At 57.8% G+C, this 132156-nt stretch overlaps 14 protein-coding genes across 33 annotated transcripts in view; 6 read left to right on the forward strand and 8 right to left on the reverse strand.

Annotated features, from left to right (window-relative positions):
* The first annotated feature begins 203 nt into the window (after positions 1-203).
* DBN1 (drebrin 1) lies at positions 204-11739 on the forward strand. 2 transcript variants are annotated; one of them, XM_063349338.1, is made up of 15 exons: positions 204-392; positions 4728-4783; positions 4883-4995; positions 5175-5249; positions 5327-5473; positions 5629-5706; positions 5805-5956; positions 6157-6220; positions 6359-6418; positions 6575-6689; positions 8061-8198; positions 9205-9336; positions 10376-10947; positions 11048-11150; positions 11286-11738. In XM_063349338.1, the coding sequence occupies exons 1-15, from the start codon at positions 307-309 to the stop codon at positions 11354-11356; spliced, it is 1962 nt and encodes a 653-aa protein (XP_063205408.1). In that variant the 5' UTR covers positions 204-306; the 3' UTR covers positions 11357-11738. The 2 variants fall into 2 exon arrangements, with proteins under 2 accessions (XP_063205408.1, XP_063205409.1); XM_063349339.1 differs by lacking the exon at positions 8061-8198 and having other exon boundaries at positions 11286-11739.
* Positions 11740-12148: 409 nt separating this feature from the next.
* Positions 12149-15786, reverse strand: PRR7 (proline rich 7, synaptic). Of its 2 annotated transcripts, none has more exons than XM_063349074.1 (3): positions 15531-15786; positions 12943-13587; positions 12149-12832 (listed from the first exon to the last, which is right to left on the reverse strand). In XM_063349074.1, the coding sequence occupies exons 2-3, from the start codon at positions 13241-13243 to the stop codon at positions 12417-12419; spliced, it is 717 nt and encodes a 238-aa protein (XP_063205144.1). In that variant the 5' UTR covers positions 13244-13587; positions 15531-15786; the 3' UTR covers positions 12149-12416. The 2 variants fall into 2 exon arrangements, with proteins under 2 accessions (XP_063205144.1, XP_063205145.1); XM_063349075.1 differs by having other exon boundaries at positions 12149-12805; positions 15531-15782.
* Positions 15787-18143: 2357 nt separating this feature from the next.
* Positions 18144-34255, reverse strand: GRK6 (G protein-coupled receptor kinase 6). Of its 3 annotated transcripts, none has more exons than XM_063349072.1 (16): positions 34124-34255; positions 31069-31164; positions 28259-28371; positions 27864-27941; positions 27490-27590; positions 26113-26205; positions 25733-25796; positions 24963-25103; positions 24092-24282; positions 23247-23284; positions 23031-23120; positions 22733-22941; positions 22354-22491; positions 21965-22102; positions 21667-21801; positions 18144-20865 (listed from the first exon to the last, which is right to left on the reverse strand). In XM_063349072.1, the coding sequence occupies exons 1-16, from the start codon at positions 34173-34175 to the stop codon at positions 20860-20862; spliced, it is 1683 nt and encodes a 560-aa protein (XP_063205142.1). In that variant the 5' UTR covers positions 34176-34255; the 3' UTR covers positions 18144-20859. The 3 variants fall into 3 exon arrangements, with proteins under 3 accessions (XP_063205142.1, XP_063205141.1, XP_063205143.1); XM_063349071.1 differs by having other exon boundaries at positions 18145-20111; XM_063349073.1 differs by lacking the exons at positions 27864-27941; positions 28259-28371; positions 31069-31164; positions 34124-34255 and having other exon boundaries at positions 18145-20111; positions 25733-25792; positions 27490-27544.
* A 3953-nt stretch (positions 34256-38208) lies between these two features.
* LOC134521953 (alpha-2Da adrenergic receptor-like) lies at positions 38209-40054 on the reverse strand. The gene has a single exon (XM_063349098.1). It carries the CDS (start codon positions 39294-39296, stop codon positions 38268-38270), a length of 1029 nt encoding a protein of 342 aa, XP_063205168.1. The 5' UTR covers positions 39297-40054; the 3' UTR covers positions 38209-38267.
* Positions 40055-40157: 103 nt separating this feature from the next.
* Positions 40158-44927, reverse strand: SLC34A1 (solute carrier family 34 member 1). Of its 2 annotated transcripts, XM_063349095.1 has the most exons (13): positions 44708-44927; positions 44419-44535; positions 44075-44257; positions 43495-43623; positions 43276-43419; positions 43054-43165; positions 42771-42966; positions 42334-42429; positions 42119-42218; positions 41705-41872; positions 41200-41316; positions 40910-41034; positions 40158-40804 (listed from the first exon to the last, which is right to left on the reverse strand). In XM_063349095.1, the coding sequence occupies exons 1-13, from the start codon at positions 44910-44912 to the stop codon at positions 40250-40252; spliced, it is 2247 nt and encodes a 748-aa protein (XP_063205165.1). In that variant the 5' UTR covers positions 44913-44927; the 3' UTR covers positions 40158-40249. The 2 variants fall into 2 exon arrangements, with proteins under 2 accessions (XP_063205165.1, XP_063205166.1); XM_063349096.1 differs by lacking the exon at positions 44708-44927 and having other exon boundaries at positions 43495-43573; positions 44419-44529.
* A 150-nt stretch (positions 44928-45077) lies between these two features.
* RGS14 (regulator of G protein signaling 14) lies at positions 45078-54904 on the reverse strand. The gene is made up of 15 exons (XM_063349097.1): positions 54661-54904; positions 53002-53023; positions 51609-51763; positions 51401-51493; positions 50700-50843; positions 50382-50531; positions 50073-50193; positions 49859-49983; positions 49579-49782; positions 49397-49473; positions 49125-49251; positions 48703-48784; positions 48476-48534; positions 48145-48259; positions 45078-47864 (listed from the first exon to the last, which is right to left on the reverse strand). Exons 1-15 carry the CDS (start codon positions 54703-54705, stop codon positions 47629-47631), a joined length of 1755 nt encoding a protein of 584 aa, XP_063205167.1. The 5' UTR covers positions 54706-54904; the 3' UTR covers positions 45078-47628.
* Positions 54905-57033: 2129 nt separating this feature from the next.
* LOC134522057 (ADP-ribosylation factor-like protein 3) lies at positions 57034-59117 on the forward strand. Its single transcript, XM_063349323.1, has 6 exons — positions 57034-57051; positions 57418-57561; positions 57649-57765; positions 57934-57984; positions 58787-58972; positions 59070-59117. Exons 1-6 carry the CDS (start codon positions 57034-57036, stop codon positions 59115-59117), a joined length of 564 nt encoding a protein of 187 aa, XP_063205393.1.
* A 1462-nt stretch (positions 59118-60579) lies between these two features.
* LMAN2 (lectin, mannose binding 2) lies at positions 60580-63733 on the forward strand. The gene is made up of 8 exons (XM_063349483.1): positions 60580-60764; positions 60840-60958; positions 61060-61177; positions 61485-61564; positions 62441-62602; positions 62789-62903; positions 63221-63340; positions 63484-63733. The coding sequence occupies exons 1-8, from the start codon at positions 60623-60625 to the stop codon at positions 63642-63644; spliced, it is 1017 nt and encodes a 338-aa protein (XP_063205553.1). The 5' UTR covers positions 60580-60622; the 3' UTR covers positions 63645-63733.
* Positions 63734-64379: 646 nt separating this feature from the next.
* Positions 64380-67194, forward strand: B4GALT7 (beta-1,4-galactosyltransferase 7). The gene is made up of 6 exons (XM_063348983.1): positions 64380-64534; positions 64637-65008; positions 65699-65924; positions 66198-66281; positions 66453-66557; positions 66736-67194. Exons 1-6 carry the CDS (start codon positions 64488-64490, stop codon positions 66889-66891), a joined length of 990 nt encoding a protein of 329 aa, XP_063205053.1. The 5' UTR covers positions 64380-64487; the 3' UTR covers positions 66892-67194.
* Positions 67195-71762: 4568 nt separating this feature from the next.
* N4BP3 (NEDD4 binding protein 3) lies at positions 71763-77092 on the forward strand. 3 transcript variants are annotated; one of them, XM_063349497.1, is made up of 5 exons: positions 71763-71940; positions 73764-74210; positions 74405-74959; positions 75175-75432; positions 75603-77092. In XM_063349497.1, the coding sequence occupies exons 2-5, from the start codon at positions 73797-73799 to the stop codon at positions 76173-76175; spliced, it is 1800 nt and encodes a 599-aa protein (XP_063205567.1). In that variant the 5' UTR covers positions 71763-71940; positions 73764-73796; the 3' UTR covers positions 76176-77092. The 3 variants fall into 3 exon arrangements, with proteins under 3 accessions (XP_063205567.1, XP_063205566.1, XP_063205568.1); XM_063349496.1 differs by having other exon boundaries at positions 73767-74210; XM_063349498.1 differs by having other exon boundaries at positions 73804-74210.
* Positions 77093-77640: 548 nt separating this feature from the next.
* On the reverse strand, positions 77641-79907 carry NHP2 (NHP2 ribonucleoprotein). Its single transcript, XM_063348731.1, has 4 exons — positions 79720-79907; positions 79536-79605; positions 79353-79458; positions 77641-77911 (listed from the first exon to the last, which is right to left on the reverse strand). Exons 1-4 carry the CDS (start codon positions 79862-79864, stop codon positions 77786-77788), a joined length of 447 nt encoding a protein of 148 aa, XP_063204801.1. The 5' UTR covers positions 79865-79907; the 3' UTR covers positions 77641-77785.
* A 9431-nt stretch (positions 79908-89338) lies between these two features.
* On the reverse strand, positions 89339-105455 carry BRD8 (bromodomain containing 8). 6 transcript variants are annotated; one of them, XR_010072876.1, is made up of 23 exons: positions 105371-105455; positions 104983-105079; positions 104218-104287; positions 103154-103203; positions 101923-102045; positions 101698-101778; positions 101175-101239; positions 100465-100601; positions 99815-100030; positions 98387-98531; positions 97031-97240; positions 96331-96611; positions 95373-95828; positions 94921-95014; positions 94660-94706; positions 94092-94306; positions 93690-93782; positions 93418-93486; positions 92554-92731; positions 91759-91896; positions 90892-90936; positions 90114-90290; positions 89339-89739 (listed from the first exon to the last, which is right to left on the reverse strand). XR_010072876.1 is itself a non-coding variant. In XM_063348730.1 (22 exons), the coding sequence occupies exons 1-22, from the start codon at positions 105387-105389 to the stop codon at positions 89680-89682; spliced, it is 2856 nt and encodes a 951-aa protein (XP_063204800.1). In that variant the 5' UTR covers positions 105390-105455; the 3' UTR covers positions 89339-89679. The 6 variants fall into 6 exon arrangements, 5 of the variants coding, with proteins under 5 accessions (XP_063204800.1, XP_063204797.1, XP_063204799.1 ...); XM_063348730.1 differs by lacking the exon at positions 90114-90290 and having other exon boundaries at positions 91792-91896; XM_063348727.1 differs by having other exon boundaries at positions 89339-90290; positions 91792-91896.
* Positions 105456-105487: 32 nt separating this feature from the next.
* KIF20A (kinesin family member 20A) lies at positions 105488-114548 on the forward strand. 2 transcript variants are annotated; one of them, XM_063348734.1, is made up of 19 exons: positions 105488-105743; positions 106153-106328; positions 106799-106888; positions 107020-107139; positions 107599-107737; positions 107813-108000; positions 108083-108224; positions 108883-109083; positions 109325-109436; positions 109536-109607; positions 110158-110301; positions 110383-110548; positions 110806-110970; positions 111648-111787; positions 111878-111980; positions 112639-112846; positions 113232-113323; positions 113621-113758; positions 114276-114548. In XM_063348734.1, the coding sequence occupies exons 2-19, from the start codon at positions 106170-106172 to the stop codon at positions 114546-114548; spliced, it is 2652 nt and encodes an 883-aa protein (XP_063204804.1). In that variant the 5' UTR covers positions 105488-105743; positions 106153-106169. The 2 variants fall into 2 exon arrangements, with proteins under 2 accessions (XP_063204804.1, XP_063204803.1); XM_063348733.1 differs by having other exon boundaries at positions 105488-106328.
* The window catches only part of SFXN1 (sideroflexin 1), a 50694-nt gene continuing 32711 nt past the window's right edge, over positions 114174-132156 (reverse strand). For 6 of the 7 annotated variants that reach the window (XM_063348749.1, XM_063348746.1, XM_063348745.1 and 3 more), the window contains 10 exons: positions 129950-130124; positions 129145-129315; positions 126403-126501; positions 125245-125320; positions 124091-124176; positions 122744-122871; positions 122142-122191; positions 116834-116883; positions 116134-116181; positions 114174-114986 (listed from right to left, as the gene is read on the reverse strand). In XM_063348749.1, the coding sequence (XP_063204819.1) occupies positions 114890-114986; positions 116134-116181; positions 116834-116883; positions 122142-122191; positions 122744-122871; positions 124091-124176; positions 125245-125320; positions 126403-126501; positions 129145-129315; positions 129950-130113 (969 nt within the window). In that variant the 5' untranslated portion in view covers positions 130114-130124 and the 3' untranslated portion in view covers positions 114174-114889. Of the gene's footprint in view, positions 114987-116133; positions 116182-116833; positions 116884-117749; positions 120510-122141; positions 122192-122743; positions 122872-124090; positions 124177-125244; positions 125321-126402; positions 126502-129144; positions 129316-129949; positions 130125-132156 lie in introns of those variants that run through there. The other variant, XR_010072877.1, reaches the window with a different exon arrangement.

Genomic DNA, 132156 nt, shown 5'->3' on the forward strand with positions numbered 1-132156 from the left:
CAACTCGGGGCGGGGGCGGTGCTGCCCGCACCCCGGGGGTCCCAGCACGATGCCCCGCGGCGCAACCGGCGGGGTGCCCCGGGGGCGCCCCGGGGGCGCGGCGGGGGCCGGGGCGGGGGCGGGGGCCGGGCTGGGGGGGGCGGAGGGGGGGGGGGGGGGGGCCGCCGTTCGCGGCGCTAGGACCGGGCGCGGCGGCGGGCGGAGCCTCCCCGCCGCTCGCCCCTCCGCCCGGCCGCTGCGGCAGTGTCTCGGAGGCGGGCAGGCGGCCGGTCCCTCCGGTCCCCCCGGCAGCATCCCGGCCCCGCCATGGCTGGCGTCGGCTTCGCGGCGCACCGCCTGGAGCTGCTCGCCTCCTACCAGGACGTGATCGGCGAGGACAGCCCCACCGACTGGTGAGCGCGCCCGCCGCCGCCGCCGCCCCTTTGTCCCCGCCGCCGCCGCCGCCCTTTGTGCACGGAGCCGCCCGGTAACACCGGCCGCGCCCCGCGCTGCGCCCCCCGCCGCCCCGGGCCCGCGGTGCCGGCAGCCCCGGCACACAAAGGCGGGCGGGGTGGGGGGTGTGTGTGTGTGTGTGTGTGTGTGTGTGTGTCCGGCCCGCCGCCCCCGGTGCCCGCACCTGCCCGCCGCCGCCGCACCGGGCCGGGGCGCGGTCTCCGCTTTGTCTGCGCCGGGCCGGCACGTGCGAGCACCGGGACCCGCCGCCCCCGGGAGCCCGCGGCACGGCCCGACCCCCCGCCGGGCAGCGAGCGCGGGGAGCGGGGGGTCCGCGCAGGGCGGGGAGGGCGCGGGGGGTCCCCCCGCTGCTGGGCCCGGCACCGGGTCCCTCCCCATTGTCTGGAGCCGGAGCCGCGGGCGAGGGGCGCCCGGGGGAGGAGGGGCGGGGATCGGGGCGCCCCCGGCCCGGCGCCGCTGCCGGCCGGCCTCGGCGATGCTCCGGCAGCGGCCGGCACCTCTGCCCCGGCGGAGCGAGGCCTGCGGCCGCGGGGGGCCGGCATCCTCCCTCGGCTCCGCTGCCCTCGTCCCCCGCCACCTCCTGGGGACCCCCATCCTCGGGCTCCCCCGTCCCCGGGGGGTCGCGGTGCGCCGGCCCGGGACCACCCTGCCGGGCTGGGGCTGCTGCGGGCTCCGGGCGGGTGGTGGCCTCCCCCAGCGGGACCCCCCGGGCTGCCCTGCCCTGCCTGCACCTCCCGAGCTGGGCACCCCGTGCTGCGGGTGCCGGGACCCGGCCGGATCCAGACCCTGCTGCAGCCGGCGCAGGAGCCCGCAGGGAGCATCTCCCCACCGCCACCACCAATTCTCCCCAGCACCCACCCACATCTCCCAGCCCCACCCGGGTGCCGTGGGGCTGGCTGTGGCCGTTGGCCCCCAGAACACCCTCCTTGCCCCACTGGGATGCCTGCGCCATGCGTGGGGGGTGCTCCCGGCACCCTGGGGTGCAGCTGGGTGGGCAGAGGCAGTACTGGGCAGCGCTGGGTGCGGGGCGCATGCTGTCTATGCTGCTCGCTGGCCGGGGTGCGTGTTGTGCACCCACCGCCCAGCTGGGGGGCACCCAGCGCCCAGCAGGAGGGTACCCACCAGGGATGCGTGCTGCTCTCTAGCCGGGTCCCTGCTCTCGGGGCAGGGCTGGGACCCCCCCGGGCTGTGTGGGCCTGTTCATGTCCCCCTCCCCACCAATCCCAGGTCTCCGGGGAGCCCTGCAGTCCCGCCGCCAGCCCAAGGGCGCTGTGGGCGAGTGCGGTGCATGTTGCCGGCCAGGAGGCAGCTGTCAGCCCTGGGTACATCTCGCTTCCCGGCATCCGCTGCAAAGGAGCCCTCCCTGCCAAAGCTGCTGAGAGCAGCAGAAACGGTTCCTGGGAAGGCGAGTGCCGGGGCCAGGCCCCCCCCTCCTGCAGCACTGAGCCCCGACTGGGTAACGAGCCCCCGCCATCCCCATCCTTAGGGCTGAGCTCACCCCATCATCCCCAGCCCCTCCATCCCGCAGTCACCAGGGGTTCCCGGCTCTTGGTGCCACTGGGAGCAGCATCCCCGCTGCAGGGCCCGGTGTCCGGGTGCAGGATGAGGGGTGATGCTCAGGGGGCTGCATTGGGCGGGGGGGGGATGGGGACCGTCCCCCGGCAGTGGCCCAGCGTGGCTGAGCCAGGGGCCGTGAGGACACTGTGCTGGAGCCCGGCCCTGGGCTGGTGCCGGGGGATGCCGCGCTCTCGCCCGGCCGGGATCCCTGTGTTTAGTCTGGGATTCCCCCCCGCCCTGAGCCCAGTCCTGGAGGGTCCGAGTGTCCCCTCCCCCTGCCCGGCCCCGCGGAGGCTGCTGGGGCCCATTACTCGATCGGAAAGGAATTTGGTGCTGCTTTCTGAGCACGCCGACTCCCTGGAGCTCCCAGCCACATTGGAAACACATGTGCCCGGGCTGGGGCAAGGCAGGCTGGGGCAATGCTCCCCCCACCTCGGCCACGGTGTGGGGGGGCAGGCAGCAGCGGGTGCCCTGGGTGCTGGTACCCACGGGGGCTGGATGGCTGCTCCGGTGAGCGACGGGGCCGTGCGAGGGCAGCGGGGCTGCTGTCCCCTTGGTGGGGTGATGGGGGATCCTTGCTGGAGTCCCCCGACTGTGGGGACCCCTCCTCCCTGGGCACGTGGGGCACGTCACCCACGGGTGCCCCACGTGCTGAAGCCTGGGGCGGGTGGGCAGGGGCTGTATGGGTGGGGTGGAGGGATTAAATCCCATGGAAGTGGGTAAGTGATGCATGATGCTGCCTGCACCCGCCGTGGCATGGCTGGTCCCCTCTGCCAGGGCTCGTGGTGATGCTGTTGGGCTGTGGGTCCCTGGGGGCACCCTCGGGGATGCTGCTGGCCCCAGCATGGCCCCGCTGGCCCCCAGACTGGAAACCTTCGGATCCTCCATCCCAGTGTGGGGTCAGGCTATGCCACCAGGCTATGCTCGAGGCACAGCTGTTTCTGCGGCGGTGCCCGGCATGACGGGACCCTGCCAAGCCCCGTCTGCCCTGGGAGCACCCCTGGGTGCAGGCAGCAGCACCGTGCTCAGGGGCCATCCTGCATGGCAGGGGTCTTGGGGGGGAAAGAGCGGGCAGTGGGTGTCCCCAGCACCCACAGGCTCCCCAGGCAGCAATGCCACGGCTCTGCCCTACTTGTTTTCTCCTCTCTGCAGCCAGCTGCATCCCACCCTGCAAGCCCCCAGCCCCTCCATGCGGCCCTGGGCTCCCCCAAAATGCTGCCGCCCACCCCCCCGTTCCTGGGGGATCACAGCAGGTCCCCGGGCCGGGGCTGCGGTTGCAGGCAGGGGCTGCGTTTGCCGCCCTTCCCTGGCGCGGGCAGCGCAGACGACGCTTTGCAGCTGCTTTGCCGGCTCCAGGCTGGGATTTTGCGCCGGCTGGGGCGGCCGATTAGCAGGATCGGGATGTGCGGATTAAAGTCAATCTTGTTGGTGCAATTATATGCGGCTCGCTGTCGGGGGCTTAGAGGGTGGTGGGTGCCTGGGGGGGGGTGTGGAGGGAGGCCCCCTCCATGTCAGGCACCCCCCTTCCTTCCCCTTGTTTTTCGGCTCCCAGGGTCCAGCCATGGCCCCGGTTTTGGGGGGGCTTTGCCTGTCAAGGCCCCCCCGATTCCCATTCCTGAGCCCAGCCTCCGTCTGGAAGCTGTGAGCTCGGGTGAGAACGGATCTGCGCGGCACCGCGGGGATTTTGGCTCTCCAGCAAGCACCGTGCGGGCGCTGCCGGCAGAATGATGGGCAGAGCGGCCCGCCCGCCCCGGTGCAGGGATGGTGGTGGTGGCGGGGGGTGTCCAGCACAGGCAGCCCCGGCTTTCCGGGCGCAGCGCGTGACGGTGGCAGGCAGGTTTGGGTGCCTGCCAGGCCCCGGCAGGTCCCCGCTGCCTGCCTGCCTCCCCCGCTCCCCTCCGCTAATCACCTCGTCATCGGGGCGAGCTGCATCCCAGCTGGGATGGAGGGGGGGGGTGTTGCCGTGGTGATGGAGGATGCTGGTTGCTTAGCAACATCCATCCCCTCGCCCACCCGCCCTGGACCGATTTGGCATGCGTCCTCCCCCCCCCCACCTGGCTGCACGCCCCTGGGGAGGTGCGGGCAGGCGGGGGGTCCCCATGGAGCCCCGGGGGGGCCGGACAGGGCGCGGCGGGAGCAAAAGGGGGTTTCCCATCCGCCGGGAACGGTTTCCAAGGAACGGTCTCCATGACGGCCCCATCACACCCTGGCGGCACATTGATTTGCTGCTGCTGGTGCTCTGGCGTCCTCCCCCAGCCTGGTGCCTGCCGGGCCAGTGGCTCACGCAGCCGGGCATGTGAGTGTCCCCGAGTTCCCTGCCAGGGCATGGGGCTGTCCCCAAAGCCGGTCGGTAACCGGCGGGGTCGGGGGGGGACAGAGACAGGCGTGCGAGGAGCTGCGAGGCCACCATGGCTTGTGGCATGGCACGGCAGCCAGCTGGTCCCTGTGCCCAAGTGACCCCTCTGTCCCCAACCTTGGGACCCTGCCCCATGGCTGCCAGCCATCAGGGTGGGGGGGATAGGCTCTGCCCACAGTCCTGCCTGCCCTCTCAGCCTGTCCTTTTGCGGTGGCGATGCACAAGGGGTTGGGATGGCTGTGTGGCGGCTTGGGGACACCTGGACGGTCCCCCACTGACCTTGGTCAGTGTTAGCAGGATGGGGAGGATGGGGCATCCCACGCTTCCCCCGGGACGCGTCTCACCCACACTGTCTCCCCAGGGCCCTCTACACGTACGAGGATGGCTCCGATGACCTGAAACTGGCAGCGTCGGGAGGTAAGGTCCCCTGTCCCTGCAGCCGGCTTGGCTCTGCCGGCGTTTTCCCCGGCACCCATCCTGGTGCTGGGTGGACGTGGGCTGACGGTGCCGTGCCAGGTGGAGGTTTGCTGGAGCTCTCCGGCCACTTTGAGATCCAGAAGGTGATGTATGGCTTCTGCAGCGTCAAGGACCCCCAGGCCGTGCTCCCCAAATATGTCCTCGTCAATTGGGTGAGTGGGGAGGCCGTGCTGGGGGGAGGGGAGGCCATGCCCACCGGGGCTGCAGCGTTGGCAGGGACATGGCTGGGCGTGAGGGAGGACCCCAGCCATGCGGGTGTCCCGCAGTCCCGCTGCCCCATGGTGGTCAATGGGGCTGGGGTCACCCTGCTGCTTCTCCCCGGCTACCACAGGTGGGCGAGGATGTGCCAGACGCCCGCAAGTGTGCCTGCGCCAGCCACGTGGCCAAGATCGCCGAGTTCTTCCAGGTGGGTGATGCTGGGGAAGGGGATGATGCTGCCAGGGCACCGACCCCGGTCCCTGATGGCCGCTTGCTCCCCTCCAGGGCGTGGATGTCATCGTCAACGCCAGCAGCGTGGAGGACATCGACCCAGGGGCCATCGGGCAGCGGCTCTCCAACGGGCTGGCCCGCGTCTCCAGCCCGGTGCTGCACCGCCTGCGGCTGCGGGAGGACGAGAACGCCGAGCCCGTGGTAATGTCCCCATTACGGCGATGGTGGCGGGCGCGGGGCATCCCTCCCGCCCGGGGCTCCTGTCTGCCGCAGTCCGTCACCCCCTGTGCCGCTTACTGTTATTCCCCCTCGCTGATCCCAGCCCCTCCGCCCCCCCCGCCTCTCCTCCGTCCCAGGGCACCACTTACCAGAAAACCGACGCCACCGTGGAGATGAAGCGGCTCAACCGGGAGCAGTTCTGGGAACAAGCCAAGGTGGGACATGGGAGGGGGACAACCGACGGCCCCCGGGGAGTGGGGTGAGCCACCGGCCGGCTGATGAGCAGCCCTGTCCTTCATCCCCCCTCCACCAGAAAGAGGAGGAATTGCGTAAAGAGGAGGAGCGGAAAAAGGCCCTGGACGCCCGGCTGCGGTTCGAGCAGGAGCGGATGGAGCAGGAGCGGCTGGAGCAGGAGGAGCGGGAGCGGCGTTACCGGGAGCGGGAGGAGCAGATCGAGGAGCACAGGCACGGCAGGGGCCGGGGGGGGTGGCTCTGTCCCGTGGGACGCGGGATGGTCGCACACAGAGGACGGTTGTGCGCGTGCCGCGAGCGGCTGGGTGGGTGCATGGGTGTTTGTCCCCACCAGGGATGGGGCTGGGCAGGGGCTGGCGGGCAGGGGCTGGCAGGAGCCGGTGCCCAGCCCTTCTCCCGTGCCCCCATGGCAGGCGGAAGCAGCAGAGCATGGAGGCGGAGGAGGCCCGGCAGCGCCTGAAGGAGCAGTCCATCTTTGTAAGTGTGGCAGCGGGCACAGGGCCAGGATCGGAGCCGGAGCTGCCGCCTGGCACTGCCCCCAGGGAATGGCTTTTCCCAGCCGGGCCCCCAGGGCACCCCAGGGCCGGGGAGGGGTGACACCGAGTCTCTTCCCAGGGGGACCAGCAAGAAGAGGACGACAGGCAGCAGCTCAGGAAATCGGAGTCAGAGGTGGAGGTGAGTCCGGCGGCGGCCGTGCCCGGTGCCGGTCCTTGCTCCCCAGGCAGCGGTGCCCACAGCTGGATGGGGACCCAGCGGGGGGGTGCATGGGGGGGTGGTCCCACAGCCCCATGCCACCAGGGCAGTGGGTCTCAGCCTCCTCCGTCCCCACAGGAGGCTGCTGCCATCATCGCTCAGCGGCCCGACAACCCCCGGGACTTCTTCAAGCAGCAGGAGCGGGTGGCATCGGGCAGCAGCGACGCCGTCTCGCCGGGCAGCCACAGGACAGGTGAGGGGCTGGGGGGGGCTATGGGCACCGGGGGGGGTATGCAGAGGCCGGGGGGTCTGCGGGCTGCGGAGCAGGTGAGTACGGTGCCGCTGGGGCGCTCCGCAGCTCAGCAGGTCACAGCAGGCTCTGGGGGCAGAAGGGCTGTGATGTTGGGGGGGAGATGTCCCCCGTGCCATCCCCAGTGCCGTGATGGTGGGTGCCAGGGGCACGAGGATGGCAGGGGGTTGTCCTGCTTTGCCGCGCCGCCACCACCACCGCCGCCACCACCACCGCACCGTGTGGCCCCTGCCGCCGCGGCAGCTTGGGCAGGGGCTGGGTGCCAGGGGGAGGTCTGCAAGGACGGGGCGCATCCTGCTCCCTGCTCGCTCTGGTGTCGTCTGCCCACCCGTCACGGCACCGCGGCAGCAGCCAGGCTGGCAGCATGGCCAGGGTGCAGCTGGGGTGGCACCTGGGGGTCCAGGGGGTGGCTTGGGAAGGAAGCTCTTCCCATGGGGTCAGTTAAAAGAGACAGGAGGGAGTGGGGCACCTGCGGGGCACCCCCATGCCATGCCCACCCCAGGGTCCCCGCTGCCAGGGTGGGTGCCTGTGGCGGTGCAGGACACCCTGCTTTTGGGTCGGGGTGATGGCAGCAGGTCTCTGGCCGTGGCAGTGGGGCTGTCCCTGCGGAGGGATGGCCATGGGGTGGGGGTGACCGGGAAGGGGGTGCCCCACAGTCTGGGGTCCAGCCCAGACTGGCTCTTTGTGGCTCTAGGGCATGGGCTGGCTGTCCTGGTGGGCACCTCCGGTCGTGGGGCCACATCGTGGGGCTGTGCTGGGGGTCCTGCTAGGGTGCTGTGCTCGGGGGGGCTGTGCTCGGGGGGCTGTGCCGGGGGGCTGTGCCGGGGGCAGGGGAACCTGTGATGTGTCTTCTTGCTGTGGGACCATGCCACGGGCTGTGCCATGGGCTGTGCCGTGGGGCTGTGCCGTGGGGTTTGTGCCTCGGGGCAATGCTGTGGGGCTGTGCTGTGGGTCGTGCGGTGTGTTGTGGCCAAGCTGTGGAGCCGTGCCGTGGGTTGTGCCGTGGGTTGTGCCGTGGGGCCATGCTGTGGGGCCATGCTGTGCCTGAGCAGATAGTTGGCCCCATGGCCGTGTCTGGCCTCTCTCCCCATCTGGCTACTTAATGCTGCCTCCTGTCCTTCCGTCCTGCTGTCTTTCTGTCCTCCTGTCCCGCCATCCTCCTGTCCTGCTGTCGGTGCTGCCTCCCATCCTGCTGTCCTCCCGTCCCGGTGCCCCAGTGCCCCGGCCCCGCCATGGCCGTGCTGAGCAGGGACTGACCCATCTCTTTGCTCTCTCTCTCTCCGTCCGTCTGTCTGTCTGTCTTTCTCTCGGCAGGTCGTCTGCACTGTCCTTTCATAAAGACAGCTGACAGTGGGCCGCCTTCTTCCTCCTCCTCCTCTTCCTCCCCCCCGCGGACCCCCTTTCCCTATATCACCTGCCACCGCACCCCAAATCTCTCCTCTTTCTTCCCATGTAGGTAGCTGGGAGCCCCCGGGCGTGCAGCTCCGGGGGCGCGCCAAGCCGCGGGTGGCAGCCCCACAGCCCACCCCAGACCCACAGCACACCGGGCCAGGGGGGTGCAAGGACGGAGCCGTGGGACCGACGGCGGAGGCAGCGCCCCTGCCATGGGCACCCCGAGAGGGACGGGCACCCAAGGGGGGGCTGCACCCGCACCCATGGACACCCTGAACGCCCCGTCTGGGGCTGCCCCCATGGTGGGCGCCATGCCCCCAGGGTGGGGGGATGCGTCAGGCTGTGCCCGTGGGGCTGGCTGTGCCCGTGGTATGAGGAGGGGGCACCAGGCAGGCTGTGCCCATGGGACAGGGCAGAGCGGTGCCCGGGGAGATGGTGCTCTGCCATGGGATGGAGCAGCCTGTGCCCGTGGGATAGAGGGGGCACAGGGCAGGTTCCGAACGCTCATGGGGCAGCTGGAGATGGGGCAGGAGGTGACAGGGATGTGCCCTGGACCACGCAGGACTGTGCCCATGGGGCAGCACGGGATGGAAAAGGCTGTGCCCAGGATCGTGTGGGGCTGTGTCCATGGGGCAGACGGAGCCAGGCGGTGCCTGGGGCCATGTGGGGCTGTGCCCCCTGGCCGGGGGGGTAGCGGGGCACAGAGCTGTGCCTGTGGGGGAGAGGCTGTGCCAGGGCGCAGCCGGGTGATGCGTGGGCAGAGCTGGCGTGTGCCACAGCAGGTTCGGGGCTGGCTGTCCCCGGACATGGCAGATGTGGGGGCTGCGGCTGCGTGGCACCGGTGGGGATGCCCGGGACGCGGGTGGCGCGGTGATTGCTGCACCCCCGGGTGCCTCTGTCCCGCCACCGCAGGAGGGGGACGATGCGGTGGCAGGTACATGGAGACGTGCATTTGACAGCTCGTGGCTGCATTGGCGTGGGGCAGGAGCAGGGGTGGTGCTGGATCCCCCCCGCCGGCAACAGCGTGGGCAGCTCCCCCACGCCACCCCGTCTCCCTTGTCCGCAGGCAGCCAGTCGGACGCCTACCGCAAGGCCTCGGCAGCGGGCTGCAGCCCCTGCGAGCCCAGCCCGGCCGCCACGCCGCTGGGCGAGCCGGGCACCCGCGCCTCGGCCCACGAGACGCCGGCAACGCCCAAAGGTGGGCACAGGGATCCCACGGCCTGGGGCTGCCCGGCACATCCCTGTGGTTCCCAGCCGCGTATCCCCCTCCCGATGCAGCCCCCGCTGCAGCCCCAGCGCTGCAACCCTGCCAACCCTCCCTTGCATCGCTCAGTGCATCCATGCTGTCCCGTCTGCATCCCTTGGGATGTCCCCCGCCGGCTCTGCTGTGTCCCCTCAGCGCATCCCCGCCATATCCGCTGCTCCGCGCCGGTGCATCCCCGCCGTCTCTGCTGCACGCCCCCCCCCACCCCCGGCACCGCCCCAGTGCATCCCCGCCGGCATTGTTGCATCCTTGCTGTCTCCAGTGCATTTTCCAACACCAGTGCATCCCTGCTGCCTCTGCTGCGCCCGCCCCATGCCTCCCCCCATCTCCAGTGCGTCTCTGCCATCGCCAGTGCATCCCCCCCCACCCCCCCGCCTCTCCGTACATGCCCTCCGGCTCTGCAGCATCACCCCAGCGCTCCCTGCTGCACCCCCCGATGTGACTCTGCTCTATCTGCGCCACCCCCCAGTTACGCCCCTGCCAGTGTTGCTGCTTTCTCCCTGCTGTCCCGCTGCATCCCAGCCAGCTCTGCTGCTGACCCCACCCCCACCCCGCGCCCCTCCGCCATGTGTCCCTGCTGCTCCTCACTGGTCCCTTTGCATCCCTTGGTGCATCCCAGCTTTCCCCTTTGCAACTTCCCAGGACATCCCTCCCTATCCCCTCCACATTCCCCCCGCCCCTTCCAGCCACTCTTCCCCCCACCAAGAAAGGCCCAGCCACCCCCTCCCCTCCCCCCCCCCCCCGCCACCCCGCAATCCCAAAGAATCACTTCCCCCCCCTCGGTCCCTGTGGTGTGTTCCACTGGTCCCCCCCCCTGCCCAGCCACTCCCACCCACCCCCCCAGCATCTCCCCATCGCTCCCAGTCCAGGGAACCCCCCCCCTCCAGCTGCAGCCCTGTCCCTGGGTGTCCCCCAGCCCTGGATGAGGAGGGGGATCTGTGGCCGCTGACTGCTGTTCCCCCCCACCTTGCAGACTCCCCCAGCCCCGGCACCCAGGAGACCGGGCCAGCCGCCCCTGAGCAGCACTGGCCCTTCCCGGGCCCCGAGGACAAGGCTACCGAGCCCCCTGGGGACGAGCCCGACCCCAGGCCGGCGTGGACAGCGGGGGGTGATGCCCTGGGGGACCTGGTGACCCTGGAGCCCACCGCCGAGCCCTCCCCACTACCCGCGGCCGCCGAGCCCCAGCCTGGGGAGGCCCCCAACGCCGAGAGCCTCATCGACCTGTGGCAGAGCGACGGGGCGACCCCCCCTGCTGCCTGGCCCCTGCCCGCCACCCCCGTCCCCGAGGGTCCCCCGGCCACGCTGCCCGACGAGGGGCCTCTGCTGAGCCTGGATGAGCTGCCCGAGCCCCCCGCCACCTTCTGCGACGCGGAGCAGGAGGAGGAGGAGGAGGAGGAGGAGGAGGCAGCCGGCACAGGGGACCCCCAGACCCGGGGGCTCGGCTGCCAGCGTGCCCCCCAGGAGGACGCCCAGGGCCGGGAGACCCCCCCCATCACCAACGGGGAGATGGCCCCCAAGGATGGGACGCCGGGTCGTGGGGAGCAGGTGAGTGTCACCCGGGGGAGGGAGAATGTGTGTCGGGGGGTGATGGGGCAGCCTGGGGGGGGGGGAGGGGGTGTGTGAGCTGACCACCTGCGCCCCCCAGGCCAGCGAGGGCTACTTCAGCCAGTCCCAGGAGGAGGAGGTGCCCCCCCCCGAGGAGCTGTCGGCCAAAGCCCCCCAGCCTGTCTTCTACAACAAGCCCCCAGGTGAGTGGGGATGGTGGTGGGGGGGGGTCGTCCCATCGTGGGGCACCCCCATGCCACCCTGACACCCCCCCTGCCATGGGGCACCTTATGCCACCCTGACCCCCCCACCCCCGACCAATCTTCCCTGTCCCCCAGAGATCGACATCACGTGCTGGGACGCGGACCCCCTGCCCGAGGAGGAGGAGAGCTTCGGGGGGGGCCTGTAAGCCCGAGCCCCGCTGCTGGTGCAGGCAGCCCGCCCCGGCCGGCGCGGGGCGCGGGGGGGCCGCAGCCGGGGGCCGGGCCCCCCCCTCGCCCCGCCGGGGCCCCGCAGGATGAGGTCTCCGGGTGGGGGCCGTCCCCCTGCACCCCCACCCCGGGGCACCTTTTACAGCCCCCCCCCCCAATCTCTTTCTCTCTTTTTTAAGTTGTCGGTAGGAGCTGTGTCAGCCCCCCCCTGCCCTTAGCAGTCCCCCCCCCCAGCTGCCCCAGAGCCCTTTTGAAGAGGGTGGGGGGGGCACGCTCGCATCCCCTGCCCGGCTGTGGGATGGGGTCCTCGCTCTCTTCGTGCCCCCCAGGAGTCCCCCCCCGACTTTGCACGAGTTCAGAAAAAAAAAAAAAAAAAAAAAAAAAGGAATAATAATAATAATAATAAATGAATATGGCAATAAAGTGACCTGACCGAGGCGAGGCTGCAGCCGGCGGCGCCCCCCCCCTCCCCAAACCCCGGTGGGGAACTGGTGTGGGGCTTTTGCCCTCCCCCCCTCCTTCCCTGCCGGGACCCCCCCTTCCTCCCCCCCCAGCTTGGCCCCCGCTTGGCCCCTCTTTCCCCCCCCCTTACGGTAACTGTTTTTGGAAAGCACAAGTTCTGTACCGGCGGTGTGCTCATGTCTGTTAATAAATAAAGCGACTCCCACGGGGGCTGCAGCCTGCTGGGGGGGGGCTGGGGAGGGTTGGGGGGGGGGCACCGCCCTGGGGGGGGTTCCGTGATGCCAGCCCGCCGGGAGGCGAACCCGAGCCACAAACTTTTATTCTCAAACCGTAACAAACAAAAAATTTAAGAAACAGAGCAGAGTCCGGGTCCCCAGCGCCCCCGGCCATGGGGGGGCCGGCGGGGGCCAGACGGGGAACCAGCCCCTTCCGCGCCGGCAGCGATAGCCCGCACCGGGGCGGGTGTCCCCGGGGGTGACGCGGGCAACCGAAACCAACCCCCCCACACCTCTCCGGTGCCGGAGGGGCACCCGCGGCAAGGTCCGGGGCGGGGGGGTGGGTCCCTCGGGGCCGCCGTTAGACAGCGGTAGTCCTGCCGAAGAGGGGCATGGAGACCGGGAGGTGCCAGGGTCCCGGCTCGTAGGTGTCCCTGCTGCTGAGCTCCGAGTCCGTCCAGCTGGGAAACATGCGGGGGGAGCACTCTGCCTGCAGGTAGAGGTCCGGGCAGGCAGGGCCGGGGCTGGCCGAGCGGGGCAGGTGCAGCGCCGAACCGTAGCCGGCGTCCAGGAAAAGGGGTTTGTAGCTGGGGGGCTGCTCCTGCTTCTCCAGCCGCTCGTGGCTCAGGAAGGGGGCGTTGATTTTGCGGTAGAGCCCCCGCGTGTCCATCAGCACCTCGCTGTACGGCGGGGGGGGCTCCGCCATCAGCAGCGCTTCCTCGTAGCACGGCGGCTTCGACAGGTCCGACTCTGCAAGGCAAAGACCCCCCCGGACCCCTGCTGCCATCAGTGCTGCGCCCCAGCTCTTGTACCATATCCCCCCCCCGAAAAAAAGGGGGGGAGGCACGCGCTGTAGGGAAGCCGAGAGCCCCTTCCCTGCTTCTTACCGTGCCGGCAGCTCCAGGGCCGGGGGGGCGGGATGTGGTGGTGGGGGTGATGATGGTGGGGCTCAAGGCGGAGGCGGTGGGGAATGGCGATGCCGGGGGGGCTGCCCCCGTAACCCTCATAGTGCAGCGGCTCCAGCTCCAGCGCGCGCAGGCTCTGCTCCCGCAGCCGCTCCTCCTGCTGCCGCTTCACCCGCCGCCGCAGGTAGCTGCAGAAGCAGCACAGCAGCACGATGAGCCCCCAGATGAGCCAGAAGCCCGCGAAGCAGGTGAGGAAGGTGTAGGTGCCCTGGGACATCACCATCTTGGCTGCCGGCCCCGGGGGGGGAGGCCCCTGCCTCTCCCTGCCCTCGGGGTGGGGGACGGGATGCTCAGGGCGGCGGCAGGGCCAGGGCAGGACCCGATGCTCTCAGGGCCACCGAGGGCATCTCCCCGGGCCGTGCCCGGCGGCGTCTCCTCCGGCCCGCGGGCGCCCGCCGTCAGGGGTCCGTCCTCGCCATGGAGCCGGGGGGGGCTGGCGCGGGTGGGTCAGGCCTGGGTGCGCTGGGCAGGCGGTGGGGCAGGGGGCCGGCGGGGCGGGCGGCGGGGGGACGGGGCCGGCGGGGTGCCGCTGCCCATCGCTGGGAGGGGGCCGCCGGGGAGGGGGCCCTGCAACGAGACAGACGTGAGCGTGAGCGTGGCGGGAACGCGGCCGCCCCGTTCCCATGGCGACTCGCTCCACATGCGCAGCGGCACCCGCAGCCGGTGGGGAGCCGTGCCCGGCCCCACGCGCATCCCCGCCGTCGCCCCCACGGCTGCAAACCCGCACACTCCCCCGCCCCAGCACCCTGCCAGGGCGCTGCTGGGCACCCCGGGGCGGGAGAGGGATGCTGCGGCCCCACAGCATCGACACCCTTGAGGTCACGGGGCATCCACTGGCATCCCCCCCTCCTGCCCACCCAGCGCACCCTGAGACGGCTGCAGAGCCCGGGCAGCTCGGCCCCTGTGCTGCCCCACAGCAGCGTGCCCCGGGGTGTCCCAGGGAGGATGAGGGACGCGTGGAGCCAGCGGCCGGCTGCCTGCGGCACGTGGCACTTGTGGGAGCACATGCACCATGGCCATCGCTAGCCTGATGGCCACCGGGGATGCTCAGGGGATGGTGGCACCCCGACACGGCGATGCAGGGAGGGAGTGGCAGTGATGGGAACCGTCACCTCTGCCAGGTCCCTGCCTTTAGGGAGGGTGACAGCTCGGTCACGTCCAGCTGAGCACCAAACTGGGACTACATGTGCCGGGGGGGGGTCTGTGCACATCAGCGGCACCCATGGGTGCTCGCAGGCAGGCACGTACGTAAGCATCCGTCAGGATTATTATTATGGCGGTGGGAGCGAAGGGGTTTGCCACCATATTATTATGGTGGGAGCGAAGGGGTTTGCCGCGGGGGAGCAGGGAGGAGGGTGAGCGCCAGAGTGGCGGTGGCCGAGGGCAGGGTGACCGCAGAGGTGCTGGGGCTCCCATGTGCCCCCACTTGGCGAAGGGGCGTGGAGTCCCCATCTGCCCCATGGGGCAGGGCCACGCTGCCAGCGAGGGGACTGTGGCGGGGCCACCGGTGCTGCGGGGCAGCAGGAAGGGCAGTGTGGCCGGAGGGCTGAGCCCAGCCGGAAGGAAGGAAGGAAGGATGGATGGATGGATGGATGGATGGACGGACGGACAGACGGACGGAAGGACTGATGGGTGGACGGGGGAAGGAAGGAGCTGGGGAGCCCTGGCCACGCTCAGGCGGGGGCTGCTCCATCGCGCAGACAAAAGCGGGGGCAGAGGCAGCGTCGGGATGTGGGTCTTTGGGGGGGCTGGGGGGGGATGCCCCTTCCTGGGGTGCCCCAAGCCGCCACCGCTGCCCGGCTAAGGCCAGCTCGGTGCGGGCAGAGCTCGCCGGCCCCGGCTGCAACAGGCTCCCCGCGGGCACCGGGGGTATCCCCGGGGCGGGGGGGGCGCCCCGTGCGGTGCCGTGGGTCGGTCACCGGGGTAACGGCCGGGGGGACACCGGGAACGGGGGCAGGGCGGGCTGGCGACGCCTGGGGACCGGGGGCGTTTGCAGCCGGCGCGTGCGGGGGGAGCGGGGCGGCCGGGGCCGGGGCCGTGCGGGCTGGGGGAGGCGCGGGGCCGGGCCAGGAGACACCCACGCCGGGCGGGGAGCGGACCTGACGCCCGGCTGGGAGCAGCCGCCGAGCCGGGCCCCGCCGGTACCCCCCGGGGCCGCCCCGCTGCCCCCCGGCCGCGGCCTGGGCCCCGCTGCCCCCGTCGCATCCCCGCCCGGTGCCTCCGGCGGGAGGGGGACACCCCGGCGGGGACCTCCCCGCTCCCGCCGCCGGGCGCGGCAGCCCCCTCCTTCTCCTCTTCCTCTTCCTCCTCCTCCTCCTCCCCCGGGGCGCGCGCCCGCCGGGGACGGACCGGGGGCGCGCGCCCCCGGTACGCGCCGCGCGCCTCCGCCCCGGCCCCCGGTTGCCGTTGCCGGTAGCGGCGGCCCCGCGCGCCCCCGCCCCGGCCCCGCTGCCCCCGCGCCGCGCAACAGGCGGAGGCGCCGCGCCCGCTCCCTCCGCGGCTCCCGTTACCGGCGGCGGCGGCGCACGTGGCTCAGGCGGCGGGCGGCGGCGGCTCCATAGGGCGGCGGCGGTGAGGGGCGCGGGGGGGGGCAGGTAGGAGGGAAGGGGGTCCCGGTGCGCGCCCCGGTGCGCGGCGCCGCCGCCGCCTCCCGGCGCTGCCTTTGTCTCCGGTGAGCGCTCCCGCGCCGCCGCCGCGCGCCGCCCCGCCCGGGCTCCCGCCCCGCCGCTCCGCCCCGCCCTCGGCTCGGGGAGGGACCCGGCGGGCCCCCCGCACCCCCGCCCCGGGACCCGCCGCTGAGCGGGGACTACCGGAGGAGGAACGGGCACTGCCACGGGAATCCCCCCCCCGCCACACACACACACACCGGGGAACGGGCGCCGGATGCCGGTGGCGTGAGGGCTGTGGCATCCCCGGGGGTGGCCGCGGGAGCCCCGCGGGGTGGGGGCCGGGGATCCCCGGGTGACGGCCCCACGGTCCGGGTGGGGTGGCGGCCCCGCGATGCCCCGTGGGGCGATGCCACGGGCTCCCCCATCCGGTGGCCGTGCGCTTGCCCTGGGGGTGGCCGTGGGGTGCAGGGGGCGCCGGTCACCCCCTCCCCCGGTGCCAGCCGCAGCCTCCTCAGGGGGTGACAACCAGCACAGAGACGGTGGCGGGGGCGGGGGGCAGCTCAGCCGCTAACGAGACCTTAACGGCCCCCGCCGGGACGGTGCAGCGGGACACGTGGCTGTGCCGGGCCGGGGTGCCAGGCTGGCCCCGAGGACAGCCGGGGTCAGAGGTGGCACTGGGTGACACACAGGGCTGCTCTGGGGACACCCCGCACCTTGGGGGGCTGCTTTGCCCCAGAGCAGACCCCTCGCCCTCCTGATCTGAACCCTTGTCCCCCTGCTCTAGGGCTCTTTGCTGTTGGGGGGCATGTCACCAGCGGTTCTCGGTGGTCACAGCCCCCAGGGGAGCCTCCCCCCGCCTCCCCCCCCCCCGGCTCCATGGGACTGCACCCACCCCGGGGGCGAGAGCCCCCACTCTCCCTTCGCTGCACCCGATGCCATGGGGCTGTGCCAGGAGCGGCAGGACCGTGGCTACAGGGCAGAGCCGTGCCAGCCCCGGGGCCACCAGCGCCAGAGGCCGGGCGGGCGGGGGGGTGCGGGTGCCCGGCGGGGGTGCCCCACGCAGGCCGTGACCCCGCCGCCGCTTCCTCCCCGTGGGCAGGGCGGCGGGCGCACACCCGGCGCCTTGTTCTGCCGGGGCCCGGCCGGAAGGACTTCCTCCATCCCGGCCAGGGGACGACGACCCGCGGAAGCCGGGCATCGGCAGCCCGCTCCCGCCACGGCCGAACCGAGCGGCTGCGGCCGCCGGCCAGACCCCGCCACCTCGCTCGGAGCGGGGCCGTGGTGGCTGCGTCTCCCCCGGCCCCCTCGGCCCCAGCCCCGACTCACCTTGCTGGAACTCTTCTCCTGCGACCGGACCTCACAGCGCGGCCGCGGCAGCCCGGCAGCGCCGGCTGGGCGGTTGTGGGGGGGCCCGAGCGGCACCCGCGGCGGGCAGGGGGCTGCGGCCATGCAGGGGGGCTTGGGTGCTCCCTCGGGGCATGGGTAAGGCGGAGGCGGGGGGCACGGCGGGGCCCGCGGGCATCCTCAGGCCGGGGGAGCCAAGCCTCCGGCCCCGCCAGCGCCGGGGGCCGGGAGCTGCCTTCCCCTTCCCCACGGCGGCGGGGGGAGGCAGGCGGGGGAGCGCTCCCCGAGCCACATGGTGGGCTGGAGGAGGAGCCGTTGCCCAGGCAACAGCTGAGAGCATCCTTCACCCCTGAAAATTGTGTGCCGGCGCTGCCGCCACAGCCCCACGGCTCAGGGCAGCGCCCAGGACCCCCCCCCCAGCGCCCCAGCACCCACCCAGAGCTCGCCCAGGGTCTGTCGTGTCCATAGGGCCCAGCCCCGCCAGTTCCAGCTGTGGCTGTACGTCAGCACCCCCCCACACACGCTGCTCTCCCCCAGCAGGGACAGGGATGGGGACAAGGCATCCCCCAAACGGCGGGGCTGGGACAGCCCTGGGCAGTGGGGAGCTGGGGACAGGCAGAGCCCCTTCCATGCCCTGCTCGCAGCTCAGCCAGGGGCTGCCCAAACCCGGCCGTGCCTGCCGTGTGACAGGCATCACTAACATGTTGGTGACCCCAGGACCTTGGTGCCAGGGTGCCACAGCCCAGGCGGTGCCGTCGGGGTGGCACAAGCATCCCTGGCCCGTGCAGCGGGAGCAGCAGTCCCCAGGCAGTCCCCATCCCCCCGCCCTGCCTTCTTTCCTTCCATGGCTGCAGAAAATTCCTGGATTTTACCCCAAGATGCCCCCTCAGAGTGTGAGAACTCCTCCTCGGCCCGCTCCCATAGCAACTGTTCCCTAGCTACCCAGCCGCACTTGCTATTCTCATCCCTGTGCAGCTGTGTGCGGCCCCCCCGCGCTGCGCACAGGGCTGCCAAGGCTGCCGCCAGCCCTGCCGCCGGCCCCCGGCCCCCGGCCCCAAACCCACCTTGCGTCCACCCTGACCAGGCTGCCCCCCTTTGCATGCTCTCCCATGGCGAGTGTCATGACCCTAACCCAGCTCGCGCCACGTCCCCCTCTTTGAGGGGCTGGCCCTTGGCCTGAAGAAGCAGTGCTCCATGCTGGCATGAGGCCACCCCCCCGAATCAGCAACGCACAGCACCCGGAGGGGAGCAGGACTCTGCCCCCGGACCCACAGCACACCCACAGCAACCTCGGGGGGGCTGTGCTAAGGGCAGACAGGGGAGGGACATGACCCAAAGGGGACCCCAGCAGACATGAGCACCCCAATGCCACACGCTCTTGTACCTGTCATGCCCCTGCACCGCCCCAAACCACCCAGCAGAAGCCACCGAGGGCCACCCGTGGTCCCCAGGGCTCAGCAGCAGCCCTTGCCCTGGAGGGCAGCCCCAGCCCCTCCCTGAGGAGGGGAGCACCCAGCAGAGCCCAGGGCAGCCCAGGACCTGCTCCTCTCCTCCTTACAGCCACCAACCCCGTATGGCCCGGAGTGGGCCCCCCCCTTGACACGACAGCAACACAAGGCACGGCAAATCTTACACTTAACAAAAGGTTAAAAATTTAAATACTCTCCAACTTTAGTGCAAGGCAAGCACATGATACCACAGGTCCAAGTAGGTGCTCAGCCCCCCCGGGGGGCCTGGCTCAGAACGAGCACGAGGCAGCAGCACGCACATGTGCACACATGCGTGTGCGTACACACACACACACACACACAGAAGAGACGAGTTATTGCTCGGGACACAGCTGGGACGAGTGTGCACAAGAGGGGAAGAGGACAAGCAGAAGGGAGAGGCGGGCTGAGCCCCACGCTGCTCCCCAGGGACACGCAGGGCCCTCGCCGGGGGCACAGGAGCTGTGCTGGCTCCCTGGGACCCCTGGGGACACACACTAAGCCGGTATGGTGAGCAAGCTGGTCCCCTCCCCACTCACTATTGGGTCACAGCATGACCCCAAGAAGGGACATTCCCTTTGCCACGGCTTTGCTCCCTGAGAGCAGGGTCCCTTATGTGTCCCAGGGACCGCGGCACCTCCAGAACATGCAGGTGGCTGGTCTGGAGCTGGTGGAACTGCGCTGGAGCCGTCCTGCGCCACGCCAGGGATCAGAGCGACCCTTTGGACGCAGCAGCAGGTACCTTCTGAGCCGTGTCCCACTGTGCCACAGGCAGCCTGCCGGCGGTCTGGAGAGGGGGGCCGGGATCAGGTCCCCGGAGCTGGCAGCATGTGCGAGACAAGGCAGGAGGAAGCAGGCTCCGGCAGACAGGGAAGCGAGATGAGGCAGTGACGCTCTGCTGCCAGGATGCAACGGTAGACGCTTTGGCACAGCGCTTTCCTGTGCCTGGGGGCTGAGCAATGGACTCCGCTGGAGCCAGGGACGCCTCAGCACAGCCAGAAAGGTCCAGGAAAGATGCTTTAGACACCTCAAGGCACGGAAGGCCTCTGCCCAGGACTCCCTGGTACAAAGCTGGGACTGTCGCTCCCCCCATAGGAGGACATTTGTGCCTGCGACAGGGTGGGGGCAGTGCAGGCCCCCACCTATAGATTAAAAAAACGACATGTGATATGTACAGACTGACATATATAAATATACACCAAACCTGCAGTGCCGCTTCGGCACCATGGAATGTGTCAGCAGAGCTGCTCCAGCCTGGCCTCGGCCCACGCTGGCACAATCCCTCCCTCCCACCCTGGGCCCGGGAGGGGAGCGGCAGCCGGCGGGCGGCAGCAGCACAAGCCCAAGCGGCAGATTCAGAAGCGTTCAGGTCTGTCTCGGCAATGAGGGCTTGTCCCCTGGCCAGAGGCACCCTGGCCCGAGCTGCCTGCTGCTGCCAGCCCTGGAGCCATCCTCACAGTCTTCAAATACAGACGTGTAAAGCTGTAAACAAATCCACCTTGCAGGACCGCTGCTACCTTGTCCTTCAGGCTGGGCTGTTGTTCTGCTGGGCACCCAGAGAGGCAAGGGGGTCCCAGGGGGCTGGAGAACGAGCTGTGCCCTACAGCCGGGTGGGCTCTTCCTCGCTGTCGCTGCAGTTTCCACAACAGTCCTGAAGTCAGAAGGGCAAGGAGAGGGAGGAGGGAGAGAGAGGAGCACAGCAAGCAGAGGGTGAGCACGGTCACACAACCCAGCCTACAGCTGCCCTCTGGCAGGGAAGGGCCAGGCCCCCCCAGCCTGTGCACGGGCGAGCTACATGGAGGCAAGGGGCCGGAGGGGACCCCCAGTCTGCAGAGAAACAGTCAAGCTGCATCTGGGGGTTCAGCTCCTGGCAGACAGACTGGTGAGCACACAGCTGACTAGCTCAGAAGCTGGGAAGAAGATGGGCTCCGTGGACTACAGCCACCCAGGGAGACAGCCCAGTGCCAGCACAGACGATCGGCCCCGCTCAAGGCTCAGCCGGCCGCAGAAGCAGCTGAAGCCCTTTTTGCTGCAACAGGAGGGAGTCTGAGCACAGGGCAATGCCAAACCCTTCCCAGTTTCTCAACCCTTCTGCGTATCCTGGACATCCGAAGAGAGGAGCGAAGGGAACTTCCCACAGCCCCCTGGGAGCAGAGCTCCCAGCAGCGGCAGTGCAGGGGCAGCTTTGGCTCAAGCTGAGGGCAAGGCCTCCCTCACGAAGGCAGCGAGAGCAGGGAAGCGGGATTAGTGGCTCAGAGGGCAGTTAGAACAACAAGCAGCTTGTGCTCTGCTGGGGGAAGAGGGATAGGCACTGAAGGACAACACTCCTCTTTCCCAGATCTTGCCATGTCCGCGGGCCACCGGGTATTTCCCTGAGCAGAGCAGCCAGGAGAGACTGCTCACCTCTGGAAAGAGAAAACACGTGGCAAATCACAGCTCAACCCCTGCTACAGGCAGCTGCCCATCCTCCGGCAGGTCCTGCCTGCCTCGGGAAGGGCTGGATATCCCAACCCAGAGCTGGCTCTGGCTAGGGCGGCCCACTGAACAGTGAAACACTACTCGCGGCTTGTCGGAGAAGCAGGAGTCAGCACTGGGTGTCTGAGAGTGGGTCCAGAGCCAACCACGCTCGAGTCCCACAGCTGCAAGCAGCTGCTGAGAGGCAGCAGCCCAAACTTTGCCAGTCCTGGAAAGAAGGCAAAGACTGTTCTGGGCAGAGGAGACAGGCAGGCAAGCAAGCCCATAGCAGCTGCAAGACATTTCCGTTCTCCTCATCCCTCGAAAGCACTGCTCTCTGCTTGCTTAAGGTCTGGCAGAAATACTCCGGGGAGCCCAGCAGCCCATTCCAAGAGCAAGGTCTTTTTCAGGGATGGCATAATTCATGTAGGAAGGGAGCAGGCTTGCTATTTTAGTGCCTTCAACAACAGCCCTCTCCCTGTGTGACTGCAGCGTATTTAGCCAGGACACTCCATCCCAGGCCCCTCGACTCCCCCAGCACGGGGAGTGCCAGCCAGGTGAGGGCTGGATCCCTGCAGCGTTGTGCCGGTCCCTGTGACAGCTTTGGGGTCTGGCCACCCAGCATAGTGGGGGACTTTGCCTGCTTCCCCCTCATGCTCACCTGCCTGCCAGATTTGCCTGGCACAGGCAGGAGAGGGCCCAGTGCTGCTAGAGGACTTGCTGGGGAGGAAACGCTGGGCGCAAACTCTTACCTGTCTGCTGAATAAGCGCTGGAGTAACCCTTTTTTGGGCTGTGGAGAAGGCTGCCCTTTCCAGTCTAGGTCTGGGGGCACCGTGCCGTCTGCGCTAAAGACATTCAGCTCCTTAAAACACTCTGTCTCAATCATCTGGAAGAGGACAAAGATGGCTGCAGCAACTGCCACACAAAGGCCGTCACTGAGGGCCCAGCAGAGTGCAAGAGCAGCAGGGACAGCACAAACCCTGCGGGACACTGTATGCGGTGGCCACGGTGGGCAGAAGCAGGAGCAAAAACCTGTCCTGCAAACTTACCTCATTCTGCCAGGGAATGGGAACGCTTCCCGTAGCAAACTTCTGGTAGAAGTCATTGTCCGTGGGCTCCAGCTCCACCCCTTTCACTGTGGAGAACTGCTCAATGTCCAGAACGTCCTTGCAGTAGATGGCCTGGGGCTAAACAGGACAAAGACTGCTCTAACGCCAGGCTCCACTAAGATGCCAGCATCTCAAGCAACTGTGGCTCATGGACAATACCGATCCCCCTCTCCCCACAGCCCAGAGCTTGCTTGACCCCTTTTCTGCCAGGCTCTAGAAACAAGAGGGAAGGGGACGGGCGCCATCTCTTCAGGTGAGCCACCCCAGGGCTCCTGCTTCCCTTGACAGCGCCAGCGGCTGAAGAGGTCAGGACAGGGACAGGCACTTACATCTGGCTTGAAGGGGGGGTCCAGCATGCCTGCTTCCAGCCTCCTGAAGTTGAGATGCTTGAAGAGAGGGTGCTCCTTCACTTCCTTGGCCCCAGCTCCTCGGCACCCCAGGCGCTCCAGAGGGTCTTTGCACAGGAGCTGCAACACAAAGGAAATCAGTGCCCCAGGTGGAGGGTGCTTGGGGCAGCAGCAGCCCTGAGGTCCGTCAGGCTCCTGCAGTACGTCTCTAAGGGTGGCATGGGCCTGCTCGGCAGCTGGGAGAGCGAGGAATTAAGGCACTCTGGACTCTCCTGCACGGTCTTATCAAAGCCAGTGCAAGTAAACGTGTCTGCCTGCAAAAGCAGAGTGGGAGTGAAGGGACAGGGATGCACACTCGTACCATGGTGCAGAGGGAGCGGGCACAGGGTGAGAACTTCTCTGAGTACTCCTCCTGCACTTCCTTCACCAACCGCTCCACCTCCTCCCGCTTGATCTTCTTCTTGCGCTGCTGGAAGGGGGACTGTCCTTCGATCATCTCGTACACCAGGCAGCCCAGAGCCCACCAGTCTGGGCTGAACGTGTAGCGCTCGTTCTTCACCACCTCTGGAGCTACATAGGAGCAGGGGTGAGGGATGTGTGAAGGCAGGGGGAACGTGTGCAGTCAGAGACCACTTTTTGATTAAACCAGGACCACTTACCCATGTAGCCAACTGTCCCCACCCGGCCCTTGATCGTTTGGCCCTCCGGCACGTGCACAGCTAGCCCCAGGTCTGAGATACGGATGTGACCTGCACAGAGGAGGGGGCAAGGTCAAGGGACAGCGTTTGAAGCTGCCAAGAATACAGAGAAACCCTGGTTCAAGCATAAGAAGAGAGGAGGACCCAGCCCCAGGGCTCCTCTTGACCAGCACTCACCGTGGTCATCCAGCAAAATGTTCTCCGGCTTCAGGTCCCTAGGAAGGAATAGACTTGATTAGCAAGAAGCCTGTTGTCAAAGCAAAGGACACAAGGAACAGTGACATCTCAAAAGTCACAGATAAGCAGCAGAGGGATGCAATGTCCCTGCCTCAGGCACACAGATAACCTTGCCTTCACCCCCTGCCCCGGAGTTAGCCCTGCAAGCTCCCCCCTCCCAGGCAGAGAAGCAGGTCACGACAATCTTCAACCCTCCGCAAGCAATCAGTGAGCCTGCAGCTGAGTCCTTCTTTGCAGGTGCAGTGCTCACTATGGGGCAGGCCGTGCAGGAGAGAAGCAGAGGTTTCTTCTGCTTACCTTGCCCCAGGGCAAGGCACAGGGTAGGACTAGAAGGAACTTTCTGGCCCCGTGTTTAGCCATGCTATCCCTAATGCTGCATCACACAACCCGGGGAGTACAGTCATACAATCAGCAATCAGCTTGCTCTCGCTCCCACCCAGCTCTCAGTCTTGAGGTACTGGGGCAGCCTACCCACCTTTGTTCTAGTGTCAATACTGCCCGGGGAGTTAAGCACCCAAGTGCCTGCCCCGAGGCGCTCACAGCACGATCACATCCCGTTCTTGGCGATCATTTACCAGCACGAGGAAGTCGAGCTAGGCTCTCCCGTCTCTCCCAGGAGATCGGCTTTCTGTTCCTGATCCCCTCTCACCCAGCTCTGCACTGCTTTCAAGCCTGAGCTTATTTTCTCGAGAAGACAGACCCAGCTGGGCTAGTAAGAGCAGCAGGAACCCTTTTGCTTCTGCAGCCCGTACAAGGTCTCCCAGCAGGGGCCAGGCAGTGCGCACCTGTACACTATCCTCTCCTGGTGCAAGTCCTCGAGGCCACAGCAGATCTCGGCAGCATAGAAAGCTGCCCGGGGCTCCTCGAAGCCAGCCTCTCCCATGTGGTAGATATGGAACTTGAGGTCCCCTCCATTCATGAGGGTCAGCACTAGGCAGAGAGCATCTTTAGTTTCATATGCATAGGCTAAGCTCACCTGCAATTCAGGGCAGAAAGGCTGTTAGAAGACACAGCTGGAAGAGGGAGGTGCCCACACTCTGATGGGCACTTGTCACCCAAGCAGCCACTCATGGGCAGCAGGTCTGGGCCTCTGCCAGCAGAGGAGGAACCATGCACACCCAGGGAGGGCATGGAAGTGCCCAGCAGCCCCTGCACATCCCCAGCTTTCCTCAGACAGGGAGGACACTGTTTCCCTGAGCCAGAACTGCTCCCCTCCAGGGGCAAGCAGCACCCAACAGCAACCCCAGGGCAGCACCTGATGAATCCTCCATAAAGGGAGGTTTCAGGGTGTCCACACCTCAGGGCAGCCAGGGAGAGAGCTCCCCACTACACAGCTCAGGGCCAGGCTTCTGCCCACTTGGCTGTATGGACAGTTGTCACTGCTTTCTTCTGCCCCAGAGGTTAACAAGGTCCCTGTGAGACCAGAGTGGTGTTTGGGCCTGACTTTGGGGACATTTATGTCATCTTATGGAGGCAGCAGGAGGTCCTGCCAGACCCCAGCCTTGTGAGAGATCTGCAGCCAACAAGACCCTACCCCGTGGGCAGGGCCTGCTCCGGCCTCTCCACATGAGGCGAGGAGCACAGAGGTGCCGGGCCGGCTGGTTGGAGGAAAAATCAACCACGGCAGCAAAGTGAGAGCAATTCCTATGTACTTACTACAAACCTACTGTTCACTTTTTCCAGAATCTGTTTCTCATTCAGGGCCATGGCCTCTCCTTTCCTCTTTTTGATCCGTTTCTTCTCCAGCTTCTTGCAGGCGTACATCTTCCCTGTGGCACGCACTTGGCAGGCACAAACCTGGAGAGGGAACAAGGCTCAGCACCCTCCTGCTGCCGTTTCCAAGGAGAGGTCTAGGTCGAGATTCCGCTCTCAGGAAGAGGCCCGGGAAGGCAAAAATGTCCCTCTCCCCACCTCGCTCTGAGGTTAGCAAGAAGCCTGTTGTCAAACAAGGACACAGGGAACAGTGACATCTCCAGATGTCACAGCTAAGCAGCAGGGGGCTATGATGCCCCTGCCACCTGTAGCAGCACTGTGGCTGGTGCCTGGGAAGACAGAAGGCTGCTCCAGAAACAGTAGAAAGCCTGTCAGTGACAGTTTTCAGGACAGTTTTCCCCTGCCAAGACATCAGGAACAGACCTGACTCTCTGCCCAGGCAGCAGGGCACATGCTACCTACCCTGTGCAACACCTCCCACACCTCCAGTGCCCAGCAAGAGGGGAGCTCTGGCCCCTCAGAGGGGAACCAACAAACCACACAATGCCCAGAGCACAGCGGTGCCCAGCGCAGAGCCCCCACAGCCAGCAGCACCTGCCTCCAGGTGCTGGAGCAGCTTGTGGCACCCTGATGGCCAATCCAGGTCCGCATCTGGCAGCGGGCCACGGTGGCTGCCTCGTACCCTGAATGCAGAGGAAATGCTGGTCACTCACCTCCCCAAAACCGCCCTTGCCCAGCACACGGTACTGGCGGAAAGTGTTTTTGGTCACTGGCTGCCTGTGAGGGAGAAGAAACTGGAGTGAGATGGGAGCAGAGAGAGAATAGGGACTGAAGCCCAAACCACCCCCATGCCCCAGCCTGAGACTGCACCTCACCCCAAAACCCCTGCTCAAGCAGACCTTGCTTCCCTGCGAGGCCAGCAAGGCTGGGGCAGCCAGTAGGGGCTGATGGTGCCAATAAAGGGCCCTGAAGGAGGGCAAGAGCAGACAAAGGACAGGCCCTTGTATCCTGCTAGGACTCAGCATGAGAAAGAGCCCTCAGGCAGGCCATGAGAGCAGGGTGCAGGTCTCCCAGAGATGCCAGGGAGCATTACCGTTCCAGCCATTTCCACTGCAGGAAGCGGTTGAAGTACAAGCTGTCGAGGTAGTCAGCAAAGGGAGCCACACTCAGGTAGTCGTGGATAAGCCTAGGAGAGAGCAGAGCCAGCAAGGTTCCTGATAGCTGATCACAGCCATGGAAAAAGACGGTGGTCAAAGGAAAGAGGAGGTGAGCAGCCCTGTGAGCCCGGTCACTTTGCCATCCCCTCAACCAGCCTAGTACTGAATCACCCACGAAGCCCTGGCCCAGAAAGCCCCACTCCACGCTAAGCCTGAAGCAACAGGAAAGTGCGTTGGAGGTACCACTGTGACAAACTTAGTACCCTGGGATGGGGCTGGCACTGCTAATTGTGGTCTCTCAGCACCAGCCCGGGTTGTGGGACAAAGGGGGACGATGGGACTCTTTGCAATTGCCCCTCTGCTCACAGGGCAAATGCACGCTCCAGGCTGTAATCAGCCACCGAAAGCTGCTAGCAATGTTCAGCACCAGGCGCTGAGTTGTTCAGTTTCAGATGAATATCCAGCACAAAAGGCCACAGGGGATCCTGCTCGAGAGAGCTAACTGCTTCGGAGAGCGGTGCCAGGGCTGCCCAGCGGAGTAAAGAGCCTTAGACATAGTGTCTAGACTGAAGACATGCATCAAGGAGAAGCGGACGGGCTCTTCCCCTTTCAGAGCTTGCCAAGAGCAGGCAGGGCCCAGCCCGGAGGCTCTGCATTCAGACAGCGACTCCAGTTACCACACACAGAGCTAACGCTCCCCAGAAGACTGCAGCAAACCCATTGCCACAGCCCTGCACTCGATTAGGCAACATGCTCCAGCTACTGTTCAGGGAGGGGTGGAAGCCATAAGCCCGGTTTGCCCAACAGCTTCCGCTTTGCACCCGGAGCCAGGACCTTGGCCACTGCTTCTGCCATGGGAACAGAAGTGACCTTAGATCCCTGCAGCAACAGCCAGTGTAACCTAACCACAACGGCCACATCTGTGGCCAGCGGGAAAGGCCAGCTGGCGTGGGGACCGTGGCTCTCAGCTCTGCTCTACGGGTGTACGAGATCCCGGCACAAGACAGCACGGCCAGATGCTGAGGCTTGCTGAAACGGAGTTTTCCCAAATTGCAACTCAGACCCATGGCAGACTGAGAGGAGCGACAGAGGTTTCTGCAGCAGCTTGTGGCTCCCATAGGGGAGCTCCCTGCATTTGCTTTCCTGGAGCTGTGCTGCAAACCACTAGCCCAAAACTCCCCAGAGCCAGCCTTAGCCCCAGCCCTCGCTCTCCTGGAGGAAGGGACCACAAGGGAGAAGGTGAGTTAGCTGCCCCTACCGTGCCAACCTTGTGCCATGGTGCCCCGAAGGCAGGCCCCACGCCTCCAACTTACTTAGTGGATTCCTTGAAGAGCTCCTTGGAAGGTTCCTGTTCCAGCCTCTCACAACAGGCATCGACCAGCTGTGAGGGGACTTCAGGCACATGGTCCTCACTCTGGGGACAAAGAGATGGAGTCAGACATAGGGAGCAGAGCACAAGGATCCTCCCAGGAAGGAGAGGCCCGCAGGAACAGCACATAGGTGCCCGTCTGCTTTAGGGCCAGAGGGAAAAGCAGTAATGGTCGCTTGTGAGGTGGCGGGGTGGCTCTGTACGCTGCCCTCACTGTCCTGCCCAGCACGTTCGCTGTGGCAGGACACGGGTAATGACAGCTGTCAGCTTTCCAACCGCTCTACTGTTGCAGGCAGCAAACACAACTCTCTTACTCACGTTTGGCTTCAAGTACTTTTCAATCAGGTGCTGCCCGCATTCCTTCCGCTTCTCATCTGGAGCCACTTCGTACCCTGCCTGCACAGAGCAAACAGTGTGAGGAGCAGGTCCATCCAGGAACCGAGCCTTGCTACCGGGCAACAGCTGCAGAGCAGCAACACCCTCTGCCCAAGGTTTCCCATGCTTTCCTGGAAAACCAGATTTCCAGCTCCCTAAGCAAAGGCCCAGCCCTATCTTGGAGAAACTGCAACTCACAGGTTTTTCCTTCAGGAAAGCCCTACGTGCCCAGAAGTACCTGGCAACTGCTGGAGCACCCAGCGCCAACTGGTCCATGCCCAGGGCACCAAGAACATCCCTGCCTCCCCCAGTGAAGCCCAACAGGGCTTTGCTCTTACCACAGCATCCAGGAACTTGACGCAGCGTGACAGCTCAGGTCGTGTCTCACAGAACTGCCGAAAGAGCATGTGCCCAATGGGCTGCTTCTCGCACAGGCTGTGGTAGTCCCGCTCTGCAAATGTGGAGAAGATCACTCACTGCCAGCCCACAAAGGAGCAGCCACAGCCCACCGCCCTGGCCATGGGCAGTGGTAGAGGGTCTTGCGACTCGTCAGCCTGCTGTTCACAGGTCCCACCAGCCTGAGAGTCCCAGAAGAGTGAAATGCACCCCATGGGGACAAGAGGCATAACTCAGCTTTTACATACCCCTGTGGAAGATCTTCCCTGAAAGAGGTTTGGCCTGCTGTTCTGTACAGCCTGCCCTTCTTGTATCTAGCAAGGGACCTTCGTGTCCCCTGCTTGCCTGGACAACCTCTTCTCAATCCTCTCCCCATGGAGATTGACTGACTACTCCAGACGCACAACTTTCCTTGGAACATGAGGAACACACCGAGCTTATTTTGAGGCAGATCTTCCAGGCCAAGAGTTGCTCTGATGACTCTTACAAACCACTCATATTCCCAAAGGCCCTGCTGGAAGCAGCAGCATCAAAATGGGAGGCACCACCTCCACAGATGTCCTGTTAATGCTGCACGCAGCAATTAGATCCCCCAACTCCACGGCACAGCCACTTGCTTGTATGTCAACTCCTACTGCCCTGTGGAGCTCGGCTTCTCTGCTGATTCATCCTGCCCCTCTCTGAAGTCTGGCAGCCCAGGCACAAACCCCTTTGACTGTCCAGAGCACTTCCAGGTCTCTGCTTTTTTTCCCTCCCCTTCCACTCACAATACGTCGTCTGATCGTGGGCCAGAACAGATTTCTGTTGCAGCCTTGGCCACCAAGGGTGGCGGGCTGCCTGGGGTGCAGATGTGCGGCCGCCCACCGGCACGCAGGGGATCTTCCAGCCCTCCCTGGGGCTGAGTACTGCCAGTCTTCCCTTCCCTGCGCAGCAGTTTCTCCCGAGGAAGCTGTGGCTTCCTGAGGGTGCACGAGAGCACAGCGACGGCCGGGCTGTGGTGGGGGAGGAGGACGCCTCGCCAGCTCCGCTGCACCGGCCGGTTTCTTTGTGTGTGCAGGGGAAGGAGTTCCCTTCAGCTGGGGAGGATGAGACTTTGCTGATGGTGAGATCAGAAGCTTTCGGCTGCCCTCGCTGCTGCCCAGGCTCACACAAGGTTTCTCCCTGTGGTCAGGGCACACAAAGCTTAATTCTGCAGTGGGCAACCAGCCCACCATGCCCATGGTCCTGCCAAGCCTCTGCAATAGGAAAGAAATACCTTTCTAGCAGGCTGTGAGGGGAAAACAAAACCACTCCAGCCAAAAACTGACCCAAGCACAAGGAACAGGGTCATCTTTCCCACAGGGAAACCAAGCAAGGTGGCCTCCACCTGGGCCAGAAGGACTTCTCGCATGCCTCCCCAAGGGGAAGTGGGGACACCAGTGGTGACAGTCAGCCGCTGGGAGGGACTTGCCCCCCAAAGCATCACAAGGTCACTATCCGGGACAGCGGGACAGCAGACAGACCACCAGCATTCACCACCAGCAAATGGACAGCACTACAAAGGTGAAGTTCAGTGCTGTAAAACACGTCATGACACCCACAGGAAGGGCGGCTGCAGGCAGAAGATGGGCATCAGCTGAGGGAAAGCTCTGCTGAGGGCACACAAGGCAGAGAAGCAGATAGGGGCTGGGATGGCCAAGATGGGACCTGCAAGCAGAGCCCATGCCAGAGCTGTGTTGGGTGCTCAGAACTTGCTCCACTTTGCAGTAAAGCCGAGGACAGAGTCGCCATCTGACTACACTCGGCTGTGAAGCCGGCCCTGGGAGGTGGTGCACGGCATCCACAGCAGCAGAACCAGGCTGTTGTGAGCTCGGAGGTTACAGCGTGGATGATGGAGGTTAAGTTATTCCAAGTGCTACAGTCCCATACGCTCTCAAAGGCAGTCACTCCTTTCCTTGGGGCTGCCAGAACCTGGAAAACCTGGGCATGGTGTAACTGGGGACCGGAGCTGCAGAAACCTCCCAAACCCACTCAGGCCAGTGACACTTGCTCTGAAACAAGGCCAGCACCGTGCCACTCTCCAGCTGGCAGCTGAATCTGGAGCAACAACTTAAACAAGCTCTCCCTTTCCCAGGAAGCAGAGCATTCCCACCCCCTGCGCCCCAAAACAATTTCACATGATCTCAAGACCAAGCCTGCTGCACAAACAACATTAAAACCATGAAGAGTACAAAGTGCAGTGTTAAAATGACAGGCCAAGCCCTGCCCAACTGTACAACTGTCATCTGTACCACGCAGCAAGAACCCAGCTTTGCCCAAAAAACCCCTGATGCATTAGTGTTAGAAGCCGAGGTCTGCACAGCAGGCCTGAATCCCAGACAGGGAGTCCAGAGGACGTAAGCGGGACCTTTGTTATTTATGCAAAGGCACCCCAGAGCGATGGTCCAAAACTCTGCAACAGGGTCTGTTTGCAGAGAGAAGGTGGCGTATCTCTAGTGAAGCTCACCACAGCATAGGAGATGTGTGGGTAGATCAACAAACATTATCTGTCAAGCACCACGCAGCTGTGACTTACCTACCCATTTTTTCTTCCCTGCACCCTGAGCTCTGAGAAATTCTGGCTGGGCTTTGGCTGACACATGCCCCTTTATATGTCCCTGCCCCTCGCACAACTCAATTTTGTATGCACAACACTCACACATGCTCACCCACCGGCCCTGCTCCAGAGCGGAGCACCCGCACTACTCAGCTCCCGCCAGCCACCACATCTCACCGAGGGTTTGTCGAAGATCCTCGCAGAGGCTGATGTGGGGGAACTGCAGCATCTGGCGCCATTTCTTACTCTTGCCTTTCCGGTTTCCACCACCACCTGCAGGGCACACAAAATTGGTACTATGAGTTATGAAGCAAGGAAGTCCAACTGCAGGCAGGAGCCAAGAGAGGAGATACCCTCTGTCCATTTACATGAGCAAGCCCAGGCAAGGAAAACAAGACCAAAGTGGTACCTCCGTCTCCTGGCTTGTGGAACAAAAGTGTTAGAGCCTCTGACTACCAGAAGAAGCGGACGGACAAACCACTCTGTCTGCTGAATGAAGTCCCAGCCCCACATGAAGACCTTTCACCTGGACTTCTCAGTTAGCTTGTATTTAAGATGGGAGAATCAGGGCAGGGGCAGGAGAGCCTTAAGCCACAGGTTGGTCTATGCCTGCACAAGAGTTCTTGGCTCCCAGGCCTGTCCTCAGGACCTCTGCATAACTAAACACCTCTCCAGGCCAAGCCTTGCTCAACGTGAAGCTCTTCCTGCCGTAGTAGCGATGTTCATGCCACCTACTCATTTCAGACTGATTGCTTACTCCAGGGAGGGGCTCTCAGAGGGAGGACATGAAGCTGGGAGACAGGAATTCCTGCTCTAATCGCAGCTCCACAGACAACTCACTGCATCGCCCGGGGCTCATCACTTCAGTTTCCCACCTGTGAAGTGGGGACACTCCCACCTTTCTCCAGAGATAAGCCAGCCTCAGAAAAGCAAGATCCAAGAACCAGATATTAATCCAACTTCAGTTGCTGCAGTGAATGCCCAGTGCTGTAGGACAGGGTGGGAAAGCTTCTAGATAGACCAAAAAATTTACATCATAGCAAGCACTAAGTACTGAAATACTCGTACGCCTGATTTCTGGGATCAGCCAAGCTCCAGGGATTGCTTTCCCCCAGCTTGGTGCCAACAAACACACAATCTCCCACCTCCCTTTGGAAATACATTAAACCACCCTGCTGAGTTGGGCCAAAGGCACAGCTTTCTGAAATCGGGGGGGTTGAACACCATTTATCAGCTCTTGAGAAACACTTTCATAACACTTTCCTCCACTGCGGATGCAATTCAGCCCCTAATCCAAGACACGGTCCCCAGGCATCCAGCTCCCTGTGACGCAGGAGGCCTTGGTTGGATAGGCAGGTGGGACGGGGCCACCACGGCCGGCCTCCTGCAGGGCCAGCCCCAGGTCCGAGCCCCTGGCACGCTGCGGGTCGCTGCGCTGCATCTGCCCCGCACCAGCAGCTGGGCTGCACGATTGTACAAACTCAGGAAGGAAGTGACTCAAGGGTAAGCAGGGGTGGAAGAAACCAGCAGCACAGACACCTTCTTGTCAGCCACGGCTTGCGGCAACAAAACGGATGGGGACAACTAAGTGAGGGCACGGGAGGACATGCCATCCTCACCCCACCAGCGCCCAAGGAAAAGCAGAGCTGTGCCCCACAGCACCTGGAGGACGAGGACTGGCAGCTTGCACTTCCTTGAGTTGTTTGCTTTGAAAGGAGGCTCCCAGCGCCCTTCACACACAGTTCTCCCCCGCCCTCCCAGCACTGCAGCAAACAGCCCAGCAGGGAACTCGTCTCCTGCCCACCAACCAGCACTCCCATTTTGGGGATGGGGCCACCTCCACCCAGAGCTCACCACATGGGAGCTTCAGGGGTTGGTGATAGCTCAAAGCTGGTCTGTTGTGCCTCTGCCAGAGGCCAGCAGGCAAGGGGGACAACAGTGGGAGGATCCTTCACCTTCCAAACCCTCCTGGAAGAGGCCTTCCTGGGCCAAACTCTCCTAGAAGAGTTTGAAAGAAATGCAGAACGTGGTCATCTTATGGCAGCAGCTGAAGATGGCTGTCAGCAGCCCCCCCAGCATGTCCGGGGGCTCCACACTCCCACAACAGACCAGGAGGATCCCAAAAAGGCCAGGCTGGGGCAAAGCATGTGGCGCTGTCAGACCCAGCCAGCAAAGTGGCTCTGTCCTGTCACACAGGCTGCTGGAGCTTGCCCCAGTGGCCACCACGGCCACCCAGCCATGGGTGGGAGAGCTGCGGACGGGCAGGAACCATCCGACACGAGCGTGCCAGTGGATTGTATCTGCCTGCAGCCAAACTGCCCACCATCTGCTGAGGCCGAGGCACCAGAGGAGCACCAGCAAGCACTGCAGCAGTCCTCCGACACCTCGCTCTGCATCGGCGACCAAACCCCGCTCTGCCGGGAGCCAGCCTCCTGGTCTCTCACTCCGTGTGAAGCAGGGCCCCGCGTCTTCAAGTCCCAAACGCCGCTGTTTGGTTTCGTCTGGATTCGCTTTTGAACCAAACCTTGTTGTTAGGAACCACCACGCCATGGTGCGCCACGGTCACCGTGCCTGAAGTACCAATGCTAAGCCTGATTTCCAAGCAGCTCAAAAATGTTTCTGCCCATGTAAATTTAATTTTGCTGCTCTTTGCTCCCACAAATCTAATTTCTAAAGCCCTCTAACTAGATTTCAGGCTCCAGAATGACTCGCTGTGGCCAGCTGCACACCGTGGGCCAGGAGGGACTGTACTTCCCCACCACTTTACGGGATCTAATGAACTCCCCGATGCCTGGCCGAACCACATCTGCCCTGCCAAGGGCCAGGCTCCTGCCTGACAGACTGCCCAGCTCTGCCTAACCCACCCTGGGGCTCCCCTGCGCCGAGGGCCCGGAACTCAGCCCTCACCCCAGAGGCAGCAGGAGGTTTGCGGCCCCGCAGCCAAAGCGCTGAGGGGACCGGGGCTGGTGTGAAGGCGGAGACTCCCCGGGGAGGGACAGCCCGAGGCCCAGTCTCAGGGGCAGCCCCGGCCGCAGCTTTGGGGAGCGGATGCCGCTCTAGGAGGCGGCCGGGCGGGCTGACGGCTCAGGCCACCGACCGGCCGCCACCTCCCGGGCGCTGGCCTCGCTCAGCTGCCGGGCTGCCCCGCGCCCGCCTGCCCCACCGCCGCCGCCCCGGGCCTTCCCCCACCCCCAGCTCCGGGGACCGGCGTCCGCCCGGCGCCGCCGCTCACCTTCGCGGGCCTTGAGAAGGACGGTGTTGGCGACGATGTTCTCCAACTCCATAGGCCCAGGCGGCGGCGCCGCCGCCTCCCGCCCGGCTCCGCGCCGCTCCCCGCCGCCTGGCCCGCGCCCCGCCGCCGCCTTCCCCCCGCCGCCGCCACCGCCGCCGCGCCCCGCCCACCCGCGCCCAGCCCGCCAATGCCTGCCCACGCTCCTCCCGCGCCGAGCTCCCATTGGCCCAGCCCCCTCAGGAAGCCTCGCCTCCTCCACCGCGCCGCTGCTCTCCCGTTGGCCCCGCGGCGGGCGGGGGTGTGGGAGGGCGGGGGCGGGGCGAGAGAAGCGCGCGTCATTCGGCGGCCATTGGCGAAACCCAGCCGGGAAGAGGGAGCGGGTGCTGATTGGAGGGCGAGGTGTCACTCAGAGAGGGCAGTCGCCGCTTGGGGAACGGATTGGGCGAAGCCTCAAAGGCGCCCGCCGCAGAGAGAGACCCGCCTTCTGCGGCATTTGATTGGGCGCAGAGCTGCCACTCCGGTGCTGACTGGGTTGTGATAGGTGCGTTTGGTAGGGGGCGGGGACAAGCGGCTGTTCGTAAGGGGGCGCCGGTGGTGGGGCTCCCCGGAGAGTGCGGGTCTCTGCGGCCTGGCTGGTGGCGTTGCGGGGGCCTGTGGCCTGTCTAGGCTGCCCTGTGCTCCACTTAACAGCGGTTACATTGTTAGGGGAGCCTCCCCCCTCTGCAGGCCGGGCCTGTGTTTGTGCTGGCCTCAATAAAGCCGCCTGTGCACCCGCGTGTCCGGCGTTGGTCAGTCCCTGTGCCGCGGGGTGGGTAGCGCAAGCGCCGGTGCCGTGTCCGGCATCGCTGCGGTGGAGGTTCGGGGTTTCCTCATCGCGCCTTGGCCTCATCCCTTGGCGTGGCGGGGGTGTGGTGCTGCCAGCCCTATCGCGCTGGGGCTGACTCCGGTGACTGCTGGTGTGCCACTCTGGTATTGAAGCTCTTGCTGCTCCTACGGGCTTCTTCCCTCCATTGATTTGCTCTAAAAGCCCTTTGTTTACTGGTACTTCAATTAGCAGCAGCTTTACCCTGTCTGAAGACAAGCTGTGCTGCGGGAACCTCTCCCTCCCTGCTCCCCAGCTAATTAGTCATTGATTTCTCTGCAGACCTTTGTCCTCCTCAAGCACCCCTCGATGGTCTGTCAGCCCTGCAGATGACCTGCCCAGGTCCCTGCTTCTCCTGGGTGTAAAACCGCTCCTTAACCCTCTTACCCATCAGCAAGTTGTGCCTGCCCCGCTTTCTGCTCCTTCTGGCTTTTGGGTGTCACCTCTGCCTTCCAATGGCTCCCACCTCCGGGAGCCCGTGGGTGATGCCTCCCGCCTTGTGTGCGGTGGCAATGGGGCTGGCCTGCCCTGGGTGCGAGGCTGGTGGTGGCTGGAGCACGGAGGAGCACATGGTGATGGGCAGGTCCCTCCACTGGCCTCTGTCAATGGCAACCTGGTGGTGGGGAGCGACCGGGTCCCCGAGCACCGCTCGGCTGGGCTATGCTGGTGAGCAGGAGGGAGGGGGTTCATGTCCTCAGGCTGCAGAGAGGCTGATAATAACACAAATTATTCCAAGCACTCATTGCCGGTGCAGTCGGTACTGACTGTGGTCTGATGTGCCCTTCAGCATCCACTGGAGATCAGGTCTTGCATCTTCTGGTTACAAACCCGCAGCGGTAATGAGGAGGAGGATGCTTTGCCCTGCCATGCCTTGGAGGTGATCTCCCGTGTCGCTCTGCCATGAGGGATGAGCTCACGCTGTGAGCTTTCTTCTTTTAGAGCTGCTTTCCTTTTAAAGGTGGCACATACTTATTTTGAGCTTCAAACGCGATGACTTTGTTTCCATGCATTTGCACGCTTAACCCTTAGGTTGCTACTTCCAATTTCCTCCCAGCTGGCATTTTGCAGCACTGTTCCCACCGCCGGCAAGTCATCAGCCATGGGGTGTCCCGAGGGGTCCTGGTGTCCCCAGCAGAGCCATGGCAGCCCAGGTGGTGGAACTGTGACTCTGCTTTTTAGCTCTGTGGAGGGGACATGGCTGGAGAGGGGGAGAGGGCTCCAAACCCAGGCCTATCAGGGGAGTAATTTAAAATAACCTTGAGAAATTGAAGAAACAGCCTGAGAACGCAGGATGCAATTCCAGGTGGGCGAGCATAAGTGCTGCAGTTGGGCAGGAGTAATCAGCGCTTCCAGGGGAGCCGCTTTGCCGGCGGTACCGTGGTCACGGTGGCTCGTGAACGGGGCAGGAATAAGGGTCACACTGTGGGGGATAAAACAAACTTTGTGCAAACTTGGAGTGGCGATGGCTGCTGTGGAGATACGGAGCGACCTGCTCGACCCGTCTGCCATGGACAGAGCGATGTGCTGCGTGGTGATGCAGTGGGAGATGTCGGTGGCGGGACTCTCCCCGGAGCGCCCCAGCACCTGGTGGTGTCTGGCGTGAAGGGGGGAACCAGGTGCTCCCAGACCTCATCCACCCCTCGGGATTTGATGTTTCGGACATCAGCTTGAAGTTCCCTTTGGTGACTCAGATGTTGCCCTGGTGCAACAGGGCACCTTGCCCAAGCTGGGGGGTCCCTGTGTGCCCCCACTTTGGCTGGTCCCCGGCCTCTCCTGTCCTGCCGCATCCTGCAGCCATGCACGCATGCCCCAGGAGGAGAGATGGTGCCTGGTCCCCTGGTCAGCCCCTGCGGTGCCGGGCAAGGGTGAGGACACGGTGTGTGATCCAGGGCGCTGTGGGGCTGCCCCAGGGGCTGGTGCCCCTTGGCGAGAGCTCCTCTCCCCCGGCCGAGTCCCCATCAGCCGCCCTCATCTCCCTGGGTATTTTTAGAAGCAAAGTGCTGTTTAATTGTGAAAAGGCGAAAGGCGGCCGCGGGAGGGGAAGCCAGGCGGCAGCGATAGGGCAGCTCCTTCCGCAGATTGTGCCAGCATGGCCCCAACTGCTGGGGCTGGCCACCTCCGGGGGCTCAGCGCTGGGCCCCCGTCCCATCCCAGTCCCTGCTGGCAGCCTCTGCCGGTCCCAGAGCTCATGCCATGACCCTCTGCGCACAGGGCCAGTGGGGCACGGGGGATGGCCCGGGGGTCCTCACCGCTGCAAGTACCCCCGTCCCTTTCACTCCCCCAGACACCACGGCTGAGTTGTGCCCACCCCGGCGGGGACTGGGGGGGTTGGGGGGAGCCAGCGTTCCTTGGGCTCCAGCTCCCAGGCGCCAGTGGCTGTTTTTAGCCGAGTGAAAGTCCGATGTTTTGAGATTTTCTATTTTGAGCCTCAAAGCTGGAGAAGTGGAGCGGCCCCTGACCCCCGGGTGCCTGTGTGGAGCGGGGCTGGGAGCTGGGCAGGGCGGGCGTGGGGCGGCTGCTGCCCCCAGGGCGATGTGGCTGCCCCCCAGGTCTTCGCCCCACAGTTGCCCCCATGGCCCCTCGCACCTCGGGCTGCTCTTCCCACGCAGCCCCATCTCCCACACTCTCCCAAGGGAGGACGGCCTTTCTGCCACCGGGATGTCATTCCTCCTTTTCCGCCTGTAGCAAGATCCCGGTGAAGCCCCTGAGCAGGACTTGGGGTGTCCCACCTCATCCCCGCACCCCTCGTACCCCACCGTGGAGTACATATGTGCCCCCACGGAGCCCCTGTGACACGGCATGGCTACATGCTGTTGACACGCAGGGGACAACCCTGGCAGAGAGGCACAGGGCTCAGGCTGGGCTGCTGTGGGGGCATGGCCAGCTCAGCCTGGTGACAATGATGCTGCCACATGGGGGATTTTGTGTCCCCCCCAGCACCCATGGGGTCCGTCCCCTGCGCAAGAGGATGCTGTGTTTCACCTGGCAGCAGGGAGGACTGGTGCTCTCCAGAGCTACCACGGCTCGTTGTCACCACCAGCGGGTCACCCATGCTGCAGGCTGGGGTGACAATGGGTGCTGGAGATGAGTGCTGCTTGCTGGGCTCCCAGGAGGCAGACGCCAGCCCTGGGCACAGAATTTGGCCTCATTTTATTCAACCCCGCGTTTCCAAAAGTACCTCGAGGTGCACACCGGCACTGCTGTCCCGGGTCCGCGGTGGGTCTGGGCGCTGCCAGCGGCAAGCGGGGCTGGAGGCTGCGTCCCCGGTGTCCCAGCAGGACCCTATGTGCGGTGCTGGCAGGGGATGGCCAGGAGCCGTCGGAAGGCGGCGCGGAAGTCCCGGTTGAAGAGGGTGTAGATGAGGGGGTTGAGGCTGCTGTTGCAGTAGCCGATCCAGAAGAAGAAGCTGAAGAGGGGCTTGGAGACGCGGCAGCCCTCCCCACAGACAGCCCCCAGGCTGTAGGTGAAGAAGAAGGGGAACCAGCACAGCACGAAGGCCCCCATCACCACGGCCAGCACGACGGTGAAGCGCCGCTCCCGTGCCCGCACCAGCCGCCGGCGGCACAGCAACATGCTCTGGTTCTGGCTCCGGCGCCGCCAGCCCGGCATCCCGACCTCCGGCCCCTTCTTGCCGGTGCCGGCGGGGCACGGGGCGCGGGCGGCGAGGAGGGCTGCCGTCCGCCGGGCGGTGAGGTGGTAGATGCGGCAGTAGACGGCGACCATGACGAGGCAGGGGGCGAAGAAGGAGGCGGCGCAGGAGGCCAGCACGTACCACGTCTCCTGGCTCAGCTGGCATTCCCGGCTGCCCGGACGGGCCCGCAGGAGCGGTGGCAGTGCCACCAGGGCCGCCCCCGCCCAGACCGCCCCGATCATCCCCTTCACCCGCCCGGGGCTGCGGCGCAGGTTGAACCGGGCTGCCCGGGTGACAGCCCAGTAGCGGTCGAGGCTGATGGCGCAGAGATGCCCGATGGAGGCGGTGCAGAGCAGCACGTCCAGCGCCAGGTACAGGCTGCACCACACGCCACCGAAATACCAGTAGCCCATCACCTCGTTGGCCAGCGAGAAGGGCAGGACGAGGATGGCCACCAGGATGTCCGCCGAGGCCAAGGACACCAGGAAGAGGTTCTGTGGAGCCCGCAGGGCCCGGCTGGTGGAGATGGCCACCACCACCAGCGCGTTGCCCACCAGTGTGGCCAGCAGGACGGCCAGGGCAGCCAGCAGGATGAGCCCGGTGGCTGCGGGCGAGTGCGGGGCGCTGCCGGTGCCGCTGCCATTACCGGAGGTGTTGGGGAGGGCACGGGCTGGCTCCATGCTGTCCCAGCCCCTCAGGTGGACGAAGCCCCATGGGGCTGCCCCCCACCGCGCGCCCCGCTCACCGGCCCTGACGCATCTCGTGGTGCAGCCCCGCCATCGCTGAGTCCCCGGGGGTTGTCCTGGCCACCACTGCTCCCGTACTGACCCGGTCTGGTGGCAAGGCGGAGATCGTCCCGGCTCGGTGGCCACCCGGCCAGGCACAAGGGGCAGCGGTGGTGCCAGGAGCCCCAGCGCGGCTCCCACGGCAGCCCCGGAGGCTCCGCTGGTCCCAGCCCGGGAGGAGGGCGGGCGGGAAGGAGGGAGGGACGGGCTGATATCGCTGGCAGAAGCCCAAGCATCTGCGGGCGGTGGGAGAAGTGGTTATTGCCAACACTTAAAGGGCTCCTGCCAGGGTCGCCGTGGCTGGTGGGCTCCTACCACGGGTGTTGGGGTACCCGGCAGGCCGGGGACACTGCCTGACCATGCTGAGCTGACATCCCGCTGCGCCCCAGCCCGGCAGCACCGCAGCACCTCGCCGGCTGCCCCAGGCTGAGCCCGGTGCACTGACACATTGCCGTGGCACGCAGCGGTGCAGCATGGAGCCTGCCGGCTCGGCCCTCCGGGGATGAGGCGGGTGGAAGAAGCAGGTCCCTGTGGCACGTTGGTACAGGCTGGCTGCAAACCGCAGCATTTAGCTGTGGCATCATCAGCGAGTGCCCCCACGGCCCCAGCAGCACTTTTGGTGCGTCCCCAACACCGGGCCCCCATATGGGGACGAGGTGGTGTTTGGACACGGCGGAAAACGGTGGGCATCGGGCACCTGCCCTCGGGCAGGATTTGCAGGGGCAGGAGCCTCTGTGAAGAGACACACACCTGGGGCGCGGGCGCTCGGCATTTATTAGGCATCAGCTGAGCGGGGATGGCAAAAACCGGGCGGCCACGAGAGCAGTGGCCCAGGCGTCTGGTGCCAGCTAGAGCCGGGTGGCACTGTGCAGGGGCGGGCGAGGGGAGCCCACCCGGATGGCGGGGCCAGGCACCTCCTCGGGGTAGGAGAGCGCGGGGTTGTCCAGCCCCAGCCTGGCCTTGTCACGGGGAGGGCCCTCGCGCTCCTCCCAGCCCTCAGGGCTGCGGCAGCGGTCGGTGCAGCAGAGGGTGGCCCGGGTGATGAGCCGGTCGAGGGGCTGCAGCGAGTGCATCCAGGCGGGGAGGAAGTCCCAGGTCTGCAGCCATTTGGGCAGGCGGCCGGGGCTGCGTGCCTGCAGCGCGTTCACCAGCCCCACGAAGAAGAGGAGGCTGAGGAAGGGCGCGCCCACCCCCACCAGCACCCGCCAGCCTGCCATGGAGATGCCGAAGATGAGGGAGGGCAGCAGGAGGAAGCAGACGATGAGGTACAGCACGGCAAACCAGCGGTACTTGGCCGTGCGCTCGCCCAGCGCCTTGGCCATGCGGATGGGCAGGCGGGTGAAGGGCAGCGGGTACCACAGCAGGATGCCGGAGATATTGAAGAAGAAGTGACAGAGGGCAATCTGCAGGGACGGCATCCCCATCAGGCCAAGCACGTGGGCTTCCCCCAGCCCCTGCCTTGCCCGGTGCCCCGCTCCAGCCCAGTCCTGGCCCCAGGATGCCCGTACCTGGAAGGAACTGGCCAGCTTGTCCCCGGGGCTGGCCAGGGCGGCGAGGATGGCAGTGGTGGTGGTGCCGATGTTGGAGCCCAGGGTCAGTGGGTAGGCACGCTCAATGCTGATGACCCCCAGGCCTGTGGGAGAGGCACCCCATCCCATCCCATTGCTCCTCACTAATGCCATTCCCACGCTCTCCCAAGGAGACATGGCTCCTCCTGCCCCTCTGAGCGCTCAAGCACCCATGGGCTATCATGGGGGATGATCAGCACATGGCAGGGGACCAGAGGACCACCACTCACCGATCAGGGGTGTGATGGCCGAGGTGAAGACAGAGCTGCTCTGCACCACGAAGGTCATCCCGGCACCCACCACCATGGCGAAGTACCCAGTGAGCCAGCTGAACGGGTGTGGGAGGTCTGCCACGGCATGGCCATGGGCACGGACATGGACACGAGCATGGACACATCAGCTGGGAGCAACCCAGAGCTCCTACATGGTGCTGGGGAGGGGGCTGGGGAGCCAGGCTCTGGGTATGGGGCCAGGCTGTGGGTATGGGGCCAGCCTGGTGGCTGGTGACTGGAAAGGCTCAGGAAAGAGGATGTGGACACCAGGAGGTCTTGACAGCCATAAGCAGAGTGGGGATCGGGGGTAGGCAGGGGGCATGGGGGTCAGGTAGGGATGGGATTTAGGGGCAGCCAGGGATGGGTCTGAGGATGGCAGGTGGGGATGTGGATGGGGACGGGTGGCCATGGGGCAGGCAGGGTCCCATCCCACTCATCCCATGGTGGTCCCCATCCCACTCACCAGTGTTGATCACCTTCTGGATGGCTTTGGCCACCTGCCCCTTGAGCAGGGAGTTGAGGATTTTGACCAGGAGGATGAGGCAGGTGCAGAGCACGACGAGGGAGCCGGCCAGCAGCACCAGCCCCACAGCCAGGTCGGGCAGCGGCGTGTCGGTGAAGAGATGCTCACCTGCCCCACAGCACGGCTGGGCGAGGGGCTGGGGCTGGCCCAGCCCTGCTCACAAACCTGCTCCCTCCAGACAGCCCCACACCCAGACCCCAGCCTAAACATCTCCCAGCCCTGCCCCACATCATGACTTCAGCCCCATGCCCAGCAGCTCTCCATCCCACATACAACTCCCCAGCCCTGCCTGCACCTCCCCAGCCCCATGCCCGGTGCCCCCCAGCCCTGCCCAAGCCCCCCACACCTACTCACACTTCTGCCTGGTGACGTTGTGGAGGCTCTCGATGCCCTTAGTGCTGCAGTGGCCAAGGGCCGTGCAGTTCAGGGGGGGCACAAGCCCCACAGCGGCCACCTGCAGGGAGAGGGTGGTCTGCAGCCGGCTCCACAGTGTCTTCAGCCAGCCTCTGCCCACCACTCACCCTCCGTGGAACTGTTTGATGGCCCCAGCAGGACCACGGGCCCCTCACCTGTGGGGGTGCGGGGCCACACCAGACACGGATGAGGCTCCGGTTGCGCAGGCTCTCGTCCCCCGTTGCGATGCCCGTGATCACTGACTTGTCCAGCTGCAAAAAAACACACGTTGGAGAGGGCCCTTTGGGGCTGACACAGCTTGGGGACACCTTCACTGGGAGGGGGACACCACTGGCAGCCTGGGGACACTTCTATACAACCACCATCAGAGGGACACCAGTGCTGGGGACATCACCACCAACAGTGGGACAGCAATGCTGAGGGATCACCACCAGCCTGGGAACACCACTGCCAGCCTAGAGATACTTGGGCATGACCACCATCAAAGGGACACCAGTGCTGGGGACATTACCACCAGCATGGGAAACACAAAAGCTGGGGAACCACCACCAGCCTGGGGATACCACCCTGGGGGACACCATGCTGAGGAGACCTGGATGATGAGCTTGGTGAAAGGCTCTGTGATGATCTTCAGCAGGTCGGGGGCATCCTTCCCGCTGCGGATGTTGAAGGTGGCCACGACCAGGCGGGTGACGTGGTGCAGGTACCCGCTCACCACCTCCAGTGGCAGCAGCACCAGCACCGACAGCCAGTTGAAGCAGTCGTGGACTGTGGCACCGGCGAAGGCCCTGTGCGGAGGAGCCTGTAGGCATGGGGTGGTCCCCTGGGAGCAGCCCCCGGCCCCCCGAGTCCCCTCTGCCCTGACCAGCTCTCACCGTTTGAACTCACTGCGGTCACCAGCCTGCATGAGGGCCACAATGGTGTTGGTGACGGAGGTGCCGATGTTGGAGCCCATGATGATGGGGATGGCAGAGCGCACCTCCAGCACTGGGGGGGAGAAAGACCCACTAGCCCCACTTGGCCCAGCTCAGGGTGACTCCATCTGGCCACCCTGTCCCGCAGCCTCAGGTCCCCGGGAGCCCTGTGGGCACACTCACGCCCTGAGGAGACCATGCTGACAATGATGGAGGTGGAGGTGGAGGAGCTCTGCACCAGCACAGTTACCAGGATGCCCACCACCAGCCCGGCCACTGGGTTGGAGAGGATGGCATTGTCCTTGAAGATGTCCCCGGCCACCTTTCCTGCAAGACAGCGTGAGCGGCAGCGTGCTGGTATGTTGGGTTCCACCAGCTGCCCAGGTGTCCCCGCCACCCTACCTCCGGCCAGCTGGAAGGCAGAGCTGAGCACGTCCAGGGAGCACACGAAGAGATACAGGAACCCGAACATCAAGGGCACCTTGAGAAGGGAGACACAGATGGACTGGACCCTGGCCCAGCACCCCAGCTCTGTGCAGGACAAGAGAGAGTGTTAAACACAGCCCATGGCACGGCTCCAGCTCCCCGGGCTCCTGCAGCCCTACACCATCCTCCCATGCCCCTGGCGGGACGGGGCTCGTGTCCCCAGCCGTGCCACCACTCCCTGGGTCCCCTCCATCTCCTCCCACCCTGGAGCGCCTTGTGCCAGTCACCCCTGTTGCCCCTTGGCTCTGCCAATGGGGAGCTGAGGGTCTCTCCCGCCGGCAGGCAGCCCGCCGTGCTGGGGGTGCAGCTGGGGTGGCAGCGCGAGGATTGGCACCGCGGGGCAGCGGGGAAGAATTGCTGCCAGTCATGGGGACAAAGCTGGGCCTCTCCTGGTACCCCCTGTCCTGGCACCCCAAAGCCCCCCTGTGTGCCTCTGGCAGATCTCTGGGGTGCTCCCCAACCCGGGTGCTGTGTCCCCACCACCCGTGGGTCTCACCTGGCTTCTGCAGCTCATCCAAGCCCAGCCGGGGTCCCTGCCAGGGCAGCGCGTCCAGCTCGTACCGCTCCCTGCCCTCGCCCAGGCGCCCCGGGGAGCCGGGGCAGGGGAAGCCATGGTCAGGGCAAGGCACCGCGCTGACGGTGAAGGGGCAGGTGTGGGCACCCGGCAGCCGGTGCAGAGCTGGGGAGAGGGGGCACCCATGTTACAGCCCCATCCTCGCAGGGAACCCCCTGCAGAGGAGAGCCAGGCACCGCCCGGGCCAGGGTCTGGCCAGAAGCAGAGCTGAGCCCGGCGGGGCGAGGAAGAGGAGGAGGAGGAGGAGGAGGGCTGGGGGCACCTACCTGGGGGGCTGGGGCAGTAGGTGAACTGGGGCCCGTGCACCACCCTTCCTCCCCGCACCGGGCAGCGGGGCAGGGATGGGCTCTCCCTCCGGTAGGGCAGCATCGCTCCTGATGAGGCTGCGCAGAGGTGGCTGCACGTCACCACGGTGGCTGGCACCACCGAGGAGCACCATCCCATCACCCGATGGTCCCCTGGACCTCTGGCTGCTGCCGTGACACCCCAGCGAGCTCGCGCAGGGGGACCAGGGGACATGGGGAGGGGATCCCTCCTGCCCAGAGCCCTGCTCACCTGGGGCTGGCCAGGCACTCAGGGCAGCACCGTGTCCACATGCCACATCCGCGCGTCCCTCCAGCAAAGTGGCCTGCAGGGCACCACGGCCCTTTATACGCACGCCAAGAGCAAAGTCTAAGGAGCCCCGCGTTGCCCCTCGCCTCCGCTCGCTGCTCACCTCCTCCCCAGAAATTCCTGCAGTTAATGGGTAACCCCACAGCATCCCGTGTCAGCCGCGGCCCCGGGGCGGGATGGGGCACGCGCCCCTGGGGTACCGTGCCGCCGGCACATCCCGCCTCGCCTGCCTGAGGCTCGGCATTGCCCCTGGGCGCGATGCCGGAGCAGCCTCAGCTCTCCATCACTTGGCGCTGGGTGCTTCACCCTCTGCATGAGAGGAAGAGGAGGAGGAGAAGAGCTCGGTGCTGGCGCTGCTGGGGTGTCCCAAACTGGAGGTGAGGCCACGCACACATCCACCATCCTTGAGGCCATTGAGCATCAGCCACGAGGGCACCCGGCTCTGCCCAGGGCATGCGCCGTCCTCGCCGCCAGGGTGTTGGCGGTGGGTTACGTCAGCACCAGAGCGGTCCCTGCGTCCTGTCGCTGTGCTGATGGTGGCACGCGGCCCGGCTCAGCCCGTGCCAACGCCTCAGCATGGAGCGGTCGTCAGCGCTGCGAGGACTGTGTGGGGCAGAGCCCACGTCTTCCCAGCACGTGCGATGCCGGGGTGGGCAGGAGCGAGGTGACACCAGTGCTGCCGTCACCACCTCCTCGACGCCGTTTATCATTACCTGCTGTTTACGCACCTCTGGCCAAGTTTCCGTCCACCCGCAAGGCGCCCGGCCAGCTCGCCTCCGCATCTGACCCGGGGGGAGCCAGGGGACAAAGGCCCCTCCAGCCCGGCGCCTCTGGGGAGCAGGCACAGAGGGGCGGCACGGCTGCCACATCCCTGTTCCTCTGGGATCCGTCACTCCCAGGACCCATCACCATGGACAAGCCAGCTCCAACTGCACAGGGGGAGCAAGGGGGGATCTGTTGGGTACCCCAGTGTGCTCAGGGACAGCCTGTGGACATTCCTACCGCTGCTGGAGCATCACCGAGCCTCCACGGAGTCACAAACTGATGGAGCTGAACACCCAGGAGGTGCCACAGCAGGCGACGTGCCCTCCCTCTGCAGGGTCTGGGGACACTTCTGGCTGGGGTTGTGTGGCCAGTGGCACTCACAGAGCCCCGTGCCAGGCTATGGGGGTCAGGAGGACGGTGTCCGCACTTGCCCCGTGCCCGGGGGCTCTTGGCCAGCTGCCCCCACAATCATTAACATGGTGAGGCCCTGGCAGCTCTGGTGGTCACTCATTGACAGGGCCGGGGCTGAAGTCCTTGGCCGTGCCGGCTCCGCAGCTTCCCCTACGCCATCAGCGGTGCCGGGAAAACAAGCTCTTGGCACTGCCCCTTGCTGCCAGGCAGCCCTCCCTGGCCCCGGGGGAGCTCCGTGGGGCATGGAGGGGCTGGGGGGACATCACCGCCAGGAAAAGGACCATCCAGCCTCGGCGGCGGAGGAAGGAGAGAGATGCGCGTCCAGGCAATGCTCTTTATTTCCCCCGGTTTCACACCACAGACGGGACTGAGCAGCACCACGGAGACACAGGGGGGCTCTGACCAGGGCCAAAGGGCCACAGCGGGCTGTGGCAGCATGGGACTGGGTGGCCATGACCCTCATCCCCAGGCGAGCCCCAGGGCTGCCCTGGGCCACCCCTCTGCCTCTGGCCGGGCAGTGGTGACAAAGCGGTGACCCAGGGAAGGGCCCCAGCACACATGGATGATGGAGGGATCTCCTGGCTGCTGTCGGGGGGCTGTCTCCATCACAGATGGGGTTTGGAACCTCTGGGGACATGGGGCTGCCTGGGATGGGGACCTGCCAGGCACAGCCAGGTCCAGCAGAGCTGGGCTCAAGGTTACTGGCCAGCACCGCCGCCGGCAGGGGTGCCAGGCTGGGCACCTGCACACCAGGCTGAAATGCTCAGCACCCAGGGGTGCTGCATTCCTCTGGCACCCCTCAGGCCTGTCCCCAAGGGCTGAGCACCCACGGCCCGAGCCGGGCTGGGGCAGGGGACCTATGGGGATCTGCTCCTGTGGATCACTTCAGCAGCCGCCCACACAGGATCTCCCTGCGGGGAGGAGGAAGGCTGCTTTGGCACAACCCGCTGGCTCTGCCTCTGTTTGCTCGGGGCAGGAACCACGTACCGCTCCGTGCCCTTGCACCACAACAGCGCTGAGCCTCGCAGGATCCGGCCCAGCCACGCTCACGCAATGCAGACGGTAACAATCTGCCCGGGGCACAGGCCAGCAGGACCATGCTCACCCTCCCCAGGACGGGCAGACCTGCACATCAGCAACAGGGGAACCCCCGTTCCTGCAGGGTCAGGGACCGGATCCAGCCCTCAGCTCCGGACACATGTTCTCCTGACCCTGCCTGCCCACAGCACCGATGTTCGGGGCTGGTGCCTGCCTTGCCACCCCACCCACCCGCGTCCTCTCTCTCCTGCACACCCTTCAGCTGAAGGGGTGCTTTCCCCACCCGAACAGTCCACGGGGCTGTGCCAGCCCGGCACAGGCAGGATTTGCCGGGGCGGCAGCTCTGCCGCAGGCAGAGGCACCGGGCAGGACAGTGCCAGGCATGCGTGGGACGTCGCAAAGTGCTTTGCAACGGGGGTTCGAACTATGTACAGGACTCCCTTGACGTGCACCAGGATGTGACCCCACCGAGGGGCATGGCAGCGGCTCAACCACTCACAGCGACGCGACGCGACAGTTTGGGACAGGACGTGGACGAATCTGCGGTCCGGGCAGTGTCGGCGGCGCAGGGCAGGGGCCGGTTGGGCCCCGTGTTGAACCCCGGCATGGCCCGGGGGTACCACGCGCCGGGTGCAGGTGTGCAGCAGGACTCATCGGAGCTCGTGGTCGACCGGAGGCTGAGCCGGTGCCGGCTCTGCGGGCTGAGGATGGCCATTTCCCTCGGAGCCTGGGTGAGGGGCGTGGGGCTGATCCGACCCCTTGCAGGCACTGTTGTCCTGCCCGGGGAGCTGGAGGAAGTCAGGCAGGACCAGGTCCTCCTTGGAGAGCAGCCCACGCTGGTCATTGGCCCGGCAGCTCTGGGCACGGTTCAGCAGCTCCACCAGCCCTGGGGGAAATGCAGGTCATGCACCTGAGCCCAGCACTTGGGCTCCTGTCCTAACGCCTCAGCTGCCCTCTCCACCTGACATGACCCTGAACATGAACCAGGCGCAGCACCTGCACCTTCTCTCTGCTCCCTGACAGCACCCATGGGACTCTGCACCCATGCTCAGAAAACCGGGGGACCCCCCGTCCCCCGTAGCCCATCCCCAGCAGACCAGGAGCCCTGTGTCCCTCACCCCGTGTTTTACCCCAGCGCCTCAGGTTTCAGAAATGCCAGGTCTCACCTTCCAGGTCGTATGTGCGGCGGTTCAGGTTCGTGGCAGCTGAAGACCGGGGCCGGGAGAAGGAAGAGGGCATCTCCCACAGCATGTCGGGCTCCGTTCCTGTCGGGCTTCCCTCCTGCAAAGAGCAGCACAAGCCTCAGCGACGGGGCAAGGAGGCAGTGCTCCCCCAGCCCACGTCCCCGTCGCCCTCCCACAGCCTGGCTCCCAGCTCGGCACCCACTGTCCGGCCCTGTGGCATGTGCCAGGGTCGCAGCAAGGCACACCTTCCCCACGGACTGTGGCAGCAGCCGTGGGGGCATCTCTGACTGGGGCTGTGGGTTCTTGAGCTCACCTCGCTCCGGAGTGGGGAGGGGGCGGCTGCGGCCTCGGCGCTCTCCGTCACTCGCATGTCTGCAAGGTAAGTGCTGCTCAGCGCCCTGTGCCAGCACCCCAGTCCTGGCCCGGCTGGTGACAGGATCGAGCCCATCCCAGGGAGCAGAAAGCAGCCCGGCCCTGGGAGCGCTCTGTGAGTGTACACGGCTTGCAGGAGGGACACGACCTGGGGGGAGGACACTTTACCTGCCGGCGTTTCCAGGACAAGTTTCTGAGCAGCCACCGTGCTGACCAGCTTCTCGAGGTCCAGGGCAGCTGGCTCGCCGTGCTGCAACGGGAAGAGCCAGCCGGTGTCACGCTCACTGTGGCACGGCAGAGGCAGCCAGGCTGAGGACCTGTGAGCTCCCCCGCCAGACCCTGTTGGGTCATGGGCTGCGCAGTGCAGAGCACACCCGCTGGTCCCTCCCAGCCCGCGGCGGGGTGCCATGGCCCATCTCAAACACCGGTGACTCTCCGCAAGCCCACAACCTGCCCCCAGCATGGATCACTGCTCCCCACCTCCTAGTCACTGCCGGTAGCCCCTGGCCTGAGACCCACAGCCGGCCCCCTCCCGCAGCGTCCCGGGTGCAGGAGGCTGGGGCTGTGCCCGCCGAGGCGTGAGCCCTCACCCGCCGCAGCAGCGCCAGCTCCATCCTCACGCCATACTTCCCCAGCACGGGCTGCAGCGCTTCCCGGATGCGCTTGGTTGACTTTGCCGTGATGCGGATGGTCTTGTTGAGGGAGGAGATTTCCAGCCTGTGGAAGGGGAGCAGAGGCTGCAGGCAAACACGGGCACAGCTGGGGCGCTCAGGGCTGCCTGGGGGTTGGGCGTGGGGTGGCCACGTGTGATGTGGACCAGACACTTGTGGGCAACAGCATCAGCCCCAAAGCTCCCACTCACTCAAAGCTTATCCTGTTCTCCAGCTTCACCTCCTGGTCTGCCAGCACAGAGCACTCCTGGTCCAGCACCAGCGCTTTCTGAAAGAGCCAAACCATCAGGAGAGAGCAAGCGGAGCGGCACACGGTCACAGCCTGGGGACAGTCTGGCTGGCAGGAGCCCCCTCCCTGCCCTGCCCACCCTACCTGCTCATTGCCCACCAGGTAAACCTTGATGTCGGGGAGGCTGAAGCCGCGTTTCTCGCATATCCCCGCCAGCATGTCACGGATGGAGTGGCCGGGCCGGACGGAGGCCAGCGAGGCCGTGCCGTCAGGCAGGTACACGCAGCAGTACTTCATGGGCTTGGACGGCAGCTCTGCCTCGCTGCCCCCCAGGCTCTTCCGATGGCCCTGCAGGAGGGATGCAGCAGGATAAGCCTGGCTGGTGGCAGCGTGATGGCGCAGGGCCAGCGCTGTGACGACTCACCTCCGTCCAGGGGCTGGCGGCCGTGCTGGTGGAGGACAGGAAGCCCAGGTCCAGGCTGGCCGAGGAGTTGAGCGAGCCCTGGGACTCCCGCCACAGCATGGCGCTCCCACCGCCTTCTCCCCCTTCTAAGACAGACAGAGGGACAGTGGCGGGGACTGTGGGCTCCCTTGGGGGGTGGCATGGTCCTGGCTGCCTGGCTCGGCACAGCACCTACCTGCCCAGGAGGGCTCCCGCCGTTCTCCCTTCCTGAAGGACCGTCGGGGGCTGCGGCTGGCACCACTGCCTGCCGTCTCCACACCCAGTGGCAGGGACTTGCCCAGCTTCAGCTTTGACTTCTGGGGCAAACAAAGAAGCATGTCAACGTGGGGACATCTGAGACTCACCAGTCCCTTTCCTGGGTCCCCTGACTGCTTGTCTGTCCTCAGCCTGGGGCTGGGTTTGCTCCGAGGAGCAGGGAAAGGACCCAGAACCGCTTTCTCAGGCAAAGGGACAAGTCCCCGTCCCCCCTTCCCACCCTGCTCACCTTGCTGAGGTCAGGTGGGGGGCTGCTGCTGCGGGAGTGCGGCCGCAGGTCTGGCAGGGGCTGTCCCTGGCTCTCTGCCTGCAGGCAGGCCTGGTAGAGCGGGGATTTAACGAAGCGCGTGTAGCTGTCAAACTTCATCAGGTTAAAGATCTGCAAAGGGAGGATATGCGGGCTTAAGCCCCCTGCCCACCCACGGCTCACTCTGGCCACTGCCCCATGGCACGGCCCCAGGGTGAGAGCAGCGATGCTGGGTGATGCACAGGGTGGTCCCGCAGCCCCCGTCCCGTGGGTGGGGTGGAGCACGGGTGCTGCTCGTACCTGGAGCTGCTGGACGCGAAACATGTCTGGGGAGGGGGTGGCCAGCATGTCCTCCCCAATCCAGGCCTGCTTGTCGATGTTCACGGGACTGACTGAGTGGCTGGAGAGGAACTCATCGTAGATCCGCCGTGCCTCCTGGGCCAGCTAGGGGAATGGGGGGGTCAGGCTGGGACCCGGAGTCCCCTCCTCACTGCTACCCTGTGGGGAGCCCCTGTCTCACCCCACGGAGTCATCCGAGCTCTGAAGGGCTGAGTCCTCCTGGGACCAGCTCGGTACCTGCACATCAGGACAGGCATCGGACCCAGCCTCCGCCGCCCAGCACCAAGCTCTGGGCACAACACGCCAGTCTCTCCGCAGAGGTACAGCCCGAAGTAGGAACTGTCCCCCCGAGCTGTGTGTCTCTGTCCCCACAAGCCCCCGTCTAGCTCCCTGCCCTTGGTCTCTTGTCTTCCCAACAGCATTCTCCACCCTCTGGCCACCATGGGCTGGAGAAGCATGTCCTGCTCCGTGGTCTGTGGCTTTCAGATGCACATCGCATCCGTCTCCTTCTGCCTCCCGCAAGAGACCCCAGCCACCCGGAACAGGGGTCTGCCAGGACCCTGAGACATACAGGCACAACAGCCACCTCCCCCTCTGCCCACATCCCTCCCAGCAGCTGTAACTCAGGCTCAGCCACACCGTGGCTGCAGAGAGGCTGGTACCTGCTGCGTGTCGCTGGCCGGGATCTGCTGGAAGCGCTCGCACGCCTGCCAGAAGTAGACATTTTCAGCACTGAACTCCTTCTTGAGGAATTCCTGCGGGGCAGAGAGAGCTGCTGGCCTGGATGGCACCGTGGCTGTGGGATGGCTTGGTTGCCGATGACCAGGAGCCAATGGTAACAAGGACTGAGGTGTGGGCTGTGGCACTCACAGTGAAGTAGGTGACGGCCACGCGGTCCTGCAGCAGCGTCTCGAAGGATTCGGCCCAGCTGACCACAGACCCCTGTGTGGAGCCACAGGTGGACGGCGGCCCTGGCAGGCTGTTCACGCTGTGGTTGCTGCCACGGGCCCTGGAGGCGTTTAACTCTGAGAGAGAAAAAGGGTGAGTTCTGTCTGCCCCCCAGAGTCACCCCCACCATTGCCAGCAGCCCCTGTATCTGCAGGGAGTTCGTCCGCCCCATCCCGACGCAAGCCAGCGAGACCTCAGGAAGGGAGCACGAGGAGCTGGTATCACAGCGGCATCCTCGGTGGATCAAGCGCCGTGATGCCACAGCTGGCACCGTCTGGTGTGACAGCCCTCCCTGACAGCCCTTCCTGCCAGCGCCGGCCATCCTCCCCTCCCCGGGGTGTCACCATGACTCCACCTGTGACTCATCTCCCAGGGGAACAAAGCCAGATGCGTGGGGAAAGCACCCAGCCAGGGAGGGAAAGCAGGGTGGAAAGGGACACAGCTGGCACATGGCGTGAAGGGAAGCTCGGAGGATGGGTAGAGGTGCCTGAATTTACCTTCTCCATTCCTCCGGCTATGACAAGGAACAAACCCAGCAACAGGAGGGCACAGAAAGTGTCATCCCTGGCTCCCAACCCGGAGGAAACCCTCCCTCGGGGAAACCCAAGATGACCATGCATTCAAATTGAGTCCTTCCATCAAAAAGACGGAAGTTCCCAGGGGCAACCCCAGCTTTTGAACTGGTTTGGCTGGTGAGCAACCGGCCAAAGAGGGTCATTTGCAAGAGAAGGTAAGGGTACGGAAGCAGGGCTCTCCCAGCAAAGCTGGCAGGAGCAGAGGCGGCAGCAGGCTGCTGCTTGGCCAGGCTCCCCACCCTTCTCCTGTGCAAAACACGGGGTCACTGCACACAGTCTGCACGTGCAGGTGGGAACAGCAGCCCCCGGCACCTCGCGCTGGAAGGATCCTGCAGCGGGACCGAGATGTGGGAATGGGCCGGCTAAGATATCTGGTGCACAATGAGACAGATGGACAGACAGACAAACCCCCTCGGGGAACCCGGCGCTGGCTGGTACCCAGGTTTTGCTTGCCCCGGGAAGCCCCTCGGCCCCCAGCTCCCAAGGAAGTCAGCTGAGCAGCCAGAAGGGAGGGAGAGGCGACACGGGGCTGGGCGGGAGGGATGGTGGGGTATGGCAAGCACAGTGCCCAGCCCAGCACTGCGGGCGCCCGGCCACGCACTCGCCCACAGCACAGCCGGTGCTGACACAGGACCTGGCTCTCTGCTGGCTCCTTGCCCCTGGCACCGGGCTGGCTGTGGGCTTCCCCCTCCCCTGAAGGCAATGCCGGCCTCCTGTCCCAGAGCAAAGAGCAGCCTTACCTCCATCCGACACAGCCGGGCCCTGCGGGGGTGGAGAGAAGAGAGGTGAGAGGGGCCACACGGCGCCTGCCAGCCCGGTGGAGCGGTACCTGGGCAGGCGGCAGCGTCAGGGCAAGCCTAGTCCGAACCCAGGAGCAAGGGACACGGGCTGCCGGCAGACACCGCTCTGGTGTTAGTTGCAACTGGGACAGCTGCCCCACGGTAGGAGGCCTCCAAGGCGGGGGCAGCGAGTAGGGATGGGGAGTTACAAGAGGTGCACAGCTTTTCTCCCACCTCTGGTGCATCTACTGCCCCGAGGGCAGGCCAGCAATTGGGAAAGGGCAGACGCTATCAGATGTAACCCTGCCACCACTGCCCAGGGAGAAGAGAAGCAGCCTCCCCGGCACAGGAAGAGGAGGGGAGGAGGGGAGGGAAGGAAGGCAACCACAGCCCTAGGCAGGCAAACTGCCTGCTCCCTCCTTCCTTGGGGCCTGGGGCTACTGAGGGCAGATGGCCAAAAACGAGGACCGGGTCCTGCGAAGGGCAGAGCTCCCAGCGAAGGGCAGAGCAGGACTGGGTGCCATGCAGCATCCCCTGGGCCACCCCAGATACCAGCCATGGGGATGCGGTACCCCAGGACCCAAAGCAAGCAGGCAGAGGGGCAGAGCCTCCACAGTCAAAGCCCAGCCAAGCACTCCCTGCACGGTGCTGCCTCTCATCACCTGCCTGGGGCCACACTGAAATGGTGCCCTTGACCTGGCTGGCCAGTGCCCCCCACCCTGCTAGCCCCACGCACCCCAGCCTGCCCTGCACACACCCTGCCTGTCCCCATCCCAGCCCCACACACCCCAGCCCCACTATCCCACCCCTGCCTGTCCCTGCTACCCCACCCCACACGCCACTGCAGTACCCCTTACCCCAGCCCCACATATCCCAGCCCTGCCTGCTCATACCCCAGCCCCACACACCCCTATGTTGTCATCTGCTTGGTCTTCTCCAGCATCCCCGTTGCCCACACCCAATTAGCTCTGCCCTGCCTGTGCCACCCAGTCCCACGCACCCCAGCACTGCTGACTCCTGTTTACCCCAGCCCTGTACACCACTGCATGCCCGTTACCCCAGTGCCGTACAGCCCCACTTACATCGCTGTCTCACAGACCCCTGCCTTCTCATTACCCAGCCCCATATGTCCCTGCCTGCCTGTTACCCAGCCCCATACGCTGTTGCCTGCCCTAATACCCCTCTACGTCTCTGCCTGCTGTGGATGCCCAAGGCCCATACACCCCTGCCTGCACATTACCCAGCCTCACATCCCCCCGCCTGCCTGTTATCCGCCCCACACCCCCCTGCCTGCCTGGTACCTGGCCACATACATCCCTCTGCCTGCCCGTCACCCACCCCACCGCCCCCCGCCTGCCCGGTACCCAGCCCCACACCCCCTGCCCGTTACCTACCCCCGTGCATCCCTCTGCCTGCCTGATACTCAGACACGCACCCCTGCCTGCCCGCTATCTGCCCCACACCCCCTGCCTGCCCACTACCTGGCCCCATACATCCGTCCGTCTGCCCGGTATCCGCTCCACGCCCCGCCGCCTGCCCGGTGCCCAGCCCCGCGCCGTGCCGCCGGGCGGGGCCGCCCCGGGGGATGGGTCCGGCGCCCCGGTCCGGTCCGGGACTCACCATGCGGCCGTTGTGGACCAGCAGCAGCTTGGCCTTGCCCTGCATGCCTGGCACCGCCCGGCCCAGCGCGCTACGGGCGCGGCCCGCGGCCCCGCAGCATCCCCGGCCGGCGGCGCGGCGCGGCTCCCCCGGCCCGGCCCGGCGCTCCCCGGCACTACCGCTTTCGGCTGCCACAGGAAGTGTCGCCAAGGGAACCGAGACCGCAGCGGGGGGAGCGGAGCCGCCCTCCCGCCCCGCGCCGCCGCCGCCACCGGCCCCGGCCCCGCCCCGCCGGGCACCGGCACCGGCTGCGGGCCAGGAAACGCCGCGGCCCCATCCCCATCCCGGTCCTCATCCCTAACCCCGTCTCCATCCGCATCTGTGACCCCATCCCAACCCCGTCCCCATCCCGATCCCCATCCTTCTCCCTGTCTCCATCTGCATTTGTGACTCCATCCCCATCTGTATCCCTGTTTCCATCTGCATCTACATCCCCGTCCCCATCCCAATCCCTGTCCCCGTCCCCATCTGAATCCCCATCCCAGTCCCTGTCCCCGTCCCCATCCCCATCATCATCTGAATCCCCCATCCCCATCCCAATCCCTGTCCCCATCCCCATCTGAATCCCTTCCCCATCGCCACCCCAGTCAGTCCCCATCACCAGCACGGTCTGTGCCACCTTGCGGTCACCACCCCCCCCACCACTCCCAGCAGCCTGGGCAGCCCCAGGTGACTCCTCCTGGGCATCACATCACCCCAGGGAAAGGGGGTGCAGGGGCAGGGGGGCATCAGCACACCAACGCCCCCTTCCACCACCCTGGTCACGCAGCGGTGGGTCTGGGGGTGGTCCCCAGGGCCGTGCTGCTGCTGCTGCTGGTCCTGTTAGTGACTGGTGTTCGTGGAGAGCTGCCTGCACCGTGGAGGCCGGCAGAGCCTGGCAGAGAGGAGTGGTGGACGTGCAGCTTGGAGTCACCAAACTGATGCCTAAGCAGTTTTGCCCATCTCCTAGGTCGGGGTTCCATGTTGATCAGCAACCACAAACCAGTCAAGGATATTTTAGGATATTTGTTAGGAAATATAAGTAAGTAACAGTTACAGGATAAACCGCAGAGCACCATGGCAACCCACTCATGGAAATGCTAATAACTGGGACGTAAGGTGGGTGATTAACCTATCAAAAGCAGAACCCTAACATTAAGTTGGGTGCAGATCTATGCAGAGAAAAATGAAGTGTTCCCACCACGAAAATGCACAAAAGCAGAGCGGCATTAGCAGCCGCAGCCCTGGCAGGGTCTCTGGGCACGGGGGAGCGGAGGGTGGCCCCTGCTGCTGCCCCCCGGCCCCCTGCGGCAGCACAGAGCAGCAGTGGGGTGGGGGGCGATCGTGCTTCTCCCCTTCCCTTTGTCAGAGCGTAGCTGTGTTGTTTGGCTTGGCTTTGCAACAGGAGTTATAAATAAAAATGTCTCACCGAGAGTGCGTGACTCACGGTCCTCACCACAAGGATAACCTCTCTGCTAGGAAACCTGATCCGAGGACCGAACTGCAGCATGCAAGAATCAAAGACATTGCGTAATTAATATATTTCATCCAAATGGCGAACGGATGAGCCCCTCATCCCACCTGGGCAGGGGTGGGCTGCTGGGAAAGGAGCCTGTGTCCCTCTGGACCCCTGTCCTCTGCCACCCCCAACCTCCGGCTGCCCAGGACCTGCTCTGGGGCCCAGTGGTTTCCCTCGGATGGCAGCGGGGAGCTGGGGCAGTGGCTGACGTGGCCTCGAGCAGCTCCAGCCTCAGCGTTACCTCCTGCCACCCTCTGAGGGAGCAGCTTGTGGGTGCTGGTGTCACCTTGCCCTGATCGGGCAGGGTGGGACGTGGGGATGCACTGAGGCATCACCCCTCGCACGGAGGACTGTGTCGGCCCTGTGCACCGGGACACGACCATGCCTGTGGTCTGCCCCTGCTGCCTGGAGGCTGGGGCTGCGGTGCCTCTCCCAGTATCACATGCCAGCTGCACAGCTCCGTCCCACTGCCATGGTCTGCCCGCGATGATGCCCACAGTGCCTGGGTACCGCATCCTCCCGCTGTGCTGCCTTCCCCGAACCGGAGGCTGGCCCCGCGGGGAGAGGGATGCCCTGTGCCCCAGTGCCCCAGCCTGGCGGGACCTGGTTTATCCCGGGGGTAGGCGACGGCGGAGCGACAGCTGGCTGGGGGATTTGCCGAGGGCATTATTTAATGCTGTGGGTAAATGGAGAAACAGCAGCTAATTCTGGAGCCCATAATCCTCTTCCTCCCCTGGGGATGGGGAGCGTGCCGGTTACACAGCCGCCGGCGGGCCCTGGGGACAAGCCCCTGGCAGCTCCCCAGGCGCGCCACAGGACGGAGCGACTCCCAGACCATGGGTGATGTGCAGAAGGTAAGCGGAGTACGGTGACATCCCGCCGGCACCAGGGTGCTGGCACCAGCTGCCGGCAGCAGTGTCAAGCAGCTTGGCAGAGCAGGACCAGGATGTACCCTGGGCTTGTCCCCCCAGCACACCCAGGAGCTGGCAAGGCTCCCCGGGCAGGGACAGCACACCTGGGGGTGGGGACTGGGTCTGGACAGATCTGCCGTGGGGCTACCCTGAGCCCAGACGCTTTGGGAGCCAAGCCCTGGAGCTCACTCAGGCCATAGCCACAGCGTACCCATGGCCAACAGTGCGCCCAGCTCCTCCCTCCAAAATAAGGGTGCTGTGCAGTGACCCGGCACCCCACAGGACTCCCCCAGCACCCCGCGCCCCCAGGGGCTGCTCTCTGTCATCCAGAGGCTGAAGGGCTCCCCGGAGCAGGAGCTCCGCATTGTCCTGCTGGGGCTGGACAACGCCGGGAAGACCACGCTGCTGAAATGCCTGGCGTCCGAGGAGGTCAGCACCATCACACCCACCCAGGTAGGTGTTGCTGGGGGCCACGGGCAGTGGAATGTGGCAGGTCCTACCCTCCCCTTGAGTGATGCCGGGGTTTGCGTCCTCGTGCAGGGCTTCAACATAAAGAGCGTCCACTCGCACGGCTTCAAGCTGAATGTCTGGGATATCGGGGGGCAGCGCTCCATCCGCCCGTACTGGAAGAAGTATCTGGGCAGCACTGACCTGCTGGTGAGTGGGGCGGCTGCCCGCAGCCCCCCTCAGCCCCATGCGTGGAGAGCCGTGCCCTCTTCGCGGGGCCCTGTACCCCAGCAGAGGTGTGCAGCCCCTGCAGAAGGCAGAGCGCTGTGCAGCTGAGTGAGGAGGAGCCATTGACTGTCCCTTTTGTCCCCATGGCAGATTTATGTCATTGACAGTGCAGACCAGAAGCGCTTCGAGGAGACAGGGCAGGTACGAGGGGTCCGGTGGGGGGTGGCTGTGGGGTCCTGGGGCTCGGACCCATCTGGCACCAGCTCTCTGAGGAGTGGAGGGGGGAGGGAGGCTGCTCTCTACCAAGCAGCAACGCTACTGCGGGGGCCAAGCTGCCCCCAGAGCTACATGGGAATGGCTCATGATCAGAGACTCAGCACGCAGAGGCACCTCACCGCATGGCAGATCCATGCCCAGCAGCTCCCTCGGAGTAGGGTGTGATGCCCCTCAGGTACCCGACATGGGGGTGGCTCTGCCCCTGGTGAGAGTGACCCCTCGATCGCCAGCCCTTGTCCCACTTCCCCAGCGCCAGGTTAGCGATACAACCAAGCAAAGGTTTACAAGTAGCGAATTCTGAGTTACAAACCCTGGGAATGAAGCTGGAGAGGGGAAGGTGAGACTCCGAGTGCCAGTCTTGGCTGTACCGGCACCAGACGGCGGTGTGGGTGTGCCAGACAGCACAGAGCTGACAGCAGCCTCCTGTAGCTGCCCTTTGCCCAAGGCTCTCGGTGCTGGGAGCACTTCAGCCCTCAGGTGGTACAGTGTGCAGCTCCTGCGCTTTCTGCAGGTAAGATGGAGCTTCAGGGGTGCATCTCTCCCTTGGGATGTCGAGACCTCATGGCTTCTTTGGCTGTAATAAGAGAACCACAGAGAGGGGAGTGAGGCACTTTGGGGGGCTGAGGTGCCCCCGCCTGCCCTGGGCAGCTCAGCCAAGCAGCCCAGCAGCTCCATGGAGGAGAGTGGCAGTGGGAAGCAGCCCTGGGAGATGGTTCTCTCTTGGCAGGAGCTGGCAGAGCTCACCGAGGAGGAATCCCTCGCAGGGGTCCCGCTGCTGGTGTTTGCCAACAAGCAGGACCTAGTGACTGCAGCACCTGCAGCCGAAATCGCAGAAGGGCTGAGCCTCCACACCTACCGGGACCGGGAATGGCAGATCCAGGCCTGCTCAGCCTTGTCTGGGGAAGGAGTGCAGGTAGAGATGGGGGCCTGCGGGCTCTGCAGAGGCGAGAGAGGACCCGAGGACCTGCCATGCTCTTGGGGCTGTGCTCATGTCTCTCTCTTCCCTCCAGGATGGGATGAACTGGATTTCCAGCCAGATCATGAATAGGAAGAAGTGAGAGCTGTGAAGTGCCAGACTGGACTGAGCTGCAGGTCCCTAAGCCATGGCCAGCCCCCTTGATCCCTAGACTCCCCCAAGGGCTTGGCTGGGCCCTGAGCCTCGGACTGCTGTGCTCAGATGGGCTTCCCACCCAATCTTTCACTAATCAGTCGGCTTCCCCTCTCCCTGCCTTCTGGGCTTCCATGAGCTCCTCATACCCCCTGACCCTCCTGCAGCCCCGGTGCTGTTGGAGTGGAGCACATGTCCCACTGTGTCAAGGGCTTGCACACCTCCAGAACGAGAACCCACTCAGGACTTGTCCATCCACACTGCTGGCACACCCTGTGGAGGCTGCTGCAATACACACAGGGCGTCCCACCACAGCACTGGCTACACCCTCAGGCACGGCACATCCAGCCAGCCAAATGGTGTGTATTCCCCTCTGCTCCTGTAGGATGGGACTGGTGCTGCCCCAGCCATGATGGCTGGCTCGGGAAGGCCTCGGTTTTGTATCTTTTGCTGTCTGGAGGAACTTCCACGTGTGCACAGGATCTGGGACAAGCATAAAGACACAGGGAAGACTTGGCCTTGCAGTCAGGTCCCCAGTGGGGGGCTGTACCCACCAATGGAGGGGTGTCATTGCCTGCTGACAGCCTTGGTTGCAGCCACGCTGTGTGTGCCACTGAGAGGAGCTGCTCTGCAAGAGCCTCTGGGAAGCGCGTTGCCCTGAATGCACCTGAGCTGGGGCTTCTGTCACTCTGCTGAAGATGCCCACCGCGAGGGCTGGAAGATGCATCTCCCTGGCCTCCACAGCTGCCGTGGATGAGCGCCCGTGACACTGGGGTTGGGTGGGAGACAAGCCGCAGCGGGGCTGGGGCCCTCCTGCTGTGCCAGGCGCTGGGCTGCAGCCCTGCGGCCCTCAATAAAGCTGCCTGTGACCTCCGCAATGCCTCGGCCAGTCCTTCCAGCGGTGCTGGGGCAGCGCTGCTCCCCGCCCCACCGCTCCGCGGCCCGGCGAGGCCTGCGGGACCCCGGGCCGGGGCCGTTCCCGGGGCCAGGGCCAGGGCCGGGGCCGGGGCCGGGGCCGGGGCCGAGGTCCGTCCCGAAGGCCTGGCGCCATCTTGTGTGCCGTTGTCATGGCGACGGGCCGCCGTCCGCCGCCGCCGCCTCAGCGCCTCCGGAGCGGGTCACGTGTCCCGCGGGCGGCACGAGCCGCGCACTTGACTGGCACGAGGGGGGGGCGCGGCCTACAGCTCCCGGCATGCCACGCGCCGCCGCGCCCGCGCAGTGCACGCCGGGAGGCGCCTGGCCGCTCCGCCCCCCTCCCCACCGCCCGCCCGAAGCAGGGCTGGAGCTGCGCGCTCTCCCGGCCCCGCCCCCTTCTCCGCCATAGGCGGGCAGGGGTGACGCATGCCCGCGGAGGCGGGAGCGCGGTGGCGTGGGGAGTTCTGATTGGCGGCGCGGGCTGCCGTTCCCGGAGGGGGGCGGGGGCGGGAGCGGCGCGCCGGAAGGCGGAAGGGGAGCATGGCGGCGGGTGCGGGCGGGCTGCTGGCGGCGACCGCGCTGCTGTTGGCGGTGGCCGGGCCGCGCCCGGCACCCGCCGAGCTCACGGACGGCAACAGCGAGCACCTGAAGCGGGAGCACTCCCTGATGAAGCCGTATCAGGGTGAGCGCAGGGCCGGACCGGGCCCGACGCCCCGCGGCGGCCCGGGCTGAGCCGCGCTCTCTCTGCCCGTTGCAGGCGCGGGCTCCGCCGCCATGCCGCTGTGGGACTTCCAGGGCAGCACCATGGTCACCAGCCAGTACGTCCGCCTGACGCCCGACGAGCGCAGCCGGGAAGGCTCCATCTGGAACCGCATGGTGAGAGCCCGGGGCCGGGGGGAGGCCGGCAGCGGCCCGGGGCGGCCCCAGCGCCTGTCCCGGCTCTTGCCCTGACGCCGCTGGGCGGGCTCTCCCCACAGCCCTGCTTCCTCAAGGACTGGGAGCTCCATGTCCACTTCAAGATCCACGGAGCCGGCAAGAAGAACCTGCACGGGGACGGCCTGGCGCTGTGGTACACGCAGGAGCGCCTGGTGCCAGGTACGGTGCGCAGGCGGGGGCCGCCTGGCCGGGCTGAGGCCTCGTCAGCACTTACGCGTGCCCTGGGACAGCCCAGGGAGCTGCCCTTTGAGCTGCCCCTGGCCTGGAAGGTTTCTCGCCAGGGAGGGCATTTGAGCTCCTGTCTGTCAGGTTTCACCTGGCGTGTTCCGCATGTTCTGTCCTGGGAACAGGCACCCTCAGTCGTCTGCTTGGCAATAAACAGCTCTTACAGACCTTCTCAGTAGAAATCTCTGAGCACAAATTCCTTCTGAGAGCCTTGTGTTCCCTGTGTTCTGCCCTCTTCCAGGTCCTGTGTTTGGCAGCAAGGACAACTTTCACGGACTGGCTATCTTCCTTGATACATATCCCAACGATGAAGCCACAGAGGTGAGTAGTTCAGGGAGCTCGTTCAGTGCCAAGGAGGCTGTTTCCTCACAGCTTTGTGCTCCAAGTGCTTCATGCCCGGACCAAGGAAAAGTCTCTCCTCGTAAACTTCTCTGTGCTTTGGTTGATCCTTGCTGCTGGCCTTATTCTCTGTGTTCAACCTGCATGTCTCTAAAAGAGTAACTCCTGAATTGGCTTTTTGCTCCAGAATTCCCTGTGGCAGGTATACGGATCAGTCCTGTGGAGGCTGACGGTCCTTTTCGTCTCTGCTGCTCCATGCTTGTGGATTTCATTACAGCACAGTCAGAAAATGTAATGGTGCTAGTGAGATCTATTGCACCAAAAATGTGTCATAAAGCACCTGGAAATGACCCCATCCCCCTCTTGATGCTCACTGACAGCTGAATTCTTGCCTCCAGTTGGCTTCTTGCAGTGTCCATAACCTGCTGACTACAAAGCCCTGAGTGTGGTTACGCTGCTCGTGTGAGATTTCTCCTGCTCTGGGTCCTGTGCTCTGTTCTTACACTTCTTACCCGCTCTGGAACTTACTCGGCAAGTCTGGAGCCGTCTCGTTGCCCTGGCCACGTGGTGTGGTGGGGCTCAGGGGCAGTCTTGATACCGAAGGTCAGAAATGGCTGCTCTGCTTTAGCCAGAACAAGCCCTCACTCAGTTTAGAAGCAGCTTTGTGTGGAAAAGGAGCCTTAATTTCATTGTTCTGCCCTTTGTATCCAGCTGTGCAGTAAAACTGTGGCTCTGTTGCTGCGCCTGGCTGAGATCCTGCTCTCGCTGAGGTTTCTGACCAGGCAGGGGAAGGTGGCTCCTGCTTGGTAACTCGAAGGCTCTTGCAGACTGAAAGCAGCAGCGCTCTCCTCCCTGCAGCGCGTGTTCCCCTATATCTCTGCGATGGTGAACAACGGCTCCCTGACATACGACCACAGTAAGGACGGGCGCTGGACGGAGCTGGCGGGCTGCACTGCCGACCTTCGGAACCAGAACCACGACACTTTCCTGGCCATTCGGTACTCCCGAGGCCGCCTGACGGTGAGATGCGGCGGACACCTTCTGCAGGGTGTCTCGCATGTTATATGGGGCGGGTGTTGCTTTGTCAGTAGGTGACCTGGAGATGGTTTTCCAGGCTCGACCACCTGCGCCTCCAGCTCCAAAAGAGCTGTGGGCAGGCAGGATGGCAACGTGTGTTCTTGGTGTGATGCTCCCCTGGTCTCACAGGTGATGACCGACGTCGAAGACAGGAACGAATGGAAGAACTGCATCGACGTTGCAGGGGTGCAGCTGCCAACTGGCTACTTCTTCGGTGCTTCTGCTGGCACTGGAGATCTGTCTGGTGAGAGGGGACTTTGCTTGCAGGAATACCGGCTTTTTTGGAGCCTGGAATGTAATGCTACGGATGCACTGGATGTCTTTGACGGCTTCTTTTCCCTGAATTGTTAAAATTTTGTTGGATAGGGACCTGTGGGCTGAGAAGGGAGGTACCTAAGAGCTAAGGAACATTTCAAATTGCAGTTTGATACCTGGGGTGTGAGGATGGCTTGAGAGTGGGGGAGACCTGGACCTGGCACAGCATGGTCCTAGGGGTGCTCTGAGCGCGTGGACATCTCTCAGAGCTGCTGACAGTCTTTGGTGCTGATGGTTGTTTCCTAGACAATCACGACATTATCTCGATGAAGCTATTCCAGCTCATGGTGGAGCACCCTCTAGAAGATGAGACTGTTGACTGGACCAAGATTGAGCCTAGCGTCAGCCTTCTTAAATCACCCAAAGGTGAGTCTCTGGGCTTCGGAGACCTTCAGTGGAGGGTTGGGATGCCAGGGCTGGACTCTTAAAGGCCTGTTGAAAGGTGTCAGAGCTGTGAGACCCCTCAGGAGCTGAGGTGTTGGTCTCTGTAGCTGTTCTTGTCCTTGCAGACAACGTGGATGACCCGACAGGGAATTTCCGAAGCGGGCCTCTGACGGGCTGGAAGGTGTTCCTGCTCCTGCTCTGCGCCCTGCTGGGCATCATCGTCTGCGCTGTGGTGGGAGCCGTGGTCTTCCAGAAACGCCAGGAGCGGAACAAGCGTTTCTACTGATGAAGACCTGGGCCGTGGCCTGTGCCCGAACCCATCTTTTCTATGGGGAGCTGTAAAAACTGTGGTTTCTAAAAGCTGTTTCTGAGAAATATCAGAAGTATTTTCTTATCTGTCTGTCTGGCTGTAGCCCCTGCCCAGCCGTCGGCATCCGGCGGGTTGGACCCAGGGGGGCGATGCCCCATGGGGGCCCCCAGGGCTGCGGGGGGGGAGCCCGGAGGTCGCTCCCCGTGTTTTTTCCAGTGCTCCCCCCACCGGACGGGACCTGCCGTGCTGCCCGTGGCCGGGGGGCAAGCGGCGGCGGGTGTGAATGTATGGGGGCTGTGGGGAGGGGGCTGTGAGGGGCATTAAAGGACTGATACCACCTGTGGCTCTGTCTGTGCGGAAAGGGGGGGGTTCTTCCGCGGGGGTGGGGGGCTGCAGTATGGAGGAGCTGGGGGCGGGTCCGTATGTGTTGGGGGGTGGTGCTGTCCCCGGGGGTGTCCCGGTTTGGTGTGTGGGGGGTGTCCCGGTTGGCGGGGGGGGTGTGTGCAATCCTGGCGGGTCCCGGGGGAATGGGGGTGGTGGGGTGTTCCCCGGAGGCTCCCGGCTGGGGGGACGCCAACCGAGGCGGGGGGGGGGTGGGGGTTGTCCCGGCGGAGGGGCGGCCCCGGCCGGCGGTGAGGGGGGTGCGTGCGTGTCCCCGCAGCCCCGGTCCCGCCCCCGGCCCGCCCCGCCGGGCGGAAGGGAGCGGGGCGGAACGGCGGGGCCGGGCGGTGTTTCCGGGGGAGCGGGGGGGGCGCGGATCGGCGGGGCGCAGCCAGCGTGTCCCGCGGCGGGGCCGGGTGGCGGAGCCGGCCGAGCGCCATGGGCCCGGCCCGCCGCAGGGCCGCGCTCCGCCTGCGCGGCGGCGGGTGAGCGGGGACGCGCCGGGTGGCAGCGGGCGCGGGGGGGAGGCGGGTTGGGGGTCCCCGCCGGCCGCTGACTGACTCCCCCCTCTCCTCGCCGTGCCCCAGGTCCCCGCCGCTGCTGGGCCTGCTGCCCGGCAGGTTCTCCATCTTCCCGCTCTTCTTCCTGGCGCTGCTCCTGGGCTTCGCCTCGCTGCTCTGGCTCCAGCTCAGCTGCTCGGGCGAGGGGCCGGTCCCCGGCGGCGGCGTCGGGCAGAGCCGGGGGGGTCCCCGCCAGCCCTGCCCGCCCCAGGCCCCCCAGCCGCCCCCGGCGCCGCCGGAGGACGAGCCGTCGTGGGGTCCCCATCGCCTGGCGCTGCTCGTCCCCTTCCGTGAGCGCTTCGAGGAGCTGCTGACCTTTGTGCCCTACATGCACCGCTTCCTGAGCAAGAAGAGGATCCGCCATCACATCTTCATCCTCAACCAGGTGGATCATTTCAGGTAGCGTCTCCCCTCGCCCCAGCGAGCAGAGGCAGCGAGGGGGCCCCTCTCCGGGACTCCGTCCCGGCTGGCGGGTCTCCCCCTTCGCTCTGGCGGCACGGAGAAGCCTAGGGCCTGGGCAGCGGGGAGTCAGGGCTGAGGTGTCATGCTCTCCCCAGATTTACTCACTCTAAAGCTTATAGAAGGACAAAGCGATGTTTTGCTATTCTCTTCCTAAGCAAGAAGTGAATTACCCACCCCCAGGTATTTCAGCTTTCTCCCCAGTGTTGTGGGGCCATGGCCGCAAACATCTGGGGAGGCTGAAATTCAAAGAAATGCTGTCGCTCACCCCCTGCTCGCTGTCCGGGACCTGCCGGCAGCCCCGGCGGGTGCTGCGCAGCTCCCCAGCCGGCCTCGGGCAGGACGGGCCTTGCTGTAGCCCCCTGGGTTCTGCAGTGGCCAAACCCCTGCGCGGTGCCGTCGGGCTCGGCGTGTGCTGCCTGCGCAGGGAGAAGCAGGGCTGCAGTTTCAGGATGGGCTGTGAAGTTTCTGAAGGCAGTTTCGGGCAGCACTGTGAAGGCAGGGAACACCGCGTGTGTGTGTCCCCATTTGGGGACCAGCCGAACGTTCAGCATTGAGGAGCACGGGAGAGGGACGTGAAGGGACAGCGGCTGCTGTGCGTGGCGCTGAGAGTCCCCGGTCCCGTGGCAGGTTTAACAGGGCGTCGCTGATCAACGTGGGCTTTCTGGAGAGTGGCAACGACACCGACTACATCGCGATGCACGACGTCGATCTCCTGCCCCTCAACGAGCAGCTGGACTACAGCTTCCCGGAGGCAGGGCCCTTCCACGTGGCATCTCCGGAGCTGCACCCGCTCTACCACTACAAGACCTACGTGGGTGGCATCCTGCTGCTCACCAAGCAGCACTATGAGATGGTGAGCCCGTGGGTGGGACATCCCGGCCAGTTTGGGGAAGGGGCTACGGCATTGTCTTGGTGAACAGCCATACATTTTGTGCTCCACACTTGCGAAGGAGGGAAAGGAGTGAAAATGGTTCGGGGGCAGAACCTGCTGCCTGAGCTGGTGGGGGACAGAAGAGGGAAGGCTGCGCTGGTGCTCAGGGCTTGTGATGCTGGTCTCTGCTCCTCTGTGGCGCACAGAGTTGTGCTGGACCAGACCTTGGCCGGTACGATGCCCCTCTCATTTCAGTGCAACGGCATGTCCAACCGCTTCTGGGGCTGGGGACGGGAGGATGACGAGTTTTATCGACGTATCAAAGGAGCTGGTCTCCAGGTAAGGGGTGCTCCATGGCCTCCTGGGTTGAAATTGCCCTTCTCCTTGTCTCCCTACCTGGGCCCTGGCTGTAGGCTGCCCAGGTCAGAACCTGGGGAAGGCAGCCCTTCTGCGCTCCCCATTGCAGTAGCAGACACAGCAGGTTTTCCAGTAGCTTTGCTCTCCTTCCAGGTTCGCCGTCCCTCTGGAATCACGACTGGATATGAAACTTTCCAGCACCTGCATGACCCAGCCTGGAGGAAGAGAGACCAGAAGCGCATCGCTGCGCAGAAGCAGGTGAGACCTCTGTGTGGTCGAGGGGAACCACGGGAGATTCGGGTTGTGATCACCATGTGCTCTGAGCGCTCCTTTCTCGTGTCCTCCCCTGCCAGCTCTGTGCTCCCTCCCCGGGCACAGGGTGCTTCCCCCCTCCACTGGAAGCCAACGTGGCCTGAATGGTCTTTCTCTTCCTCAGGAACAGTTTAAGGTGGATCGAGAGGGAGGTCTGAACAACGTGAGGTACGGAATCGAGTCGCGGACAGCTCTGAATGTGGCAGGAGCCCCTTGCACCGTCCTTAATATCTTGCTGGACTGTGACACGAGCGAGACCCCTTGGTGCACGTTTGGCTGAGCCCGTCTCCCGTGTGCCGGTCGTGTGTGCTGTGCTTGTGCCAAGATGCCGGCGCTGCCGCTGAGCTGCTTGGAGCAGGCAGGATTTTTGCAGCAGACGAGCATGGCGGTGCTGGCGAGACACAGAGGGACAGAAAGGGCTGAGACCCGGGCTTCGCTGGGACCAACAGCAGAGGCTGAGAGCGGGACTCTGCGGCATTGCTGTGGACACTGGTGCTGCCTCCCAGGGCAGGTGCAGGAGTCGGTTTTCCTGCGCTGGACATGGCTGAGCTGCCACCCAGCTCAGAGGACAATAAAGAACTGTCAGGGCACCTGTGAGTTGTGAATGCCCTCTGCTGTGCTGCGCCGTGCCGCTCCTTTGTCCTGCTCCCTTCACCTTACTGGCTTCAGCGCACACGTTTCTGGCTTGGCCCCGGCTAAGCTGTGTCTGGACAGGTGATCTGCTCTGGTTTGGAGGCCAAGCCGGTCAGAAACGGGCTCCAAGTGAGATGGTGCCTGTGTTTCGCTGCCAGGTACCCCCAGGGCTGTGCTGTGGTCGCTTCGTTGCAGGAAGCGGTTGTGGTTGAGCCGAGCCCCAGCATCCGCAGGTCCGCTGGATGTCAGCAGCTGAGGTAGCACAGGACTTCCCTCTCTGGGGAGTCGGGAGGAGAGTCCGGGCTGAGCTGCTCCCTTCCTTGCCTGCCTCCTGTGGCACGTGCTGCCTTGGCCTTTTTCAGGGGGGGTTGGAGAGCCTGATTGTCCCCCCAGCAGCACTGAGGGGAACTGGGATCTGCTCTGGCCCTGTATGAGGTGTCCCGGGAAGGACTAGCTGCCAGGCTCACCGCGGTGCTGGTGGAGCCGGGGCAATGGCACGGGTGAAGAGCAGGAATGAGGATGGTTCCCTGTAACCCACCTGAGTCGAGGGGAACGAGAGCTTCCCCGGGCAAGGCAGGGGCTGGGATGCTCCCCTCGAGGTGGGAGCGGGAGGGATGAGGGAGAGACAAGGCTGTGCGGGGACCAGTCCGCAGGTGTCACCTGCTCGCTCTGTCTGCTGGCTCTGCCTCGCCGCCAGGCTGGTTTCTCCCATGGCGTGGCACGCCAAGGGCCTGGGCAGCCCCTTCCAGCAGGGCAGGGGGGCATTTACTTGTCGAGGGTGTCACGGTGCTGGTCCCCCGCTGCTGGCAGGGCCTGCGAGGGCTCCCCTGTGGGCTTGTCTGGCTGAGCGAATGGCTCGCGGAAGGTGCCCGGGCAAAGGGCTGTGTCAGCCTTGGGGTGCTGCTGAGCAGGAGGTGACCGGGCAGATGCACTCTGCGAACCCTGGGTCCGTCCCCAGGAGCCCAACCTGCGCGGTGACGTGGGGACCTGCTGCTGTCAGAGCAAGAGCAGCCCGTGGCAGGTGGCCGAAGCACTGACGCTGTGCTGGGAGAGTGCTCTGGGATGGGAGACAGGAGGAGGAGGAGGTGAATGTCCTCCTCTGGCTGCTGGGGACGTGCCTGGGTGCTCTGCAGTGCCAGATCCAGGAGGTGGGGAAGCCGGGAAGGTCCCCACAGGTGAGGAAGGGCACTTGGGGCTGCCAGTCTTTTGGGTTTGGTAGAAATCAGCCACACCAGCACCTTTTGCTGGGAAGCGGGAGTAGGGGGGCAGCCTGCTCTGCTCAGGACCCGGCTCTCGAGCCCCGGCCACGGAGCAGCGCCTGGTCTGTGTGTGCTCATGCTCCAAGCAAACAGGCGCTGTGACCTCTAGGATGCTGCCGCTCACCCTGATCTGCCGAGGGGTGGCAGAGATGCCCGACAACTCTCAAGGAGACCCCTGCCAGCACTGGGCTCCCCTCCTCCATCCCCAGCCCGGCCTGGCCGCCTGCTCAGGCTGCTGGGTGAAGCGGTGCTGTGCCAGAGCAGAGGGTGCTTGGGCTGGCTCACAGATGGTGCCGTGTTCAGGACTGCACCGCGCTGGCTCTGGGGTCTTGGCACACGTTTTGGCTGCTGCTGCCTCCTCAAGCTGGGCAGACCCAGCCAAGCAGCCGGTACCCCTCCGTTCAGCCCCGTCACCAGCACTGGCACCAGGCCCTCCGTGTTTCCTGGCCCCCTTCTGTCCTCGTCCCCTGCCTCGCGCTTCCTGGAGCCGTCACTTTGCTGGGTGCCTGCAGACATCCCCAGGCAGAAGCTGTCGCCATCCCGGGAAGCTGAGCAGGCCCAGGGACATGGCACCTCCAGAGCACCAGGATGGGGGAGACAGAAGCATCAGAGCCAAGTGTGGGGTCGTGTACCGTTGTAGGGGCAGTGGGATGGGGCGTCTGGAGAGATTTGATGCTGTCCGCGCTCTGTGCTGCTCCGGAGCTGGGTGAGGAGTCCGGATCCCCGCAGATGGGGGTGCAAGGGGGGCTGCCTGCCGAGGTAGGGGTCGAGGCGGCGGTGCAGGGCGGTGAGGATCAGGCCACGCTGCTTTGCATCACCCAAGGTGCAGGCAGGCCCAGCGTGTCCTCCCCAGCTCGGGGCCTGTCCTCGCCCCAGGGCGATGTAGGGACGCGCCACCCGGGAGCTCCCAGTGGCCTCTCCAGCACTGGTATCTGGAATGAAGATTGCAGGCGGGCTCAGCCACACGATGCGCTGCTCTGGAGGTGTTCCCGGCGCCCGTCATGTCCCTCGCTCTGGTTGGCCAAAGGGAGATGTCGGCCCCACTCCTGTCTCCATTGCACAGGTTTTGGGATTGGCCACCTGAAAGCCGGCTGCTCACCGGTGCCTGAACCGCAGCCAGGGCTGGCGGAGGCAGATCAAAGTATTTCTCTGCACCGTTCAAAATAGATGACACAGTTTCAGGCAGGTTTCATGAAGACGTAGATGTGCAGCAACAGAGAGCATATGCGCACCTCGCACTTCGCTCAGCGCTAAAGGCTCCTCTCCCGCTGCCTGGCAGCTATTTCTCAGCTCTGCTCGCAGCCCCCTCATCCTCCGGCTGCTTTTGTGGAAGAGGCGCCGTGCCTTTTATAGCCCTGAATGTGACTCGGAGGTCGCTCGGCTCCGTTCCCCCCCCACGCACTTCATTATTAGCAATATCCCAGCGGGAGGGGACGAGGTTTTTTTCCCCATCGCCTTTCAGCGGATGGATAACACCCTGCCTGATGTCCCGGGAACCCCATGGAGCTGAGCTGGAGGCCTCCTGGCGTTCCTGTGCTCTCAGCAACCCCGAGGACGGGGTCAGGATGCTCGGAGGCAGAGATAGCCCATGGAGTCCCAGCCCTGCCGCTCTGTCACCCCCCTTCTGGGGCCCAAATTGCTGCCAGCGAGGCCGTGCGGGGGCTGCCGTGCAGCAATCGATGGCTTTTATTGCCAGGTTGTTTTAAACGGAGTGGTGCCCGGAGCGGCTTGCTGGCAGCCACATGAAATTGCTGTAGAATCGTGATGTGAGGGGGGTTTGGGGGGTTGAGGCAAACAAAGAGAGGGGGCTGGGGAAGAGCTGGTGGGAGGCAGGAGCATCTCTGCCCCCAGAATGGGGCAACCCTGGCTGCCGGAGCGTCCGGGGCAGGGACGGGCCCTGGGGCCCCCCCCGGGAGCTGCCGTCCCATGAGACGTGCTTGGGGGAGCGCAGCCCGTGGTGGAGACGTGGCAGCAGGAAGCGGGGCAGACACGGAGGGGTGCGGCTGTGACCAGCACCCGTTGAAGTCAGCCCGGCATCACTGCAACCTGCCCGGACCGAGCCCCCGGCGGGATGCCGTTACTGCCTGTCCTTCTGGCAGGGACCCAGCGTCCCCTCGGGCTGCTGGGGGTGCCCCACGCATGGCTGAGCCGCAGGCAGAGGGCCGGGGCATCGCAGACACATTCCTGGTGCGGGCAGGTTGGGAAATGGCACTGTTGTGAAGGGCCCCCCGGTTCAGAGGCCACGCGTCCTGCCACTCCGGCGTGCAGCCGGGCGGTGGAAAGGAGCCATGGGGAACAGGGAGGCCGGGGATGGAGGGAGCGTTTGCGTGCCTTGGCACTGCACCGAAGATAATGGAGGCATGTGAGCGAGCCTGGCGAGCAGGGACCGGGGACACTGTGTGTGTGTGGGTGAGCACTGGCAGCACAGCTTGAGGACTCTGGTGTGCGGCGGGGGGAGCTGGCAGCGAGCAGGGCCCCGGTGCATGAGCACGCCGGATGAACACGTCCCCGAACCCAGGCTGGGGACCGTGTGGGAATGATCCCCCTCTGGGGAGAGATGGGTGCCACGCACGGGCTGCCGTGGGGACGGAGCAGGGTTGCTGCAGGCATCCCACTCCCCGAGGACACCAGGACAGCCGGTGACCAGGCCTGCCCGTGCTGGGATCCCCGCTCCCTGCGCGTGGCACGCCGCAGGGGTGACAAGTGGCAGAACCGGCTCCCGGCCAGGACGTGGCGGGGCTGGCTCGGAGGGATGAAGCGTGTCGTGTCTCACCCGTGCCAGGCCAGGCGCCGGGGCGAGGGACAGCCCCACCAGGGCACTCCATGCGCCCATGGCAGGCCACGGCCCGTGGGGCGAGCGGTGCAGCGCAGGCACCTCCTGCACACCCGTGGGTGCTGTGGCGGGGGGGTACGGGTGCAGAGAGCGTCCCAGGGAGCCGAGACCCCTCTGTCCCCAGCGGGGGGGTTTCGTGCCGCCGACAAGGCTGAGCAAAACGCTTCTCCCCCGCCCCGGGGTGGGCGATACGGCCCGCTCCTACCAGCTCCCCCCCCCCGCCCCGCCCCGCCACGGTGAGGGCCACCGGGGGGCCGGCTGGAGCCGCTGCCGCTCGGGGGTTTGGGCGGCGGGGGGTGAGCAAGGGGTGCTCGGCGCTGCACGAAGCCAGCACCGCCCTGCCCCGCCCCGCCGGTGGGCACGGCCGGGCCGTCCCCCTTCTTCTCCTTCCTCCTCCTCCTCCTCCTCCTCCCGCCCCGCCGCCCGCCCGCCTCCGCGCCGCGATTTGCCGGTGCCGGCTCCTCCCGCTGCCCGCGCGGTCGCCGGCCGAGGGGCGCGTTCAAACGCGGCGAGGGAAGGAAGGGAGGAACGGGGCGGGTGTGCGTGGAAAAATAAGAGAGAGAGAGAGAGAGAAGCCGAGCGGGATCGCGGAGCCGCCGGCATGGTGAGTGCGGGCCCGGTAAGCGCCCCCCACCGGGGAGGAAGGTGGCGGGGCGGTGAGGGGGGGGGGGGGGAACACGCGGGTGTCGACCCCCCCCCGCCCCGCCGCCGACCCGGTGCTCTTCCGCCGTGCGGTGCTTTGTGGCGGGATGCAACGCGGTCCGGTCGGGGGCCGGCCCCCGGAGGATCGAGCTCCCCGCCCCGCTCCCGCTTTCTCCGTGCCGGAAATTCCGGCCGGGATCGGTGGAAAAAGGCGGGGGGGGGGCTGCGGGGAGGCGCGGGGGGGAGGCTGCGGGGAGGCGGGCGCGGGGGGATCCCCGCGCCCGCCTCCCCGCAGCCCCCCCCCCGCGCCTCCCCGCAGCCCCCCGAAAGCGTTTGTGGCCGTATCCCGCCCCAGGAGGGCTCGATAGGGAGCTGTGGGGGTGCGTGGGGGGGCACAGCTTGGGGTTGGGATCGTATCTCCCCGGGAAGGAGCCAGGCTGGCCAGACCGGTGTTTTGCCGCCTGGGGGGTGACACCCTTCCCGCCGCAGGCAGGACACCTTCGGGTTCCCCCGGCGCTTCCCAAAAAACCTCCCACAACCTGACCTACTTCCCTCGGCCCAACGCGCCTGGAGCCGCCACCCCGGTGTCCGAGGCCGGTGGCGGGGGGGTGGCTGGATGCTGCAAGCTTCCCCTCCATGGGGACATCCCTGTCCCCCGTCCATCCCTCCGCACGCCCGGTGGGCATCGCGGGCGGCGATGGACTTTCCCAAAGGGTCCATCCCTGTCGCCTTTCGTGGGGTGTCCGATGCCCGGAGCAGGTGCTGGGTTTGCGGAGGGAGGTGACAGCGCAGGCCGGGAGCTGTCAGACAGGTTTGTGCGTGGCAGCAATTAAAAGCGGGGTGTTTGTTTACCCGCCGTGTGGTGCTGAGAACCAGGGCAGCTTCCTGGGTGTAACCCGGCCTGCGAGCCCTCGGCGAGGCTGGGAGCCACCGAGGGGGCTCTGCCTGGCCCCTGCCATGCCCCCGCTGCCCCCAAAGGGCTGTGAGGGCCATTGTCCCCCTCCCCGGTGAGCCGGAAGGCATCCTCGCATCCTTCCTCCCCCTGGCCACCTCCGCAGGAAACTGCATTGTCCCGTCCGCATCCTGCCCCTTCCCACCGCCCTCCCGCCGTGTCCGGCCACGGGGTCCCCGGCACGCACGCAGCAGCTGGGCTGTGGCCACCTTGTCCCTGGCCGGCGTTGGGGTGGGAGCGCCTGCGGATGGAGCAGGGCCACGGGGAGGGCTTGGGAACTCGCCCTGCGTGGCGTGGGAGCCCGTGCTGTGCGGGAAGGCTCCCCGTGGGGCAGGAGAGGTGCCCCCGGGGAGGCTGAGCCAATGACCCCAGGACTGGGCATCCCCACGGTCAATTTGGGGAGGGTGTCCAGACCATGGGGTCCCTGCGGGGCAGCTCGGTGCCGCTGGGCCGGGGCTGGCGCCAAGCCCGGGCAGGTGCTGCCGGCTCCCGAACTCGCCCGCCTGGCTGGGCGGCAGGTGCCTGTTTTGGTGGCAGCCCCGGCCCCGGCCGCGGGCGGGAGGTGGGGCTGGGTGTGGGAGGGAGGCGCTCCGCCATGGCGGGGGATAACAGGGGGGAGCCCCCACCCTGCCACAGCTCGCCCGGTGCATGCTGCATGCTGGCACTCTGCTCGCTCGGCTCCTGGGTGCCCTGGGGAGCTGCTCGGGACCTGGTGGGTCTCTCCCAGCGCCAGGAACCCAGGTCGGTTCTTGGGATGAGCTGGGAAAGGGGGGTACCGGGGGGGGGCTCAAAGTCCCGGCTGCCCGGCGTTGCTGACTTTGTCTCTCCTTCAGCAGTGCTGGTACCGGGCTTTTCTCTAATTCTCCATGGCAGCAGCACAGGGTCCTGTGACCTGTGAGCCCGACACCCGCATCCTCGGCACCTACCTCTCCTCGGAGCCCGTCGGCGTCGTCGGCAGCATGGGCAGCGTGGGCAGCCTGGTGGAGAAGCAGGATCTGTCCCCCCTGGAGCTGCGGGCCCCGCTGGGGGGCTCGCGGGGGCTTCGGCAGCCCGACGGCTTGCTGCGGAAAGGGCCGAGCCAGCGGGAGCTCTTTGGCTACCTGCACGGGGCCAAGAAGGAGACGCGGTCTGAGCGGAAGCACCAGACGTCGGGCGCCTGCTACAAGCGGGACTATGAGAGCGACCGTGAGAACCGGTCCCCTGAGCGCGGCTCCCGCGAGCATCACCGCGGGGCCGACTTCTCCAAGAGCTCCCTGCCCGAGAGGGGACGCTTCGACAAGGTGAGGCTGTGGGCACCATGCTGGGCCCCGAAATACAAGAGGACGGGGCTGGGGCAGAACGGTCGGTGCCCGGGATGGAATGTGGGGCTTTGGGGATGCCCAGGGATATGGGCCTGGGAGCGAGCGGGTTCTCCCTGGCTTGGGGCTCCTGTGGGGGCTGTTGGGCTCATCCTGACCCCGCTCTTGTTTTTCAGTGCCGTATCAGGCCCTCGGCTTTCAAGGCGGTGGCCGGGAAGGGGCTGGTCTCCATGCAGGGCCTCTCCTCGTCCAAGGGGCAGAAGCTGTCCAAGAGCAACGGGAGCCTGCACACGCTGCTGTCGCAGAGCAGCACGACGGCCTCGCAGCACGGCCCGCTCCGCACCCACCTGCTCCACGCCATCAGCCTGGATGAGGCCTCCGACTCCAGCCACAACTCCATCCAGAGCTTCCCCTCCTACGGGTCCCGCCTCAAGCCTGCCCAGAGCCAGTTCAGCGCCTCCATGGGCCACATCAACCACATCGGGGGCTCCTTGGACAGGGTCTCCCGGAGCCCTAGGGACCCCCTGGCCCCCGAGAAGGCACCCCTGTCCTGCAAAAGCATGGCCACGCTGAGCCGGCTGCAGAGCCCCGGGGAGCCCCCGCCACCCTACGAGTTCACCTACTCGCTGGAGGACGCGGTGAAGCAGCTGGAGGACCGGCTGCAGGAGACGGGAGGAGAGCTGCGGCAGCTCAAGAGGAGCCTTAGCGAGACCGAAGACCCCTTCACGCAGGTGAGCCGTGGGGCTGGGGCTGTGCTGGGTGCCCCGGGCAGGGGTGTGGGGTGGCGGTGCCTGGGTGGAGCAAGCTGTGGAGGAGCTGATGTCCTGCTGTGGTGGGTGGTGGGCTGGGAATGTCCAAGCGCAGGAGGACCCAACATCATGGGACCTTCTGGGATCCCTCCCTGGGGCCGCCCCAGACCCTCACCAGAGTCCACCTGTGCTGGCAGGTATTTGAGGACAAGCAGCGGCTGTGGCTGGACGAGCTGGAGGATCTGAAGCAGATGTACGTGGCCAGGCTGCAGCAGGTGATGCAGCAGGCGCAGCGTGGGCAGCGGGCGCTGCAGCTGCAGCTCTACAAGGCACAGCAGGAGAAGAAGCGGCTGCAGGAGGAGCTGAGCATGCAGCAGTGCCAGTGCGAGGAGACCAAGCTCCGGCAGTCCCAGGGTGAGCGTGTCAGCCCAAAGCTGGAGGAGACCAAGTGGGAGGTGAGTCTCCTTCCTTCCCTCTCTGTGGCGCCAGCATGGGGGCAGTGGTTCCTGGCTCTGGTGTCATTCATGAGCCAGCTGTGATGCTCGTGGTCTCCCAGGGGTGCTGTGGTGACAATCTGGGGTGCTGTTCCTCCAACCCTTCCTCACCGCTCACCCCTGCCCTGCAGGTGTGCCAGAAGGCAGCAGAGATCTCCCTGCTGAAGCAACAGCTCCGGGACACCCAGGAGGAGATGGCTCAGAAGCTGGGTGAGATCTTCAGCCTGAAGACACAGCTGCGGGAGGCCAAAGCAGAGGTCCAGGCCAGGGACTCCCAGCTGGCACAACTGGCAGACTCCTTCCAGAACCCCCCGGAGCCCGGTGCCTCACTGCCGCTGGGCGACGACCCCATGCCAGCGTGCCAGGACTTCCCCGGCTGCGAAACTGATGACTCCAAGTGCCGGGGCCTTCACAGCGACACGGCGGAGCCCCTGGAGCGGCAGGTGGAGTGGCTGTGGGCAGAGCTGCTGCGGGAGCGGCGCCAGGGCCAGCTGCAGGCTGTGAACTTTGAGCTGGAGAGGAAAACCTGGCAGGAGGAGAAGGAGAAGGTGCTGCGGTACCAGCGGGAGCTCCAGGCCAGCTACATGGAGATGTACCACCGGAGCCAGGTGCTGGAGCGGGAGCTGCGGCAGCTGCGGTCGGAGCCCAGGGATGTCGGGACGGACTCGCCATGGATCGAGCGGGTGGAGTCCTCGAAGATCTGAGCGGCGGGATGCTGGTGGGACTGTGAAGGGGGAAGGTCTCTTGCTGCTGCAACGGGACGATCTCAGGGCCTGCACAAGGACACCGGCCGCTCGGTGCTGCCCTGGGGAGAAGGACTGATTGCGACAAGGGAGCTTTTCCTTCTTGCAGCACTTCAGGCCCTTCTGCAGGGGGTGTCTCTAGAGATGGGGGTGTCATCTGTGCCAGGGTGGGGGTCTTGCATGTGCCCCGTGCTCTGACTCCAGGAGTGCTTGCTCTGTGATTCCTTCTGCCATGGAGGCAGAAACCAAGCGCCCTGGGAGACATTCCTCGTCCCTCCTGCTCTGCCGCCCCATTCCCTACAACCCAGTAACTTAATGTCTTACTAAGGAGAGGCTCAGGCCCTGTCCCCAGCCCTGGTGCCTTGCTGTGAGGTTCCAGCTGCTGCTTGCAATGGCTGCCCTGTCGGCAGGGTCCTGGAGCCACCAGTGCCCTGTGCCTGGACCAGTCTGTGTTGGTGCCACTGGGAAGGCAGAGGAGAAAAGTCTGACGAGGCTGGTACTGCTGGGAGGGGGGGGCAGCTGCCCCAGCACCTCTGTTGGGGCTTCCCATGACAGCGGTATTGGGGCTGCTCTGCGATGGAGGGTGGTTAACACAGCCCTTGGGCTGAGAGGGGCGAGTGCCTTGTGCAGTGATGGGAGCCCAGCATCCTGCCAGGATGGGAGGCCTTTGGTGAGGGGCGAGAGGACTGGGGCATGTGGGCAGGGGGCTGGGATATCCCCACATCACCCCTGCCAGGGTGGGTGAGGGGTAGTGGAGGAGCCGGGCCAGTGCTGGGGGAGATGAGGCTGAGGCGCGGGATGGAGCCCTGCTCCGTGCCTGTATCAACGCAGCCACGTGAAGGCCGGGCCCGGCCCCGCTCTCCTCGGCCTTTCCTGCAATAAATCCGGATTTCACTCTTCTGGCCTCTGCCTTTGTTCTCTCCCAGCACGGCGGGGGGTACCGGGGGCTCTCGGCCACGCAAGGCGGGGGTGCGGGCCGGCCTGGGCCCTGCCGTGCCCGGGGAAGGGGCAGCGGGGCCGCCTCCCTCGGGGGTCGCTGCCGGGGAGCCGCTGCGTCGGGGCGGGAGGCGGCCCGGGGCTGGCGGTACAACCGGTCGGGGCATCGCGGCGGGCTGAGTCACGGCAGGGCCGGGGCCTGCGCGACCGGCTGGGCCCCGCGGGGGCGGGCGGGCTCCGGGGCGCTGCCGCCGGGACAGGCCTCACCCCCCCTCCTTCCCCCCGGACTGGTTTAACCCGGCCGGGGACCCCACGAGGACTACGACCGCCCCCCCCCCCCCCCGGAGTGGTCCCTCCCGGCCTCCCGCTGCCCGGAGCGTCGCCTCCACCTGCGGGGCGCCCCCTGCCGGCGGGGAGGCCCCAGCCGTGGCAGCCCCCAGGCCGGGACTGCTCCCCCCCTCCGCCAGTACGGAGTGCCGGGACCGCGTCCTACAAACCCCGCAAACACCTTTATTGACCCCCACAGCGCTCACCGCCCGCCGGCAGTGTCCCCCTGTCAGTGTCCACAGAAAGAGAGGGGTGGGGGTGTGGACCCGCCGCCGCCGCCCCCCGGGGCACAGCCCGTCCCCGGTTCTTCACAGCGGGAGGGGCAGAGCCCCCACCTCCTCCAGGCACTCATCGTAGGTCTCCTGGTACTCCTCGTGGGGCTTGATCATGATGACGCAGGTCGGGCGCTTCGAGCCGGCGGCGGCTCCCAGGTCCTGCGGGAAGAGAGCAGGGCTGTGGGGGAGGCTGGGGGTGCCGGGTTCCCCCCTCACGGAGGGGAGGCCTGACACCCGGCCAACACCCGTCATCCCCCAGTCTAGCACAGGGACATCTCCACCAGGCCCTCAAGCCCCCGGGCTGGCACCCGCCTCATCCACTCTGCTCCCTCCCAGGAGTGGGGAGCCGGGGTCTGCAGCACGGGAATGTCCCAAAGACACCAACACCCTCCCTAAATTCCAGCCTACAAAGTGAGGATGTCCCACCGACGCATGGTGCCTGGGCCAGCGTCCCATTTCGGCAAGCAGCAGGGTCCCAACTCACAGCTAACAGGTGGGACACGTCCCCACTCCATCCCAGAGCTCCCACCCCAACTCCTGCGGGGACTCGGCTGGGACAAAGGGTTCCGCGCTCCCACAGTGAGACACTCCTGCATCCGCACCACGACTGCTTCTCCCTCTCATGTTCTGGCCATGGTATTGAGATATTAGTTGTTTAACTTAAATAAGTAACTTTTATTTACAATAAATTACTTAAAGTGATAATATGGTGGGACTTAATGCTGTTTGCTTAGCTTTACTTAGCATGAGTAGCTACATTTGTGAAGCCTTTAGGCCGCAACAGAGTTAATTTTCTTTGTAATTTTCCTAGCAGCTGGTAGTGTTGTGTTTAGTCTTTTAGTACAAGAAAAATGTTGGTAACACACTGATGTTTTGGAATTGTTCTCCCTAAGTCTGGGACTTTTCAGTTCCCCATGTTCTGCCAGCGAGCGCAGGTGCAGAAGAAGCATAAACCAGGAAGATAAGGAGGCAAAAGCCGTCAGCAGAGACTGCAAATCAACAAGACAGGAGCAGTCAACGGCCGGCCTGCCTGCACACAGAAAAGCCTGTAACACTGAGGTGTCAGAAGACCCCAGACCAAATACCACCATTGGACTAAAAGACGTGTGAACAGTCTGCGAGGGGCAGGCATAGACACCACAAGGGTCTAATTGCCCAGGGAATTCTTTGGGGGCCCTCCCTTTTTGGAGGCACCAAGCCCAGGCTGCTGTACCTTTCAATTAAATTACTTATTTTTATAAAATATGATGCCAGATACTCTGCTGTGGGAAACCTAGGGTTGAGCCTGAAGGAGGAGGGAGCGTGACCAAGAGTAAGTGTGTGTGAGGAGGTGGAAGGGGCACCCATTAGCTCACTGGGGTCACCCGCTGCAATGGGACCCTGGTCCTGGCAGTTAAAGACTCGAGTGGTGTGTGCGACTCCTTGAATGGTGTGAATGCTTGGGCAGCAGCTTCTCCTTTAACAGCAGACAAGCACTGGGTGCTCAGGCACCAGATTTGCACCTCCCCAGGAAGGCTCCTGTCACAGCCCGAGCCAGGTGCTGCCACCAGGTTCCCTCTCGCTGGGGCTGGTTCCTCCTGGCTGCTGCAAATCCCCTTACCGATTTGGAAGGGACGTATGCGTAGGGGAGGCTCCTGTCCTCGCACATGATAGGGATGTGGCAGTACACATCGATAGGCAGCGTGTCGCCGGCGAGCACCGTGATCCTGCAGGAGAAAGCCCGTGTCAGTGGCCAGCCCAGGCCGTGCCGTGCCGGTTCCGGGGGGGCCGGAGCTCCGCTTACCCCTTCTCGCCTTTGTTGATGAACTTCTGGACCTCCTTCACGCCGCGACGGATCTGCTTGTGCTTGGCCGCTGCAAGAGAAGCACATCGTGAGGGGGCCGCACCGCCCAGGCCCGGTCCCGGCCGGCCCTTGCCATGCCCCGGCCGCTGCCATGCCCCAGTCCCGGTCCCGGCCCCTGCCAGACCTTTCCTGATGCACTTGTAGAGCTTGCGCGTCAGCTTGCGGGAGGCGAGCGGCTGGGCGATGGGGTTCAGGAAGTCGAGCTGCTCCCGGTACGAGCGCTCTGGCGTTCCCTCCGCCTCCGCCTCCTGCTGCTTCTCCCGCGCCATGGCCGAGCCGCTGCGCGCCGCCACTTCCGCTTCCGGGGCACGCGCCGCCCGGGAGGCGGCACTGACTGGGTAGGAAGGTTGACGATTGGCTGACAGAGCGTTGCCAGCCCCCTGCGCCAGCCAATGGCCCGCGGCGCCAGCGGCGGGAAGTCCCCGCGGGCCTCCCGCCCGCCCGCCCACCCACCCACCTACCTCGCCGCCCGCGGCCCCGCGGTTCCCCACCCCCCTCCCCGCTCCGGCCGGGCTGTCACACACGCGGGGACACGCTTTGGACACGGGCCTTTACTGGGGTGCGGCGGGCGGTGCTCTCCCCGGTGGGCCCGGGCCGGAGAACGGCGGGGCCGCGGTGCCCCAGCGGCCTGAGGGAGGAGGGGCGGCAGCGCCCAGCCGTACAGCCGGCCACCGCCGCAGGGCTGGGCCCGGATTCATCCCAACTCGTCACAAAGATGTTTTTCTCTCTTTTTTTTTTTCATCCCAGGGAACCATTTTCTCTCGGCAGGGCTCCGCTCCTGCTTTCCCCAGGGCAGGAAGGAGGTTTCCCTTGCAGTGCCTCTCCTAAAAACCCCTTTGGCCCTCGCCCCATCAGCCCGGCAGCCGTCACTGGAGGGTAACTAGGTCTGCTGAGGGCCACGGCTGCAGTGTCAGCGCATCCCCCGGGCCCCAGCAGACCTCTTGAGCCAGGGAGACAAGGCTGCTCCAAAAGAAACGGGCCTCAGGCCTGGCTTGTTACCTTCTCCCCCACCCCAGCCGGTCCCTCGAGCACAGGAGGGCTTCACCCAGCATCTGCAGCTGCTCCAAGACCTCTCGCTGCATCTCCATGGCCATGTGGTGAACGTGGTGGTTGGAGCTGTTGTACATCATCGCGTTCTGGAACATGAGCATGAGGTCACGCTGGAACTGGACCATGGACTGAATGTGTCCCTTTGACAGTCTTCTCTTTATGCTGGTTAAATCCATGGGTCTACAAAAGATAGATAGAATTAAATTGCACCCCACAGCCTGTCATTCTTCAGGCTCTGCATGAACGTGCTTATTCTCGTTTCAGGGTGTCCCTAAAAGCAGAGCTATTTTCAATCAATTTTATTGCTTAGGACAAAAAGGAGGAGTGAGAAATGCTCTTCTAAGTCAGGCAAGTAAGTTTAGCCAATGCGACACTCGCTAGCCAATCAACTTGGCAGGTCATTAGCAGTCACCTCTACTGTTGAGCTCCAGAGAAGGCAAGCAGAGCGATTCCTGTAATCAGTCTTCATGAAGTCAGTCCAGGTCTTAGTGGAGAAAGAAGAGTTACTAAAATAGGTATCTATTAAAACCCCTTAAAATCGAATGGTGCCACCAGCAAAAATAGCAGTGCTGATACGGGGAACATGATGGAGAATAAATATTACTTCCCTTATTTTGACAGAATAAGAAAATGAATGGTTGCAGAGACGACAACTGTGACCAGAATAGAATATGATTCAGCTCTGAAAAATGCCCTTAATCTCTCTGGGAAATATTCTTATGACCTACTTCTCTGCTGAGAGTAAAACATCTGGGGAGCAAGCACTGGATGAGGAGAAGGTATCGACTGAGGCACACACTTCCAACACGGGGAGAAGAGACTGCGGAGCTGCAGAAGCTGAATCCCCTGCTCAGGCAGGGCTTACAGCTGCAGGGACTGTGCCTGGACTAAGTCAGCCATGCAATGCCAGCAAAGGGCAGGCACAACTCCTATCAGCACCAGATTCAGTGCAAGCTTCCAGGTTCTAATCACCCAGAAGGGAGTTTTAATAAAAGAACTCAGTGGGAGATGCTGGTGATGGCCAAACGTTGGAAAAGGAGGAAGGAAACCATCCCACTGGCCCTTTGGAAACCAGAGAAGACAGAAAAAACCAGAGAGAAATGAACTAGCAAAAACCAGAGAGAAATGAACTAGCAAGCACTCCCTCCACAAACTCACCTCTTCACCACATCCCTGTATCCAGGGGCTTGTTTCTCTGACACCGCCTTCAGGAACGGGCTGCTGTATCTACAGGGGCAAGCACAAAGAACGACCTCTGTCCGCCTCTGCCGAAGACAACATCCCAACACAGACCGGTGCTTGCCTCTCCCTGCGTGCCGTCAGGGCCACTGCCGATTAGCAACAGCCAGTATTCGGTGGCTGGCACGACTCGGCATGGGAGGAGGCTGAGCCCCTCGCCGAAGCTGGCTCTGCCAGCTGTGTAGGAAGCAACATTTGGGCTCTGCCACATTAAGCAGAGGAAATAAATATGCAGTGTTTTCTCCAGCTTTGCAGCACGCAGCTGTTCTCGCTGCGAGGACAGCCAGAAGCAAAGCCATGGAGAGACAAGCCAGCCTGTGGTGGCTGTTGTGGAGGGGAGGACAAGGCCTGGTGACACAGGAGCTGGAAGTCAGGGCAACGTGTTCAAGAGCCGTGTCAATCCAGCCCTTTGCCCCCACATACCTGTGACTGGCTATCATCTTCCAGATGGACAGCAGAGTTCTTTTGAAGAGCAAATGCTGCAGGGGGTTATCCCAGCTCAGCTGCACCCTGTGGAGGGAATATATCACCAGATCATCACACTCGAGGCAAAGTAGGAGGTGGCAATTCTGCTAGCACCCACCACATCCAGGTGGATGAAGCATGGAAATCCATTGCTGTAGCTACACAAAACCTCTCAGGGTGAGACGGTGGAAACATTCTGCATCTGAACACACAACTAAACATCCAGAATGCAGGAAGATGCCTGGCAATAAGCAGAAAGAAGATGTGAGCTGAGCAGCTCTAAAGGGCAGGCTCGAGTTTGATAGGAAACCTCATGCTACTCTGACGGGCAGCACTTTACTGAGGTGTTTTTTATTCAGTTCATCATCCCAAGAAACTATGTTTTTCCTCCGAAAGGCAGCCCAGGTGATCACACATGTGGCAGAGCCTGCATGTGACTGACACATCTGCACCTGCCTGAAGGGGGCTGGTAATGCCTCTCTTGGGAGCTGGACTGGACCTTGCCTGACGACGCGTGATGCGCAGCTCACACAAGGCCTAGCTGCCTTGAGGAAACATGTATTTTCCATTTAATCTCTACTCTTCTCACTTCAGTTTAGGATCAATGCCAAAAATGCTGGCAGATCCACAGAGACAGCACAAGTTACCTCCTTCCCTCCAGCTCTCCTTGGCTATCTCACCTTCCTGGAGGTGACCCGTGCCACACGCTTGTGCCTGCAGGCGGGCAGAACGAACTACTTACAGCTGCATGTTGGCAGGGCTTGTGAAGGCCAGCACCGGGGCTGTAGAGGTGCTATTGCCGTCGTCTTGATCCTGGGCCCGATTACTCATCTCCTGTGGATGCGGCTCACCTAAAGCTTGTTCTCCAGGTGTCTCTTGAGTCTTGTCCTGAAGAGCACAGAAGAAAAGGAAGATACATCTAAAATGGCAGCCCAACACCCGAATGCTTTATCTACAAGCCAGCCTGCTGCACATCCCTTTACTGCACCCAGTCTCAGCTGGGAGCTAGCTCGCTCCCTGTTACTCTGGAAGATGATGTTTGACCTTATTCAGACCTCCAGTAACAGCTGGGTCAGATCTCCTGGATCACAACCTCTGGCTAACACGAACACTGTGGAGCTGACTGGCGCCCAGTGTTGTCTGTCTGCTTTTCTGGGAAGAGTCATGGATGTGAGAGGGCAATCAAGAGCTGAGGTAAGACTGCCTCAGGCTTGTTAAAGCTCAAGACACAGATAACACGATCCCCTAGAGTGCAACAAGGTTGTTTCCTCACAAACTCCCACGTGAATATGACAGAGAATAGACTCAGCCGGGAAGGAGAGTGTTGCTGTTGTTGTGATTTGCCAATAAAATGCAGAGAGTGACAGGTGCAGGGAGAGAGGCTCTTTGGAGTCCACAAGTGGGATTATGTGCAGAGGCACCTGAGAGTTCCTCAACAGGAGATCTGAAGCACGGAGCTCTCTCCTCAGGAAGAAAGTCGACACTGTGCTGTGTTTGGCTTTGACCACTGGCAGAACCGCAAGGGAACTGCTGGGAATAACACCATCCTGGCTGAACAGGTGAAATGCGAGAGCCCTGAAAGTTATTTCTGTCTCCAGTGTCTAAGTTTGCAAGGGAACAAATGTGAGTGTGGAAAAACGGTGCTCTTCTTCCACTGCTATGCTACCTCTCCCAGGCAACACCTCGTGGGCTGGTGGGAGCCCCCAGCCCCCCTAGACACAGGACTGATGCAAACCCAGGCTAGACAGTGCCTGCTTCCAAGACATGATGGTCTCCAGGGGCAGATGGTTATTGCTATCACAGCCGCGTGGGCCTGAAACCAGCCAAGCCGTGTGCTGCATAACACAGCAATTAGAACAAGGCAAGCATTCCAGTCTTGCCTTAAACCTGAGAGCAGACTGCCAGCTCCCATGAGTCACCTTTACACTGCCAAGGAGCAACTCCTCCAACTCACATCTGAGGGTTTGATCTATAACAAGCTTCCTGTTCGTAAAGATACATATCCACGCACAAAAACCATCCTTCCCCTCATATGTTTCTTTTGCATTCCCCTCCCTGCTGTCTCCCCCTCGGTGTTCGTCTCCCCTCTCGGAACCTGGGACTTCCCCATCTCTTCTACAATTTCCTTCACTGTCTCTCGTCTCTTATCCAGGACCAGAGGCTCTCTCAGGACGACCTCTCCCCTACCTCTCTTCCTGGGAAGTGTTCTTTCTCATCGTCTGCCAGGACGTGTAGTTGACTTCCCTCTGTTCCTGTGGTCTTTTCCTGGCACCTCACATCTTCCCCATCACCCTGCTTCCCACAGCCACAATAATCCCACTGAGTCTGTGATGACTCTGTGCTGCTAATGCGGAGAGGTTCCATCATCTGGGTTATCTGCAACACAGAGATTTACTGCTTCAAATTGTGAAGGCAAAAGGAAGAAAAATAAGCAGCACAGATGCTATTTTTGCTTTCACTCACGAACGCCTTTCCATTTTTAGGAATCCTTGCAAAGTCTCCTGCTGAAGCCCTGTGTTGTTGTCACAGTGTCAGTTCACTGACATCGCTGTGCTTTCGGGCGAGCTGTGCCTTGGCAAAGCAGCTGCCTGGTTGTGGCGCCAGCTTTACGTGGGAGCAAGGGCTAGGCTTGGGACGGGGTGCAAGTGAACTCAGGGCATCTGCTCCTCCCCCCGACTTCTCCTGTGTGTAGGGATGGTAGAGGCCCTGAAAACCCAATGTTTCAGGAGGGCCTGAACGATGCTACCCGCTTTCCTGTCCAAACAGCCCTACCTCTGAGAAGAACTGGAGAAGACTGTCGTCTTCACGCGGCCTCTCTGCCTTTTGGTAGTCTTCGCTATCATCCTCCCAGAGAGGCTCACTGAACTCCAGCTCCCGGTCTCCCTCTCGGCTGCTCTCCTCTAGCTTCCCCATGGCCACCTCTTCAGTACTCCTCCAGCTCCCCACGTCCAGATCCAGGCTTGAATCCCAGCTGAGAAGAGACTGGAAGTCGCTGTTCTTCTCTGACTCGCTGGGAGACTCCGCCTCAGGCTCCCACCACCCCCAGGCATGGCCCACCTGCAAACAAACATAAAAAGAGAGAGACAGCAATTTCTTTGTACCCTGGTCCAGAACTGCAAAGCCCCGCTCATTTCCAGAGACACTCCGAGAGCCATATCACGGGAAGGACTCTGTGAGGAGAGCAGCCTGAGCCCACAGCTCACAGCACGTGGCGGGGCTGTAGCTCTGCAACACACACTGTCATTTCAGAGCAACTGAATTTCAGGTTTTCTGGTGCTTTTGCTGTGCTCTCCCCCTACCCAGGGCGCTTGGAGGATGCTGAGGCGGTTGGGAGCATCTGGCTTTGCTGGATGCTCCATGTTTACGGTGCTGAAGGCATCCAGCAGCCAGCTCAAAACAAGTCCTGCCGGGCTCCTGAGCGGCTGAACAACTCGTGACTCCAAGGACAACTCACTGAAATTCCCTTTGCTGCCCCTTGAGAACTTTTTACATTGGAAATAACTTATTACCAACTCTACAAACGGTTTGTTTTGAAAGTGACAGATGTGATTTAGCTGCATGGTGACACCTTGTGTACCTGAGTCAGAAGAATTATAACCACGCACAGCCACACACTGACAGGGGACAGTTCTACACATTTCAGAAAATGAAAGTTAGTATTCTCTTAAGAAGGAAGAAACAATTAATTTAATCTCTGTTCATTAGTCCATGCACGAGTCCGCTATGATTTCTCTCCGTCTAGGGAATTGCTTGCAGAGTCACTGTAACAACAGTAAAGGCTGTTAGAAAAATCTCTATCTCACCACTGAACTCAGCTGCCTGGATGCTACACCTATGGAGAATTCTATGCATTAATTAGCAGTGTCTTTAGAGTTTTCAGTTAATTATGTACAAACTAATTTTTCCAGAGTTTTGAACAAGCCCATTTCTCACTGATTTCCTTTTGCATTCTCAGGACCGCTAGCACAGCTAGAAATACAGCGTATGCTGCATAACTGGGAGGAACAGGGAATCCATTGGGTTTGGGATAAGAAAAAGAAAACTTATTTGCTTACTTTATGAACTTGCAAGCAGAGCTAAGATCCGAAAGGCTGTCCTTCTGAAACCCCTTTCAAAGTTAACTTCAGTGAAAGCAGTTAAAAGTTGATGAGGTGAGAGATAACATTACCTGCTTTCAGCTTCCAGCTGAAGGAGTTGGGCAAACCGCGATTTCATCTGAAGAGTAACCCCACGCCTGAAGCGCTTTCCTGCACCATCGGCAGAGCTGGCCGCGCACGCGGAGCCAGCCAGCGCGGCTCAGCTGGAGAACAGAAAAGCCTTAGCCTAGGGGAGTCCAATCACTTGGGATCATCTCGCTGTACTCCAGCTGAGAGGGATAAGCATTGTAACATCAGGAGGCCCAGGGAACTCGGGCAAAAGCATCGATGAGAAAGATCTTCGGCCTTATGTTCCGTTTTACCAAATCTTGGAAGAGTCAAGATGACAGAGAGCGGAACAGCAGCATTGGTGCAAGACAAGCGGGATGAGTGACATAATTACAGACTGCTTAGTTCCATACTAATCCTGTACAAAAAATAAGGGACAAAAAGATACAGGCTTCAGCTATCAATTAAGAACTGCTGACGGTTCTTAATTATGTTGGCTACATAAGTCACCAGCAAGGAATCGTATCAAATTGGAAAGTTTTAGTTCACCTTGCAGAGATCAGACACCGCGCAACCCTCGCTGATATGAGAGAAAGCTGTTAGAAATAAAAAAGACGTCCTTTAAAAGGAACTTACACGTGTCAAAACAAGAAAAATGATAAAAGCCGTAACTCTAGTAAATGAAATGTAGAATCCACAAAAAAGTAGGTAAAAAAAAAAAAAAGAAAAAAATTGAAGAACAATTTGCTAAAGACATAAAAGCAAATAACAACAACAAACTTCATCAAAAACATCAGAAGCAGAGAGCTGCCAGATGATCAGGGGGATGACGCATGATCAGTGCCAAACATCTGAAAATAGGGACAGTTGGGAAAACCAAATTAATCATCATTATCAGCCGTTGCCACAGAGGAGATCACACGAGACTTTCTCTTGGGATTGGCCCGAGAGACTGTTTCTAATTAAAATGTCAACAGGGGAGGTTTTAGAACAATTTGAAGGAGACCTTAGAACCAGTTGGGATTCACTCGGGAGTCCTAAAGAAGCTTAAGTGTAGTGTGACCACACCTGGGCTGTGTAACCTGTCCCTCAAGCTACCCCCAGCGCAGGAAAACCAGACCAGTGCGATTGCTCCGGCTGTGAAAGGGTGCTGCTGGGAGATGCGGCACACCGAGCCCGAGCTCTGCACTAGACAGATCAGAACCAAGTATTAGCAAAACCAGAATTAGCAGTCAGAGCGTGAGGTGATGAACTGGGAAAGAGGCAACGGGGCTCTGTGGAGGAAAATCATCTCTGAGATTTTTAAACACCTTAAACATCGTTAAAGGCTATTAAAATGTCATGGGACAAGAGAAAAGGCTCTTTGAGGGAAAAATACCTGGTTAAGAGAAGAAACCAAGGGCAGGAATGAGCAGGAACACTTTCCACAGCAAAAGCAAGTTACTAGTGGGAATGACAGAAGTCCTCCCACGTGTGCAACTTCACTGTCTCAACACGGACAAAGACGGGGCAGAGGCGTTACAGAGGACACGCAGCCACTCTTCTCAGTGGCCGACAGTGAAAGGAGAGGGGGCAGTGATGACAATGCACCAAAGGAAATTCAATGTGGACGTCAATGTTTACTCCATGAGGGTGGGCAAGCACTGAAACCGAGTTGTCCAGAGAGGTTAGGGAATCTCCATCCTTGATTTTCAAAACTTGACTAGACGAGGTTCCGAGCAACCTGATCTACCTTTGAAGCTGGCCCTGCCTGGAGCAGCAGGTTGGACTAGATAAATGCTAAGAGGTCCCTTCCAACTTAAATTATCCCATAAAATACCAGAAACCAAAAGAAACCTGTAAGTTTTTGTGCTATGAACTTAACAACCTGTAATCTCCGGAAACCGAGGCCATAAAAATTCAAACCAGAAATTTGTTCCCAATTTCAGTAGTGAAACAAAATTAAGCAGTAAGCAAACCAAAGGATACACTTCTAGCATCAAATGATAGTATCAAAGGATACATCTCTAGCATCAATATAGAGTGACTCTTGGTGGAAATATACCCGAGCCAAACATGAGACTCCATACAGCAGGCTCAACCAATTTCAACACAAAACTTGTGAAAATCAAAGTAAGGTAAGAATCCCTCTGCTCTTAATCGCAATAACTCAAGTTTCCTGCAACTTGTGTCTCAGAGAGCTGCACCCTGTACACTACTCCCAGCTGCTGCAAGCATCGGGAAGGATAATGTTTGTTGGTTTTGGCTTTTTTTCCTCTGGAAGGTCATGGGGGCAGAAAATAGGCAAGCTCACAGGTCGTATGAGCAGAAAATAAGACGGCAACTTGAAAATTGTCACAGAGAACTTAAACCTCAGTTAACCGTCCATCTTGCCGAGGAAAAGAACTGTAATTTCCAGTAGAAAGAAGCAGTTCACAAGCTCAGATGTGAAACCAGGTACTGCTATGCCTACAGCTGCTGGAATCACAGATTTTCACTCTGACGAGCGTACCCTTTACGAATCTCTGGGGAAAGAACGTAAGGTTCAATATACCGGTATCTTAATGAAAACTCCAACAAGGCTGTTGAATACAACTTCTCATGGTTTTCTCATGGTTAGATCTCCTGTTCCATCACAGCAGTGCCATATTCTCACACACTTAAGCAGGGAACGTTCCCCTCCATCCAATTCCCATGATTAATGGATTGTCTCTAACGTCAAAGCTCTGCCATGCGTGTATGCTATATGGATAACTGGAAGAGAGTTATATTTGCAGATACTCAAGACAGGTATGCACGCTTGTACAAAAACAGAGTTCCTCACTGCGGAGAGATGCGATGCTCAGTACACTGCACACCGGACCCTGGATTTGTTCCCAGACTTTAATATACATACACATTTACACATCACTAGTAAAAATCTGTACACTTCACATTACAGTACATACGAGCCACCAGCTGCTAGCTAACACCAGAACACTGATGAAGCCCAAGACGACTGCCCTAAAACAGGCAGGGGGGCTAGTCTTCCCCTCCAGGGAATTTTCTTTGGGTTACACATTCCGACGACACACTGCTTTCCAGAGGGGCAAGCAAAGAAGGTGGTCCAGGTCCCAGAAATGGACCTGCAGCTTTTCTTCCTCTTCCAAGAGCTGTTAACCGCATCGTGCTTGCACTCCAGCTGGGCATGCCAGGTGCCTGCAGCATCATTTCTTCATCTTCATGTCTGCCTCGATGGCACAGCGACGCCCTCTGGTGCCGCCATCCTAGTCACAAGGCAAACAAAAAGAGTTAGTTATGCAACCCTACACACGAAACGCTTCCTCCAGCACTCGGGGAGGTAAGGAACTGTGCATCTGGCAACAACTTTTCATGCCTTCCAAACAGGAGAAAGGGAAGCTGTCCCTAAGAAGGCCTGGGGAGGCCTGCCTGCAGACCTGCCTAAAATTCACCCTGGGCACAGCACAGGCACTGGGATTTGCAGCATTTCTGTGCGCTGCTGGCAGCCAGGGCAGAGAGAGGCAACAAGGCTCTTGCCCAGACAGATGCTTTTGGAGCCTGCACAGTGCAGGCTTTCTCCTAAGTGGCAGATTCTAGCTTGGCTCTTAAGATGGGAAGAGGAAACTGCTGACTAACCTACCTTATCAGCTGCTGATCCCTACGGGAAGTGATCCTCCAGTTGAGTGACCCTGGCACTAGCTCCCTAGTTTCTCCGCACAGCTCCTTTCCATGAGCAGAAGGCGAGCTGAGAGCTTCCTTTGATCCGCTGCCCTCTCCCTCTGGCTGACATGCTGACTCTCCCGGAGTACTCCTCTGTCTTTAGATATGTGCGAGAGAAAAAAACAACTCTCCATCTTCCTCCCCTCTCTCCTCCCCGCAACTCAGAGACTTGGGGTTTTCCCAGAGGGAATATTTTTCCAAACACTTCCAGATCACCAGAGGCAGAGAACAAGGTATTTCTGCAGAGTATCTTATTTCCTTTCTGGACCACGAATGATAAAGGAGCACACGGCTGACTCCTCACTTTCCCAAGACCCTTTGTACTGTCTCGAATGTGCGGAAGGGGCAGCTGCATAAACACGAGAGATGCAAGAACTACAGTACGGCACCACTTGGTCTGTCTTCCCACTTACACGGAAAGAAAGCAGGAGAGACGTTGAGGAAAAAAGCAAAGGCAGATGACAAAACGAGAACACTTGGAACCAGAAGAAAAGAGTGAAGCCCCTCCCACTCACCCACGCTGAGAATAAAGAACGGAGATGTTTCTTCTCTAATGATCACAGTTGTACAGCCCGTTAAGTTAAACACACACCGCGGCAATGCTAAGGATGCTGTGACAGCGCAGTGATCACCCAGACAAGGAGCAGAGCACACTGCCAGCAGTACTGCAGTACCTGCTGGAGCCTTTCAATACTTACAAAGAGAGAGAGAAGGAAGGCAGGAGAGCCCATTGGCACACTGTCCTGTTAAAAGGCCAAACAGAAGGACTCATCAGATATCAGATACAGAGATGCACACACCACACAGAAGCACTGAGCCCACGCATGAGCATAGAGAAACATGTGCCCCGCTCCCCATCCCGCATGGCATCAGCCTTATGCAGCAGGAACATTAAAATGGACAAAAGAGGGATACTGCAAGAGTCAGAATGCTAGGAAAGGGATATTCCCTCCTCAGCCGTGGCAACGCCTGGTCTACCAAACAATTTCTGCACCGTGCAGTTGCCACCAGAACTAAGCAGGCGGTCCTTGCTGTCACAATGTTGTGTGCACCAGCTGAAAGCACTTGAGGCCACTTAATCAAGTCTGGATGTGTCTTCACATAAGGAAAAAACCAAACCAACCTACATGGCTATTAGTCCAGATCAGTGCAGAAGTCAAAGGTTCCCTGGTGTGTTTTACACAGCAAACCAGACTGGAGTGATTCCCTGGTTCTAAAAATCTAACTAGGAAGTGAAGAACACAGCAGAGGCTAGTCTTCTAATTCTCTACACCTTCACCTTCCTGCCACATCACGCCTCTTCCGATACTCTGTTCACTTCCCCACAGTTTTCATCACCTGTTTTTAAAAACAGGGAACAGAACTATTGGGATTACAGAAAAAAACCTCCCGAGACCTGCCTCTGGGATGACACACAGCTCCAGAGATGAAATCTCATCCATCGACACATTTAAAGAAAAATTTCTCCACATGAAAATCCCGGACCTACTGCAATCTCAAAGAACATTCTGCCTGTCTTTGGTATGGGAACTTCGTGCAGTATCTTGGGATTCTTCAAAACATACCAAGTGCCCTTCCACAGGGTGCAGCATTCTCACCTTCTCCGAAGCATCTTGCTTGCGAGTGGAGTCTCGCCCACGCAGGCTCTTTGCACTGATCCCTGACTCCGATGTTTGCATGATCAGCTGCGTGGCCAGAAATTGCTGCAAGAAAACCACACTCCGTTAAGATCCACAGGCAACACAAGCTCAGTTAGCGTGTGTCAGTGAACTATCACAAACCACAGACTGGGAATGATTGGGTCAGAGGCAGTTTCAGTTCCTTGTCTGCTGCTCAGAATAAGTTCCCCAATTTACCTCAGAAGCCACAAGTCCTGAGGAACTACAATACTCCAGTTCAAACTCTGTTAGCCCTGCCAGTTGGGACATCCTACTTCACAAGAAATTTTGAATGGCATATATTCACAGGACACTGTTCCACGGACACTTCACACCAGCATAAACCAGCACAGCCACCGAAAGAAGGAACCGCGTCCCCTGTCATTCACCGTTCTTGTTGCTTGTTTCTGTTCCTGAACCACACCCTGGTTCTTGCTGGCCTAAGCATTTCCCTGAAGGAAACTAGATTTGAAATTGGTCTGGGCTGAACCTAAAAAACATTTTGCTGCATTAGTTTTACCTTATCCACAATCCAGTTCACCACAAACACTTGATCTAGCACAAGAGATGCAGGAAAAGGTAGCACTACTTCATTCAAAGCCACTGTGAGTGAAACTGTGGTCTCACATCCAGAAGCCTTTCCCGTACCTACGGACCAAGGCAGATGCTCTGTCCTGCACTGGCCTCAGCTCAGTACTTTACCTGGATCTGCTCCAGGACGTCTCGCTGCATCTCCACAGCCATGTGGTACACATCATGGTCAGAGCTGTTGTACATAACTGCATTTTGAAACATCAGCATAATATCACGCTGGAACTCAGCTGTGGTTCGTATCAGACCATTCTCAATGTTCTTTTTGATGGTAGATAAATCCATTGGCCTATGAAAGAAATGCAGTCAAAACAGCAACAGAAATATTTATCACTTTCCCCACTCTCTTGTGAACAGCCCTTGGTCCATAACATTTCTCATTAGGCCATCTATTTAATTCAGCCAATAGGTTCTCCCCACACAGGCTGTGTTCCTGGGTACCAAGGTCTCAGGTCAGAAGACACAAGCCGTCCAGCAGTTACCATGAATGGTAACAATGGTGTGAGAGACGCCTCGGGAAAGGCATTTACGTTCTCCAGGCACCGCTGAAGGAGACACTAAGGAGCTTGAGCTGCAGCCACTGAACTGTTTAGGAGATTTCCAGGGCTACCAGGGGATTATGGTGAAGAGTCCACTACTCAGGACAGTAAAAAAATGCTGACTAAAGAAGATAGGTATTTGGAATTTCAAGGATTAAATCCTACCCTTGGATAGAAACTGAGAGAAGTAAACCAGTCACACACCACCTTACAGATAATGCTCTAGTAAGTCAGTGTACTTCACTCAAAGAGAGAGTTGTGTGAAGTCCCTTTTCTTGGGGAAACCTGTTTCTGACTGAATCACGCCAGAAAAAAAATAATTTTCCAAGTCTTGCAGTCTGCACAGCAGCCAGAAACTACATCGTTCCTGACAGAAATCCCTACACAAATATGCAAATATACAGAGCTCTAATGAGAGAAGACTGCTGAGACTCACCTCTGCACAATACTGTGGTAGCCTGGTGCTATATCGTCAGTTACGGGCTGCAGGAAGACGTTGGCGTACCTGCAGAGAGAAGGAGTCTGTTTAGGGGCTGTCCTTGCTGGTAAATATTTGTTTCATGCTCTCATGTTTATTCGTCTGCTACCAGTAACAATATGATTCATCATCTCCCGGTACCAAGACAGATGAGTCTCTGAGATGGGAGAGTGGAGACTTGTCTTGGATTAGTCACTTCTTTCTGCCAGTTCTCAAGATATCAAACTCACCTGTGATTAGCTGCTGCTCTCCAAACTAGCATGATGGCTTTCTTCCAGATCTTCTGGGCCTGTATTGCTTCCTGGTCCTCACTGCACACTGAGCTGGGAAGAAAAGAATAGGACTTCCTTCAGGAGTCTGCATACTGCCTCGGAGCAGAGACCTTACAGTTCATTTTGCCTTTGACATGCCTACGAAAATCCATGCCAAAGACAGCAAGAAAATAAAAGGGACCTGGTACTATGGCGCTGTCTGTACACTCGCACTTGTAAGCATGGAGAACCAGACAAATCATCAACAATTCCCGCTGCAGACCCACTGAGTCAGCAAAGCAGAAATGAAAATCCTACAGTCCCTCCACAAACTAGCCCGGGCTTTGCACCTGTGTGCCTGAGAGCTTCGCTGATACTCACAACTGTGAGGAGGCCGGGCTGCTGGGGATGGAGTCGGCGAGCGTGTGAGACTGCAAAGGTGCGTTATGGACACTGAAGCCATCATCGCTCTCACTCACAGGAGGTTCGTTATCCATCTCCGATAGATATCCCTCACCCTGATCTTCTTCTTTGGGTTCCTCCAAACTAGCAGCCTCACTGGCACCATCCTCATCATCCTCTTCACCCTGCCCATCCTGAAACACAGAGTTCATGAGCCTGCACAGCCAGCTAAAGCAGCAGCTCAGAGCCTCCAAAGCAACTATGGTTCTGCAAGCAAAGTCATTTTCTTGCTACGGCTGCTGCTAACTGTACAGGCACTTTCACAAAATCCTAGTCATTCTACCCTGCCCTGCCTCCCACTGCAGAAACAGAAACACACGCACAAACAGCTTTAGTGCCTGAACCGATCTCCCCTTTAGCTCCGACTTCCGACCGACCAATTCTCAGTGCAGAAAGCTGAATGCAAGCTTTGCTTTTCAGCACGTGAAGCAGCAGCAGTGAGATGTTACTAATAAACTCAAGATGACTACAACCAAGGCAGAATTACCTTCATCTGACTCCTAAACAGGGCTTGGGCCTCCTCCTTCATTGACTCTGTGAAAGAAAGAAAGAAGAGCAGAAAGGTTGATTCTCCAAAGCAGTCTTTCCCACACAAGCTCCTGCACCGATGCCTACTGCCCTGCAGTAATTACCACTGTTCCTACACATACCTTTTCTCCCTCCTCCCCAAAAAACCTGAACCAGATCACTGACATCTATCCAGCTAACAATGTTGCATGTAAAAGATTTCCTAGCTGAATTAAGTTACCTGACAGCTCAAATTTGTGCTGAACATCAGCCTGTGAGGAGTCTTCACTCACATTTGGGACTTGTGGAGGGGATGAATCATCATCAGGTGGGGTCTGGAGGGAAGAGAAATGCACAAATCTAGATGTTTGTGTCAGCTTACTTCAGTGAAGGTGTGGGCACATCTCACTCAGCCTGAGCTAACTGAATGCAACAAAGTTCCCTGAGCACCTTCCCAACAGCGATTCTGCACATGGGCGGGGGAAGATACATAAAGGTACTGCCTAAAGCAGAGCGCTTCTCTGCAGATCGAACAGATCAGCAGCACGACTCCCACAAAAACAGTCAAGGCACATTCATTGAAGGGTCACCTTCAACCCAGCAGTCATCCTTCCTCTAAACCTCTTTCCTACCTGCCACAACTGCTCCTTTCTTTCCCCACACCAGTTCCAGAGAGCCTCTCTACTCACATACCTCTATCTTCACTGTACTGTGCACTGCATCTTCTCCCTTGGCCGATTCTATCTCAATTTCAGAAGTCTCTGCTGCTGCTACAGCTGCTCTTTGATCCTCTTCTACCTCTTGACTTCTAAGCTCTGGTGTTTCTGTCGCTCTTGCAGCTGCTGGTACAGTTTCCTCAGAGCCCAGCTGATTCTGCTCCTGCTCTGCAGGTTCTGTCTTTATTTCCGATCCCAGCTCTCCAATGCCCATTAGGTCTCGAATTCCCTTTGCCTCTGGCTCCTCACACTCCAGTCTCTCCTGCTTCACAGTCACAGATACTTGGGGTATCTGGGCCTGTTTCTCATGCTCCTGACGAATTGAGTGTTCCCATGGGCCAGGCAGGGTCTGAGGGTCATCAGTATCTTCACAGAAAGAAGACAGAGCAGCTTCGACGACTGCTGCATCCAGAACTTCAGGGTGGTCATCTACCTTTATTGCCAAAACAAACACACAGCAGTGCAGGCTGAAGTCAGAAAGAGGGATTAAAAAAATATTCATGATACTTGGTAATGAGAAAACTGTGGAAAACCCGGTGTACTGGGTTTACAAAGTTGCCTTTCGCAGGCAGACCCGTATCACTCCCTGTGGGAGTCTCCTGTGGAGCTTCAGTTTCAGGAATACAGCACTCTTGGAAGTAAAGCAGGGCTCATTTGTCTGCCAGAGATGTGACCCAATCCCTACCCAACATGAGGTAGAAAAGAGATTCCTTTCTGCACTCTGAAGGAGCACCAGGCTAAATGTGGCAGATGGGCAGCAGTGGTGTCGTAGGATCATTTGCTATTGATCTGGACAACGATGGTTAAAAACGTGCATTTTGGAACAGTTACTTCGTACTTGTTTAAGCTATCTAAATTGGTGAACAGCGATCACTTGAGATTAACCAAACTAGATGTGGAGCAAAAGGCACTGGCACTCTGCTTTGCTCATTTACCTTGTCCTCAATGATGGCTATAATATTTCCAACTGTATCGAAGTCCAGCTCTTCCCCCGTATAGGACACTGCAATATCCATTTTCTCAGCCAAATCCAGGTCTTCTTTCCCATCTATGCAGTGATCTTTGGAAGACCCTGCAGTGCTGCCAGCCCCAGAACCCAGGCACTCTTTCTTGATGGAATCAATGATCATGGATATTTCACTGCTGTCCATGGATACTGTCACAGTATGGGAATCAGATACTGCCTCCATGGAAACACAGGCTTCTGGCTGGCTCACTGCACAAGGATGAGAATGACAATCAGAGACCGATCTGGAGAAGTCACGCCCACATAAACAAATACCGCAGTGGGTAAGACCAAGCACTAACCGCAAGTATCCCGGGTCCACCCACAACAGCATGGCTTAGGAAAATGAAAGACAATTATGGGTTTGCTTTCCCACAGTAGAGACAAAGTGAGATTCCAGCCCTTGAACCACAATCCAGCAACATACCATTAGCACCCCCACCCCCACCCAGCAAATCCTGTTTTAAACCATCTGTTTACTCCAGAGCCCAGCCATGACCGTCCTTTCAGCAAGGAGGGTGAGTCTGAGCTGATAAACGGCCAGCTGAGAGCTCGCTGGGTGCTGATCCCAAGGGAAGTTCTGCTTTCCAGCAGTGCATGACCTACGAGTGCGTAGTTCAGGAACGCACCTGTGGCTACGCTTTCTGGAGCTGCAGCTGGTGGCACAACGGATGGTGCTGACAGCGTGGGCATCATGACAATGGTTGCCTGAGGCACAGGCTCTACGGGGGGTGGCAGGAGCTTAGCTGGAGGTTCGCTGGCAACAGCGGAGAAGGAAGCAAGAGGTGAGGTGAACTGTGCAGGACCAGCTTCTAAAAGCCGGGAAAGCGTAGGAGCACCTAACAGAGAGTAGAAGGGAAAGGCACATGAGCAAGAAGCAGCCACCACTGAAGTCCACAAAGCCACCACTGGGCTCTTCACTGTCTGGTGGCTTCTTCTGGGAAAAGACACTGAGAAATACCTATAAACAGTCCCAAAAGCTATATGGAGAACCTGCACCAAAAACGCACAACTCCTTGTGTGTGCAGTCTGAGACAGGATCATGCAGAGTATGGGACACTGTGTTCAATGTAAGGGCTGGACAGGCTAAGCCACACATGCAGAGATGCCCTTCCAAAGGCTCATCCCAATACAATTACGGGAAATCTGAAAAACAGTGCCGAGAGAGCCACACAAGGTAAGCCAAGACAAACAGTCATCACAGGAGCTGGAAGGGAGCAGAGGGGATCTCTTTGCAGAGGTTTCCTGAAGAATTCCTCTTGTATCAAAGGTTGCCACACATCTTAGCTGTAACTTCCAGTCTGAATTTAACTGAACTGTCTGGATCAAATTAACAGGTCTTAAAGAATAGACAGGGATAACGAAAGTGAGATTATTTGTACGGAATTATATATGAATGAATGGCATAAATCCTCAGTTGCAGACAATGTGACTGCACCACTGGTTAGCAGTGCCTTTGGCAGGTTGCTCTGATGTGGGCCCATGCAAAGACCCTTGCACTGTCCCTCTCACCCCACTCTGTGGAACTTGCTCTGGAGCCCACAGTCCACTGTGGTCTAACCCTCAACAGCTCTCTAAACTAAAGCAGAGGTAAAGACACATGAGTCCTCCAGATTCACAGGGAGCTGTGGTTTGACACATTGGGAATCAGATACTAGACTAATTTTCCCCCAACTCCCCCTCAACTGACCCTTCCTTTCCACACTGAAATGCCTGGTGTCAAAACCGGAAAACTAGAACGCATGGACCAGGATCGAATCAAGTCTAATTGTTTCAGTAGTTCTAGATGAAGGCACTCTTTCTTCTGTAAGGATTAGATTATTCTTAAAAAAAAGTAGGGGAGAGAGTGACAGGGGTACAGAAATAGGAACATAACTCATAAATAAGCTAGGCTAGATGTCCTTTATCTCTCTCCAAAGAAAATTCATAGAATAGTCTGAAGGGACACCTGGAGGGAGAACTGTACAGGGAGAGTCCTGAGTTACCTGAAGCAGCAGGAGATGCAGGGACAGCACCAGGTGCCGACTGCATTTCCCCACTGTGCAGCACTGGAAGGACGCTTCCTACCTCCAGCAGGACTCCCGAGCTGTTCATGTGACCAGAAGCCACTGCCATTTCGCTTTCACCAACCTGCCAAAGAGGACACAGCTGAAGTTCCTGGAGAAACCATCACACCAGTGATTCTCTGCCAGATAGGCACCTTCATGAATATGTCCATCATTTGCTGTCTCAGCATTTCTTCTGGGCTTTTTGTCCCGTCTACTCCCTGCCTGAGGCCCCTTATGCCAGTGCACAACATGACACCCTGAAACTAGTTGTTATTCTTCAGCTACGACACAGCTGCCGTGCCACCTTCTTTTGAAGTTAGGCCAAATACGTCATTTGCTCTACGTTCGTTCCTCTGCTCAAGGATCTCACAATCCTTTAAACGTACCAGCCTGAGTATCCAGATACACCCCTGAGATGGCATGGAATTATCCCTTATTTTGAGCTGAGGGAAAATGAAGCACCAAGATGGAAAGTAACTCTATCAAAGGCCACACAGTAAACCTGTGATGGACCTTGAAGCAGATATAAAACAGTCCTGCTGGTAGAATGAAAACCCAGTCTTTCACACCCATCATCTTTCCTGTGTTACATTGCACCCTGCAAACACAGAACCCATGCACCATTTACCCGAGCTAACAAATAGAAAAGACCCCATATCTGACTACTAGAAAGTCAACAGCAATACTCCTATTCCATCACACAAGCACTAACACGGGGAATTCGTGCCACAGGCAGGCTGATGGCTGCCATTTTCAGACTGGGCTCTGAACGGTGTCAGCAGTGGTTGCCCTCCTGAGACTTCCAGAGTCTCTAACACCACAAAGGTCAAAATGGCTTGTCATCACAGTGATTTCAGTAACTGTCTACAACTACGAGAAGACTGAAGCACTTCAACATCGGCCATAAACCCCATTAAAGGACTGCGTACTCCTGTGCTAAGACCCATTACAAATATTGAAACTCAACTTCCTGCCAATACGTAAAGACGAATTGTGAGCCCAAAGTAGGTATCACGAAGAACACCTCCATGGAGACCACTCAGGATGATGCTGACTAACACGCCCCCTCCCCTGGGGAAAACAATTTCCCCTAGCAAAACCTGCAACTCCAACTCCTTACAACTGAAGGGAGACAGCCAGTCCTGTGTGCTGAACGAATCCTGCAGTCCTGCGCCCACAGGACTGCTGGGAAAGGGTCCCATCTCCGTGGCTCACAGGGGTAATTATTTCTCTCAGATATCACTTCTGTTGGGACTGTCACAAAAACTATGTTTTTAAGAAGCCTTTGCAGCTCCCCCTTTTTCAGTGGGAGAGTCTGGAGCAAATTGTTTGTGTGCTTGCATATATGAGCAGAGAGCTCCATACCAGCCTGGGGCTTGTGGGCAGGAGACTGCCCTTCTTCAGCAGCTCTGAGAGCAGAGGGGAAGGAGGCGGAGTTGCTTTTTGTCCTAGCATCTTTTTCTGGGGTGAATCATCAGTGACTGGGGTCATGGGGGCATCCAGGGGAGCAGAGCCTGGAGGGGTGTCAGGGATTCCAATGAAGGAGGCAACTGGGGTGCTGGGCAATGTCCCTGGAGTGACCTGAGAAAGAGAAAAACCACACTGTTCAAAGCCACACTCCACCACACGGACTAGCCCCACTTGCTCCTTCCCCCAAGAGCATTGATCCAGCACACCACAGACACCTACTCCATTCACTCGCTACACCTACTCCAGGCATATGCTTTCACCCTTTCCCTGCCCTGGAGTGCCATTGCCCAGGCACACACAGAAGACTGCCTGGACAACCCACTGACGCCCCTACATAGCCTTTGATCCGGGCGCCTGATCATCACAGACATGGAAGAGGACACGTATCTCGAGCAGCACTGTACATCAGCCACACTAAAGCACTACCACAGCGAAAAGTCTGCAAAACAAGGCAAAGGCTTCTCCCCAGGCTCTTGTTCCATGATGGACACGGAGCCCCACGACCCAAGCTGGTCTTCCCCTCTTACCACGGGAAGCATCCTTACCCCTGGACTGGCCTCATCCACAGCGGGCTGAGACAGATCTCCCAGAGCATATTCTCCCCCAGGGGAGGTTGAGCCTGCAGGGGAGCGAACCATCACACCCGTTAATCGTCGTGGCGGATTCTTAATGGCCTGACGAGCTGGAAGAGAACAGAAAAAATAAGTGAGATTCCCTGACTCCATCTTGGACAGTCCCCGAGAGTTACCTCTGACTTTATCCTAAAGAACCCTAAGAAAGCAATTTATATTGTAGGAATTTCTTGCACCACACCAGGCTCAGTTCACAAATAATACAGCTGGGTATTCATCACCTCCCAGCACTGGCAGTTTAGTTCACTGAATTGTCCCAAGAATTAGAAATTAATTAAACACTCAGAACAAATCTCTCTTCCTTTTATCTTCAGACAACAGTAAAACTACAGGGAAAATTAAAGGGGTGAAAAGCCTGACATTCTAGCAGAGAGTTCCTGCTAATCCTGCCTTCTCTTAGATATACCTTTTCTACAGAATTTGTTCCCTTCTCAGAAGACTCTGCATTTTGCCCTGTTACAAATAACAGTACTGGAAAGAGAGTATCATCTTTCTTTCTAACTCCTAGGGTCAAGGAATTCTTCCTGAACAGGTCTTAACAGGACTTAAGTATTTCCCAAATGTTCCTAAGAACATACGCATCTCTCTCTGAGGAGGAGTAAAGCAGCTCATTTCCAGCTTACCCTGATAAGCAGCATCTGTAGCCTTCCTCTTGACTTCTGCCTCCTCCTCTTCCATTTTTTTCTTTCTGTATACAGAACCAAAACCTACTGTCACACAGCGTCCCACTTCCCTTAGTTCCTCCTGCAGTTTACTGACCCCCAGCCCATTATCTCCAGACAACAGTGACCGGCCTGTGGGGACTGAGGCTCAAACCCTCTGAGGAGGGAAGCAGAGTCAGAGGCCAGTCAGAGAACACCACACCTGGCAGAAAATCTCACTTCCAGCTGATTATCAAAACGGAGGAGGCAAGCACAACATTGCAAGCCATCACCAAGCTCTCCACTGAGAAACTCCAAACGATGTTCCACACAAGCTGGTGCCCCCCAATCTAAACTAAGTCTGCCCTCCGAGGCCAAAGCATCTGCCCAGCTGCCCTGTTTCTCTCTCCCAGTGAACGTGGAGCCAGAGGTGTCTGACAAACACAGTGACAGGCAACTACAATCTCAGAAGAAAGCACAAGATGGAAATAATTAAATAACCCACATCATAATCTCATTGCACAGCTCCTCCAGTCTGTTATCCATGTGTCCAGCCTGGATCAGCTCTGCATCCTTCTTGAGTTGCCTGTAATCAGAAAATCTTCTTACTCACTCATCACTGAACAATACGTCCTAAGCAGCATTTTCACCCCAAGCTCCATCCCACTTAGGCCTCTTTTTCAAGACGGGACTCTCAGGTGCACCACAGCTTAATGGCTCTGCAACACACCTGTATTTCTCCTGTGTTTCTTTAATAATTTTCTTCAACTCCTCAACTCGTTCTGCAGTCAGTTTCCGCACAATAACATCTTCCACAGTTTCCACAACTTCTCCCTTCTCACCACGTTTTCTCCTATACAAAAGAGGAAAACTAAACAGTTCAGACAGGAAACACAGTACTCTCTACATAAATGGCTGCTGTCGTCATTCCTGATACAAGCATGCACAAAAAAAATAATCAACCTCCTCTTCCAGTTTCTCTTAAATGATATTGGACAGCACGATGTTCAAACAATCTCTTCTGAAAAGTTTAGCTAATTCCTAAATGTACCCAGTGTTAAAGACTTCAGGAATAGAACAATGATACAAGCCCACTGCAAATTCTCAACCTGAAAAAAATCAATCATTCAACTTCAGAGAAGATTCTTAGTACCCATGAACAAACATCTATTTTTTTTTCCTCAATAACTCTATTAAGTCCTTTGTCCTTGCGACTCTAGTGCTGAAGATCATTCATCACTATCGCAAACAAGTATTACTTTTAAACATCCTGCCTTTAATTTAATTTGACTTGATATGAAGTCTGAAACCAAAACGCGTGGATTTAGGAGTGATAAATATCTGAGACCACAAAGCTGTTGTGATAGCATTGATAAGAAAATTATAAGAAACCACTGCAAAACAGAGATGAACACAGAACATTTCCCTTCTCACAACCCCTTCTCTACCCCTATTCTGAATGATAATTTTATGTGCAAAGCTTCTGATCAATAAGACTAAAATGTAGTGTTTTATTCCAGCCAAATAAATGTTTCTTTTTGCTGCATTAAGTCCTCAAATTCACACCACAACTCTTACAAATGGAGCTGTGGCAAAGGGGCCCCAATTACCCTGCCACGTATTGCAATGACATACATTGTAGTAGCATATGGAAGACACTAATAAGTACACGGTGACCAGTTTTAGAACCATGTAATACTGAAATACTTGGGTCTTATGAAAAAAAGGAGACAAGATAAGGAAATACGGGAAACAACTTCTAAAAAATACCCTGGGCTTGCCAATCTCCCCCACCTGCCATACCCTGATCCCGCTGTTCACCCACGCCCGCTATCACAACTGAATTTCCTCATTCCTGTGCGCTCCTTTTGGGAGGAGCGCTATCAAGTCCTTTGCTGTAAGAACTAACAAGTCCACCCAAAATTCCTGCAGACCGCACTTGCTTCAGACTTTGTACTCACTTAGGGGTCTCTGTAGTCTCCAAGAGCTCTGAATACTGAGATGCACAGTGCTAAGAAGAAACAAAGAAAGTCAGAGGATGATGAAGAGTCAGCATCAGCAAACGCCTATCAACAAAGCCTACAGGGCACTTACTCCTATTTCAGAGGTCTAATGCTTTATGAACATAACGGACAGCCTTCTCCAGCATTTCCCCCACGGCTATAACTTAGTGTAGCTCAAAGGGAGGAAGCATATCCACTCTTTCACTCTCGCACTGCCCAGGCTGATCTTCAAAACAAAGCTAAAGAACAGACGCTCCCAATTAACAATTTAGAAATCAAAGCAACAACGATTAGAAAAACTGTAGCTGTAACATTTCCGTCTGTGAACACAAACCAAAAATATTTCAATGGTGAAGACAAAATATCGTTATATCAAGGCCAGTTTCATAGCTTAACAGAAACAGCAAGCAACATAAAAACCTCAGCTTCTCCTCCCTTGATTCTCTTAATCTCTTTCTGTCCCTTATACAACAAAAATCCCAGGCGCTTGCCAAACAGCAGGACACACCAAAATACATGGGCATCCACAAATTCCTGGGGCAAGGAATGCCACAGCTTAATTACTTGCCTGGTGAAGAACAATCTCTTTTGGTTTGCTTTGAACCTGTCTCCTGTTAGTCTTACTTAACATACTCTAAATCTTGTACTGGACAAAGCACTGAACGATTAATCCTTACTCATCCTCAAGATGCCACTTCTGATTGTGCAGACATCTGTTCTATTCCTGTTACTTATCTCGTTTTTACGTTAAGGGTTCTACCTTACTTAGCCATCCCTTACAAGGAAGCTGTTTCACATATTTGATCATCCTCGTCTTTTTCTTAACTTTACCCAACTGTACTGTAAGCTCTAATTTAATTTCAGAAACAGGAAGAAGTATTTAATCTAATTTAAAGGAAATTGATTTTTTAAAAATTAGTTTTGCTATCTTTTTTAAAAAACAAGAAATACATCCTCTTAGGCAGCTTACATATCCCATGCAGAATTTGCTCGTTTCCAAGATTCAAGTGTCAGTATCTCACCTTTTGGGAAAACCAGTCTGGTGGGCGTCCTGGCTCTGCAAAAGGTTTGATAGCTCTGCTGACTGAGACCCTACAGAGAGAAATGGTACGTCACTGTCAACTTACTTTCTTCCCCAACCAACACACAGAGAAAAGACGCTGACCTGTCTTGACATTCAGCACTGAATAGCCCCCATAAACACAATAAACATGACAAAACAGAATTGTTACATTTGGGAATTATTCAAGTACAGGCTTTGGACTAAAAAATATTTGCCTGCTCCTAATAAACAACAGCTTCACTTCCTTGCTTTGGAAAGCAAGTTTCTAGCTTCTGATGATATTATGTGTGAGCATTATGTCTCCACAAAAACTTTACTTTGGTGAGGAGAAAAAGGCAGCAAAACAGAGTTGTAAGTGCAGAAGCAACACACAGGAGTCTTGTTATCACATATCCTTCTTGACTACAACTCACGTCTTCCAATTTATGTTGGAATAAAGTTAGTCTTTGTTCTGATTAACACACTTCTGTGTTCACGTGGTAGTTACGAAAGAAGCCAAAGGATTGTCAAGGTATGCCTGTAACATCTTATCTTTGGTGGCCCAACGTTGTTTTGTACAGAGAGCGCACAGAAAGCGGAAGTGTTTATGATGAACCCAGCCAACCGGCACGGTGAAAAGCCACACACCGGTACGGCACACAGCCCTGGGAGCGGGCCCGGTGCCTGTGCGCACCGAAGGCGGAGCAGCACCGGGACAGGCCCCTCGCCGCGACCCCTCCCTTACCAGTTCTGGTCCCCGCTCCGCATGACGGAGGAGGCCAGGCAGAGCTTCTCGCGGATGGACCAGGGCTCCGTGGGGCCGGCGCTCAGCAGCTTGTGCTCTGCCGGGAGAGGGGAGGGAGTGCAGGGGCCCGCCGCGCCGGGAGCGCCCCCGCCCCGCCTCCCTAGCCCCGCCCCCTCCCCCCGCCACACACCTGTAGCCCCGCCCCTCCCCGCGTCCGTTGGCCCCACCCTCCCTCGCGCCACCGTAGGCCCCGCCCCCTCCCTTCGGCCCCGCTCAATTCTCCTCAGGAAGTTCCCCTGCTCCCTCCCCACCGCTCCGGCCCCGCCGCCGCTCCCTCTCCGCCGCCCACCCGGTCCCCGCCGCCTCTCCCGACGGGCCCCGCACTCACTGCCCGTCCCCGCCGCCATCTTCCCCTCCCGGCCCGAGGGACGGGGGGCGGAGCCGCGCGCAAAGCCCGCCGGGAGGCGCGCGCGCACTCCCCGCCCTCCCCGGGCACGCCGGGCAGGGGGGCGGGGACAGAGGGCTCAGGCCCCGCCCCCTCTGCCCCACGGCGGGCGCTGATTGGCGGCCGCGCGGGCGCGGGTCCTCATTGGCGGAGCGGGCGGGCGGCGAGGTTTGAAACCCCAACAGTAGGCGCCGTGCGGCCGCGAGGTGGGCTCGAGGCGGCGGCGCGTCTGTGCGGGGAGCGGGGGCCCTCCAACGTGAGGGGGGGAAAGCGGTGGTGGCCATTTCGTGTTCGTGCGGAGAGGAGCTGTGTGTCGGTCGGTGTGGGTGCGGGCAGGCCCCGCGCGGTGGTCTCCGGGGGCGGGTGCTGTGGGGGGCGGCCTGTGTGGAGCTCTGTGGGGGGGTGCCGTGTGGTGGCCTCTGTACGGGTTGCGCCTGTGGGGTCCCGTGTGTTGGGGAGGGCCCTGCGTGATGGTGTCTGTGCGCACGGGGGGAGCTCAGTGCGGCGGTCCGTGCGTGTCGGTGGTGGTGAGCGTGCGCTTGCAGCGGCACCCTCTGTATGAGCGCGCAGGGAGGCTGCCGAGCGCGTCTGTGTGCTGTGGGGAACGGCTGGGTGCGGTATGGGCAGGCTGTTTGTAGTGGGGCGTGTGTGCGGGGAGCAAAGCCGGGACTCCCAGCAGACCGCTGTAACATTGCCCTATCCTCACTGTGCCCCTCTATCTCCAGGAGCTGTGTGAGACGCCATGGCGCAAGCACTTGCCTCACCAGGGCTGTTCTCTGATGATGATATTGCAGCCTCCCCTGTCCTCGAATCCACAGCAACAGGGTTTGGGGCTGATGTGTGCAAGGACCTGCTGCCGGAGTTCTCTGCCATCTCTCCAAATGTGGAGGGCTCCCAGCAGGTAAGGCTGGAGCTCTTCTGTCACAAACAGAGCAGTATTTTGAGTTGTGGCTGTCTCTGTACAAAGGTGCTGTGATGCAGGGCCAACAGAAGCTCCTCATAAGAGGCTAGAACAAAATGTTGCGTTGTGGGGAGCAGCTCTTGTTGTGAGCACTGTACTATGAAGGGCACAGTCAGTAAGTGCCTCTTAACATGATGCCCCTTAGTGTGGCACTTGGTCTGGGGGCTGGTTTTGGTGCCAGGTCTTCAGGTTGTTGATCTGTTTCACTAGATAAACAAAAGAAATGCTGGTGTGCCTGGAAATGCCTAAGAAAGCTTCTGGCATTGCTGGGGATTTTGGAACCAGAGTTACTGAGTACTAGTCAGGGTAGCCCCCATGCGTGTTCCATGCTGTGGTTCCTGTTTGTGTTCCAACAGATGTGTGTGTACTGCCTCTCTAGCTACCACATTTAACCTGTGCTGCTTTTGCAGTCTGTAGCTGAAGACAATGATGGAAAACTAAAGGTATATCTGAGAGTCCGACCCCTGAAACCTACAGAAGTAGAAAAAGGGGAAGACCAGGTGAGACACTGAATGAAGCAGTCTCTGAGCTGGTTGCCTGTGTGCCTGCTGGGAGATGCCATTATCCTTTGCTGTTTATGCTATGGCCTCTTGTAAGCCCCTGTGGTGATAAGGTTTTATTTGTTCTTCAGGGCTGTGTCTGCATTGAGAATTCAGAGACCCTTCTTCTAAAAGCCCCTAAGGACTCCTTCACCATGCGGAGCACAGAACGTGGAGTGGGACAAGCAGCACACAGATTCTCTTTCACCCAGGTAGGTAACTGGGACAAACAATCCATCTGGAAATTTTTCAAGCTTAAACCAGCCTTACAGTTTGAAAAGCTGGCTTAGTAATACACACTGATTCCAATGTACTGTGTGAATTATGTAGTCTCGTACAATCCTCTCAAGTTTGTTTCTATTGCTGTTTCCTTAGTTTTTCTCTTTTTAAGCTGATCCTGAGCACTTTTTCATCAGCAAATGCCAAACTTGTTTTACTCACGAGGCTCTAAACACGCTAGAGGCTGTAGGATATCAGATGTTACTGGATTAAGCAAGCAAATGGCTTGTTCTTGTAGGGAGCTTGGACTGGAATTACTGGTGTGTCTGTCGGTCATGATGCGGGGGTAGTGGAGGGAGCAAAGGACTACATAGTATCACTTGAACAACCATCAGCAATCAAAAGATAGGAAAGATCTACATGAGACCACTTTTCACGTGTCTTGTTTGCAGATCTTTGGACCAGATGTGGGGCAGAAATCGTTCTTTGATGAGACAATGAAGCAGGTGGTAAAGGATGTCTTGAATGGACAGAACTGGCTGGTTTACACCTATGGGATCACCAATTCAGGGAAGACTCACACTATTCAGGGTAAGGAAAGCACCAGTTGTTAGTAGCCTGTTGAGGGAGTTGTCTGCTTCTACACGTGAATCCTCTGTTCTTCAGGCAGCAACAAAGACGGGGGGATTCTGCCTCGCTCCTTAGCGGTCATCTTCAACAGTGTGGGGGACCGGCTGTACCAAGCCATGGATCTGAAGCCTTCCCTCTCCAGTGAGGTGATCTGGCTGGACAGCAGGCAGGTGCGACACGAAGAGGCCAAGAAGCAGACCATGCTGCAAGGGGGCCAGTGGGAGGTAAGCACGCAGCTTCTCGGAGGTTTAACAACAATAGGAAAAGGGTGGTGCCATGCTACATGGTCATGTTGTTTCCTTCCAGGAGGAGCTGTTAACGCCAATGAAGAGGAGTCATAGTGCCGAATCTCAGCTCCAGGCCACCACCAGTGGCAGTTTTGACAGTGGAGTTGCTGGCCTCTCCTCATCTAGCCAACTCACCAACCATTCAGACATCCAGACAGAAGGTATGTCTGGAAGTCTGCTGCGCACTATCTGCTGCTCGTTGGAAGACAGGGAGAGAGAGGGTGATGGCTATTTAGAGACTGTGTTGAGGGCAAGGGAGCAAAGGTGCTGTAGTTTCACAGCTTTTCCTTTGAAAGATAAGGATGTGGAGGCTGAAGACCTCTGTACTTATGTTTTGCCAACGTATGAAGACCTTACCACTGCATAAAAACTCAAGCCTTGTGAAATGAAAAGTTACTTGATAGTCACTTACTCGATGCATGGGGTATGGTTACTGACTGGCTGAATGCCGTGCAAAGGGGCAGCTGGGAAGCAGGGTGTTAAAGTGCCGTGTTGCACTGAGCACTTGTGCTCAGGCTTTCGAACCGAGGAACTGCTAGCTGACTAGGTACCCAGAAGCATGGAGTGGCTGAGGTAACAAGGAGTAAAACTTTACACTGGGAAGAGTTCTTGTCCTTACACAAAGGAGGATACTGTCAAAGGAAACGTCAGGCTGACTGGCGACAGGTATTAGTGTAGGCCCATATGGGAGGAGGTCTACAGAACAGACGAGTCTGGGGTAATGCTCCTGCTGAAGAGATACCTCAGTCTATAGCCAAACCATTCAGGTTGCACCTGTGAAAAGCTGCAATCATGACTCTTCTTTTATCTTTCCCCCAGAAACGGGCCCTCACTGGGCTGATTTGGATCGTGTTTCACTCACCAACACAGGAGATGTGCAGTTCTCCATCTGGGTCTCCTTCTTTGAGATTTACAATGAGTTAATCTATGACTTGTTAGAACGAGCTTCACCTGGTCACAACCGCAAGAGGCAGACGCTGCGGCTCTGCGAAGACCAGACTGGCAACCCCTATGTGAAAGGTAGATTTGCCTGAAAAGTGTTTCCAGTGGTTTGCTAGGTGGATTGTACCTGAGGTGGGTGGGTGACTTAGCAGTGATGAGCTGGGGAGCATGGTGTCCTCTGTGGCCCCTCAGAGGTCTAGATTACATGGATGTTAAGTTTGTTGACGTCAGGGAAATGCAATGGTGAAGTTGGGGCCAAGAGAACTATTTTTCTGCCAGTCTCCTAACTGCCTTGCCCAATGTGTGCCTGCTTTTCCAGATCTGAACTGGATCAACGTCCGTGATGCCGACGAGGCCTGGAAACTTCTGAAACTGGGTCGGAAAAACCAGAGTTTTGCTAGCACCTACATGAACCAGAACTCCAGTCGCAGGTCTGAAGGGGGAGGGGGGTTGTTTAGGTAAAAATACAATTCTGAGGGGCTTTTAAAGGTTGCATTTCCCTTTTAAAATATCTGCATGTTTCCTTACAGTCACAGTGTCTTCTCCATTCGGATTCTGCACTTGCAAAGAGGTGGCAGTGAAGTTGTTCCAAAAATCAGCGAGTAAGTTTCATGCTGTCTAGGATCTGGGGGTGTTCTCTGTGGATTCAACTTTCCTGTCTCTCTTGTTGTGGGTATGGGAAGTATCTTGAGGAAGGTCTTGTTGAAAGTGCTTTAAAGGAGTAGATGTTCCCACTCTTAAGTCTTGGAACTCACTGAGGAGTTTGTGAGGAGTACTGCAAAGTACAACTTGAGGCAGTTCTCAGGCTTTTTGACTGAAGGGAAATGTGAGTAACTCTGCACTTGCAGCAGGGCGGATTTGAGTGCTGCTGACGCCTGTTCCTGGGATGTGGTTATCTGGAAATGGGTTGGCTCGGTACCTAGGGAGCAACTGTCCTGAGGACTAGTAAAGGATCATTGAACTTGACACTGCAAAGCTCACGTTGGTGTTACCTTGTGTAACCCCTACATTTAGGGTAGACCCTTCTGTCCAGCAATAGCCCATACACGGGAAGGTGAGCAGGGCAGACACCACAGGGTGTCTGAATTCTAAACCTGGACAGAACAGGACAAACCTAGCAGGTCATGTGAGTGTCACCTGCGCTCTTTTCAGGTTATCCCTGTGTGACCTTGCGGGGTCAGAGCGCTGCAAAGACCAGAAAAGCGGGGACCGAATGAAAGAAGCAAACAACATCAATACCTCCCTCCACACACTGGGTCGCTGTATTGCTGCCCTGCGCCAGAACCAGCAGTCCAAGTGAGTATCCAGAAGTCCATAGGGAGCATGTGGGGAGACTGTTTTGCTTTCCCATGGGCTCACTCTTGTCTCTCCCCATAGATCGAAGCAGACTGTGGTTCCCTTCCGGGACAGCAAGCTAACCCGTGTGTTCCAGGGTTTCTTCACTGGACGTGGGCGCTCTTGCATGATTGTCAACATCAATCAGTGCGCATCTACATACGATGAAACTCTGTATGTAGCCAAGTTCTCAGCCATTGCCAGCCAGGTAAGTAGGACACACAGCAGGATCATGGCACGCTCGGGATATACTCTGTTTCTGTCAGAATGGGCCCCTTTCCATGACAAGACGGGGGGAATGCTTGCAAGCCTTCCTTATGCTTCTCCAGTGGATTATTACCTTTACAGTTATCTCCAGATTTTGCTAAATTAAAAGGGTTGACAGGTTGCAGAGAAGTACTGTGTTCAAAGACTACACAACTTCCAGGCTTTTTGGACTAGTACTGATGGCCTTTTTCCCTTTAGCTTGTTCAGGCGCCTCCCACAAAGCTGAGACTTCCATCTATCCAATCAATCATCAAAGAGCACAACAGGCGAACCAGCCAGGGTCTAGAGCCAGCGGCAAAGGAAGAAGAGGAATCAGAAGAGGATGGTGAGGATGAAGCAGATGTCACCATGTATGAGAAGGAGGTGGGTTGTGATTTGTTTTACAGCTTTTATGAATAGAGAGGGAAGAACGTGACTGTTGGCTTTGTCGTTGGGAGGTCTGGCTGGAGCTCAGCACCAGACCAAGAGATGACAGAGATCCTCAGAAGGATATGGGACCCAGAAAATTCAGATCTATGAGGAAACCATCCCACAATTGGTCTAAATCTGAAGCACATGCTTAAATTAGAAACGCTTTTCATCTGTGGAATAGGGACAGTAAGAGCTTGGGTGTAGATCTATAATCCCTACTCTGCAAGGGAAATCTAGAGATCAGAAAACATACAAAACAAATGGCTAAACTAATTGAGGAAAAATAACCAAACTTCCTAGATACTCAAAGTGTCCAGCTGCAATAACTGAAAGATAAAAGATGGAAGTCGTATACCTACAGAGACTTGAGTTGTAATGTGCTGAGGCAGCAAATCCCTGGGCAGTGCAGTAGGGGAAGCTGCTCTGGAGACAGCTCCACATGGAGTGCAATGTTTAAGCCACCTCATGGAAAAGGGATTAAGAGCAAACCTGGCAACTTCTCTTTCCAAGTGACTAAAAGAATCTTAAACCAACATTACCCCAGCCTACGTCTATGGGATCAGCTAACAACTTCTAGGTCTTAATTCCATTGTGAGGTGGGTGCAATGGAGTTTCCGTCCTTCTTGCAGGACTTGTTGCGCGTAGTGGAAGCTGCACGAGAGCTGCTGGTGCAAGAGCGGCGGGACAAGCTGCAGCTAGAAATGCGCCTCCGTGAGGAGATCTGCAATGAAATGTGGGAGCGCATGCAACGGAAGGAGCAATGGTGCAGGTACAGCTTATGCTGATCTCTCTGCTCAGGGTGAGCTGCAGCACCAAGAACTGCCAGACCCTGACATGTAGATGTTTGCTCCCTTTGTAGCCAGTATGTGGACACTCAGGAGCGGATGCTGGAGGAACTGTATGAGGATAAACTGAATAACCTGAAAGAGTCGCTAACCGACTATTACCAGGAGGAGATCCAGGTTTGTTCAGGGCAATGGAATGACATCAGGAAAGTGGCAGTGGGTTGGGAGAGGACTCAGGATACTTGAGTCCACGAAAGTGACTTATGCAAACTGAGAGGAAAAATTTTGCTTTTTGTGGTATTTCTTGTGATGATACTTGAGAGCGTGATCTGCAATTTTTGCTTCTTGTCTTCTGCTTTATGTAATTCACCAGGCTTTCTCATTTTCAGCCGTTAATCTACAAGCTGATGTGCAGCCATTCTGACTCTTCTGTTTGGTCAGCATGGTTCTCTCCCCTTTTACTCTTTTCGGTAGTGGCCTGCTTTGCACTCTTCAGACTAACACAAGTTCTGTGAATTTCTCCTCTTTAGTTATGACGGGTATAGCCTGTCTGTTTTCCATGCTATGGCATTCGAGTGGCCTCTGGGACTTGTTGCAGACCTCTCAGAAAATGCCAACTTTCAAAAAAATTTCTTGTCTTTAGAGGCTGGAAAAAAGTGGTTTAGGCTCACAGGAAATGGGTTCACTGTTTTCAGTTAAAGGACATTAAAGGCTGGGTCCAATGTGTGAAATGTGTGATTGAGAGAGTCTCCTGGAAGACAGACATTGAAAGTTTCAGAAAAGCTGTGTTAAAGAAATCTTGTTTGAATATTTGAACAAACTTGCTTTTCTTAAGGAGCGTGATGAGAAGATTGAGGAGCTCCAAGTTGCCCTACAGGAGGCAAAACAAAAATTGGAGAGCCTGGAGGCTAAGCAAAAGGACTCGGGGCAAGGCTTGCGTCGATCCAAGCGAGTGGCCACCTCATGCGCTCTGCAACAGGAGCTGGCAGATACTAAAGCCAAACTGGAGCAATGTCAAATGGAGTTAAATACCACAAATGCAGGTAAGGCAGGCGCTGCACTGGCTCTCAAGTACGCCTGAGCAATCCTCGCAGAGGGCTAGTGATGCCTTTTTTCAGTAGGGTACACTGGATTCAGACATCCTGAAACCACTGTTCAGAGTTGTAGATAGGAATGTGCTGGATGGACAGGGTTTCACTTCATTTTCACAAGAAAATGGATTTTAGGGCAGGATCCATCTCCCTGTTCAAATCCTGAAGTCCCTCTGTGTAACTGAAAGGAAGAAGGCTGGACTGTTTGTGCATGTGTGCACAAACTCAAAGCTTGTCTCAGCTTGCCTGTGGCAGCTTGTCTCAATGAAGTCCTGACTTCAGAAAAAGGGGAAGCTTAGGGATGTACTGTTGGTCACTGCTTTTTGTCTGTTCCTAGAGTTGTGCAAGTACCAGAAGTTACTGGAGCCACCTCCCTCTGCCAGAGCCATTACTGTGGATGTAGACAGGAAGCTGGAGGATGGACAGAAGGTAACTCCATCTCTGCGTTGCAGAAAGGAACATTTGCAGGGCAAAGTGGTTGCCGGTTTAAACAGTGTTTTGGAGCTGCTGTCTCCAGGTTGTTTGTAAACAAATGGCTGAAGTTGAAATGGGTCTGTTGAAAACAAACCCTTATGAGAGATGTGGAAGGTTCTGGTCTCTGATGCCAGCACACCTCACTCAGAGGGGATCCTCCCTTAGTACTGCATGTCTGAGTTACCCTGGAACGGCTTTGCTTGCAGAACCATGTCAAAGCTAGCTGTTGGACTAAACTTCTCTCTCCTGTAGAATGTCAGATTGCTGCGTTCAGAATTACAAAAACTTGGGGAGTCTCTTCAGTCTGCAGAGAGGGCGTGCTGCCACAGCACAAGCGCAGGGAAACTTCGAGAAGCCCTCTGTACGTGCGATGACATTCTGGCTAGACAGGTAACGTGTCTGTGGGTTGCAGGGGGATTTAGTCTGTGCCCTTTGCCCTTATCAGAGTAACCTAGGATCTTGCAGCTGCAAATAGAAATGACTTATTCTCCAGACACACATCCTCTATTACATTAGGAAGCTATATTGCTCACTTTTTCAGTGCCTGAGTCACTGCATATTCAGCTCTCCAAAGGAGAACCAAGTTGTTCCTGTGCAGTTAACTGACAGCCTGCACTTAAAGTAGGAGAATTCAGAGTTCTTGCTTCTGTATTCGCTTCACTCCATCCCAGTTGCTATGGCAGTGTGTTTGCAGCACAATGGATTCAGCTTCTTCCTAGCCTCACTGTCCCTATTTTATTATTGAACCGCTACACTGGTGACAGCAGAAGCTGTTATGCATGGCCTTATTTAACACACCAGTTAGTGAATTTTGGCAAAGGCAGTTTATTCTCTTCCGTTCACAGTAACCAGGGAGTTACGAAACTTGTCGTATCTCTATATATATATATTGCCTTCCCTTTCTCAGGACCAGACACTGGCAGAACTACAGAACAACATGATGCTGGTAAAACTAGACCTGCGGAAGAAAGCCGCTTGTATTGCTGAACAGTATCACACGGTGCAGAAGCTCCAGGCTCCTCCAACATCTACCTTAAAGAAACGGTTCTGTTCCAACAGAGAAAACCTCCAACCTAATCAGCCTCCTGGGAAAAAGCCCTTCCTGCACAACCTTCTCTCTTGTTCAGCGGCCCGGCCCGGTGCTGGCAGAGGCTGGCAACTTCGCTCAGTTGCTCAATGACTTTTCACAGAGATCCCTGCCCCGCTATTACTGGGAACAGGTGCCAAATCCAATATAATAGCATCTCTTTTTCTTTGTGTGCTGGTTTATTGTTATTGTAGCTGCTTGAGAGCTTATGTAAACACTTTTAGATATATATGGTTAAACTTTTAATTGATACCAAAGTGGACAAAACGACCTTCTGTAATTTAAACAATACAATGAGGAAACTCTTTAAATATAAAATAATGCAGATGACAAAGTTGCTTAACAAAAGTTGTTTAACACCTTCAACTATGTGGGCACATAATTAAAAATAAGTTCGCAAGATCCTCCTTGAAAGATATTTTCCCTTCCTTGCATTATAATCCTTTATTAAAGTATACTCGTTCTAGGTCAGGGCTGTTCTCTCGGATCTTGGCTTGCAGTTCTGGCTCCAAGCGTGTTACAGACATAGAACTAAGCAAAAGAAACAGTAAAATAGTTATATATGACAAGCACTTGAATGTAAAATAAGATGGACAATGCATCCAGTCAAACTTCCTTGTTTTTTTAAGTTCTTATGAGGGAATCATGCTCACGGACCAAATGAATCCCTGCTTAAAAGGCAGCAATCCAGAAATAGCTGTTGCTACTGCCATGAGGGTCACTTCAGGAGGGGCACGTTCTCAAATGCAGTTTAAGGTCTAACCTTGCTATGAACTGGAGAGCCAGGGCTGAATGAAGAACTGTACTGCGCTTGCTCTGCTCGTTTGTGCAGTCAGCTCCAGGGAGCCTAGTGACACACACTTACACGGCTCTACCCTGTGCCAGGCAGGGAAACGCACGGTGTCACGACTGCTTTGTTGTACTCAAATGATTGCCCTGGATAAGAACTAGGTATTGCTTTCTGGAAGTCAAAAGCTCAATATTTTAACAAAGCTCCAGCTTGCATTGTTTAAGCTTGTCAAGCTTAGACAACCACTAATAACGCAAGAGGAATAGTTTAGTTGAGTTTAGTTTACCATGTACTGCACATTCAGCTAACTTTGTTTGTATGGGATCCATCCAAGTTTCATTATGATTTAAGCTATAATGAATATTGTTTCTAAGACAGTTTACAGTACTGAACTACCTGTGTATTGATGAAAAATAATAATCAAGTGCTGTTCTGTATAACCAAAGGCCTTTCCAGCTGAAAAGAAAATGGGCTCTGACTGTATTTCATGAAGCCATAATGTTGCTGGACACAAATATATTGTTTGGACCACATTAGCCTTTTTTACAAATCATTCCAGTGATTCCTAACTCTGTATTGTCAAACTTTTCAGCTTGAAAGAATGTGGTTCAACTACTTACCCATACCTCTTGTTCACTGTTCCTATGGAGCTGCGGCTCAAGCTGCTACCAGTTTGTAAATAAGTGAGCCCAATTCAACTATTGTATGTCACTGATGAGAACATAGTTATTGCTTTTCTCAGTATTCTCATGTTTATCACACTTGTTATACGGGAATTATGACTGTGCTCTGGGAGGCAGTGACCGCTGGTTTCTGCCTCTTTGCGGTAGCTTGCACGCAGCTGGGAGCGTAACATTAAAGTAAGAATAATGTAACAGGAGTACGTACCTTTTTTGAGGAAACAGTGCACAACACAGGGGTGTTGCAAACACAAGGCTAGAGGAGACAAAAATGGGTTTACAGAATTTAGGGTGCTAAAAGAAAATTCAAAGCCCTCAGGCATGGTCTTCTAGGCAGAAAGCTTTTTTTTTGTATACAGTGAGGTGAAGTTCCACGATGTGCTGTGTAACCTTTGTTTCTCACTGCATTATACCTTATGAAAGCATTTACCTACTATGTAGTACTAAACGCCTCAATACCATGTTTACAAGTGTGTATAAAATTATCATTTGATGTCGTCTCAGTGTTTTGCATTGGTGTGCGTGACAACAAAAAGTGTCAGACAACGGCAAATGAAGCTCCATTAACCAAGTGTTTCAGGAATTCATCAGCCTGCAGGATCCCATTCCAATTATTATCTATGGAGGCAGCAGTCAAAGCGCCTCTTCTAATCAAGCTGCTACGTGCCTTTTTTTGCCACTCCCTTTCTTTCTCCCTCCTTCCCTCTATTTTTATTGGCAGCTTCTTTGTTACTAACAGCTTTTTTTTTTTTAATATGGTAGTTATCAGTTACAGATATGGAAGTGAAGTCACTGCTGTAGCTTCATTAACTCTCTCAACTTTAAACAAAGTGCAAATACTGCTACTTCCTCCAAAACCCTACAACTATCTCTTAAAATATCAGACACAACACAAAGAATTCACTTACCAGAATCCGACTAATCCAACTTGAATTGGAGCACTCATCCAAGGAAATCTCTGTTAAGAATAAACCGCACAGGGTGAGTATGGTATCTTTTCTCCCCGCTCTTCCCACCTTCCTGGAATTCTTGTATTGTAAGAGACAGACTGCACCTAACAGACTTTTGGACACGATGAAGGCAAAACAATCACCAGCACACCTTAAAGCTGAGCTCCAATTTGAGAGCCCAATCCCTTTGAAAAGTAATAAGAAAATTCCCAGCGATATCGGCGTAGACTTACACCGAGTTAAGTGTCCCTTAGAAACTACGACAGGTGGTTGACTGTTTTACTTACCACCTGATCCCGCGTCTGGGGGCCATTTGAGTCACGCAGGCCCTCAGCAGAAACACGGCCAGAGTTCGGAGCGGTGCTGCAGGAGCAAGGGGCCGCCACAGCTAAAGGCACGGCGAATTTTGCCCAGACACCCCTAAGAAGAGCCAGGTCTGGTTACAGCACCCGCCTCTTCGGTGCCATCAAATGGTTTTGACGCACGACTGGAGATTTACTTTGTGAGCAACAGCAACACCAACCATACATAAGGGAGGTGTCAAGGGAAACGTTGCCTCTCTCAGCCCTTTCTCCTGCCTTGTGATTAGTTTCGATGGGTAGGAGCCTGCCCCCGCGGCACTGCCCAGTACACTCCAGTTCTGCAAGAGTTCACCTTTCGTTGAAGGAAAAAAGGCTGGAAGAAGTGCGGATACAAAGCTGAGAAAGCAACATGTGATCTATAAATGCATTTTTAGCACACTCCTCATTACTGTAACTTTTGCAGAACTTGAACATACGCCAAGGAATATAATAGTTCAAATGACTTAGGAATCCGCTCCCCACCCATGTTAGAATTTTAGTTGAAATTAATTACTAACGAAATAAAATCAGACCTGTTTAAATGACACTGCTGCAACGGCCTCTGTTGCTACAATAAACTCGGTGTCTCCATTGAGCAGGACATACACAACTGCTGTGCTAACAAGAAGTTGATTTTAAATCAAAACAGCTAATGAGTTAAAAATCACATGTTACAGTGGATGATGTTTTCAACAAAGACGATGTTTTTCTGCAAGAAGCATTTGTCAAGACACGGAAGTTAGGGGGAAACTGGCGAACGCAAGACCGTCAGTATTGGAGAGCAGAAATGATAAAAGGAAATTTAGAAAGCTCAATGGGACAAGGCTTGGTGCTAAGGGAAGGTCGCAGCAGCGTAAGAGCCGTGGAAAACAGTTTTGTGTAGATTAAACTTTCTCCAAAGCCTGAAGGAGAAGAAACGACGTAGAAGATTGCTTCTCTATCTCCTTTTTTTTTTATTTTTCCCGGAGTCAATCTGTAATCCAGAAATTAATGTAGGAAGAACTGTGCAACTCAGCAATCACCTGCAACAAGAGATAACAAACGGAAACAGACAGCAATAGCAAGAAGGATAAAGTGAATGCAGCAGCGCTTTGCCGTTCTGGCATTCCACTGAACACACATTCGTCTGACTCTTCGCTGAGATAAGTTCACTCAAAAGGCTTAAATTTTATACACTGGGAGAGGTCATGAGGAGAGCTGGTGTGACTGACCGTGCAAGGCAGGCAGGACTGCGGCACTGGTGAATACGGCGTGTTATTGGGGAGCACAAGTCAAACTCTGCAAATGACTCCTGTCCCTAAGGAGAATTAAGGGAAAGGGACGCCACGCACTGCGGTGTGAGTGTGGGACCCGAGACACGTAACGGAAAAGCCCCAAATATGATTTTATAACTGAAAAGGCTGTTGGAGAGTGTGACGAGAGCAACGGATGGTTTCATGCCTTTATCCGAGTTGGTCATTAGTCTGAGACAGAGAGGTGTCTGCCAGCACAGACAATACAAGCAACATCAGTTTCGTGTGGAGGAACGGTTTTTGCCAAGGTCCTTGGTCTGAGTCACAGCCTTTATTTTTCAGGAACGTTCCCAGGCTGCACTAATCAAGAAAGACGGTGAGGTAAAACTCTTAATGCTGGGGGTCAAGAGGAGGAATTGGAGTCGGCCAGGAACAGTGTAAAACAACAAAGCAAAACCCAAACGCAGGCTGTACATCCCTACGAAGAGATAAAACGGAAAAGCACAAGACAGCAGAAGAATTTACTGTGTTAGAGATCTATCGTTTAACTCCGGAAGAAGGCCGTTCCCGATGAATTAGGATTTAAGTTCCAGATGTCTTTATGGCGTCTTTAGTGGTTAGTGCAAACAGAGAAAATGGAGAAATGATAATTAAGCAAACAAAAGCCATAAGGAGAATGAGCTTTTTTCTAACTGCTTCCTCTCATTGTTGGATCTCAAAATCTGTCAGCATTCCCAGACTAGCTATGCCTGTTTTAAAAAAAAATGAATAAATGAAACGACAGTTACATTAGGAATGCCCTGAGGACTCTAAGGCATAAGACATTCAATAATGATGCTTTAAAAAAAAAATAAAAAAGGCTCTCTGTTCTGGTTTTGTAACAGTTTTGAATAGATATTTTAGTTGCAGACTAAGAGACCTCAAGGAGCTTGTTTTAAGGACATATGAGGAAATTTCTGGAATCAACTTGAATGTTCAATACAGTACGTAGAACAGGAGAGAAACAGCAGCTGAAGCTGTGAGAGTCATAAATTAAAACTTCAGTGCGATTCAAATTTTCAGAAGTTTCTATGGCAAAACCCAATTTATTTCCTTAGGAGAGGTTACCTGTAACTAAAATAAATCTGTACATGCTGCGCCTCAGAGCACGGTTGTTTACGGACCCTTCTGCTGCAGCAGACAGAACCGCCTGGTTCTGCACAGAGCTGGTGAGGTGGGCGCCCGCAGGGACAACGAACACAGACGTCAGACAGCCCGGTCAAGAACTGCAGCACTGTGTAATCGCAGAAAAGGCCGCAAAAGCCACTACTGAAACCTATAGCAAAAGCACGCGTAAATATATATATATAAAAAATACTTTTTCAAGTCAAGAAATAATTAGATTCTTTTTGAAGCAGCAAGTACGTGCTCGTGTTCTAAAAACATTCTTCAGCCATTTTCTAGCAATAACTTTTGGGAATATTGTTAATTCATACTAACGTTGCCATCGAAATGTCCTCATGCCAAACGATGTCAGAATACGGGGGATGAGCAGCGCTCCATATCCGACACCTTCTTTCAAATCCCAGAGGCGGACAGCCTGCTATCGCCGAGGCCAGCATTCCAGGAGCATTTCTTTCTCTCTATCTTACTGCAGAACATCAGTCTATTTCCTTCATTATTTCACTACCATTGGACTATTTTCTGGCCCTGTGTGTTGCTTTAATGGGCTTTGGCAAGTGTACGAGAATTATTTTCCAGAGTGACGGTGTGCAAAGCAAAGGCTTAAGAAAAATCAGTTAGTAAAGCGTCGCGTGGATGGTGCTGGAGTACTGCAAATGGGATGGTGCTTCTCAGACCTCACGAGAACATGCAGAAGCTGCTTGTTAAAAATGCAGCTCATTCCTCAATGGTTTTAATACTAATCTCTACCAGGTGTTACCACTGGCTACCTGCAGAGCAGTGTTTCACCTCAACTCACAGTCTTTGAGGCTGAGGGGGAGGAACGGGTGAGCATAAACGGTCACGATGGTACCAAAGACCACTGAGTAGCCACTGACGAAATCGCTCGTTTTTGCTGATCTGAAAAATTCACAACACCCTTACATTGATTATACCACACAAAACCAACAGATACTTGTCTGCAAACCCTGAGAATTGCTGCAACTTCTTCACAAAATGTCATGCATTTGCCACTTGAGTTGGCAGCGTTTGTGACATTTCTCCCATGTCGAACACATATAAAATCATATTTGCTCTAAATTTACATGTTTGTTTGTTTTCATTTCTTTAAAAAAACCAAGAGTTAATGTTCCAAGTAATATACCATCAAGAATACAACAGTACGACAATCTGCTTAAGGCTACTCCGCAGACAGGGTCCAACGACACGAGCGACGAAGAATGAGCCAAGCCAGGACAGGGCTCCTCGTGCCGCAGACGTGCAATCTGGAGACGCCGCAGCCTCGCGTCTTTCAGGAGACGTAAGCAGCGCACGCTGCCTTGCGCTCTAGAACTCAAACACCACATTTCCTGTTTTTATACTCTGAGCAATAGTGTTTTCTCTTAACAAGGCGAGGAAAAAAGCAAAGCACTTCAGGGAAAAGAAGTTTTTAAAATCAGAAGACAATTGGGACCCCTTCCCAATGCCTCATTTATATACTGACACAGAAGCACTTTCAAATAACGTATGTAACAGGGTAATCGAACTCGGCACAAGAAAACTGAAAGGCGCAAATAATAAGGAATAGAATTTAAATATTTTAGAAAACTTTAGCTTAGGCAAATAAAACCAGGCAACGTCCCAGGCTTGTCCTCCCAGTCGCCACCCAAACCGCTTTTCCAAGGGAGGGTCTGCAGGCTCAGACCACACTTTGTTTTCCAAACTTTCCCCACCAGGAAGGAGAGATTCTCTTAGGCTGCTGTTCCCAGCTTAGCCGGTGTCTGTCACAGGCAGAGACCTGGCCCGGAGCTACACGAGCAGATCGGTGATGTCAACTGGCCGAGATGAAACTCTCTTTACTGGTAAAGAAGTTATAGTTTCTTACCTGAAAAGTATTCCTCTTGTGTTAGACAGCCTTATCGTTAATTTCACCGCTGCTCTTTACCCTCTCACGCATACACAGTACATGTTGATTCAATTTATATATTCACTAACACTACGTCTTTGACTTCACGCTACTTTAGCGTGAACAGAACACAGCAAATCTGCCATCTCCGATGGAGCACGCCCGTCCCACGCTCTCCTCCACTGCTCACCCAGTACATTTTGACGGATCGTTTGTAAAAGAGATTTTTACTACCATTGTTGTTTACAAAGTCAAATTGCTACTACAGCAGGTAAACAAAGCTTCCTTATTGAAATCTTGAGAAAAAAGCATTGTTAAAATTTTCAGTATTTTTCTAATAAAATGTATACTAAGTCTCAGTACAAGGAAGGCTGATTTACTAGGAGGAACTCTGCGTTTTAAGAACAATTCTAAAAATAACAAACCCCCCCCCATTTTCTTAATGTTATTTCACAGCACGATAAAAAGAACCAAACCACCTCTGTCTAAGCAAGGCAGATAGAAAGCGACGGCTGTAATGCAAGCTCTGCAGCGATGTCCTCCCAGAGTTTGGGAGGCAAAGATGAAGACTCCGAAAATATTTTAAATTCATGAAAATATTAACTTAGGATACAAAAATACGTATACATATATTATCTAAGACTAACCTTTAAAAAGGCTCTTTTTTCCAACGTATTCATTATGAAGGGAGGAATTGCTGCAAATGAGGGAAAAAAAAAGCATTAACTTTAGAGAAAAAGGCACTTTTAGTTTACGTTACGATGAACTAACACCATAATACAATTTTCACAGCCATTTGTCATTAAATGAGCTTTCATTCCACATTGCCAATTCACGATACTGGATTGGTGTTTCCAGAGGTAAATTCTCCCAATGAGTAAAATTTCTAGTTTCACACATAACTGAAGGTGAGCTCCGTAACTCGGCACCGGTCAGAGCACCGACTCTTCACTGCACTAATTCCACTCGCGCAGAACTTGCTGCCATTCCTTTGCTGTCTGCGTCTTTTCTGCAAACGCATCCCAGGAGCTTTTCTGCTGCGCTCCAGTGTAACCCACTGGGGAGGTGTTCAGAGTAAGAGACGTACATTTCTCTCTGGAACTTCTTGGAACTTCTTAACAGAAATGTAAATACTGCCTGGATAACTGTAAGATAATTTGGCCTCTGGGAAAAAACACTTATTATTTAAGCTCTCTCTCGCATTAGGAGCTGATGACCAGGAGCTGCACGCGACTGCAGTTATTCTTACCCATGCCAGGAGCAGCCATAAGAATCCTTGATATGACCACCTGGGTAATTGCCTGCTGAGCTGCTTTTGTGGATTCACCCAGTCTGTTTCCGTTCTCATCCGTGACTGGGATGCCAAACTTGAGCTCCCTGCCGAATAAGGGGTAAAAATAAAGCAGTGACTGACATGTGTTTATTCACCTTTTTTGTCTCCTTGTATTTGTCCCCTTAAAATTGTCAGTTATAAGAATTAAACTTTTTATTTTGTTTTCCAATTTAGCCTGTTTGTAACACTCTTTGGCACAAAAATTTCAAAAGGCAGAGAAAGATCTGGGGAAAAAAAATGCTAAAAAGTAAACAACTGAATATTTGTAACAGCAATCTTCTGCTTGAGCCTGGTCACATGCGTTTCAAGGAGGAAGAAAGGAGATGCGTTATTTCTGTACTCCACAGAAGGGAGAGGCTCCTTCAAAAAGTAATCCAGAAAAGTGGAATTTTCTGGACTGCTCTGGAAGTAGTCTGTCCTCTCCACAGACAACACAGGGGATACAGGAAGGTTAAGCTTCACCGAACTAAAACATAAGTCTTTGTGAAAAGTCCCCTCTCTCGTTCTAGTCTGAGCTTTCCAACCGCTGAGAACACACCTGAGAGCGTACACGTACGCACAGCACGAACTACCCCTCTGGGACTCGTTACTCAAGCGCGGGATTAGGTGTTAGACTCCCATACTGGGGAGAACTGCCAGGGCGGTGAGGAGCAGACAGAAGGGCAGCTATACCGAGGCCTGCCCATCTTCTGTAAGAGATAAAATACTACCACGGATTGAACCCCACTGTGAATATAAACTTTAAATATTCCCTTTTTTGCCCCAAACCTTGTGTTTATAAGAGGATGCTTTTCATTTGTTTCACCCCACTTCCATCCTTAGTCTGAGTCAAATCAGAATACACATGAAGGTTTGTTTCTGAGAAAGTGCACATTTTTGCAATCTCAGATGATTAAACAGAACTGCAGAGCCTGACTCCTACGACTGACTTCTCTATGTGGGATCTGAAGCACCGCTTTTGAAATTGCTGTATTTTTCCAAAGTGGAGTTTGTATTTAAAGAGTCCATGGGATCAAGTCTCAAAGGAACTTGGTTTCTGAGATCTAAGACTGAAGAACTCTATTGATATTTACCTGAAGAGAATGAGGATTTCTATTTTATACCTGTCACAATTAATCAATCAAAACAAGATCACGCATGAGGTTTTTGCAAGGTTCTAAACCAAGCTAAAGATATATAATGTGCTTTATTTAGTAACTTACTGATCTAAAACTCAATAACATCCTTTCTTCTGGAATGAGTGATCTTTGTTCTTTTTCCTACCTTTGTCTCATTAGTGGAATATTAATGCAGTTAGCAGCAGCAACAGCAGCAAAAGGAACAAACCGCCCTATAAGAGGTGAGACGTGCTGTAAAAAACAGAGAGGGAAAAAAAAGACAGAAAAAGAATTACACAATAATTTGCTTTCCCAAAGGTCATATTAAAATGCTTCATGCGCTAGTGACAGACCAGTCTTATTTCCTTTAGATTAAAATTCAGTGAAAACTCACCGGTGGGGCAGAGATAAAACAACAAACAAACATGAGGCAAGTCATAAACTGCTCTCCGAGAGAGCAGTGGCAGGAGATAGGTGAAACCCATCTCAATTTAGTAGCATCACTGTGGAGAAGTGTCAGCTTCTGAGCATGCCCGTCAGCCCAACGGCAACCCGGAACAGCCGTAACGCCCCTGTCTCCACCGGCACGGGGACACCAGCAGCACCCGCACCAGCCGCTTTGCATCTACGGGCACCGACTACGGAGGCGATTCATCTCGTCAGTGTCTTGTCTGATCTGAATCACTCTGCTGAGAACAGTCTCTCAAATAACTTGTCAATGCTGTTAACGCTCCCAGTACATAAAGCATAAGCAGAGGGGTACCAAATACAGTGTTACTTTTTTTTTTTTTGTAAAGGATCCTTTTTTCTTGATTGTGTTGTGCGCTTGTTTAAAGAATTTGAGTTTTCTGCATTTATGAGTGGCACCTCCTTATAGGTTCTTCAGCCAGTCTAGAGTAGGCGTCCACCTTTGCAGAAGTGATACCGCACCTTAAAAACGCACCTATACAGCGTGTGGGATGACGAGTCGCCATTGTAACTACGCATACACTCCAATTAACCTTCAAATGCTATTGGATACTTTGACATGTGAAAAGAAACTGCAAAAAAGGCACCTTATTGGATACAGTTTGTATTAAAAAACCACAAGGCTGTTTGATATATGTATAAGGAGGACAGACTGTCTGAAATACACATAAAACCATCTCCATGGGGCAAAAATAAGGTTGGGATCTAAAGAAGGGAGCTGCCGATTGCCATTACACTCCATACCGGGAGCTGTGCATAACATGACACAGATACACAGGAGGAGAAACGAGCCATTAGCATTTCACAGAACACCAAAGTTTAGTTAAGAATGGGAAAAAATAGCGGCAATACCTTTGTTAGTGCGTTAAGTCCTAAAGCTGTTGCAACAGCACCTGTGGTAGCAGAAACGTAGGCTGTTCCCAGCTGGCTAAAACAAAAATACAGGCGTTTGCACATGCACAACAACTACATTTATGTCACTTTTAAAAATAATTGTATTTTACATGTGTAGTTATGCCCACCCCCAAAGTTAAGAGGTAGACCTTTCTGTGACGCTGCAATGAGATGCGGATGAAGATTCAAATGGGACACTAAATTAAACACTTTTCTTTCACTAGTAGTAAAAATCACATGCAAGCAACATTTTAAAATTGAATCGGGTTCTGCTGGTTCTGCACTGCTATCTGTTCAGCATTTTCTCATGTGTCTGAATGAACACCTTGAAGGATTTAGTTCTGTATTTAATTTCCTAATTGCTTAAACTAATAAAATCAGTTTGGATTTCTAAGGCCTTGTCTACAATAGCAATTAAATTCAACTGCACTGAAGCCCGTTCATGCAGACCAGCTGTACTGCAAACACCCAAATCCAGCCCAAACTGCCCTAAATCATGCTTTGCATACTTCCCAGCTAGGAGGAAAAACATTCTGGAATCCCCTGCTTTCTCCCAGACCTCTACAAGCCTGCCTCAAAACCAGGAAGTCAAGCACTGCCGTTCCAGTGCCCCGTTGATGACCTCTAGCTTTCTGCACCTATTTAATCTCTCTCTCTGCCTTCAAGAAGGGACGGGTACCGTGCAGAGCAGTCCCCCGAGGGGTCCTCTCTTTGTGAATAAGCACAGTGTGATGTGCGCTCTACTGCAGGGCACAGAGAAGGGGACTCAGAAAGACACCTGAAGGTCCACACAAAATATCCACTTAGAAATATCCTCGTATATCGCCAAGCTGATGAGGCGCTTTCAAATGGCTGACCGAGCAATGCAACCCAGACTCCTGTCAAATCCTACGCTGTTCAGTTCCTCTCATCAAGGTGCTTTGGCTTATCTTTGATGGCAGAAATGGAGTTCTCACCTGCCTTGTTCTCAGACTTCTCATCTGCACACATCAAATTAATGATAAGCAGAGATGAAAAAACTTATCCCTCTATTGCCTCAAACTTTAAACCCCAACCATGTTGCAGTACATCAGAGAGCAACTCTACACATCAGAAGTACCTCGTTTGGTGTCTGACCTGACAGTAATCGGGGCATCACCGCTCCTGTTCGTGTAATTGACTATAGCGTTGAAGGACTGGTTAATCCACTGCCAGAAAACCACCGCTGGTGTCGTTCTTGAAAAGCAAAATAATTATTATTATTAAAAATACAGCAATCAACAGCACAGAAAAATGATGGCAATGCAAGAAAAGACAGTGCAAGCAGTAATCATGCAGATTTATTCTCGTTTACCTGAATGAAACAATACAGTCAATGAGATACTGTCTTAATAATGAAAGTACAAGCTATATCTAAGAATAGAATTTAAAAGCACTGTAATCAAAAAGCAAGGTTCACTTAGGACAAAGGTTTGTTGTGATAACAAAAGCATTATAGCAAACCTCTCTCTAAAGACACACTGAGAAATAGGAAAAGCTCTAATTTCTAGAATACTTTTCCAGGGTTATTATTCCTTTACAGTCTGCTAGTTCTCTTTGGAAGCTCCGTAACTGACTAAGAAGCGGATTTTCGGAGACAGGGTTTATCTTCTCAGTCTTCAAAAAGCGAATATACTGCTATTGTTTTAATAAATATCTGTGACATTAAAACATTCAGCCGCATGTAGAACCACATAAAAAGACACTTAACTCCAAAATAATTATTTTAATGAAAAGATATGTATGCTTAAGTTGTACAGGTACAACGCAGAAATTAATCTGGTTTAGCACAGCATGAACCAGATGAGCAGTCATCATCAAAAACCAAAAGAGAGCTCCAGGGAATCCTCACAAACGATGTCAGTGCCGGTATGCAGGCGCCTTAGGACAGAAGGGTGCTAACTAGCGAGCACCAGCGTAAACTGCAGATAGAATTATTTTACAAATGGTTATGCTGGTAAGTCACAAAAGTGACAGTCAATTTGTTTCACAGTGTACGGGGCTGTCTTGTGGAGGTATGAATGCTTTTGCTCTCAAACTAGCAGCATATCTAAACAACGGGACAAACTTATGAAAAAGAAATCCACTACGGGCCATTAAATAAAACATTACCTCTGGATCAGGAAGTTCCTGACCCACAAACAGCTGGAGGCTAGGAGAGTGTACCAGGGGCAAAGTGTTTCTTCGTGTACTCCGACCACAAACTCTGCCCCCAGTGAGACACCACTGAAGGTTCTGCTCCACTGGAATTTCACTCAGGGGAACCAGGCCACCGAAAATAACAGTGGCCACTCAAAACTATTTCCTGACCATTAACATAACTTGTCATAGGACTTTAAAGCTTATACTTAATTAAATTATTTAATAACACAGGCAGTAACGGTAACAGGAAGGTTCTCATTAGAGGGCTGCCATGGAAATTAAGAGTGCTCAAGAGGAAGCAGTAGTTGTACCAACTATTCTGTAACGGGCGGGAAAGCAAAGAGATGCCAGAGCAGAAGGTGTGTGTCTATCATGAGGCTTTGGTTCTGAAATATGAAAATATTTCTGAAAATATGAAATCTGAAGATACGTTATTTCTTTAAGTTGCAAAAAACTTAAAGATTCAGGAGATCTGAAAGTGTATTCTTATTCCCTCTGGTTTCCAGTCCCTGAATACGATACCAAAGTAACAGTGATAAACTAGCTGGATTTTTTCCACCACTACTACAGGAAGAACCTTCCTTTCTTTGTCTTTTCTTTTCCTCTTTCCTTGCTATTGCTATGTAGAGGATTTTGGTCTGTTACGAAGTTCAGGCACAGCTCACGTCGCCTTGCTGCACGCCCAGGAGCCCCAATACGTATAACAAGGAATTTGCTTCTTCCAGTGGCCAGCAATCACCAGCAGACAGTGACATGGACAGTACGATGGAGGCTACGCTGCATCATCCAAGGACTTCAACACAACCCTGTCTGCACTGCTGAGGGTTTGGTCCAAAGAAATCAGCGTCTTCCAGGCCAGTAAACCACCTCATTTTGAATCTAAGTGACTCTACCAATAATGCAAAGAAAAGGTTTACAGCTGCTGTAAGTATTACAGATAATAAGAGAACATGCATAGAAGAACAACCAGGTTAGAGGAAGGAGTAATTGTGAGAGGGCAGCTGTACTGATGGCTTTATTCATATTCTCAACTGTTTTTTAAACACACACATAAATATGCACCTTCAAAATGGTTGTGCCTTTCTGGAGTGTGAGTCAACTGGATTGTAAAATCTCAGCATCGAAAACGCTATTGTGATTTCCTCTGAACCTCCCACTAGTTCTTGCTAACAAAGCGCTGTGTCACAAAACCATTTCTAACGTGGAGTCTACTAACAGATGGTACTGGCTTCTGCTGTGGGCTCCACTGTACAGGTGAGTCAAGAACTACTGAGGAAATGGCAAGGATCAAAAAGGCTCTGGAGACACTCGATGGCTGATGGCCTGAAGCATACTGAGTACTCCCTTGGCAGACAGAACGTCCTACTTGCCAGATCTCTAAGGTCAGAAATCCCCAGGTGTCTCCTCCTCTTTGTCCTCCACGCAACTCTCCTACAAGAACGGGATTTTGGCACATTCAACTTTCCCAGTTTAAGGACAAGTGGGATGGTGAAGAAGAGGGGCTATCTCACAACTACTTCTAGCGGAAACCATTAATCAGTGTGAGGGAATGCAGAGAGAGAAGACAAAAGGAAGCAAAATTTTACACTTTAAAATATTTCTTATAACTCTTCTAAAACGCTCTTTTGACAATAACATTGATTTTCACTTATCTAACTTGTAAGCAAATGTTTTATGTGTTATATTGCCATCACTTACCTATAAAAGGTCATCATACAACCTGTGATAGTCATGTTCATGGGTACCTGAGCTGACATTCGGCCAATCAAGACCATCTTTTCACCAGTGTCTGGGTGAAAGGCTGAATCATAGATGTATTTTGCTCTCCACAAGTCATCTTCTGTCAAGCCAGGTGCCACGATACCTTGTCTTGAGACAAGTTAAAAAAACAAAACAAGACAACAGCGAAAAGCAGAACTGTTACAAAATGCTGCAACCTCCAGTGACAAATGTGGCATCAGAGGATCTGGGGATGTTCATACTAAGTTAATCTAGCCTCACCAAAGGCTTGTAGATCTTCAGCTTTTAAATGGACTGGTGAAATAAAAAGAATCAAAACCCCCAGCCGTGGTTATGTTGGCTGAGTCAATATATACAGCATCAAATTTCTATTTACTTAAACCCGTACTAGATTTTAAACGTGCAGCTAAAATCTCTGGGGTCAGTAGCATGAAACTTTGAAAATTTACTTTGCAAGTATTTAAGAAAGTGCTTGCTTCAAACAATATAACACATAAGAGGAAGCTTTAAACCCTGTTGTCATATTAACTATTTTCAGAATTAGACACTTCTGTATTTCAGAATACTTAACAGCGGTTCTCAGATGACATAATCTCCCCATTCATTAACAAATTTGTTTAAAAAAAAAAGTGTTTCAATCTCTAAAATAAAGAGTGGTGCAATGAATACAGCATCTTAAGTATTTTCTTTTAAATATATAACCATGTACTTATCATTGACATGGACTTTCTTGGGCTGACAGTAGAAGTGATCAAGGCCATACCTGTAATCATGCACAATTTTTCTTGCGTTTTCCAGCTGGGCATCAGATAACAAAATATTCCGGGGGTCTGTTACAGTAAAGAAGTGACTGGCTCGTCCAACAAAAGTGCTTTGGTCCCATCGGGGCTCCTTGATATTAATATTTAAGGGTATATCTGCTGACATCTTCAAAAACTCTGTGAAAAAAAACATGAAAATTTGCAATTTAGAATTCCTCTGATTTCATAATGTCTCTATAGGGTGCAAGATGACAAGTGGTTATCCTTACAGTAAAAAGAAAAAAAATCAGGGAAAAAACACTGAACAACTCGCAGAACTGAGCTTCAGAGGGGCCAGTATCCATCCAGAATGCAGATGATGTCTGCCCTCGTTACGGGTTTTAACGAGGTAGGTATTGATAGGAGTGAAAAAGCAAGAGCTCAGTTAAAAGTCTACAGAAACGCTTCTGTGCCTGCTTCCCCAAGACATTTATCCATCACATCTTTGTAAGCGCACGACTATCTGATTATGAGGTAGGGGTTCATCACATACACGTACAAGTCTCTGAGGATGCGGCAGATGCAAAGGAAGTATAGAAATTTATTAATAAGGAGCTGTACTAAATAACAGTACACTAATCAGAAGTGTGCTTTATTTCAGTGATGAATTACTGTTTGCTGAAAATATTGCCTTAAAGGGAAGGAGAAAATAAATATTTCAAGAGATGCCTTAGGGGCGGCTGTAAAGTACAGTGAAAGAAGAAATATTTTATAAGATCCAGTCAACTGCTCCGGCATAGCAAAACAAAACAAAAATTAGGAACACAAACCCAACAATTTCTTTTAATAAATGTTGTTTCTATACATCCATGTTTTAGCAAAAAAAAGCTTATATAATGCAACAATTTGCCACATTATGAACGCTTGACCGCATCGCCTACTGATACTCAAAGACGGTTAAAGAACTACAATGAAGGGCACTGACCTAAGACAGTTGTGCATTTATGGGGCCTAAAGCCCAGAAAATTAAAAATTACTTCAGGATGACTGGGATTACGTCAACATCCAATGAAAGAAGGACAGTCCCTGCATAGCGCAAGCTATATGAGCTTCAACTTTCTTACGAGAAATTTCTGAAACATATTCAATAGCCAATTAAAAAAAAAAAAAAGCCATCCTCCAAATAACGCCTGTAATTCAAATGGCTGCAGTAAATTTAGTCTATAAAAATACTGATCACACAGTATTTCATCTGTTTTAATAAGAAAAACATCATCATTATGAGGACAACCGATACATATGGTGTACGCTGCCACTGAAGAGCATTTTCAGCTTAACTCAAGAACACCATGAAGTTGTCTGAGACACTTTAGTCAATTTGATGAAACTTGCGTGTTATAGAACAGAAAAAAAAATAATCACAAAAAGACTAATCATGTAAAGTGTCTCCATCATAAAAAAATGTGAGCTTCATGGGAAAAAAGAAGAGACCATTCATGAAATCTGAAGAAGTTATTGTCCATCTCTCAAATGTAATTATCACCCTTCTCCACCTCAAGTGGAAAAACTTGGAAGTCTTTGGAAAAGTAAACTTCTACAGAAATAAAGGCTTAAGTCTCCCTGTCTATCATAACCAGCCCTAAATCAGCAGCTTTAAGCAACCGGAAGAAGGAGGAAATAAATAAATATTTAGAAGATACTACAGAACAACATTTCTAGGAAAAAAAAAGAAAAAGAAAATAAACAGAATAGTCTGTTCTTGAAACTGAGATAATCAGCTCAGTTGTACGAGTAAGAGATTATAAACCTTTGTAACGTCCCTCGTCAGAACCATAAAATCAACTCTGTAAGCAGAATGAGGACTGCATAAAAATTATTCTGCCTCAAACCGCGTATCAGCCAGAACCGCTGTTAGAGTGGGAATTACTCAGGGAAGAGACCGACTTCCCTGCCTTTACCCAGACTTAGTATTTTTATGCTTATGTCATAGAACAAGCACGACTCCTGTTTAGGACTTCTGTGGTTTTTATTACTATCGTGATTTAATTACAATGGAAGCCTAGTGGCCACATACTATTTTATGGTGTACCATGCATACACGACAGGAAATACCCGATTTTCTGATATATCATCTGCCAGGAAGAGCTGCTGATGACATTCAGACTGCTCCAGTTCTTCCCAATGCTACACCTGCTCATCACGTCAATAGAAACCGTGTACGCACAAGCAC

Source organism: Chroicocephalus ridibundus, chromosome 11 (genome assembly GCF_963924245.1).
Source record: "Chroicocephalus ridibundus chromosome 11, bChrRid1.1, whole genome shotgun sequence".
Classification (NCBI taxonomy): Eukaryota; Metazoa; Chordata; class Aves; order Charadriiformes; family Laridae; genus Chroicocephalus; species Chroicocephalus ridibundus.

What these genes read in the sequence shown, in the direction of transcription:
- DBN1 (XM_063349338.1), top strand. Translation starts at nt 307, where the DNA reads ATGGCTGGCGTCGGCTTCGCGGCGCACCGCCTGGAGCTGCTCGCCTCC. An exon ending in GAGCAGATCGAGGAGCACAG is followed by an intron (nt 5,957 to 6,156) that starts GCACGGCAGGGG and finishes CCCCCATGGCAG; the next exon opens with GCGGAAGCAGCAGAGCATGG. An exon ending in CGCCGGGTCGTGGGGAGCAG is followed by an intron (nt 10,948 to 11,047) that starts GTGAGTGTCACC and finishes TGCGCCCCCCAG; the next exon opens with GCCAGCGAGGGCTACTTCAG.
- PRR7 (XM_063349074.1), bottom strand. Translation starts at nt 13,243, where the DNA reads ATGGTGATGTCCCAGGGCACCTACACCTTCCTCACCTGCTTCGCGGGC. An exon ending in GCCCTGGAGCTGCCGGCACG is followed by an intron (nt 12,833 to 12,942) that starts GTAAGAAGCAGG and finishes TGATGGCAGCAG; the next exon opens with GGGTCCGGGGGGGTCTTTGC.
- GRK6 (XM_063349071.1), bottom strand. Translation starts at nt 34,175, where the DNA reads ATGGAGTTGGAGAACATCGTCGCCAACACCGTCCTTCTCAAGGCCCGC. An exon ending in TCAAGTTCCTGGATGCTGTG is followed by an intron (nt 27,942 to 28,258) that starts GTAAGAGCAAAG and finishes TGCTCTGTGCAG; the next exon opens with GCAGGGTACGAAGTGGCTCC. An exon ending in CAGTGGAAATGGCTGGAACG is followed by an intron (nt 25,797 to 26,112) that starts GTAATGCTCCCT and finishes TCTCCCTCACAG; the next exon opens with GCAGCCAGTGACCAAAAACA.
- LOC134521953 (XM_063349098.1), bottom strand. Translation starts at nt 39,296, where the DNA reads ATGGAGCCAGCCCGTGCCCTCCCCAACACCTCCGGTAATGGCAGCGGC.
- SLC34A1 (XM_063349095.1), bottom strand. Translation starts at nt 44,912, where the DNA reads ATGCTGTGGGGTTACCCATTAACTGCAGGAATTTCTGGGGAGGAGGTG. An exon ending in CTACTGCCCCAGCCCCCCAG is followed by an intron (nt 44,258 to 44,418) that starts GTAGGTGCCCCC and finishes CCCTCTCCCCAG; the next exon opens with CTCTGCACCGGCTGCCGGGT. An exon ending in GGCCATCACACCCCTGATCG is followed by an intron (nt 41,035 to 41,199) that starts GTGAGTGGTGGT and finishes CCTCTCCCACAG; the next exon opens with GCCTGGGGGTCATCAGCATT.
- RGS14 (XM_063349097.1), bottom strand. Translation starts at nt 54,705, where the DNA reads ATGCAGGGCAAGGCCAAGCTGCTGCTGGTCCACAACGGCCGCATG. An exon ending in CCCGGCTGTGTCGGATGGAG is followed by an intron (nt 51,764 to 53,001) that starts GTAAGGCTGCTC and finishes TTTCTCTCTCAG; the next exon opens with AGTTAAACGCCTCCAGGGCC. An exon ending in TGGCCGTCACCTACTTCACT is followed by an intron (nt 51,494 to 51,608) that starts GTGAGTGCCACA and finishes TCTGCCCCGCAG; the next exon opens with GAATTCCTCAAGAAGGAGTT.
- LOC134522057 (XM_063349323.1), top strand. An exon ending in GCACCATCACACCCACCCAG is followed by an intron (nt 57,562 to 57,648) that starts GTAGGTGTTGCT and finishes GTCCTCGTGCAG; the next exon opens with GGCTTCAACATAAAGAGCGT. An exon ending in TGGGCAGCACTGACCTGCTG is followed by an intron (nt 57,766 to 57,933) that starts GTGAGTGGGGCG and finishes TCCCCATGGCAG; the next exon opens with ATTTATGTCATTGACAGTGC.
- LMAN2 (XM_063349483.1), top strand. Translation starts at nt 60,623, where the DNA reads ATGGCGGCGGGTGCGGGCGGGCTGCTGGCGGCGACCGCGCTGCTGTTG. An exon ending in CCTGATGAAGCCGTATCAGG is followed by an intron (nt 60,765 to 60,839) that starts GTGAGCGCAGGG and finishes TGCCCGTTGCAG; the next exon opens with GCGCGGGCTCCGCCGCCATG. An exon ending in TGGCACTGGAGATCTGTCTG is followed by an intron (nt 62,904 to 63,220) that starts GTGAGAGGGGAC and finishes GTTGTTTCCTAG; the next exon opens with ACAATCACGACATTATCTCG.
- B4GALT7 (XM_063348983.1), top strand. Translation starts at nt 64,488, where the DNA reads ATGGGCCCGGCCCGCCGCAGGGCCGCGCTCCGCCTGCGCGGCGGCGG. An exon ending in CCAAGCAGCACTATGAGATG is followed by an intron (nt 65,925 to 66,197) that starts GTGAGCCCGTGG and finishes CTCTCATTTCAG; the next exon opens with TGCAACGGCATGTCCAACCG. An exon ending in TCAAAGGAGCTGGTCTCCAG is followed by an intron (nt 66,282 to 66,452) that starts GTAAGGGGTGCT and finishes CTCTCCTTCCAG; the next exon opens with GTTCGCCGTCCCTCTGGAAT.
- N4BP3 (XM_063349497.1), top strand. Translation starts at nt 73,797, where the DNA reads ATGGCAGCAGCACAGGGTCCTGTGACCTGTGAGCCCGACACCCGCATC. An exon ending in AGAGGGGACGCTTCGACAAG is followed by an intron (nt 74,211 to 74,404) that starts GTGAGGCTGTGG and finishes CTTGTTTTTCAG; the next exon opens with TGCCGTATCAGGCCCTCGGC. An exon ending in TGGAGGAGACCAAGTGGGAG is followed by an intron (nt 75,433 to 75,602) that starts GTGAGTCTCCTT and finishes CCTGCCCTGCAG; the next exon opens with GTGTGCCAGAAGGCAGCAGA.
- NHP2 (XM_063348731.1), bottom strand. Translation starts at nt 79,864, where the DNA reads ATGGCGCGGGAGAAGCAGCAGGAGGCGGAGGCGGAGGGAACGCCAGAG. An exon ending in CTACAAGTGCATCAGGAAAG is followed by an intron (nt 79,606 to 79,719) that starts GTCTGGCAGGGG and finishes CTTCTCTTGCAG; the next exon opens with CGGCCAAGCACAAGCAGATC. An exon ending in CATACGTCCCTTCCAAATCG is followed by an intron (nt 77,912 to 79,352) that starts GTAAGGGGATTT and finishes CTCTTCCCGCAG; the next exon opens with GACCTGGGAGCCGCCGCCGG.
- BRD8 (XM_063348726.1), bottom strand. An exon ending in ACGTCCTGGAGCAGATCCAG is followed by an intron (nt 91,897 to 92,553) that starts GTAAAGTACTGA and finishes GTTTTCTTGCAG; the next exon opens with CAATTTCTGGCCACGCAGCT. An exon ending in ACCCTGTGGAAGGGCACTTG is followed by an intron (nt 90,937 to 91,758) that starts GTATGTTTTGAA and finishes GCCTTTTAACAG; the next exon opens with GACAGTGTGCCAATGGGCTC.
- KIF20A (XM_063348733.1), top strand. Translation starts at nt 106,170, where the DNA reads ATGGCGCAAGCACTTGCCTCACCAGGGCTGTTCTCTGATGATGATATT. An exon ending in AACCAGAACTCCAGTCGCAG is followed by an intron (nt 109,437 to 109,535) that starts GTCTGAAGGGGG and finishes GTTTCCTTACAG; the next exon opens with TCACAGTGTCTTCTCCATTC. An exon ending in ATTACCAGGAGGAGATCCAG is followed by an intron (nt 111,981 to 112,638) that starts GTTTGTTCAGGG and finishes GCTTTTCTTAAG; the next exon opens with GAGCGTGATGAGAAGATTGA.